Raw genomic sequence first — 116,003 nt, forward strand, 5'->3', positions numbered from 1 at the left:
GTGAAACACACGAGTACGCGAATGGTGCTGACAAACCAGAAACCATATTCTGGGATCCAAATGTATATAAAAAGTCAACGCCAGCGCGTAACCAGTCTCGATTATACGACGAAACAGATTCCATTGGGCGTAAAAGGCAAAATTGCAGTGAACATTTAATGAATGGATCACTGAAAATCAGTGATGACACCAGGTGATTGCAAAAAGGGTAAGCATGGCCCGTCGTACCAGTAGCATAATTAACCAACGGTCATATAATCCTGGCAAACCCAAGGGACGCAACTCTGCGAAGGAAATTGTGGCGCTTTAAACGACTGGTACAACAACTCTCTCGCCCGTCCCAAATCGATGCTGGATAATGGGACAGATTTCCTCATAAGATTGTTGTTTGTTTGTTTGTTTGTTTGTTTTTTATCGCCGCACTCAGCACTATTCTGTCTGTAAATAATCGAGGGGCAGAAGAAAATCAGCCAAGAAGAAGTTAGGGGTGTACGCTGCCAAACCTGCCCCAAGCAAAAGAACCGAAACAAATACAGCCAATCCTAAGAATTAGATTCGACAACGAAAACATGTTTTATCTACAGAAGTTATATATGAAACTAGTTTTATCAAAATGAATGAAATAAATCGAAGCAGACAAAATGACGTGATTGATATACATTCCGGGCGAAGGAATACAAACAGTGGTGTGACATGAATCAGGTGATATTTAAATGTATGCACATAACTTGACACGCCCACAAAGTCGGTAGCCAATCAACGGAAAGTAGCATCAAACAAGAATCATGGGGCCTGTCAATCAAGGCAAGAGGCGACAAGAACTGCAACAGTCAGACTGTAACGGAACAGATATGTCCGGGAGAAGGCGGCCGTGTGTAATTACATGGTCAGTTTTCGCCATAGTCAAACATTAGTTCCCTGAGAACGAGAAGACATAGTTTGAAAAATGCGAGTTAGAAATCAAACCTGAAGACATGTATTCGAAATTTGTTGAACCGTTGCGAGGGAGCCTACACGCTCTTTCCTCCTCGAAGAGTGGCTTGGACCACAGGCCCCTGAAGCAGGATAGTGATATTACTGAAAAACCGGACCCATATATATAAATAAACAAGGTACGTCACTCGATGTCTTGGCCGTTTTACATAAAATGGAAATGTATGCATGTCATGATGACAATACCTCCCTCAACAGACGCAACATGTCGCAAACGTTATTTTTTAATATTACCTATGTCGGGAGAGTTTATCGAAATATTGGCTCAGTCGCAGCTGTCGGTCACGGAAGTAAAAAAACCTCCGTGCTCAATGGCGTCGAGCGCTCTGATTGGTAAATGTCACCATTTGCGTTTGTTATGGTTGGAGTTGCGGACCAATCACAGCACTCGACGTCACTGAGTGCGGAGATTTTTTGTTTACTTCCTTCTTCAGAGGCCTGTGGTTTGGACAATGAATAAAACGCCTGAATTTCGCGAAAACGTCCTGTGCATGATGATGTTGGTGAGCAGAAGGGAAATTCCTTGGACTGTAATCGGGATTCCCCCGACATTCCGTGGTAGTAACAGTAGTCAGCTTTGGTGGGCATGGCTTCAAGTTTTACTATCATTCACACTCCGGCGCAGTGGTGACTCAGCATAACACCACTGCCACAGGCTAATTTGCATATAACGTGACCGGACTTTTTTCTTGTTTGTATACAAACGCGCTTTTTCAGAAATCAGTATAGAACGGACTAATGTAAGTATTTTGGGGCGCTTTACATATTGTTTTGCATAACTATATAGATATGCTACTACATCTGCGACAGTGCGTTGCATGACACTATATACTGAACCGCAAAAGAAACGTCACCCCAAGTAACATTGCATGAAAAGTTATCATTTAAATATCTGGGTCAAAGTCTATGCATTTAATTATTAAAAAAAGCAGATGACAATAAAACCGATCGCCCAAACGCATCACGGCATCAGCTATGGCAACCCGATTCACTGTTCTGTGCAAAATGAAATTTCTTTCCCTATATAAATCCACCCAGAGCGGATAACATTCATAAGTTATTGAATTGCTACCACTTGCCAAGACTGACAAAAAAGCGACACCAAGCCCTTGGACGATTGCAAGCTGAACAAACCGCCCGGCAAGTAGCCAATGCATTTCAAGTCCACGTAAGGACCACATAAAGGCTCAAACAACGGTACCAGACCACCAACACTACAGATGACCGACCACGTAGTGGAAGACCAAGGGTCTCCACTAGACGTTAGATTGTGCGCCAGCATCTTCAAGATCGCGTTGTTGCTGTTGCGGCGGACAGTGTTCGACAGACCATGGGTACACACCAGCGACACATTAGTGCGGACACCGTAAGTCGACGATTGACAAGCATACACCTCCACTGTCACAGGCCACACCGAGGACCCATTCTCACACCATTTCATCGCGGGGACCGTCTTCAGTGGGCAACACAGCACCAGCCATGGCGCCACCATCATTGGAGAAGAGTCCTCTTCTCAAACGAGAGCCGTTACTGTATCTCAACAGCAGATGGCAGAGAGAGAGAGAGAGAGAGAGAGAGAGAGAGAGAGAGAGAGAGGAGAGAGAGAGAGAGAGAGTCTGGCGACGCCGTGGGGAACGTCATTCGGATGCTTGTGTTGGTGAGAGAGACTCATGGGGTGGTCCAAACATCATGCTGTGGGATGGAATTGGTCTTGCACAGAGGGTCAGCCCTGTGGTCTTCCAGAACATCGGTCCAGGGAGAGGCAATGGTGTCACAGCAGCTCGGTACATTGATCAATCTTGAGACCACACGCCATACCTCATTTGGCACGTCGCCGCAACCACGAGTTTCAGCATAATAACGCCCGTACCCACACTGCGAGAGCAACAAGAGACTTCCTCCAGCAGAATGGCATCAGAACCAAGCACTGGCCTGCCCTCAGTCCAGATTTAAATCCCAATGAGCACCTGTGGGACGAGATTCAAAGACGGCTGAATGACGCCCGACCAAGGCCGACAACTGCAGCTGAACTGCGTCAGTCGTTCCTCAGAGTGTGGGCTCAATTTGCCTATGGCCTTCATCAACCGCCTCATCCATTCCATGTATCGACGTTGCACAGCAGTCATCAATGAACATGGCGGACACACGAGATACTGACTTGTGATGCCATTTTCTCAGAGACTAATGTTGTGTTTCACTTTAAGAACATTTGACACTTTAATTCCAACCTTGATGATCAGTTTTGCCAAGTTTCATCTTTTTAATATGTCTCAAAGTATGTTTACAGTGTTTGGACAAATAAGGTTTCTCATATATCTATCCATGGTGACGTTTCATTTGCGGTTCAGTATATATTTATACATCAAAGTGACCGTATCGCCAGCTCTCCGTTGGGCTTCGATGACAGCACGTGGAGCCGTACAACCAATGTAAACAAAGGATAACTACGCAAAAACAAGTAGCTTATACTTTAGGATACTTTCTTAATGAGCCGCGGGCACGGGTGGCCAAGTCGTCTAAGGCGCCGCGATTCGTTGTGCAGAGTTGCGTCTCTTTGGCACGCCAGAAACCTATGATTGTGGGTTCGAATCCTGATTCGCCCCGATTATGTTTCTAGGTCTGTCAGCACCATATCCGTTTCAGCGAAGTGGTAAACGTCTGAGACCTGCATCACATCGGGCTTTCCGCCCACATTAAGCTGACACGCCGCGATATAACTGTAATACTGTTAAAAGCGGCGTTAAACCCAACTCACTCACTCACTCACTCACTCTTAATGAACCGTCGCCATTGTTTGACATTTGTTTATGAAAATGTGAAAACTTGTCAACAATGAAACGGATGAAAAGCATACGCAATATCTTGAATGGACTGTGAAGGATGTGACGTCACATGGCGCTGGCCTGTGGCAGAGGTACCATGCTGACAATGCAAGGAACTATGGGTAGGAGAGTGCCTTTCATTGGGAAATGAATGTAATAACACGTGACCAATTCAGCTAATCAGAATGCAAGAATTACAACGACCACAACGAAAACTTAATTATGTACACATGCGCATGATATATAGTCGGAATCGTACAATCGACTGTTCATTTGGGAGAGATTTCTTATGAATATGGAAAAGGTATTGTCGCTTTGATTTACCCACTATTAAGCTGACACGCGGTGCTAAAACAGAAAGACGGGATTACTCACTTTACTTGAATACAAGCCGTTTATTCAGAGACATTTGCAGTAATACAACATTATGGAGACTGAATTTTCATTTCCTGCTGTGTGGCACATGACCATTTGTATGAAGTACGTTTACACCGGTGTGGTAGATCAGATACTCAAGCTCCAACATTTTGCTGCCTGGAACGTAATGGAATGAGATGGGGTGGTTACTCATGCTTCTGATGCCCTGAAATATAATATTAATAATAATAATAGGTCGCTCATGCTATTGATGCCCTGAAATATAAAATAGCAATAATAATAAATAATAATTATAATAATAATAATAATAATAATAATAATAATAATAATAATAACAATAATAATACCTCCGTCCATATGGAATATATAAATACAAGTCCATTAATACCTCCGTCCATATGGAATATATCAACACAAGTCCATTAATACCTCCGTCCATATGGAATATATCAACACAAGTCCAGTAATACCTCCGTCCATATGGAATATATAAACACAAGTCCAGTAATACCTCCGTCCATATAGATTAAATGAATACATGTGCAGTAATACCTCCGTCCATATGGAATATATACATACAAGTCCAGTAATACCTCCGTCCATATGGAATATATAAAAACAAGTCCAGTACCTCCGTCCATATGGAATATATACATACAAGTCCAGTAATACCTCCGTCCATATGAAATATATAAATACAAGTCCAGTAATACCTCTGTCAATAAAGAATATATACATACAAGTCCATTTAGACCTCCGTCCATATGGAATATATACGTACATGTCCAGTAATACCTCCGTCCAAATGGAATATATGAATACACGTCCAGTAATACCTCCGTCCATATGGAATATATAAATACATGTGCAGTAATACCTCCGTCTATATGGAATATATACATACAAGTCCAGTAATACCTCCGTCCATATGGGAAATATAAATACAAGTCCAGTAATACCTCCGTCCATATGGAATATATAAATACAAGTCCAGTAATACCTCCCTCCCTAAGGGATATATAAATACAAGTCAAGCAATACCTCCGTCCATATGGAATATATACATACATTTCCAGCAATACCTCCGTCCACATGGAATATATAAATACAAGTCCAGTAATACCTCCGTCGTTATGGAATATATAAATACAAGTCCAGTACCTCCGTCCATATGGAATATATACATATAAGTCCATTAATACCTCCGTCCATATGGAATACATAAAAACAAGTCCAGTACCTCCGTCCATATGGAATATATACATACAAGTCCAGTAAAACCTCCGTCCATATGGAATATATAAATACAAGTCCAGTAATACCTCTGTCAATAAAGAATATATACATACAAGTCCATTTAGACCTCCGTCCATATGGAATATATACGTACATGTCCAGTAATACCTCCGTCCATATGGAATATATGAATACAAGTCCAGTAATACCTCCGTCCATATGGAATATATAAATACATGTGCAGTAATACCTCCGTCCATATGGAATATATACATACAAGTCCAGTAATACCTCCGTCCATATGGAATGTATATATACAAGTCCAGTAATACCTCCCTCCCTAAGGGATATATAAATACAAGTCAAGCAATACCTCCGTCCATATGGAATATATACATACATTTCCAGCAATACCTCCGTCCACATGGAATATATAAATACAAGTCCAGTAATACCTCCGTCGTTATGGAATATATAAATACAAGTCCATTACCTCCGTCCATATGGAATATATACATACAAGTCCAGTAATACCTCCGTCCCTATGGGATATATAAATACAAGTCCAGTAATACCTCCGTCCCTATGGGATAAATAAATACAAGTCCAGCAATACCTCCGTCCATATGGAATATATACATACAAGTCCAGCAATACCTCCGTCCATATGTAATATATAAATACATGTCCAGTAATACCTCCGTCCATATGGAATATATGAATACATGTCCAGTAATACCTCCGTCCATATGGGATATATCAATACAAATCCAGCAATACCTCCGTCCATATGGAATATATACATACAAGTCCAGCAATACCTCCGTCCATGTGGAATATATAAATACATGTCCAGTAATACCTCCGTCCATATGGAATATATGAATACATGTCCAGTAATACCTCCGTCCATATGGGATATATCAATACAAATCCAGCAATACCTCCGTCCATATGGAATATATACATACAAGTCCAGAAATACCTCCGTCCATATGGAACATATAAATACATGTCCATTAATACCTCCGTCCATATGGAATATATAAATACAAGTCCAGTAATACCTCCGTCGTTATGGAATATAGCAACACAAGTCCAGTACCTCCGTCTATATAGAATATATACATACAAGTCCAGTAATACCTCCGTCCCTATGGGATATATAAATACAAGTCCAGTAATACCTCCGTCCCTATGGGATATATAAATACAAGTCCAGCAATACCTCCGTCCATATGGAATATATACATACAAGTCCAGCAATACCTCCGTCCATATGTAATATATAAATACATGTCCAGTAATACCTCCGTCCATATGGAATATATGAATACATGTCCAGTAATACCTCCGTCCCTATGGGATATATCAATACAAATCCAGCAATACCTCCGTCCATATGGAATATATACATACAAGTCCAGAAATACCTCCGTCCATATGGAACATATAAATACATGTCCATTAATACCTCCGTCCATATGGAATATATAAATACAAGTCCAGTAATACCTCCGTCGTTATGGAATATAGCAACACAAGTCCAGTACCTCCGTCTATATAGAATATATACATACAAGTCCAGTAATACCTCCGTCCCTATGGGATATATAAATACAAGTCCAGTAATACCTCCGTCCATATGGAATATATAAATAGATGTCCAGCAATACCTCCGTCCATATGGAATATATAAATACAAGTCCAGTAATACCTCCGTCGTTATGGAATATATAAATACAAGTCCAGTACCTCCGTCCATACGGAATATATAGATACAAGTCCAGTAATACCTCCGTCCCTATGGGATATATAAATACATGTCCAGTAATACCTCCGTCCATATGGAATATATGAATACATGTCCAGTAATACCTCCGTCCCTATGGGATATATCAATACAAATCCAGCAATACCTCCGTCCATATGGAACATATATATACATGTCCATTAATACCTCCGTCCATATTGAATATATGAATACATGTCCAGTACCTCCGTCCATACGGAATATATACATACAAGTCCAGTAATACCTCCGTCCCTATGGGATATATAAATACAAGTCCAGTAATACCTCCGTCCCTATGGGATATATAAATACATGTCCAGTAATACCTCCGTCCATATGGAATATATGAATACATGTCCAGTAATACCTCCGTCCATATGGAATATATGAATACATGTCCAGTAATACCTCCGTCGTTATGGAATATATAAATACCTGTCCAGTAATACTTTAGCTGATATTGCTTATTACGAAGCCCAGTAATACAAGACCCGTGAAGATCCGGGATAGAATTGGTCCTCAGCAACCCATGCTTGCCGTAGAAGGCGACTATGCTTGTCGTAAGATGCGACTAACGAGATCGGGTGGTCAGGCTCGCTGACTTGATTGATGCATGTCATCATATCCCAATTTCATGGATCGATGCTCATAGTATCAATCACTGGATTGTCTGGTCAAGACTCGATTATTTCAGGCCGCCATCATATAGCTGGAATATTGCTGAGTGAGGCGTTAAACAACAAGCCAACAAACCAACGTTATGGAACGTTTCAAATACATCTTTGTCCTATAACATTAACACGATAAATATATTTATTTACCTTCTTTGCTCCATTCGCATCATAAGAGTAGTACCACTTTGGATACCTCCCATCAATGTGAGCAGATGGAGCCAAACAATGGAAACGGCTCCTGCCTTTGGAATCAGAGGAGTTGCCAATGGGTACTCCAAGGGATTCCATACACTGACCAAAAGCTACGTCACCCCCGATGCCAGTTTGACGACATATTTTGGGGTCATGTCCCTGTTGACCAAACCTTCTCAGGGCCTCTTTGCTGACGACCAATCCGGATCCGCCACTGGAGTATCCTTGTTTGATAATTGTCTTAAAGTGATGGCCGAAATATATAGGTTTGTTTGTATCGAATTGTGTCAGGAAGAGACGAAGGTTTTCTACAATGAGGTAAGTATCGTCATCAGCTTTAAAGAACCAATCACAGTCATCGAAGTGATGTTCATAGACAAAGTGGTATCCACCGAGGGTCTTTTCGGTCAGATGATTTCGGCCTTCCGACACGTTAAGTCCGACTGCTGGGAAAGCGGTGTTTGTTTCTGAGCTGATGAACACCACTCTGTCGCAGCGTTTACCCCACGTCATCTGGATATATCTCGATCTGCTTTCGAGGTTTTTTGGGTTTGTCATAACCCAGCAAGATATTCGCAGGCGAGATGCAATTGTTTCTGCCACCTCTTTAACATAACCTGAAACACAATTATTGGAGGTAATAAGGGTGTGTCTAGATTTTATTTCATTTACTTGTTTTACTCACACACTCATTCCTGGCCCCAACAACACAGTCGATCACAACCATCTTCTATATCAATATGTGTTTACGAACAGGGAGGCTTTATGAAAATGCTCATGGTGTCAATCACTGGAATGTCTGGGCCAGACTCGATTATTTACAGACCAACGTCATATAGCCGGAATATTGCTGAGTGCGGTGTTAAACAACTAACAAACAGACAAACTTTATGAAAAAGGGTCAAAATGGTTCGAATACCAATCAAACCCCTATATACGGGACCCGTGAAGATCCGGTGTAGAATAGGTCTTCAGCAACCCATGCTTGCCGTAAATGGCGACTATGCTTGTCGTAAGAGGCGACTAACGGGATCGGGTGGTCAGGCTCGCTGACTTGGTTGAAGCAAATCATCGATCAAAGTTGCGTGGATCGTTGCTGATGATATCAATCACTTGATTGTCTGGTCCAGACTCGATTATTTAAAGACCGTCGTCATATAGCTGGAATATTGCTGAGTGCGGCGTAAAACAACCAACCAACCAAACCTATAAACGGTCCTTGGTTTGTCAGCACTACTAACTTGTCATAGTTTATTAATTAATATTGATTTCCAGGTAAATGAAATTGTTGTTATCATGCAAGTTATAGAAAGCCGTGGAATATGTCGATTTCAGAAACAAATAACATTTCCGTCGACGTGTTGTTCACCAAGATGCTACAATTGATTTTGGTGTTTCATTGGCATATCTTTTACTTGCAATAGGCTCCTATTTAGGTTTCCGGACTAGTACAAGCAGCCACACACAATACCACGCACGTCGCCATATAAGTGCACAAATCTTGAACGCGAGTTAAACCTCATTTCGCTCAGGCCTCATCCAGACCGGATTACTTAAGACCTCCGTCGTTTAGCTAGTATATAACGTAAAAGAACAGCAGAAACCAAGTATTATAAGTCTTTTGAACACGTGTAGTATAAGAACACTGAATATGGTAAAGCTGAAAAGTGCCAAAAGCAAAAGTGGTTTCAAAGAAGCGTTTTCTAAGAGTACATGTACAACAAACTACGTTTATAACGAACACGCTTATAACGAACTGACGGATATAACGAATTGTTTTGCTGCCGTCCATTTGCTGTATATATGCTCTATATAGGCTTATAACGAACTACGGTGATAACGAACTACGGTTATAACGAACTAAACTTAGTGTTCTCTTTGAGTTCATTTTAACCGTAGTTTACTGTATGTCTTTGCCCCAATCAGATTTTCGAAAGATGTGAAGGTAGAAAAATTCCAAACATATGGGGAAAAGTGTACAAAGAAAAGACTATTTTTCAGACAAAGAAACATTACCCATAATTCAAATGGGTATCGTGTAAAAAATTCTGTCTTCTTACCATCTTTCGTCCTTGCATCAAGTACACGTGACCTCGCGAGGTTCCCTCTGACAAATTCCCAATTCCGCACCGACTGTCGCAAATTGAATAGGAGCGTCCCACAACAGACGGCTATGAGGACAACAGTCAGCAGTTTTAAATGCTTCGAAACAATCTTCATTTACACTTGTGTCTGGTCGGTTTGCACCGACTGTTTGATCAGGGAAGTCCGCACAGTGTAGAATACGGCCGTCTATTTGATCAGGGAAGTCCGCACAGTGTAGAATACGGCCGTCTATCTGATCAGGGAGGTCCGCACAGTGTAGAATACAAACCGTCTATCTGATCAGGGAAGTCCGCACAGTGTAGAATACGGCCGTCTATTTGATCAAGGAAGTCCGCACAGTGTAGAATACGCCCGTCTATCTGATCAAGGAAGTCCTCACAGTGTAGAATACGACCGTCTATCTGATCAAGGAAGTCCTCACAGTGTAGAATACGACCGTCTATCTGATCATGGAAGTCCGCACAGTGTAGAATACGGCCGTCTATCTGATCAGGGAAGTCCGCACATCATATAAAATATATCCTTCTATCTGATCAGGGCGGTCCGCACAGCGTTGAATACGTTCGTCTGTCTAATGAGGGCGACACTCGGAACGTAGAATACGTTTGTCAGTCTCATTAGGGCGATTTGCACATCATACAGTAAATTGTTCTATCTGATCAGGGAAGTCCGCATCGCGTTGAATACGTTCGTCTATCTGGTCAGGGCGGTTTAAGGGTGTAGAAAATGTCCGACTCTGATAAAGGAGATTTTAAGCTCACAAATCGAACAATATTGTATGTCAACATCTGTGGCATTTTTTTATAACAGAGACTAAACAATAACTAAATATCGTTCGGATCAATTATATGGAAGGTTAGACTGTTAAAGTGTATATTCTATCTGACATTAAGAGGATGAGTGTACGTATCAGTTGACGTACCGTGTCTAATCTTTCAAGTCATGCCATTTATTCCAAGGTTACTTGAAGTTATACGGTAATACTAACTTTGTGAGGATATGGAATGATTCAGCAGCTGCGTGGGTTCTCTCTTGGATTTGGAAGAAGCGCTTTGTAGTCAATTCTGAATGTAAATACAAACGTACACAACTTTCAATTCTGTCATATACAATTCCCCTTTACATTAAGTGTGTTTGTTTGTTTGCTTGTTGTTTTACGCCGCACTCAGCAATATTCCAGCTATATGACGGCGGTCTGTCAATAACCGAGTCTGGACCAGACAATCCAGTGATTGAAATCATGAGCATCGATCCATGCAATTGGGATCGATGATATGCATCAACCGAGTCAGCGAGCCTGACCACCCGATCCCGTTAGTCGCCTCTTACAAGCATAGTCGCCTTTTATGGCAAGCATGGGTTGCTGAAGACCTATTCTACTCCACGCAATTGTTTGTTTGTTTGTTGTTTTACGCCGCACTCAGCAATATTCCAGCTATATGACGGCGGTCTGTAAATAATCGAGTCTGCACCAGACAATCCAGTGATTGATATCATGAGCATCGATCCACGCAATTGGGATACGATGACATGCATCAACCAAGTCAGCGGGCCTGGTCACCCGATCCCGTTAGTCGCCTCTTACGACAAGCATAGTCGCCTTTTACGGCAAGCATGGGTTGCTGAAGACCTATGCTACCCCGGATCTTTACGGGTATCACTAATGTATTTCTAGAGTATTACCAGGAATGAAAAATATATTGTGAATAGTGGAGCAATGTGCCCTAAAACAAGCTTGTTCATTATCAATATTATGACTTTCACACTAATTCTGTAGACGACTGTTTAAAATAGGAGTATTGAAGTACTTATCAAATGGATTCTTTGAGAGAATCCTCAATAACTGTTTGTGATGTGAGAGGTTTTCGGCTATCATCTTCCTTGTTGCTAACGGCTCACGTTCGCTTGTACACGACACAGAAATAGCGATGTAAAAAAAAAAACCCGACAAAACGAGACTATTGGCATGAAATGAATCAGGTATCCGATAAAAAAAAGTCTGACGGAACTAAACAAAGCTACAGTTGTAAGTTTGAACATTTTTAATCTTCCGAAGGCGAAGAGCGTTGGCCGGGATCGGGACTTTGGCCATCCCTGGGAAGAATGACAGATGTCAGGTGGCGCCTCTTGCTGGTCTGAGCAAACAGGTGAAGTTAAGCAACGTCGGTCTCGGAGAGTAGATAGATGGGTGACCACGTTAAGCAGCTTGAGCTTCTAGGACTTCGGTCCTGCCCCACACTGAAGCACATGTACCACATATGGTGTCTCCTCAGGCAAGTGACTTTGTTCAAAATGTGCCTCTGTTCACCCAGCAGTGAGTGGGTACCCGGTAGGATGAGATGTTAATCTTGTAGCGCCTTACTATGGTCTGTTGTAAGGGACATTCTCGCGATCTCGCATTCTCGCGATCTCGACCTTTGGAAACGAGCTAAATATGCCCAAAACACGAGAATGCGAGATCGCGAGAACGCGATATTTGGCCAAAATCTCGCGTTCTCGCGATCTCGCATTCTCGTGGTTTTGGTACATGGCATGTTTTGTCAAAAGTCGACAACATAAGAATGCGACATTTAGACATGATGTAAAATATCGCAATCACGAAATCCAGACTTGCCAAGTTAGACCAAAAAAACACGAAATCGCGAGAACGCGAAAATGCGACATTTCATTTTCTCGCGTTCTCGTGTTCTCGCGTTTAGACGCTGTCCGTGCGCATGCGTAATATCATAAGGTCAAACGCATGCGCTCGTTAGTAGTCGTTTGGTCATGCTTCTGTTATGCTCTTCATTCTTCAAGTAGCATTTAGCCAAATTATGACTTGAGCTTGAAAATGCTATGTAATTTACATACACAAAGTCCTTTGTAGATTAGAGTAGAGTCCTCTCCCTTTGGTACAGTTTCATATAAAACTTTAAACTAAAACTCTCAACTACTCAATATAATATAACAAAAGAAATTGTGTACATGAATGTCCGATGATAGTGAAAACCATAAAGTATCCTGAAGCTTGAAACAAAATATCACTGCCAGTGAGAGAGTAAATATTGCCTAAAGCCACATCAGCAGTATTGCAGCTATTCGCGGCTGCATTGTCAGTTACAGACATAATCACCGGCTAGTGATATTCTCCATGAGGCAATATTATACACGGCTAGCATATTCATTAAAACAAAAATCTCAAAGACCAATTTGTAGCATTCGGCTAAAATGAGATTGTCCGATGTTTTTGCACCACACCATATTCGCTTCTTTAGGCCATACAAAATTAAGTAATAGATTTTCATCCTCTACCACCTGACTACAAAACATCCTGCCTTACATAATTATTTTGCCTCAAAGTTCCTAGAAATAGAAATATCGCTAATATGTGTGTTACTACTCCGTACACGTAGCCCTACTGAACACGAATGATGCATGTGAATCGTATCTTCGACTGCATTTGTACATAGATGCCTTAAATAGTTCTATAAGAAAAAAATAAAATGTTAAAAATAACATGCACACCGTCTTCCATGTTTTTAAAATTCATCGCTTTGAACAGTGTTTATATATGGGATGGAATGTTTTCAAGAATGGTTCCAAATTCTCGCCGACCGTCATGGTTTGGGGAGACGTGAGTAAGCTTGGTCTAAGTCTGGCAATAATCGGAAAACTGGATTCGAGAAAGAATTGTGACAGTTTACAAGATTATTATTATATTACAAGATTAGATGTAATGACAAATACTCTGAACCTTTTCGACCAATTAGCTTCGTTTTGAGCCAGATTCGAATGGAACTACAGTAAACTACGGTTATAACGAACACACTTATAACGAACTAACGGATATAACGAACTAACTTTTTATTCCCAACTATTTGCTGTAGTTATACAGTATATATGCTTATAACGAATTACGGTTATAACGAACTGAAATTAGTAGTCCCTTTGAGTTCGTTATAACCGTAGTTTACTGTAAACTAATTATAGCGGTCCAATCATGAGTGGGTGATGGTGCTGAAATGGGGTTTAACGTCGCATCCAAGATTATTGCACTTATAAAGCGACGTGCATGCACGTGTATGTGTGCGTGTGTGTGGCTGCTTGTACTTGTCCGGATTGATGCCGATTTGTAGTACTAGCCCATTGAGATACCAAGCTGCAGTTTAACATGAATACCCCACTAAGACACAGTATATTGACCGACCAGTTCTTGTTTTAGCCCTTTAATACCGAGCACCACGTGTATGTGTGCGTGTGTGTGGCTGCTTGTACTAGTCCAAAATTGATGCCGATTTGTTGTACTAGCCCATTGAGATACCAGGCTGCAGTTTAACATGAATACCCCACTCAAACACAGTATATTGACACCGAACCGACCAGTTCTTGTTTTAGCCCTTTAATACCGAGCACCAGACAGGGTAACAACAAGAACCATTTTTAACCGTCTTTTGGTATGACGCGGCCGGGGACCTTCCGCTCTCCGGGCAGACGCTCTACCACTAGACCACGGAGGCGGCCCATGAGCGAGTGAAACGATGAAAAGAGATAGACAGTGACGTCACTTCCTAAACGAAGGTGTGGTGGCCAATAGGACCAGGATAAAAGTGAGATATAGGCTGGATAATCGATGAAAAATGTTTCCCGTTTCATAAAAGAAATCCTCACTGTATATTTCGTCTGGCGAATATGCTTGTCGTAAGAGGCGACAAACGGGATCGGGTGGTCAGGCTTGCTGACTTGGTTGATGCATGTCATCGATCCCAGTCACTGGATTGTCTGGTCCAGACTCGAGTATTTACAGACCGCCCTCATATACCTGGAATATTGCTGAGTGCGGCGTTAAACCACAAACAAACAAAATACTGCTTTTACGTTGACATTTTGACTTGCATATAAATCCTGATAACGAACAGCATTTTTTATTGTAATGGCATAACTTTCTGGTAAAATGTTTAGGTTACAGGTTAATGAAAGTAGCATGATAATATTTTTGTTCATGCCTACGTTAAGTGTTCAGACACTTGCAACAACCGTCAGTTTTAAACCAGGCCACGCCATACTCCGATCCAGTTGTCCACACTCCGGTGACGTAAGTCGTCTTCACTGAACACATGCAGAAGTCGCATCCATCTTGTTGCCTGTAACAGGAAGTGGCATGAATAAATAATGTTGAAAGCATCACGTGACACCTAGAGAAATGAGTGAATCGACCTCACAATTTTCTCACAGTAAGTGATAGCGTCAGTACTTGACTGGTGTGTGTAAACGACCTTTCTGTAATACTCTTGAATACATCGTCAATACTTCAATGGTGTGTCAACATGACTTTCCTGCGTCACCCGTGAATACATCGTCAGTACTTCACTGGTGTGTCAACATGACGTGCCTGCGTCACCCGTGAATACATCGTCAGTACTTAACTGGTGTGTCACAAAGACGTTCCTGCATCACCCGTGAATACATCGTCAGTACTTCACTGGTATGTCCACATGACATTCCTGCGTCACCCGTGATTACATCGTCAGTACTTCACTGGTATGTCCACATGACATTCCTGCGTCACCCGTGATTACATCGTCAGTACTTCACTGGTGTGTCCACATGACTTTCCTGCGTCACCCGTGAATACATCGTCAGTACTTCACTGGTGTGTCCACATGACGTTCCTGCGTCACCCGTGAATACATCGTCAGTACTTCACTGATGTGTCAACATGACATTCCTGCGTCACCCGTGAATACATCGTCAGTACTTCACTGGTGTGTCCCCATGGCGTTCCTGCGTCACCCGTGAATACATCGTCAGTACTTCACTGGTGTGTCCCCATGGCGTTCCTGCGTCACCCGTGAATACATCGTCAGTACTTAACTGGTGTGTCCACATGACATTCCTGCGTCACTCGTGAATACATCGTCAGTACTTCACTGGTGTGTCAACATGACTTTCCTGCGTCACCCGTGAATACATCGTCAGTACTTCACTGGTATGTCAACATGACGTTCCTGCATCACCCGTGAATACATCGTCAGTACTTCAACCGTGAAAACATACGACCACATTGCGATGTCATGTTTGCCCTCTTTTGCCATACTAATTAAACGAATCCCTGTATAACTCAGAGCAGTCAAATTAGCTCCAAGTCTGAACCCTTCCTTTGGCCAATATTGAAGCAATACACCGTAAACAATGTATTTCAAATGTAAACACATACAAGACGTGTATATATGTGTTAACATATGACGGAATACATATTGCCTTGAATCTCATCAGATGTAGGTTCTTAACACGTGAAGTGAACTATCTTCACACCACCTAAGCGACCCGTGAAAATCCGGGGTAGAATAGGTCTTCAGCAACCCGTGTTTGTCGTAAAAGGCGACTGTGCTTGTCATAAAAGGCGACTAACGGGATCGGTGGTCAGGCTCGCTGACTTGGTTGATGCATGTCATCGTATCCCAATTGCGTGGATCGATGCTCATGATGTCAATCACTGAATTGTCCAGACTCGATTATTTACAGACCGCCGTCATATAGCTGGAATATTGCAGAGTGCGGCGTTAAACAACAAACAAACAAAACATATTCCCTTGAATCTCATCAGGTGCAGGTTCTTAACAGGTGAAATGAACTATCTTCTCACAGCATAAACACCACCTAAACACAGCATCCCCATAACCAAATACGATCAGAATTTAAACCTGCGATTGGTTGGTTGGTTTGTTGTTTAACGCCGCACTCAGCAATATTCCAGCTATATGACGGCGGTCTGTAAATAATCGAGTCTGGACCAGACAATCCAGTGATTGATATCATGAGCATTGATCCACGCAATTGGGATCGATGACATGCATCAACCAAGTCAGCGAGACTGACCACCCGATCCCGTTAGTCGCCTTTTACGACAAGCATAGTCGTCTTCTACGGCAAGCATGGGTTGCTGAAGACCTATGCTCTCCCGGAATCTTAAACCTGCGAGTGGGGACTTGTTTTGACAAACCAGTAACCTTCTTCAAGGTGGATTTAGGAGCTAGACCAACGGTCAGCGTATCCTGCTTCTGCTAAGTGACGTAATTGAGCTTGGCTGTAGACCATACGAACAATTTGCTCCTTATATCATTGTTAGTTTATATATATTGACTTATATTTACATACTCGCATGATTCTATTCGGAAGAACTGCTTTGCTTTGGCGCCAATTGAATCCTCAAAGACGGCCATTGTCCTATTAACACCGGTAATATCCACCCAGTATTCGGGCGAGATGTAGGTTGCCGTCCTGCAATATAATAATAATAATAATAATGATAATGATAATAATAATAATTGATTTGTAAAGCGCCTAATATCCATCGGCAGTTGCTCACTGGCGCTGTGACAAAGTTCAAAAAGTAATGTCTATGTACATATGCCAACAATCAGAAGATCTATTGAAAACCTGAAGTGAAGAAGTGGGTTTTGAGGAGAGACTTAAACGTTTCCTTAGAAGCAGAGTTTCTCAGATTCAAGGGCAAAGAGTTCCATAACTGTGGACTGCAAAAGGAGAAGGCACGTTCAGACATAGCAGAAGTAGACAGAGGCTGATACAGTAGAGTTCCACCAGAGGATGGGATAGCACGCTCTGGAGAGTACAGGGATATAAGATCTTTGAGATAGTCTAGATAGTCGCTATTGTTGAGGCAGTCGTGAGTGATGATACACATCTTTTAGTTTATACGAAAGGAGACTGGAAGCCAATGTAGTGCTTTAAGGACAGGACTGATGTGATTGGATCACATATTCATATAACATAAACATCTTCGTATAAATATGGAGCAAACGTGTATTTTGTTCAACAAGTTCTGGTAAAGCTTCTTCTGATAGCGGGAGTGAGACTGATTTGGTTTGTTTGTTTGTTTGTTGTTTAGCAATATTCCACCTGTATGACGGCGGTCTATAATTAATCGAGTCTGGAGCAGCCAATCCAGTGATTGACATTATGAGCATCGATCCACGCAATTGGGATGGATGACATGTATGAACCAAGTCAGCGAGCCTGACCACCCGATCCCGTTAGTCGCCTCTTTCGACAAGCATAGTCAACTTTTAGGGCAAGTATGGGTTGCTGAAGATCTATTGTACCCAGGATCTTCACGGGTCTCAGATTGGAATTCTGTGAGCCCTATAGCTGGGATCGTTTGATAGAAAGTTTCAGCTCCATGTAGGAGATACCCTCAGTTGACTTTCAGTCAGGTGAGCTAAATGCACTAACGTGATGCTATTATTACTGATGTTATACCACGAGTGTGTTTTGGGATGGTATATAACCTGCATCCGGAATAAGCATTGTATCTAACGACCCTTAACATTGAAATTTTCTTGGAATGTGCACATTAATACATTACGTCACTAGATCAGTGACTAGGCAGTCGGACAGCGGCAACAGGCAAAATATTTCAAATTTCAACTTGTATTTGACAATGAATTTTGGCATTTTAGGCTATTTCTTTCCATTGATAATGAAATGGTACATGGTACGACGTAACAATTGTTTCTAGCAGTGTTTTTGTTTTATTCACCTGTGTGATTTGATCTTTTTTTCATTTCTAAAAACATTTTTGTTCGGAGATAGGCATAAAATGGCATCTTGCAAATTCTTTCTGATTAATCTACTCAAGTATAAACTAGGATTAAAGTTAATAGCTTTAAACTCACGTAGTGCAGCAGGCGTTGTGTTCGATTACTTCCGCTGGTGTAATAGGCCTAGGCACAGAAGGGGACGAGAGGAGAGCAGAACACTGCAGGGACACACTTGTACGGGTCACATTAGGAAATGACGTCACTGGGGTTGAAGGACGCTCAAGAGCCTCGAACGCTTCCTGTTCCTCCGGAAACCGGAAGTAGCCAGGGAAACGCTCTCTTAAACTTTGTTCCTTTTCTCGTAAATGTGATCTGAGGGGAAATAATATAGTTCCTATTCACTATAAATAGACTGCCAGGAAAATGAAAGTGTAAACTTGCAAATAGTATTTGACCAAAGCATTACAAACGTTTTTAAACCGTTACTTGGCTGAAAACAGTCGGCGTAATACGTTAAACTTTCATTTCATTTTTAGCCACCATAAAAAATAGGTGCATTCATTCTTTACTTTTTTTCAACATCGTCGTTACGTTTTTTTTATGTTTAACGCCTCACTCAGCAATATTTCAGCTATATGACGGCTGTTTGTAAATAATCGAGCCTGGACCAGACTATCCAGTGATTGATGTCATGAGCTTCGATGCACGCAATTGATACGATGACATACATCAACCAATTCAGAGAGTCTGACCACCCGATTCCGTTAGTCGCCTCTTACGAAAAGCACGGGATGCTGAAGACCTATTCTACCTATTCTAACCCGGATCTTCATTAGACGGGTAATGGCCTGAACCAGACAATCATGTGACTGAAATTGTGAACAACGATCCACACGCTCAGGGTATGTTGCCCCGCCTCTTTCTCCCAGCATAGGTTTCTGTGGATCTACTCTGAACCGTGCAGGGTGGAATTATTTTTTTCAATACAATAGTAAATATCAATTAGCGATATGACAGACACTTTTGTAACAAGTAAGGATAAGATATTTGGATGAACAACTTCTTTATTACAATTCGGTGTCAAGCAAGTGATGTACAGATGTACAGAGTACATCATCATCATCATCATCATCATCATCATCATCATAATAATAATAATGATAATGATAATAGTTCTGTAGCGCAAAATTCCACATCACCGAGGGACATGCTCAATATTTTCCACAGAGCAGAAACATAGCAAATCTTGTTCCATTTCATGATCAGTCTTGGACCGTTTTTTCTTTTATCATAATCAATAAGTTATTGATTCTATATTTCCGAAGTTTCAGTGTTAAGACAAAAGGTACTCACGTGGTGGAACGGTGTACGAGAACGGACGTCAATGCAATACTGATAAGAAGTAGGGCGAGTGACAGGATTGCCTGGAACAACAGTGAGTGAGTGAGTGAGTATGTTTTTACGCCGCTTTTAGCAATAATCCAGCAATATCACGGCGGGGACACAATTAATGGGCTTCACACATTGCACCCATGTCGGGAATCGAACCCGGATCTTCGGCGTGATGTGCGAATGCTTTAACCACAAGGCTCCCCAACCTGTTTTTTTTTAAAAATAAATCAACCATATATCCTTGTATCAATTCAGCAGTACATGAAGAATCCGTGATTCCACGGTAACGTTTTAATAATCATTTAAAATAAAGGGCAATCGGGGTTACTTTTCAGTGTTGGTCCCAGGTTAAATCTTTAAAAAACATATCTATGACGTTGTGATGATGTCATTGACGAGCCTTACTATGATCAGTGGTCTGTTTGTTGTACCCATTGTCTTTTCTTCCACTGTCATATGTTCCATTTCTGAAACAAAAGCACGTGTGCATATAGTCAGTATTTTAGACGTCCACTACTGCATCACGAAACTATATGTGGTCGTCGCGCGTGTGTTTGTGTGTCTATTTCTGTACAAGTGTGTCTAATTATGTGCGTGTATTTTAGGCGTGAGTACGTACATTGTACATATGTATGTACGTGGGTGTGTTTGTGTCTTTGTGAGTGTATGTTAGTGTGTGTGTTTGTGTCTATGTGAATGTATGTTAGTGAGTGTATGTTAGTGTGTGTGTGCGTGCGTGCGTGGCTGTGTGTGTGTGTGTGTGTGTGTGTGTGTGTGTGCAGGTGATTGTATTTATCATGTTATGGGTAGGTTTCTTGGCAGGATAAAGCCAACGGATAAAAAAAACAGTATCCATTTGGATCATTTACGGATAATGATGCAAATATGAAAGGTCAGGTCGGTACTACTTGCAGTGTTTACAAACAAACATGGCGTCGCCCTTGTCAATCGGGTCATAATTAACCATCGTGAATCTGGAGAAACTACTTGGATGATTATCATTATCAAAACAATAGCCTGAGATACAGAAAATCAGTGTCTAACTGTGTCTAATTGTGACGTAGCTGAGGCATTTCATTAGAAATTGTTACACTAAGATTGACATTGTATTTTTGGTATAAAATATATTAGGTGGCAAAAAGTAAATAAACCACAGTGGTGACAATAGTGTATTGTTTGTTGTTATTTGAATACATTGTGTTTCGCTGAGATGTCCTATGTAATTATTATAATCAGGCATAATGTATGGATATGTTCTCTGTGCGTAGATAGATACACAGATAATAATAATAATAATAATGATAATAATAAGAAGAAGAATAATGATAATAATAATGAAAAAGAAGAAGAACAACAACAACGATAACAACAGCCACAACAACGGTAAATAACAACAGCCACAACAACGGTAAATAACAACAGCCACAACAACGGTAAATAACAACAGCCACAACAACGGTAAACAACAACAACGACATCAACAACGGTTAACAACAACCACAACTACGGTAACCACAACCACAACAACCTAAAACAACAACAATCAGAACGATAATAAACTCATACAGAGGCAATGCGTTACAGCTGTGTGTGATAAAGAGATTTAAGACACGACTGTCAGCTGTCGGAAGTGTTGACGGCCTCAAAGTACGCGGGTGATAAAAGATAAGTATAATGTACAGTGTAGAAGGATGAACAGAGCGACATTACCTTGCGTCCGCTGGGTTGTCCGGGCGGTGCACAACAACTGCTTGTACAATGTCAATGCATCAGTATTTATTAGACCACACAACAATGAATGTGATACCAAGCGGTTCTTCGCGGGAACAGTGTGAGTCAGACTCATGGCACGTTTAAATGAGGAAGTTGACCTTTATATATTATAACACTGATGCATCCGGTTTTTCAATCCTCGTTCATCTCCACCCTCATAAACACGATATTCATTATCCCGACGCCCACAATGTACCCCTTATTGTTATATTCGTCTATTTTTAACTCTGGGTTTCTGGAGGGGGTTATGCTTTGCTTCGACGAGACTCCCGATCGTGTCGTAACAACAGTACTACATGCTCGAAGAAATATCGTATACTTGAAAACTGACTTCCATATACATTTGCAATAATGGATCCATATACTACAAGAAAAACATTGATGCAGAGCATCAAAGTTCCCCGCCATATGTGATGCCTCACAAACGCATAATTATGATGTTACTGAAAGGCATGATGGAGCATAATTATATTAACCACAAATAACACAACGCTGTTGTGGAAAAAAATATTATTTATTTTGAGTATTGGGCAATACAGTTGATACATTTGCATAGGGTAGGTCTGTTTAAAAATAGTTTCTTGTTTAACGCCGCACTCAGCATTATTCCAGCCATATGACGGAGGTCTCTAAATAATCCAGTCTGGACCAGATCATCCAGTGATTGACACCAAGAGCATCGAACTACGCAATTGGAATATGATGTTATGCATCGACCAAATCGGCGAGCCTGACTACCCAATCCTGTTCGTCGCCTCTTACGGCAAGCATAGGTTGCTGAAGACCTATTCTTACCTGGGTCTTTATTTAAAAAGTAGATCGAAGGAAATGGAAGCAATTTCTGGCACAAATGTAAACATGTGGAAATAGTATCAAAACTGCCAACAACATTGGCAGATGCACATACTCAAAAAATAGATCACATTCTTTTTACACTTAGCATTTGGCTATAATAATGTAAATGAAAATACTAAGGGCTCCATATGGCAAAAAAAGTCATACTAGATAAGGTCTTTTTGTCACAACCACAGATGCACATACTCAAAATATTATCACGTAGTTGGAGAACATTTCAATACCGGGACTCATCAATAACGGATTACGTTTTTTGGTCAGTTTTTTGTGTGTATTTCTTTCTTTCAAAGAATAGTAATTGTGATCATGATGAGTTAAGTTACTTGTTTTTTTCCTATATACTGTTTTTTATCCAGTGTCAGTAACTGTTGAATGTGGTTTACTTGTAACAATGACTGGTTTGAGTTCATATGATGATGATTGATTGGTTTGTCGTTTAACGCCGCACTCAGCAATATCGCAGCTATATGACGGCGGTCTGTAAATAATCGAGTCTGGACCAGACAATCCAGTGCCTAATATCATGAGCATCGATCCACGCAATTGGGATCGACGCCTCTTACGACAAGCATAGTAGCCTGATATATATATACTGTTAAGATGTAACATGACAATTCATCCATACTACTAAACAGAAGTAAAACCGCTTGTCCATTCGGATCAATCTGACCAAGACCATTCCGCTGATGAGACAGTCAAATAATGCATACAATGCATACGAATCGAAATCCGTAAAAATTGCAATGGAGACATCATTAAAAGTTACCAAAAGTGACGGGGATATCAATATTGCTTTTTGAAATGATTCTATGAAATTTGTTTTCCCTGCTTCAATATTTGGAGCACCTGTGACGGAGCCATAAAACTGATCTGTTATGTAGACAATATCGCTTGAGGCAGTGGCTGCTGGGGACTGATTATGACCTAAATACTCCTCATAGCCTTCGGTGTTAACTTTGTGGCTGTAGAGAGCTGTGCCTTCATCCAACAGATTATCGAGGTCAGTGGAACACGGTACAGACGCAAATAGATTTGAGCTATGGGACACAAAATATATGAATGACCAGAGCTACGGCTGTACATTGAATTCGATTAAACGGTTTAAAAAAAATACTACAGCCTTGATGCAAATTCGCTGACACACTACTCCGATTTTGCTTTGACTTTGCTACCAAATGTTTCACATGTGGTTATGTGCGGTGCACTGATTAAAAAACACACACGGGGGACTGGGTTAATTCAAAATACGGAATATAACTATTCCAAATTTTTCCAGTGAACATGAGCATCCAAACAATCAAAAGTGTGGTATGTAGAATATGGAATTCAGCCATATTACATTTAAATTGAGATGTCGTCGTTGTTCATGAATAAGCACATTCAGAACATAATTTTTATTATGCTGTTATTTACGATCTCCGGAGCACAGTTCTTCTTTTGTATATTCCGTGAAAATCAGAAAATTAGTCCTTGAGGAAAAAAGGACATCGGATTACACATGAATGGTTTAATAATGTCAGCTAATGACCAGAAACGGTCAGATGCATCAATTAACTACATAAAGACGATTTTGAAGTATCTCTTATTGCTGGAAAAGAATAGCATCAACATTCGACGCACATGATTTGTATGTTTTGTTTCCGTAAATGCGTGGCTTGAAATTTCAAATAAACCAACATGTCGACATACATGCCACAAATTTAACGTTTCCCGTATCCTTCCCGGGGAAGAATAAAATGAGTCAAACGTTACAATTCATTATGAAAATAGATCTGTTCATATGAATTGGCAACAGACTATCTTCAGTTCAACAATTGCATGTTTGCGACTAACTACGACCCAATGTCATTAAGATCAGATCTTAGTTCTCGCTATGCTAAATAGAGATCTTAGGACATCCCATTAAGGGTCACGTCAGAACGACCTTTCATCCAACCAATCAGAGCGTCGCTTATCATGAAAGTGACAGTTGGAATGTGCTTTCTAATCATGCAACCAGGAAATAGTTTACAGAGGGTATTCCGAACAACAGTTACGGGTTTTATGATCATATCCATCCAATCTTTGCCATCTATAAGCCATTCCAGAATGTTCTTCTTGTCAGTTTTATTTTTTTTACACGAGAAAACGTCAGAATATGTTTCGAAACGTAGTCGCCAGTTTGAAACTAGAGTCGTAAAGCACGAGAAAGCTGCCTTCTGATTGGCTAATGTAGATTTCTTGTCAGTAATTTCATTGGTCGCTCAAAATTGGCGAAAGGTCGGTCTGACGTGACCCGTTATGGGATGTCCTCAGATCTTTGTTGAGCGGTAGCGAGAACTAAGATCTGATTTTTTTGATTGACTACAACCTTAAGCTCACAGACCGCTACTTCACTACCTGCCTACTCCACGACACGCCTACTCCACTACCCGCCGCCTACTCCACTACCCGCCGCCTACTCCACTACCCGCCGCCTACTCCACTATCCGCCGCCTACTCCACTACCCACCACCTACTCCACTACCCGCAGCCTACTCCACCACCCGTTGCCTACTCCACCACCCGTCGCCTACTCCACCACCCGTCGCCTACTCTACTACCCGTAGCCTACTCCACTACCCGCAGCCTACTCCACTATCCGCAGCCTATTCCACCATCCGCCGCCTACTCCACCAACCGCCGCCTTCTCCACTAACCGTCACCTACTCCACCACCCGTCGCCTACTCCACCACCCGCCTAATCCACTACCCGCCGCCTACTCCACTACCCGTCGCCTACTCCACCACCCGCCTACTCCACAACACGTCGCCTACTACACTACCCGTCGCCTACTCCACTACCCACCGCCTACATCACAACCGGTCAACTACTTCACTACCCGCCACCTACTCCACCACCCGTCGCCTACTCCACCACCCGTTGCCTACTCTACTACCCGCCGCCTACACCACTACCAGTCAACTACTCCACTACCCGCCAGCTACTCCACCTCCCGCCGCCTACACCACTACCGGTCAACTACTCCACTACCCGCCACCTACTCCACCACCCGCCGCCTACTCCACCAACCGCCGCCTTCTCCACTACCCGCCACCTACTCCACCATCCGCCGCCTACTCCACCACCCGTCGCCTACTCCACCACCCGTCGCCTACTCCACCACCCCCCGCCTACTCCACCAACCGCCGCCTTCTCCACCACCCGTGGCCTACTCCACTACCCGCCACCTACTCCACTACCCGCCGCCTACTCCACCACCCGTCGCCTACTCCACCATCCGCCGCCTGCTCCACCACCCGCCGCCTACTCCACCACCCGTCGCCTACTCCACCACCCGCCGCCTGCTCCACCACCCGTCCCCTACTCCACCACCCGCCGCCTACTCCACCACCCGTCGCCTACTCCACCACCCGTCGCCTACTCCACCACCCGCCGCCTACTCCACCACCCGTCGCCTACTCCACCACCCGTCGCCTACTCCACCACCCGCCTCCAAATCCACCACCCGTCGACAACTCCACCACCCGCCGCCTACTCCACCACCCGCCTACTCCACCACCCGTCGCCTACTCCACCACCCGTCGCCTACTCCACCACCCGTCGCCTACTCCACCACCCGCCGCCTACTCCACCAACCGCCGCCTTCTCCACCACCCGTGGCCTACTCCACTACCCGCCACCTCCTCCACTACCCGCCGCCTACTCCACCACCCGTCGCCTACTCCACCGGCCGCCGCCTGCTCCACCACCCGTCGCCTTCTCCACTACCCGCCACCTACTCTACTACCCGCCACCTACTCCACCATCCGCCGCCTGCTCCACCAACCGCCGCCTTCTCCACTACCCACCACCTGCTCCACCACCCGTCGCCTACTCCACCACCCGTCGCCTACTCCACCACCCGCCGCCTGCTCCACCACCGCCTGCTCCACCACCCGTCGCCTACTCCACCACCCGCCGCCTACTCCACCACCCGCCGCATACTCCACCACCCGCCTACTCCACCACCCGTCGCCTACTCCACCACCCGCCGCCTACTCCACCACCCGCCGCCTGCTCCACCACCCGCCGCCTACTCCACCACCCGTCGCCTACTCCACCACCCGTCGCCTACTCCACCACCCGCCACCTACTCCACCAACCGCCGCCTTCTCCACTACCCACCACCTACTCCACTACCCGCCACCTACTCCACCAACCGCCGCCTTCTCCACTACCCGCCACCTACTCCACCACCCGTCGCCTACTCCACCACCCGTCGCCTACTCCACCACCCGTCGCCTACTCCACCACCCGTCGCCTACTCCACCACCCGCCGCCTACTCCACTACCGGTCACCTACTCCACTACACGCCACCTACTCCACTACCCGCCACCCACTCCACTAACCGCCACCTAATCCACCACCCGCCACCTACTCCACTACCCGCTACCTACTCCACTACCCGCCACCTACTCCACTACCCGCCACCTACTCCACTACCCGCCACCTACTCCACTACACGCCACCTACTCCACTACCCCCCGCCTACTCCACTACACGCCACCTACTCCACTACCCGCCACCTACTCCACTACCCGCCACCTACTCCACTACCAACAGCCTACTCCACTACCCGCCACCTACTCCACTACACGCCACCTACTCCACTACCCGCCACCTACTCCACTACCCGCTACCTACTCCACTACCCGCCACCTAATCCACTACCCGCCACCTACTCCACTACCAACAGCCTACTCCACTACCCGCCACCTACTCCACTACCCGCTACCTACTCCACTACCCGCCACCTACTCCACTACCCGCCACCTACTCCACTACCCGCCACCTACTCCACTACCCGCCACCTAATCCACTACCCGCCACCTACTCCACTACCCGCCACCTACTCCACTACACGCCACCTACTCCACCACCCGCCACCTACTCCACTACCCGCCACCTACTCCACTACCCACCACCTACTCCACTACCCACCACTTACTCCACTACCCGCCACCTACTCCACTACCCACCACCTACTCCACTACCCGCCACCTACTCCACTACACTTCATCTACTCCACTACCCACATCCTACTCCACTACCCGCCACCTACTCCACTACACGCCACCTACTCCACTACCCGCCACCTACTCCACTACCCGCCATCTACTCCACTACACGCCACCTACTCCACTACCCGCCACCTACTCCACTACCCACCACCTACTCCACTACCCGCCACCTACTCCACTACACTTCATCTACTCCACTACCCGCCACCTACTCCACTACACTTCATCTACTCCACTACCCACATCCTACTCCACTACCCGCCACCTACTCCACTACACGCCACCTACTCCACTACACGCCACCTACTCCACTACCTACCATCTACTCCACTACCCGCCACCTACACTACTACCCGCCACCTACTCCACTACCCACATCCTACTCCACTGCCCACATCCTACTCCACTACCCGCCATCTACTCCACTACCCGCCACCTACTTCACTACACGCCACCTACTCCACTACCTACCATCTATTCCACTACCCGCCACCTACACTACTACCCGCCACCTACTCCACTACCCACATCCTACTCCACTACCCACATCCTACTCCACTACCCACATCCTACTCCACTACCCACAGCCTACTCCACTACGCGCCACCTACTCCACTACGCGCCACCTACTAAGGTGGGGTGTAGGTGCCATAATATGAAGCCGTTTACAGTGCAGTTTCATTATGAAATCATAAAGAATAATCTGCAACCAGAATGACCACCTGTTCCACTAAAGTGAGTCTCTTTCTTACGATCAGATTAGTACGGTAATATATTTCTGGGTCCAATAGTTACAAAATAGCTACTGCGGGGATTCCGGGTCCTTGTCCCCCTCACTTATCGTAAGAGTCGTTTTAAATGGGGATACAGTTAACTACGTAATAACGAACTCAAAGGGACCATTAATGTTAATTCGTTATAACCGTAGTTCGTTATAAGCATAGGTACAACAAATATACAGTAAATGGACGGGACCAAGAGATAGTTGGTTTCATCCGTCAGTTCGTTATACTGTAGTGTCTTCCCGTGGATTCCGATGCCGTGGGGCGTTGTTCTTCTCATCAACCACTAGTTTGTCCGATTCGACTATTTTCAGGCCCCCTGATAGAGCTGAAATATTGCTTAGTTTCATAATTCACAATTTATACAAAATATCTCATTCACAACACACACTTAAGATCAACCTCCTCCGTGGTCTACAGGTAGAGCGTCTGCCCGGAGAGCGGAAGGTCCGGGGTTCGATCCCCGACCGCGTCATAATAAAAGACGTTAACAGATGGTACTTGTTGTTACCCTGTCTGGCGCTCGGCATTAAGGGGATAAAACAAGGACTGGTCGGCCCGGAGTCATTTTACTGTGTCTGAGTCGGGTATTCATGTTAAACTGCGGCATTGTATCTCAGTGGGCTAGCAATATAAATCGGCATCAGTCCGGACTAGTACAAGCAGCCACACACACACGAACATGCACGTCGCTATATAAGTGCAATAATCTTGACGCGACGTAAAACCCATTATCATATAATGGGTAGGTTTCTCGGCGGGATAAAGCCAACGTATAAAAACGATAACCGTTGGGGTCATATGCGGATAGAGATGCAAATATCAAAGGTCAAGTAGGGACTACTTTCATTGTTTATAAACAAACATGGCGTCGCCCTTGTCATTCGACGATCGAGTCAGAATTAACCATCGGGAATCTGGATAAACTACAGAGATAATTGCTATCATTATCAAAAGAACAGTCTGATATACTGAAAATCAGTGTCTAACTGTGACGTAGCGAAGGCATTTTATAAGTTTTGGCAACTTTGGAGAAACAATTTTGCGAGGGCACGAGGCCTAGCCAAGCGGAATCAGTAGCCATATCTGTGCTTGTAAGTTGTAGACCTCTGCGGCTTGAAACCTTCTCCACAAATTAAAATAGTTGGATTTGGCCGAAATATGTTTTTGAATTGTTACCTTGTTCCGTTTTGTCGCTATGTGTACATCTGACTACACTGCTTAACGTTATGACAGGACAGACCGACTGTCAACAACGTCTGACTGTGGCCATGACGTCTCATAGACTAGCTTTAGAGTAGCTTCCCTTTGACAAAGGGCAGTTACTCTAGCGGACAGACCGATGATTGCCGCGAAAGGCAATTATAAACAATTGTCGTTTTGCGTATATGTTGCTTCGCCACTGTATAAGAAACAGATTTCAGTTGGAACTATATTGGCTACTGTCACTGTCCGACTGACACATCACTTACCCTGTGACGTAATAAATATTAATGCGCGCATTCCAGGAAAACTCGCAATGTTTCGGTAATGTTTATGAGAGAGGGAAAGCGATTTTGAAGCACAGAATTAAAGAATGACAATATATGATAAAGAGGTTATCACGCTTGTGTGTTTGGGGATGGTAAATATCCTGTATTAGGAATAAACACTATGTATTTAGCTCGCCAAGGCTCGCTAAATACAATGTTTATTCCTAATGCAGGATATTTACCATCCCCAAACACACTCGCGTGATAACCTCTATTTTCACCTCACTTAAGATCAAAACCAGTCTCGTTTAAAGCCGGTTACAGGTTCCTAAGAAAATTTAAAAAACTTAAGGAAAAAAACCGGATGTACGAGCACAACGCTCTTTCTTCGAATTCCCCGCAGGGCAATGACGAATTGCACTGAACGCTCTCTTGAATCCCGCCTGACAGCGAATTGTAGATCTTCCCTTGAAACATCGAGTCATTTTCCCGAGAATAACTGGCGTGCCCACATCATTCACGGTTGTCTGAACACGCTCTGTTAAACGAGCAATAAACCCACATTGTGAATTGTTATTTCACCATATAGAGTGATGGGTTTGGATCGTTGGCTAAGAAATGTCGACCACGCGATATTTTAAGAATGTGGCAGTATCTGTTTGACCGACAACAAAGACCTGTTGTCTTCTCACTGACATTGAGTTAATCGATGTTCGGGTACCAACATTCAGGTTACTTCAACTAACGTATCATTTTCAACATTTACACTGGGTAGCGCCACGCAACAATACACTGCGTCACGGCACAGCTCCAATACAAGAATACGATGTATCGTTACACTGTTAATACATAGAGGTTATCACGCGAGGTTATTTTGGGCTATGAATATCCTGTAATAAAGATAGACATTTTATTTGACGAGTCTTGGCGAGTTTAATACTTGGTGTCTATTCCTAAGGTATGCAGCATGGCCGAGATTCAAACGTTTGAATTTTACTTTACCGTTCTTGTTTAGTGTATATGTTAGAGACAATTTATAAAATGACTGACATTTTCACTAAGTAATTTTAGAGCGTCCGCCCGGAGAGCGGAAGGGTTCCGGGTTTCGATCCCCAACCGCTTCATATCAAAATGTTACTTGTTGTTACCCTGTCTGGCGCTCGGAATGGAGGGGCTAAAACAAGGACTGGTCGGCTCGGAGTCAGCATACTGTGTCTGAGTGGGGTATTCATGTTAAACTGCGGCATGGTATCTCAGTGAGCTAGCACTATAAATCAGCATCAGTCTGGGCTAGTACAAGCAGCCACACTCACACACGTGTGTATGCAAGCCGCTCTATAAGTGCAATAATCTCACGACGTAATACGCGACGTTAAACCCCATTTCACCCAACAAAGCAATTTACAAAATGCCGAAATATTTCACTCGGTTTACACTTATTTTTATCAATTATTATATTATGAAAACGAATTCCAATATTTTTATCACCCAGTTATTGGAAAAGATAGGATGAGAATAAATCAATGCAAAATTTAATTTATTTTTGGCTTCTAATGCCAGCATAATTAGTTTATTGGGATGTTTTTAAGCCCTTTTGAACTTCTAAATAACTTACATAATTGTAAAATGACTGAAATATGTTGGCATTTTGTAAACTGTCTTTGTGAAAGTCAAAGCTGTTTTACACGTTGCCTGATTTTACAAATTGACTGTGACATATACACATTCGAATTAGTTTACGATCTTCAAATTAAAACGGTTATTTCTTGTTATAATTATAGAAGCCGCATTGTCACACAATTAACAGGAACTAATTACCAATGAGTATGCGTGGGAATGAGAGTTTCACTATTCAGGCGCAACCGGAGTTTGAACCAGTTTGCGTTGAGCGTGTCGACATTTCGAACCAGTTTGCGTTTAGCGTGTCGACAGTTCGAACCAGTTTGCGTTTAGCGTGTCGATAGTTCGACCCAGTTTGCGTTTAGCGTGTCGACAGTTTGAACCAGTTTGCGTTTAGCGTGTCGACAGTTTGAACCAGTTTGCGTTTAGCGTGTCGACAGTTCGAACCAGTTTGCGTTTAGCGTGTCGACAGTTCGAACCAGTTTAAGTTTAGCGTGTCGACAGTTCGAGCCAGCTTACGTTTAACGTTTCGACAGTTCGAGCAAGCTTACGTTTAGCGTGTCGACAGTTCGAACCAGCTTACGTTTAACGCTTCGACAGTTCGAACCAGCTTACATTTAGCATGTCGACAGTTCGAACCAGCTAACATTTAGCGTGTCGACAGTTCGAACCAGCTTACATTTAGCGTGTCGACAGTTCGAGCCAGCTTACGTTTAGCGTGTTGACAGTTCGAACCAGTTTTTACGTTTAACGTTTTTACAGTTCGAACCAGCTTTTACGTTTAGCGTGTCGACAGTTCGAACCAGCTTACGTTTATCGTGTCGACAGTTCGAGCCAGCTTACGTTTAGCGTGTCGACAGTTCGAACCAGCTTACGTTTATCGTGTCGACACTTCGAACCAGCTTACGTTTATCGTGTTTGCAGTTCCAGGCAGATTACGTTTAGCGAGACGACAGTTCGAACCAGCTTACATTTAGCGTGTCGACAGTTCGAGCCAGCTTACGTTTATCGTGTAACAGTTCGAACCAGCTTACGTTTATCGTGTCGACACTTCGAACCAGCTTACGTTTATCGTGTTGGCAGTTCCTGGCAGATTACGTTTAGCGAGACGACAGTTCGAACCAGCTTACATTTAGCGTGTCGACAGTTCGAGCCAGCTTACATTTAGCGTGTCGACAGTTCGAACCAGCTTTTACGGTTGACGTTTCGACAGTTCGAACCAGCTTTTACGTTTAGTGTGTCGACAGTTCGAAGCAGCTTACGTTTATCGTGTTGACAGTTCGAACCAGCTCACGTTTATCGTGTCGACAGTTCGAACCAGCTTACGTTTAGCGTGTCGACAGTAACGAAAACGCTCTTTTCGTCCATCAAAGTGTGGGTAACAAATAAAATGTTACACTCGTTCTCGTAAGATACTATATACTTTTACGAAAAGCGTGAACTTTCTGTGTTATCTTAAAAGAACAAGTGCACTCTCATTGTACAGTAAACTACGTTTAAAACGAACACGCTTATAACGAAATGACGGATATCACGAAATTAGTCTTTTTGTCCCTACCATTTGTTGTACTTGTGCTGTATATGTTTATAACGAACAACGGTTATAACGAACTGAAATTAGTGATCACTTTGAGTTCGTTATAACCGTAGTTTATGTAACCGTATGCTGTTTTCGATTATACCATAGTTTTAGGGGGAGAGTATATATTTTCATTGCGATGTCTATACAGAAATGACGTAAAGTGAAAGTATATTTGCTCGATGACAAAGTCCAGAACAGGCATACTCAAATTGGACAGTTACTTGTTTTATCAATTTATTTTCTCTTATAAAAAAAACAGTTATAAATGGGATCCATTTTCACATTGTTGTTGGATTATGCATGGAATATTTCGACTGCATTTTTTGGTGCTACCAATCGGCTGTAGTAGAATGCTCGCGAAGGGCCCTACCAGCAATGTATACAGAAACAGTCATGTATATGAAAGTACATAAAAGCCACAAAACCCATTCCATATTCATAAGAAATATCTGCCAAAGCAGAGTCGATTGAATGATTCCAACTTTATGTGTTTGTGTTTACGAATAACTATCAAAGAGTGATGATACCAGGTGTTCGCGAAAGGATAAGCGTATCCTGCCCCACGGTAGGCACCCTTCACAAACACATGCAAAGGCAAGTTAACTGTTCACTTGAAAAATAGCGTCAAAAAATCAAAATAGGGAATTGTATTGAACGTTATTTTTGTCCATGATGTCAAATTTGGAATGTGCTCCACGTGTCTACCATATGTTTTTAAGCTTTACTGAGGCCTTGAATATTGAAACCTTGATCAAACTGCTTTTGAGCAAGAGTCATATGACGCTCTTGCTTCGTAGAAAGAGAAAGCTCGAATTTCCTGTCTACTTTGTGACATCAACGTCCATTGTGGTGTGGGTATTTATATACCAATTATACACTTGTACTAGGAATTTTATAATTTAAAAAATAATTGATGGGTTATTATGAAATTGAAAGAAATGGGTACTACAATACAGCTTAATTTTGGGGAATTCATAGTAAATTGGTAATTACAAAAAAGTATTTGTTGGAAACTAATCCCGGTTTGTATTGTTTGTCCTTTCTTTGCTTTTGAAGAAAACTATGTGACCCTGTGAGTGAATGACTTACACATATAAACCCCTATAATTTTGTAACTATTTATCATTTATGTTATTCTGTAGAACGTATACTCTGGTCATGAAGAATTAAACGATTAAAAGATACTATTGTGTGAATCCATCAATTAAAGGGTGTTCTTGTAGCTTCCTAGTACATATGGGCTGTCGGGTAGCCAAGTGGTTAAAGCGTTCGCTCGTCACGCCGAAGACCCGGGTTCGATTCCCGACATGGGTACAATGTGTGAAGCCCATTTCTGGTGTCCCCCGCCGTGATATTGCTGGAATATTGCTAAAAGCGGCGTAAAACCATACTCACTCACTCACTCCTAGTACATATGTGACGAACCATGAGAAGAGGGATCTTATGGGTGAACAATCACATTTCTACTTATTATATCAAAAACTAGAGTATCTGAGGACCACAAGCACATAAATGCATTTGATAAGCTTCAATTCATATTTATTAGACACACACGGCATCAAACATTTGGACTAATTTCCTGCAAAGTCCCATGTTCAGACTTATAACTGATTATTCAATAATTGCAGTTTTTAGATATAATGTCTGATTAATTGAAAGTTGACATGTATGCTGAATGCTTTGAAATAATGTTTTTAAAACAGTACGAACAAGGGAAAAATACAATAATTTCTTTACGTGAAATTACACACGTGACGATTTTTACAGATGTTAGTTGAGGTCAAACAGCTTTCTTTATGACTTCAAAGCACAATTGTATCCTAGCGCCCATAAGGTTTTATTTTATTGAGGACGAATATCATTTTGTGCTTATATGCAATGCTTATAGTGATTTAAGAGCTGAATATAGTCCTCCTAAATATTTTACAACCCCTTCTAAAAATAAATTTAATGCTCTTATGTCATCCACTAACTCTAAAATCATACGAAATCTAGCAGTCTACGTTAACAAAGCTTTTCGACTTCGTTCATTGCATACAGTCTTAATATTTATTTGTATATATGAATGTGTATGGATATGGATATATATGTAAAATAGTGGTAATTCTTTTTTCTCCCTCTCTCTTTAAATAGTTCTGTGTAATAGGCCTACGGCCTAACACTTTTTTTGGGATAAACAATATGTAAAAGGTCCCTATTCTCCTGGTGGGTATATATTTGATATTTTCCAGCCCTGCTAGCAGTTTAAATTGCTCATTCATGACTATATCCCCAGTTGAAATGTATACGTTCCTGAAGCGGAGTCCTGCGTGTCACAAGTACAGTAAACTACGGTTATAACGAACTCAAAGGGACTACTATTTTTAGTTCGTTATAACCGTAGTTCGTTATAAGCATATATACAGCATAACCACAGCAAATAGTCGGGACTAAAAAGTAGGTTCGTTATATCCATCAGTTCGTTATAAGCGTGTTCGTTATAACCGTAGTTTACTGTATCAGACACACGACCGGGTGTGTGGGCTCCCACCCACGTCACTTTACTGGTTGAGCGGGACAAACCCACACAAAACAGGTCAAGGGTGAATGCACTTCTAACTCTCCGTCTCTTACCTGACATAAGCTAACCTGAACAACAGGATATAATTTTTTAATGTGAGGTTTACACGATATACGGCTTTTCGATTGGATGAGAGGCCGGTCACATGAGTGTATGAACCAAACAATTTGACGTTCATACGTTTTTCACGAGACTGTGTTCTTGAAATGACGTAAACACTGACGGACTACTTCACATTCCTTGGTGGGCCCCTGGGAATTTCCAAGCACGAATACACACAGAAACGTTGTTTCTGATCATTTAGACCCTTTAATATTTAACATACATTGAGAGTGAGTGAGTATGGTTTTACGCCGCTTTTAGCAATATTCCAGCAATATCACGGCGGGGGACACTAGAAATGGGCTTCACACATTGTACCCATGTCGGGAAACGAACCCGGGTCTTCGGCGTGACGAGCGAGCGAACGCTTTCACCACTAGGCTACGCGACCGCCCGCATACAGTGAGAAACGTCAGAGAGTTTGACTGCGTGATCGTTCACGAATATCCTCGCTACGACCCGTCCTTGTGAACAAAACGAAGAAGAGCGGAAGGTCGGTGGTTCGATTCCCGGCCGCGTTATACCAAAAGACGTTTAAATATGGTACTTGTTGTTACCTGCCTGGTGGATGCACCTCGCTATATAAGTGCAATAATCTTTAACGCGACGTTAAAGACCATTTCAAGTCACATTGTTGAGGAGATAATCATTCTGTGTTTTCAACGTGGAGGTAGGTTATATGTAGCTTTAACAACGCTTAATTCCATTATGAACCGAACGTTTAGCGTAATAACCTTTTTACACTTCGCATTAACTTTTATATGCCATCTACTCCTCGTTGTGGGAATATTACACCTGACGAACAACACATGTTTACACTTCAACATTTAGCAGAGGTGGGGTGAATGGGGTTAACGTCGCGATCAAAATTAATGCATATATACCAACATGTGTGTGTGTGTGTGTTTGTGTGTGTGTGTGTGTGTGTGTGTGTGTGTGTGTGTGTGTGTGTGTGTGTTTGTGTGTGTGTTTGTGTGTGTGTGTTTGTTTGTGTGTGTGTGTGTTTGTGTGTGTGTGTTTGTGTTTGTGTGTGTGTGTGTTTGTGTGTGTGTTTGTGTGTGTGTGTGTGTGTGTGTGTGTGTTTGTGTGTGTGTGTGTGTGTGTGTTTGTGTGTGTGTGTGTGTGTGTGTGTGTATGTGAATGTGCTTGTACTAGTCCTGACTAATACCGCTTGTATGGTACTTGCCTACTAATATACAATGCACCAGTATAACATCGCTGAGTGAGTGTCGGGTGCTACCGAAAGAGCAGGATATGCTTACCCTTTTCCCGAACACCTGGTATCATCACTGAATTTCAGTGATCCATTTTTACTGCCTTTTACGCCAAAACAAATCTATTTCGGCAGATAATCGAGACTGGTTTTTCTCTGCCGTTGACTTAAACATATTTGAATAAGTTCGCAGTGTAGCCACATGTTGAACAGCATTTGTCATATTCTCCGCAGCTCTTGGTTTTCTTTACCCTAATTTCTAGTACTCTAACTGGCGGTTAATGTACAACCGTGTTCGTCTGTGTATTATTTACGTCCTTTCAAAAACCGATGTAACCGCAGTAAAATACATACCTCAACAACACCTGCGGTAAATATCCACACACATTCTTCACTTGCCTTCCACGCCTTCGAATGGACATTCAGGTCACAGTGATGTCTGCCGCCCGACGTGATGTCGCCTGAAGCATTGCTGTACGTGTCGTTACACCAACTTACCTTCACCGTCTCTTTCAGGAACACAGCGTGAGCCTTAGTTACAAGGTCGACCTGTTTATACACTTAGTCTTTGGAGGCGGTGCGCCCTTAGACGTGCTGGGATTTTAGATTTTCCAACATAATTGCATTGGGCAATTATCATTTTGGTCACTGATGCGCCCAATTTGGAAATGTGCTCCACATGTCTACCATATAACCTTTTGAAAGATTTACTGAGGCCTTGAATATTGTAACCTTCATCAAACAACGTTTGCCCAAGGGTCGTACGACGCACTTTGAAATCGTAGAAACGTTGTGAGACAGCAAGGGCTGGAACAGTAGGAACATCAGGAACATCAGGAACAGCAAGAACAACAGGAACAGCAAGAACATCAGCAACAGCAGGAACAGCAGGAATAGCAAGAACGTCAGGAACAGCAGGAACAACAAGAACAACAGAAACAGCAGGAAAAGCAGGAATATTGCTCGACATTAAGGGAACGTTGACCATAGGATAATTGAAATCATCCCTCTTGTCCTACAGTCTGGTGGAGAATTTTTGTCACTCTGATTCTTTTGGCATCTATCTCAATATGAAACAGACGAGGCGGTTTCACTGGTCAGATTTATTGCTTGTTCAGGTGGGTAATTCAGTGGGTGAAACACATCAGCAAGAAGGGAAGCATAACATCTACACATAGATGTTGTCAATGGGGAAATCCAGCATTTCATTATTAACACCCATTTCACCTCATTCCACCTCTCCTTACAGAAAGCACAACCGTAGTAAACTTGGAGAAAGCCTTCCTACATTAAGCCTAGTTCAACAGTACTCACTCATTCACTCAAAACATACACTTGTTTATGTTAAATTAAAGTTCGCATGAAAGAGACAGTTCGAGCCAGCTTAAGTTTAACGTGTCGACAGTTCGAACCAGTTTACGTTTAGCGTGTTGACAGTTCGAACCAGTTTGCGTTTAGCGTGTTGACAGTTCGAGCCAGCTTACGTTTAGCGTGTTGACAGTTCGAACCAGTTTACGTTTAGCGTGTTGACAGTTCGAACCAGTTTACGTTTAGCGTGTTGACAGTTCGAACCAGTTTACGTTTAGCGTGTTGACAGTTCGAACCAGTTTACGTTTAGCGTGTTGACAGTTCGAACCAGTTTACGTTTAGCGTGTTGACAGTTCGAACCAGCTTTCGTTTAGCGTGTCGACAGTAACGAAAACCCAATTTCTTCCATAAAAGTGGGGGTAACAAATAAAATGCTACACTCGTTCTCGTAAGATACTATATACTTTTACGAAAAGCGTGAACTTTTTGTGGTATCTTAAGAGAACAAGTGCAGTCTCATTGTACAGTAAACTACGTTTAAAACGAACACGCTTATAACGAAAAGACGGATATACTTGGAGAACGGCTTCCAACATTAAGCTGATACGCAGTGCTATAACCGACTAAACAGCTCAAAGACTAGTTCAACAGCACTCACTTATTCACTCAAAACATACACTTGTTGACGTTAAATTAAAGTTCGCATGAAAGAGACCCTGCTGTTTGATAAGACCTCAGTTATCTTATCTCTTCCGAAATAACGTTAACATAACACTTCAATGGCGTATGTGGTGTTTACTCATTGAGGTGGGAATAATGCATCTGGTGCCGACAAACAGGATCTATTGTGTTGTTTACATTCTTCTAGACGGTATAAATATGACTTGATAGATGCCTTTCATACTACATTCAAACTCCTATTCAACTAAACACGTCACAAGACAAGGTAAGTTGTGACAATTATCCACTCCAGTGGCTGTTTATTTAGATGGTTTGAATCGCAGATTAGCCTCGATAATGTTTTTGGGTTGTCAGCACCATAAACGAGCTCCTGGGTTTCACAAGTAGGACATAAATCTGAAATTCTGTTCAAAGCACGTTAAACCAAACTCACTCACTCACTCACTCACTCACTCACTCACTCACTCACTCACTCTATTGCGTTGAGATCATATTCAAGTATATATTTCATTTCTCGCCATTTCTAATGCGACTTTTAATGTACAACATTGTTTTGCTTTGCGGTATTCACGTTCGTTTTTTAACCATAGTAAAGACCTTGACATAGAACTGGAGTGAGTGAGTGAATATGGTTTTACGAAGCCATGAGGAATATTCCAGCAATATCACGGGGGGGGGGGGGGACACAAGAAATGGGCTTCATACATTGTACCAATGTGCAAATTCGAACCCGTGCCTTCAGCGTGACGTTCTAACGCTTTAACCACCAGGCTACCCGACTGCCCCTGATAGAACGGCAAACCTCTTGAATATTTGCATCCAATATCTACATTCTTTACATGACTTCTACACCTTCAATTGTATATCACGGTTATACCAGTGTCAGGGGGCACGGGTGGCCCAGTCATCTAAGGCTTCACTGTGCAGAGTTGCGTCCCTTGGGCACGCCAGAAACCTATGATTGTGGGTTCGAATCCCGGTTCGCCCCGATTATGTTTCTAGGTTTCTAGTGAGTGAGTGAGTGAGTTGGGTTTAACTCCGCTTTTAACAGTATTCCAGTTATATCACGGCGCGTCAGCTTAATGTGGGAGGAAAGCCCGAAGTGATGCAGGTCTCAGACGTATACCACTTCGGTGAAACCCACGAGCACGGGTATGGTGCTGACAAACCTAGAAACATAATTGGGGCAAACCGGGATTCGAAACCACAATCATAGGTTTCTGGCGTGCCCAAGGGACGCAACTCTGCATAGCGAATCGCGGCGCCTTAGATGACTGGGCCACCCTTGCCCCCTTCCTATGAAGCTAAATTGGTATAAAATAACTGAACGTTTGCCTTTTTATTTACAGAAGCATGACCCTGCTGCCCCTGATGTACCTCTCAATGATGCTCACGACCTGTTGCTTCACACAGAACACTGTCAAGCAGATAAAGGAAAACATGAAATCCTATGCCAAGGGCTATGTTATCCAATACTATGCGCCTTATGTTAACACACAACCTGATGAGCATAAAATGAAGCTCTTGAAACACCTAGAGGACAACCTGCTACTAATTACCAGTACGGAGGACAAGGAGATCGATGGGATGGACACACTGGTAAAGGGAAGAAGTAAAGTTTCCACAGACGTTGAAGATAATCTTGGTCCTAAAATCAGAAGTTTGTCTGCAAAGATTGACAGTAACGATGGCTTGCTTGTCTCCAATCCACAGAATTTGATGAGGGCAGTTTCCCGAGATGTAGAGGACAGTTTGGAACATAAGATCAGGAGTCTGTCCAATAAGGTTGACAGTAACGATGGCTTGCTTGTCTCCAATCCACAGAATTTGATGAGAGCAGTTTCCAGAGATGTAGAGAACAGTTTGGAACATAAGATCAGGAGTCTGTCCAATAAGGTTGACAGTAACGATGGCTTGCTTGTCTCCAATCCACAGAATTTGATGAGAGCAGTTTCCAGAGATGTAGAGAACAGTTTGGAACATAAGATCAGAAGCTTGTCTGCAAAGGTTGACAGTAACGATGGCTTGCTTGTCTCCAATCCACAGAATTTGATGAGAGCAATTTCCCGAGATGTGGAGAACAGTCTGGAACATAAGATCAGGAGTCTGTCGAATAAGGTTGACAGTAACGATGGCTTGCTTGTCTCCAATCCACAGAATTTGATGAGAGCAGTTTCCAGAGATGTAGAGAACAGTTTGGAACATAAGATCAGAAGTTTGTCTGCAAAGGTTGACAGTAACGATGGCTTGCTTGTCTCCAATCCACAGAATTTGATGAGAGCAGTTTCCCGAGATGTAGAGAACAGTTTGGAACATAAGATCAGAAGTTTGTCTGCAAAGGTTGACAGTAACAATGGCTTGCTTGTCTCCAATCCACAGAATTTGATGAGGGCAGTTTCCAGAGATGTAGAGAACAGTCTCACAGACGTCATTGAAGCGATCATCGATCAGCTACACAAAAATATGACTAGCGATGCCCAACTGTATAATGTTTTGAAAGAAGCATTGTTGTCATGGTTTCAATATCATGCTGAACACGATGATATGCAACTTCACAACCTTGACTTGGAGAATCTGATTAATTGGCTGACACTTGTGCACAACTCAAGGAGAAACGTCAGCAAAGAAGAGGAATCCTTTTACACACACTGGAACACATCCCTGCCTATCTTGAGAGATACTTTGTCGTTCGCCGATACCGTCAAACCATTGTCAACATACGTATCCCTTTCTCTGATAGGCTTGACAGATAGCTTCATGAATCTCTACTGGCCTTTCCGTCGTGACATCAACCTAATGAACCAAAGATTAGCAGTCAAGGGTTTCAGGGGCACAGACGTGAGTGAAAATGATGCTAAGAAAGCGTTCTTTGACGAAATCAGAAAAATTCAGCCGATTCATCTCCCTGTGAAGAAAAATGAAATTGTACTCATCTTTGATGATGAGGACATAGCAGATTGGTTGAACGTCACAGGAGTTATGTCCCTTTCACCAGCCTACATGGCTTCTAAGAAACACATATTCACTGGGGAAGAGCAAAAGAAGATATCGACCACTGCACATGCCGCTCTCAGGATGATCAACAACACTCATCCTGAACTCTTTGACGCAATGACACAGATGATATCCTGCATTGCTTTCTACAAACAAGAACACAAGGTTAACTTAGCTGGAGGAGTTCGCTCTGCCCTTGGTATGTTCTGGATGGACCCGAGTGTTGGGAGAGAATGGAGCGTTCCCTTCATGGCGGAGCAAATAGTCCACGAGTACACCCACAACTCACTCAACTATGCAGAATTTGTCCATGGAACCTACAACGATAAATCGTCGTTGGGAAAGGCTGAGGTGAAATCGGCAATTCGTCTGGTTCCTCGACCCTACGACAAATCCCTGCATGCAGCTTACGTGTCAGCGGGACTTGTAACCTTTCATTCCAGGACTGGCTATCTGGAAAGAGCTGCACAGCTGCTGGAAACTCTTCCCCAAGCCGTGCGTGATCTGGCAACTGTGGAGGCAGAGAAGCATGTGTTGGATGGGTCCGGCAGGGCAATAGTCAAGTTCCTCACTGACTACATGTACCTCACAAGACTCTGAATGTTCCATGCTGATTTTATATAAACTTTTTCAATAAACGGTTGCCAACTATAATAGTTTTTACATTGATGTGCTTTTTGTGCAAGACAATTCAGATGTCAGAAGGTGTTCTCACATCCACACTGAACACGAACACGTTTTACTAAATGTCTGCTGTCCACTAGATATCTTGTCAATCGATGGTGCTGACTAAATGATACTTGAGTCAGTATATCATAGCTGTTCATTAATATCCCAGTCAATGGTACCCTAACTATTAAGCACTGGTCAGTGACATCACATTAACCCTCAAAAGTAATTAAATACCAACAGATTGGACAGTGGCATTTTTTCATCTTACAATTCAGATCCTCCAAGGGAAGAAAAGCTTCCTCAATTTTGAGCTGGTCAGTGGTTTCACCAGACCAACCAGGTCATGTGCACAGTGCACAATTTTAATGCACATGTCAAGAGAATCAATTGAGCACAGGTATCAGAAGCTATTAAGGATCAGAGTGAATAACACCACATCAAATCAGCCACCCTTGTCAGTTATGACCTTATGTATAACTTATAACCTCCAATATACCCTGTAATGTTACACACCTTCTACACTGTGTAACGTGTCACTTCCAATATATGCTGTGATTTTACACTTCTTATAAGTATGTAACGTCACGCCTTCAATATACCTCTTGATGTTACACTTCTTATAAGTGTGTAATGTGTCACTTCCAAAATACCTCTTGATGTTACACTTCTTCTACACGGTGTAGCGTGTCACCTCCAATGTACCATGTGATGTTACACCTCTTCTACACTGTGTAACGAGACGCCTCCAATATACCGTGTGATGTTACACCACTTCTACACTGCATAACGTGTCACCTCCAATATGCCCACTGATGTTACACTTCTTATAACTGTGTAACGTTTCACCTCCGATATATACTGTGAGGTTACACCTCTTCTACAATGTGTAACGTTTCACCTCCGATATATACTGTGAGGTTACACCTCTTCTACACTGTGGAACGAGACACCTCCAATATACCCTGTGATGTTAACTTCTTCTATACTGTGTAACGTTTCATCTCCAATATACCGTTTGATGTTGCAACACTTCTATACTGTGTAACGTGTCATCTCAAATATACGGTGTAAGGTTACACCTCTTCTACACTGTGTAACGTGTCACCTTCAATATACCCTTTGAGGTTACACCTCTTCTACACTGTGTAACGTGTCACCTTCAATATACCGTGTGAGGTTACACCTCTTCTACACTGTGTAACGTGTCACCTTCAATATACCGTGTGAGGTTACACCTCTTCTACACTGTGTAACGTGTCACCTTCAATATACCGTGTGAGGTTACACCTCTTCTACACTGTGTAACGTGTCACCTTCAATATACCGTGTGATGTTACACCTCTTTTACACTGTGTAACGTGTCACCTCCGATATACCGTGTGAGGTTACACCTTTTCTACACTGTGGAACGTGTCACCTTCAATATTAACTTTCAGGTTACACCTCTTCTACACTGTGGAACGTGTCACCTTCAATATACCGTGTGATGTTACACCTCTTCTACACCGTGGAACGTGTCACCTCCAATATACCGTGTGAGGTTACACCTCTTCTACATTGTGGAACGTGTCACCTCCAATATACCGTGCGAGGTTACACCTCTTCTACACTGTGTAACGTGTCACCTCCAATATACCGTGTGAGGTTACACCTCTTTTACACTGGGTAACGTGTTACCTCCGATATATCGTGTGAGGTTACACCTCTTCTACACTGTGTAACGTGTCACCTCGAATATACCGTGTGAGGTTACACCTCTTCTACACTGTGTAACATGACACCTCCAATATACCGTCTGATGTTACTTTTCTTATAACTATGTAACGTGTCACCTCAATTATACTTTGTGATGTTACACCTCTTATATACTGTATAACGTGACACCTCCAATATACTTTGTGATGTTACATTTCTCATAACTGTGTAACGTGACGCCTTCAATTTTACCTCTTGATGTTACACCTCTTTAACAGGGTGTTCGTGACACCTCCAATATACTGGATAAAGAGACACCTCGAATGTTTTTTAACACGTTACATGTAGCACGACACTATATCGAGTAAAGTTACACCTACAACACGCTAGATAATGGTACACCTTCAATAAACTGGGTACGGTTCAACCGCCAAAGTCTTGGTAACTTTAAATAGTTTGTGTATTGTGTTATGCGGAACCTCCAAAACACCTTGTTACGTTACACCTCTAATGTCTACTTGGTAACTTGTGTTGAACATCTCATATACTGGGTAATGTGAAACCTGATTTATACCTTGTGATGTTGAATATATAATATCCTGGATAATGTAAAAACCTCATTCCTACCTTATCACGTAGAACATCTAATATACTGGGTAATGTGAAACCTCATTTATACCTTGTAAATGAGTGAGTTGGGTTTAACTCCGCTTTTAACAGTATGCCAGCTATACCACGGCGTGTCAACTTTATGTGAGAGGAAAGCCCGAATTGATGCAGGTCTCAGACGTCTACCACTTCGGTGAAACCCACGAGCACGGGTACGGTGCTGACAAACCTGGATACATAATTGGGGCGAACCGGGATTCGAACCCACAATCATAGGTTTTTGGCGTGTCCAAGGGACGCAACTCTGCACAGCTAATCGCGGCGCCTTAGACGACAGGGCCATCCGTGCCCCTTATACCTTGTGATGTTGAACATCTAATATACTTGGTAATGTGAAACCTCATTTATACCTTGTGGTGTTGAACATCTAACAAACTGGGTGATGTGAAATATAACATAATATTATAAAGACAGCAACTCATGATCACTCACTATGTTTGTAAATATATTGTTTCTCTTGATGCAGGTTAGTGTGCCTCGAACCTGTCAGTCGCTATCAGTGACCACGTCATCCGTGTCAGCACAACACGGCCCATATCCTGCACATTGGTCAATCCCGTAACATCCACAACTTTATGTGACCAGACGTCATGCGATTATACACACCTGTGCTTCGATAAGGATGTATTTACACGACATTTATGACTTAAAGTTCACAAATCTGAAATAATTGTTTTAACCACTAAGTGTCGGATATATTTGTTTTTATCTCACCCGTCCAACGATAATTTAATGAGATCACATAAAAAACACAGATCATTATTTTCTTTTATTATCTCGTCAACAAAAACAAGGTCAAGCAGAAGTCATCTGACTTTCAATTAAATCCATTGACGAAATATTGCCGACGTTAGTTAACACTTGCAATTCCCTAAACCACTGACGTATATAGAATGTATTTAAATGAGTATCCCATCAGGATACCAACCCCAATTCACACGACAGATCATCTTCCTGAGGCAAGAGAGTTAACTGGCTATCACGAGTAATGTCCTTTCTATGCCTCTCCTATGGACCAATCAGATTCAACCTCTTATATCACTTGCATTTGCTTCAAACAAAACGGTGGCGCCCAGTAAAGAAGATCTGATCGATAATCAAGATCTATATTGTGATAAAACGAGTCATACATCGCGAGGTGCATCAAATCACATGAGCACCTTGATTAAAATGTTTGTTGACAACGAGTTAGTGTTGCACATGCTTTGCAAACTCTGCAGTCGACCGAAATCTGCATGACTCTTTACGAACCGGATTTCGATTTCGGTGCGCGATTTTGATTGGACTATGCATAGACTCGTTAGTCCAGCCAAACTGTAACTCCATAATACCAGCCTAGTTCGGCAAGGGAGGAAACTGGACTTTTATAGTCAGTTAACTCACTTGCCTTGGGAAGATGACGACCGATAAAATAAGACATTTTGTATTCACTAAAAAATAAAATGACGAGAAAATGACGAGGCGGGTAGGTCAGCAATGTTCAACCTATATAGTACGATGCCCTGGATGGACCAAAAATACAAACAGTGGTTTATAATATGAGTAATGGTCCAGTCTCCAATACGATGACACACATGCACTGAAACCATCCTGCATCTGCAGATGTGTTTGGGTACGTCCCAATGTCGACGTGTACTCTATAGAACCATCAGTATTTACCAAAACAGACCATACAATGTATAGCAGCCGCTCTCAGCGGGCCACAGTGGTCTATATCGCTGTTCAGTGTTCTATGTCTTAGCCATACCAGGATCCACATATCGTGGGTTGAAATCCATGATTCCCCAGGTGATGATCGTTGGTTTTTCACCACTACTCCCTCAATTGGAACAAAGTCCATTTTAATATAATATCATGTAAATAATGTCATATTATATATTAGAGTCAGGACCTGCTTCTGGTATACACCGTACCCCTAGGCCTGCTTGGGGGTTTACTAAAAGCTGACATGACGTCATATGACAGAAATACTGTTCAACGCGGCGCCAAACCCAACACCCTCCCTCACTCAAAGTGTCCTTGGCGCTACAAGTCGCCTGTACATCGTTACGTCCTTCAGTTATAACAGGATCCGATTGTCAAGGATAACAATGCCAGGCCCGCCTCATAAAGATCTGACAGAAGTATTGTATTCTATGGGTATATCTAAACAGGAGACCTTCGTGGTCTAATGGATAGAAATGTCTGCCCGTAAGGTGAAAGTTCGGTGGTTCGAACCCCTGGCATGGTACCAACTGATTTTTCTTGTTGCCTGTCGCTCGGCATTAATGGGATAAAAAAAGGACTGGCAGGCTCAGAGTGGTCAGTTTAATGTGTCTAAGAGGGTGCCCATGGCAAACTGTACGTTGGTATCATGGTGGGGTAGCACTATGAAACCGGCAAAAGTCCGGAAACACGTAAAAGAAAAGCCGCTGTTTGCTGATATGACCTAAATTATCTTATCTGTTCCAAAATACTTTCAGCATAACGCTTGCATGGCGTACATGGTGTTTACTCATTGTGGTGGGAACAATGACATCTGATGCTGACAAACAGGATATATGTGTTGTTTACATTCTTCTAGACGGTATAAATATGACTTGTGATAGTTGTCTTTCATACCACACTCAAACTCCTATTCAGCTAAACACATCACAAGACAAGGTAAGTTATGACAATTATCCGCTCCAGTGGCTATTTATTTAGATGTTTTGAATCGCAGATTAGCCCCGATAATGTTTTTTTGGTTTGTCAGCACCATAAACGAGCTCCTGGGTTTCTCCAAAGTGATAATCGTCTTAAAGCAACGTTACTTCGGGATTTCCTCCCACATCACACTGACATGCCTTCATATATCTGGAATACTGGTCAAAGCACGTTAAACAAAACTCACTCACTCACTCACTCACTCACGTATTGGTGTGATAGTCTACAGTTGGATCCTATGATAAAACTTATAATCGCGTTAGTCGTCACCTTCTTATTGTGCCGATGAGTGAGTGAGGGAGTATGGTTTGACGCGGCTTTTAGCAATATTCCAGCAATATCACGGCGAGGGGACACCAGAAACGGGCTTCACACATTGTACCCGGTGTCATCGTAAACTACAGCGTGGATCGTTGATCATACTGGCAACCATTCATTGACTGGCGCTAATTCAATTATATTCAGGCCCCCGGAATAATGCTAGAATATTGCTTTGAGATCATATTCAACTATATATTTCATTTCTCGCCATTTCTAATACTTCATTTAATTTGCAACCTTGTTTTACCATGCGGTATTCACGTTCGTTTTTTAACCATGGTGAAGACCTTGACATAGAACTGGAGTGAGTGAGTGAGTGAATATGGTTTAACGGCTCCGTGAGAAATATTCCAGCATAATCACGGCGGGGACACAAGAAATGGGCTTCATACATTGTACCAATGTGGAAATTGGAACCCGTGCCTTCGGCGTGACGTTCTAACGCTTTAACCCCTAGGCTACCCGACTACCCCTGATAGAACGGCAAACCTCTTGCATCCAATATCTACACATATATTCTTTACATGACTTCTACACCTTCAATTGTATATCTCGGTTATAACAGTGTCAGTCGACCACTGTGATGTGAAGGCACACTCTTTAACCATAAAGGATATCTGTAATCTGAGTATTAACATTTTTAAAACATTATTATTTCATAATCTCGATGATTATATGTGGGGGATAAAAGAAGGGGATAAGTGGGTATTCTATTGATTGATTTTAAAATATATGTTGTGCCCATTCAAATTACAGAAGCTGGCATCTATCAAAATGTGGTTCCTGTGTATACCACATTTACATGCACTTCAAAGATTAACACCAGTTAGACATGAGTTGCATGTGCAATTCCAAAATATGTGAATGAAGTTGATAAAATATATGATTGCAGTATGTAGAGAAGGATCTACTGCAACAATGCGGTAGTGTGACGCACCAAATAGACACATGATCGACCACCAATATGGGAATAAAAGGTTGAAAAAGTTATATTTCTTAAACCAATCGGTATATACATACATATTGTTAGTGGCTGTAGGTCTTGAGTTACTTCATTCTAAATCATTATTCGTATGGACCAACATTAACTACACTTATGGTTTAAATATTCAGCGTCATGCTGCATATGTCAAAATGTGCTTCCCTCCTATGAAGTGAGTTCGGTTTAACTCGGCTTTTAACATTATTCCAGTTATATCACGGCGTGTCAGCTTAATGTGGGAGGAAAGCCCGAAGTGATGCAGGTCTCAGACGTTTACCGCTTCGGTGAAACCCACGAGCACGGGTATGGTGCTGACAAACCTGGAAACATAATCGGGGCGAACCGGGATTCGAAACCACAATCATAGGTTTCTGGCGTGCCCAAGGGACGCAACTCTGCACAGCGAATCGCGGCGCCTTAGACGACTGGGCCACCCTTGCCCCCTTCCTATGAAGCTTAATTGGTATAAAATAACTGAACGTTTGACTTTTTATTTACAGAAACATGACCCTGCTGACCCTGATTTACCTCTCAATGATGCTCACGACCTGTTGCTTCACACAGAGCACTGTCAAGCAGATAAAGGAAAACATGAAATCCTATGCCAAGGGCTATGTTATCCAATACTATGTGCCTTATGTTAACACACAACCTGATGAGCATAAAATGAAGCTCTTGAAACACCTAGAGGACAACCTGCTACTAATTACCAGTACGGAGGACAAGGAGATCGATGGGATGGACACACTGGTAAAGGGAAGAAGTAAAGTTTCCACAGACGTTGAAGATAATCTTGGTCCTAAAATCAGAAGTTTGTCTGCAAAGGTTGACAGTAACGATGGCTTGCTTGTCTCCAATCCACAGAATTTGATGAGGGCAGTTTCCCGAGATGTAGAGGACAGTTTGGAACATAAGATCAGGAGTCTGTCCAATAAGGTTGACAGTAACGATGGCTTGCTTGTCTCCAATCCACAGAATTTGATGAGGGCAGTTTCCCGAGATGTAGAGGACAGTTTGGAACATAAGATCAGGAGTCTATCCAATAAGGTTGACAGTAACGATGGCTTGCTTGTCTCCAATCCACAGAATTTGATGAGAGCAGTTTCCAGAGATGTAGAGAACAGTTTGGAACACAAGATCAGGAGTCTGTCCAATAAGGTTGACAGTAACGATGGCTTGCTTGTCTCCAATCCACAGAATTTGATGAGAGCAGTTTCCCGAGATGTAGAGAACAGTTTGGAACATAAGATCAGGAGTTTGTCTGCAAAGGTTGACAGTAACGATGGCTTGCTTGTCTCCAATCCACAGAATTTGATGAGAGCAGTTTCCGGAGATGTAGAGGACAGTTTGGAACATAAGATCAGGAGGCTGTCCAATAAGGTTGACAGTAACGATGGCTTGCTTGTCTCCAATCCACAGAATTTGATGAGAGCAGTTTCCCGAGATGTAGAGAACAGTTTGGAACATAAGATCAGGAGTTTGTCCAATAAGGTTGACAGTAACGATGGCTTGCTTGTCTCCAATCCACAGAATTTGATGAGGGCAGTTTCCCGAGATGTAGAGGACAGTTTGGAACATAAGATCAGAAGTTTGTCTGCAAAGGTTGACAGTAACAATGGCTTGCTTGTCTCCAATCCACAGAATTTGATGAGGGCAGTTTCCCGAGATGTAGAGAACAGTCTCACAGACGTCATTGAAGCGATCATCGATCAGCTACACAAAAATATGACTGGCGATGCCCAACTGTATAATGTTTTGAAAGAAGCATTGTTATCATGGTTTCAATACCATGCTGAACACGATAATATGCAACTTCACAACCTTGACTTGGAGAATCTGATTAATTGGCTGACACTTGTGCACAACTCACGGAGAAACGTCAGCAAAGAAGAGGAATCCTTTTACACACACTGGAACACATCCCTGCCTATCTTGAGAGATACTTTGTTGTTCGCCGATACCGTCAAACCATTGTCAACATACGTATCCCTTTCTCTGATGGGCTTGACAGATAGCTTCATGAATCTTTACTGGCCTTTCCGTCGTGACATCAACCTAATGAACCAAAGATTAGCAGTCAAGGGTTTCAAGGGCACAGACGTGAGTGAAAGTGATGCTAAGAAAGCGTTCTTTGGCGAAATCAGAAAAATTCAGCCGATTCATCTCCCTGTGAAGAAAAATGAAATTGTACTCATCTTTGATGATGAGGACATAGCAGATTGGTTGAACGTCACAGGAGTTATGTCCCTTTCACCAGCCTACATGGCTTCTAAGAAACACATATTCACTGGGGAAGAGCAAAGGAGGATATCGACCACTGCACATGTCGCTCTCAGGATGATCAACAACACTCATCCTGAACTCTTTGACGCAATGACACAGATGATATCCTGCATTGCTTTCTACAAACAAGAACACAAGGTTAACTTAGCTGGAGGAGTTCGCTCTGCCCTTGGTTTGTTCTGGATGGACCCGAGTGTTGGGAGAGAATGGAGCGTTCCCTTCATGGCGGAGCAAATAGTCCACGAGTACACCCACAACGCACTCAACTATGCAGAATTTGTCCATGGAACCTACAACGATAAATCCACGTTGGGAAAGGCTGAGGTGAAATCGGCCATTCGTCTGGTTCCTCGTCCCTACGACAAATCCCTGCATGCAGCTTACGTGTCAGCGGGACTTGTAACCTTTCATTCCAGGACTGGCTATCTGGAAAGAGCTGCACAGCTGGTGGAAACTCTTCCCCAAGCCGTGCGTGATCTGGCAACTGTGGAGGCAGAGAAGCTTGTGCTGGATGGGTCCGGCAGGGCAATAGTCAAGTTCCTCACTGACTACATGTACCTCACAAGACTCTGAATGTTCCATGCTGATTTTATATAAACTTTTTCAATAAACGGTTGCCAACTATAACAGTTTTTACATTGATGTGCTTTTTGTGCAAGACAATTCAGATGTCAGAAGGTGTTCTCACATCCACACTGAACACGAACACGTTTTACTAAATGTCTGCTGTCCACTAGATATCTTGTCAATCGATGGCGCTGACTAGATGATACTCTCAACGGCAGGACAACTGGAGACAAAGAGGGTAGTTTCACTTACATAGCAGATCAAGGATGTAGCGTAATCGATTATTTTATAGGTTCAGTTAATGTTCACAATTGTTGTCAATCCATGTTTGTGGATACAAGAGTTGAGTCAAAACATATGCCTGTATGTCTACATTTGGACATATTTCTCCCTAAAGTATCTACAAGTGATGATTATCTTTCCACCAAAACACACAAATATAAATGGAACCCTCGTAAGCGTGATGTGTTTATAGGAAGTATAACAAATCTATGTCCATCCTTCAACGAGCTCATCGATCTTTTAACTTTTGATTTCAATCTTGCCCTCGAAAAATTTGTTAATGTTGTTCTTTGTGCCGCTGACTGTATGAAGGTACCTTGTGTTAAAAGTTCACCCCGAAATACGGGGTTTTATAATAGTGAATGCAGACGAGCAAAACGGGAAGCGAGGCGATACATGAGGAAATTCAAAGAGAAGAAATCTAACGAAAATAAGTTAATCTTTTGTAAAATGAGAAACAAGTATAAACATGTTTGCAGAACAGCAAAATCAAACTATCAATTTATGACACGAACAAAACTAAAGCTATCTCTATCTGATTCAACCACATTTTGGAAAGAGTTACGGAGTATATCAGGTCGTAGGGAAACAAAGAATAACATAAGTAAAGAGTGCTGGTTTGATCATTTTACAAACGTTTTTCAGTGTACAGATGTATTACATGTTGAAGTCGAATGTCAATGTGATGAAGATTTTATACTTGATGAGATTGACCAGTGTATTTTGGAGTCGCCGATTACCGACTCAGAAATCCACAAGGCTATAAATCGTAAAGATAAAGAATGGCAAATCCCCTGGTGTTGATGACGTGGTCATTGAAATGTTAAAATGTTGTGAAAATGTAATAACTCCTTTCCTACGAAATTTGTTCAATAAGTTATTTGATTCTGGATTATTCCCTCAGAACTGGACAAAAGCTATTATCCTTCCACTACATAAGAAAGGTAACAAAAATAATCCAGATAACTTTAGAGGGATATCTCTATTGTGTACAATTAGTAAGGTTTACACAAGTGTCTTAAACTCTAGACTTACTAACTGGGCTAATATAAGAAGTAAATTACCCGAGACACAAGCAGGCTTTAGGCAGGGATATTCTCCTGCTGACCACATATTCACGTTGAATGCAATTGTTAACAAATGTTTATCGAACAGAAAAGGGAAATTATACGTTGCTTTTGTGGATTTTAAAAAAGCCTTTGATTCAGTAAATCATCTTAAACTATGGGAGTGTCTGCACGATGTAGGCTTGGGTGGAAAGATGATGAGAGCACTTAAGGGAATCTATGCCTCCGTAAAAGCGTGTGTGAGATGTAATGATAACATTTATACAGAATATTTTGATTGTCCTAACGGAGTTAAACAAGGCTGTATATTAAGCCCTCTATTATTTTCCTTTTTCATCAATGAACTGTCAAATGATGTTTCATCACATGGGAAACACGGCGTACAATTATTTCCTGACTTGTTTGAAATATTATTATTATTGTTTGCCGACGATGTTATTCTTGTCTCTGACACAGTAACTGGTTTACAGAACCAACTTCATATTCTTGATAACTTTGCAGATTCACATGAATTAACGGTTAATTTAGATAAAACGAGTGTTGTTGTATTTAGACGAGGAGGGCGGTTATCTGTTCATGAGAAATGGTTCTATAAAGGCAAACGTATTTCAACCGCCAACTCCTATAGATATCTTGGGTTTGTATTCTCATATACATCAAAGATGAACCAATGTGTTTCAGATCTAGCATCAAGGGGTAAACGAGCTTTAATGGAAATATTTCGCAATCTACGGAAGATTGGTTTTGTTGACACTTCAGTTTTCTTTAAAATATTTGATACTCAGATTCAAACTATTCTTTTATATGGTGCGGAAATATGGGGTGTAGACAGATTTGAAAAAATAGAACAAGTGCATATTATGGCTTGTAAGAAGTTTCTTAACGTTGGTTTGCAAACCCCAAATGCTATTGTGTATGGGGAATGCGGTCGGTACCCACTACATGTAAATGCTATGTGTCGTTCTGTAAAGTATTGGCTAAAACTGATTGAAATGGACGAAGATAGGATACCAAGAAAATCTTATAATATGCTTGTATATAACGACAAGTGTGGTCGTCAAAACTATGCTTCTTCTATTCGTTCCATATTATTTTCTCACGGATTCGGAGTAGTTTGGCTCAGTCAAGCTGTTGGCGACAAACCGTCATTCATGAATAGTTTTAAAAACGTTTTGATAAATATGTTCTACCAATCATAGAATAGTACTATCAAGGCTAGTTCTAGGTACATTCTGTATAAAGAATTTAAAAGTCTCCTGGAACCAGAAAAATACCTTTCCATTATTACTGAAATAAAATATCGAAATGTTTTGATAAGGCTTAGAGCCGGGCTACTAAGACTTAAGGTAAACGAAGGTAGATGGGCTGATATTGACTTAAGTTTACGACTCTGTCCCATATGTCAAACAAGTATAGAGAATGAATATCATTTTACTTTAGAATGTGAATATTACAACGATATTAGACATCTGTATTTACCAACAACATTTTGCAATAATCCAAATATGCATAAATTTAAAACGCTACTGTCATCTTCGTGTAAACAATTCCTTGGAAAACTATGTAAATACCTGTATTACAGCTATGAAAGAAGACGTAATTATGAAAAGCCTGTAAACCTGTAAATTTGTACCTGACATTACCTTTTTTCATGTACCACACTATTTCAAATGTATGTATTGTATATGGGCCAGTGGCCTTGGTACAAATAAAGACTTCTTCTACTTGATTCAGTATATCATATCTGTTCATTAATATCCCAGTCAATGGTACCCTAACTATTAAGCACTGGTCAGTGACATCACATTAACCCTCAAAAGTAATTGCATACCCACAGAAGGGACAGGGGAATTATTTCATCTTACAATTCAGATCATTCAAGGGAAGAAAAACCATCCAGGTGGCTTCTTCCTCAATTTTGAGCTGGTCAGTGGTTTCACCAGACCAACCAGGTCATGTGCACAGTGCACACTTTTAATGCAGATGTCAAGAGAATCAATTGAGCACAGGTATCAGAAGCTATTAAGGATCAGAGTGAATAACACCATATCAAATCAGCCACCCTTGTCAGTTATGTCCTTATGTATAACTTGTGACTCCTCTAATATACCGTGTGATGTTACATTTCTTCTACACTGTGTAACGTGTAACTTCCAATATATGCTGTGATTTTACACTTCTTATAAGTATGTAACGTCAATATACCTCTTGATGTTACACTTCTTATAAGTGCGTAATGTGTCACTTCCAAAATACCTCTTGATGTTACACTTCTTCTACACTGTGTAACGTGTCACCTCCAATATACCGTGTGATGTTACACCTCTTCTACACTGTGTAACGTGTCACCTCCGATACATCCTTTGATGTTACAACTCTTCTACACTGTGTAACGTTTCACCTCCGATATATACTGTGAGGTTACACCTCTTCTACACTGTGTAACGTGTCACCTCCGATATATACTGTGAGGTTACACCTCTTCTACACTGTGTAACGTGTCACCTCCAGTATACCCTCTGAGGTAACACCTCTTCTACACTGTGTAACGTGTCACCTACAATATTCCGTGTGAGGTTACACCTCTTCTGCAGTGTGTAAAGTGTCACCTCCAATATACCCTGTGAGGTTACACCTCTTCTACACTGTGTAACGTGTCACCTCCAATATACCTTGTGATGTTACACTTCTTCTACACTGTGTAACGTGACGCCTTCAAAATAACTCTGGATGTTACACTTCTTCTACACTGTGTAACGTGTCAACCCCAATATACCGTGTGAGGTTACACCTCTTTTACAGTGTGTAACTTGACACCTCCAATATTCCCTGTGATGTTACACTTCTTATGAATGTGTAACGTGACGCCTCCAATATACCCTGTGATGTCACACCTCTTCTACAGTGTGTAACGTGTCACCTCAAACATACTTTGTGATATTATTTTTCTTCTAAACTGTGTAAAGTGACGCCTTCAATTATACCTCTTGATGTTACACCTCTTATATACTGTATAACGTGACACATCCAATATACTTTGTGATATTACATTTCTTATAACTGTGTAACGTGACGCCTTCAATATACCCTATGTTGAACATCTAATATACTGGTAATGTGAAACCTGATATATACCTTGTGATGTTGAACATCTAATATACTGGGTAATGTGAAACCCGATTCATGCCTTATGATGTTGACCATCTTATATGCTGGGTAATGTGAAACCTGATTTATACCTTATGATGTTGAACATCCAGTATACTGGGTAATGTGAAACCTGATTAATACCTTATGATGTTGAACATCTAAAATACTGGGTAATGTGAAACCTGATTTATACCTTGTGATGTTGAACATCCAGTATACTGGGTAATGTGGAACCTGATTAATACCTTGTGATGTTGAACATCTAATATACTGGGTAATGTGAAACCTGATTTATACCTTGTGATGTTGAACATCTAATATCCTGGGTAATGTGAAATCTCAGTCATACCTTGTGATGTTGAATATCTAATATCCTGGGTAATGTGAAATCTGATTGATACCTTGTGATGTTGAACATCTAATATACTGGGTAATGTGAAACCTGATTTATACCTTGTGATGTTGAACATCTAACATACTGGGTAATGTGAAACCTGATTCATACCTTGTGATGTTGAGGATCTAATATACTGGGTAATGTGAAACCTGATTCATACCTTGTGATGTTGAACATCTAATAATCAGGATAATGTGAAACCTGATTTATACCTTGTTATGTTGAACATCTAATATACTGGGTAATGTGAAACCTGATTTATACCTTGTGATGTTGAATATCTAATATCCTGGGTAATGTGAAATCTCATTCATACCTTGTGATGTTGAACATCTAATATACTGGGTAATGTGAAACCTGATTTATACCTTGTGATGTTGAACATCTAATATACTGGGTGATGTGAAATCTGATTTATACCTTGTGATGTTGAACATCTAATATACTGGGTAATGTGAAATCTGATTGATACCTTGTGATGTTGAACATCTAACATACTGGGTAATGTGAAACCTGATTTATACCTTGTGATGTTGAGGATCTAATATACTGGGTAATGTGAAACCTGATTCATACCTTGTGATGTTGAACATCTAATAATCAGGATAATGTGAAACCTGATTTATACCTTGTGATGTTGAGGATCTAATATACTGGGTAATGTGAAACCTTATTTATACCTTGTGACGTTGAACAACTTATATACTGGACAATGTGAAACCTGATTTATACCTTATGATGTTGAACACCTGATATACTGGGAAATGTGAAACGTCATTTATACCTTGTGAGTGAGTGAGTGAGTTGGGTTTAACTCCGCTTTTAACAGTATTCCAGGTATATCACGGCGTGTCAGCTTAATGTGGGAGGAAAGCCCGAAGTGATGCAGGTCTCAGACGTTTACCACTTCGGTGAAACCCACGAGCACGGGTATGGTGCTGACAAACCTGGAAACATAATCGGGGCGAACCGGGATTCGAAACCACAGTCATAGGTTTCTGGCGTGCCCAGGGACGCAACTCTGCACAGCGAATCGCGGCGCCTTAGACGACTGGGCCACCCTTGCCCCCTTCCTATGAAGCTTAATTGGTATAAAATAACTGAACGTTTGACTTTTTATTTACAGAAACATGACCCTGCTGACCCTGATGTACCTTTCAAAGATGCTCACGACCTGTTGCTTCACACAGAGCACTGTCAAGCAGATAAAGGAAAACATGAAATCCTATGCCAAGGGCTATGTTATCCAATACTATGTGCCTTATGTTAACACACAACCTGATGAGCATAAAATGAAGCTCTTGAAACACCTAGAGGACAACCTGCTACTAATTACCAGTACGGAGGACAAGGAGATCGATGGGATGGACACACTGGTAAAGAGAAGAAGTAAAGTTTCCACAGACGTTGAAGATAATCTTGGTCCTAAAATCAGAAGTTTGTCTGCAAAGGTTGACAGTAACGATGGCTTGCTTGTCTCCAATCCACAGAATTTGATGAGGGCAGTTTCCCGAGATGTAGAGGACAGTCTGGAACATAAGATCAGAAGTTTGTCTGCAAAGGTTGACAGTAACGATGGCTTGCTTGTCTCCAATCCTCAGAATTTGATGAAGGCAGTTTCAAGAGATGTAGAGAACAGTCTCATAGACGTCATTGAAGCGATCATCGATCAGCTACACAAAAATATGACTGGCGATGCCCAACTGTATAATGTTTTGAAAGAAGCATTGTTATCATGGTTTCAATACCATGCTGAACACGATAATATGCAACTTCACAACCTTGACTTGGAGAATCTGATTAATTGGCTGACACTTGTGCACAACTCACGGAGAAACGTCAGCAAAGAAGAGGAATCCTTTTACACACACTGGAACACATCCCTGCCTATCTTGAGAGATACTTTGTTGTTCGCCGATACCGTCAAACCATTGTCAACATACGTATCCCTTTCTCTGATGGGCTTGACAGATAGCTTCATGAATCTTTACTGGCCTTTCCGTCGTGACATCAACCTAATGAACCAAAGATTAGCAGTCAAGGGTTTCAAGGGCACAGACGTGAGTGAAAGTGATGCTAAGAAAGCGTTCTTTGGCGAAATCAGAAAAATTCAGCCGATTCATCTCCCTGTGAAGAAAAATGAAATTGTACTCATCTTTGATGATGAGGACATAGCAGATTGGTTGAACGTCACAGGAGTTATGTCCCTTTCACCAGCCTACATGGCTTCTAAGAAACACATATTCACTGGGGAAGAGCAAAAGAGGATATCGACCACTGCACATGCCGCTCTCAGGATGATCAACAACACTCATCCTGAACTCTTTGACGCAATGACACAGATGATATCCTGCATTGCTTTCTACAAACAAGAACACAAGGTTAACTTAGCTGGAGGAGTTCGCTCTGCCCTTGGTTTGTTCTGGATGGACCCGAGTGTTGGGAGAGAATGGAGCGTTCCCTTCATGGCGGAGCAAATAGTCCACGAGTACACCCACAACTCACTCAACTATGCAGAATTTGTCCATGGAACCTACAACGATAAATCCACTTTGGGAAAGGCTGAGGTGAAATCGGCCATTCGTCTGGTTCCTCGTCCCTACGACAAATCCCTGCATGCAGCTTACGTGTCGGCGGGACTTGTAACCTTTCATTCCAGGACTGGCTATCTGGAAAGAGCTGCACAGCTGGTGGAAACTCTTCCCCAAGCCGTGCGTGATCTGGCAACTGTGGAGGCAGAGAAGCATGTGCTGGATGGGTCGGGCAGGGCAATAGTCAAGTTCCTCACTGACTACATGTACCTCACAAGACTCTGAATGTTCCATGCTGATTTTATATAAACTTTTTCAATAAACGGTTGCCAACTATAACAGTTTTTACATTGATGTGCTTTTTGTGCAAGACAATTCAGATGTCAGAAGGTGTTCTCACATCCACACTGAACACGAACACGTTTTACTAAATGTCTGCTGTCCACTAGATATCTTGTCAATCGATGGCGATTAGATGATACTTGATTGAGTATATCATATCTGTTCATTAATATCCCAGTCAATGGTACCCTAACTATTAAGCACTGGTCAGTGACATCACATTAACCCTCAAAAGTAATTACATACCGACAGATGGGACAGGGGAATTATTTCATCTTACAATTCAGATCCTTCAAGGGAAGAAAAGCCAGCCAGGTGGCTTCTTCCTCAATTTTGAGCTGGTCAGTGGTTTCACCAGGCCAACCAGGTAATGTGCACAGTGCACAATGCACATGTTAAGAGAATCAGTTGAGCACCGGTATCAGAAGCTATTAAGGATCAGAGTGAATAACACCACATCAAATAAGCCACCCTTGTCAGTTATTACCTTATATATAACTTGTGTCACCTCCAATATACCCTGTGATGTTACACCTCTCCTACACTGTGTAACCTGACGCCTCAGTCGTCTAGAGTGCGGCGATTCGCTGTGCAGAGTTGCGTCCCTTGGGCACGCCAGAAACCTATGATTGTGTGTTCGAATCCCGGTTCGCCCCGATTATGTTTCTAGGTTTGTCAGCACCATACCCGTGCTCGTGGGTTTCAACGAACTGGTAAACGTCTAATACCTGCATCACTTCGGGCTTTCCTCCCACATTAAGCTAAGACGCCGCGATATAACTGGAACAATGTTAAAAGCGGCGTTAAACCAAACTCACTCACTCACTCTTCATGTTCCACATCTTATATACTGTGTAACGTGAAACCTCCAATATACTCTGTGATGTTCCACCTCTTATAACTGTGTAACGTGACACCTCCAATATACTCTGTGATGTTCCACCTCTTATAATTGTGTAACGTGACACCTCCTATATACCCTGTGATGTTCCACCTCTTATAACTGTGTAACGTGACACCTCCAATATACCCTGTGATGTTCCACCTCTTATAACTGTGTAACGTGACACCTCCAATATACCCTGTGATGTTCCACCTCTTATAACTGTGTAACGTGACACCTCCAATATACCCTGTGATGTTCCACCTCTTATAACTGTGTAACGTGAAACTTCCAATATACCCTGTGATGTTCCACCTCTTACAACTGTGTAACGTGAAACCTCCAATATACTCTGTGATGTTCCACCTCTTATAACTGTGTAACGTGACACCCCCAATATACCCTGTGATATTCCACCTCTTATAACTGTGTAACGTGACACCTCCAATATACCCCGTGATGTTCCACCTCTTACAACTGTGTAACGTGACACCTCCAATATACCCCGTGATGTTCCACCTCTTATAACTGTATAAGGTGTTACCTCCAATATACCCTGTGATGTTCTACATCTTATAACTGTGTAACGTGACACCTCCAATATACTCTGTGATGTTCCACCTCTTATAACTGTGTAACGTGACACCTCCAATATACCCTGTGATATTCCACCTCTTATAACTGTGTAACGTGACACCTCCAATATACCCTGTGATGTTCCACCTCTTATAACTGTGTAACGTGACCCCTCCAATATACCCTGTAAAGTTCCACCTCTTTTATACTGTGTAAAGTGACACCTCCAATGTACTGGATAAAGATACACCTCGAATGTTTTTGAACACCTTACACCTCAAACACGATAGATAATCGACGCCTTCAATAAACTTGGTACGGTTCAACCGCCAAAATATCTGGTAACTTTCAAAAGTTAGTGTATTGTGTAATGCAGAACCTCCAAAACAACTTGTTACGTTACACCTCCAATACCGCGTAATCGTACACCTCGAAAACGCTAAGAAACGTTACACCTTCTCTATACCAGGTAATCTTACACCTCGAACACGCTAAATAACGTTACACCTTCACTACACAACGTAATCTTACACCGCGAACACGCTAAATAACGTTACACCTTCACTATGCCAGGTAATCTTACACCTCGAACACGCTAAGTAACGTTACACCTTCACTTTACCAGGTAATCTTACACCTCGAACACGCTATGTAACGTTACACCTTCACTATGCCAGGTAATCTTAAACCTCGAACACGATAAGTAACGTTACACCTTCACTTTACCAGGTAATCTTACACCTCGAACACGCTAAGAAAACGTTACTCCTTCACTATGCCAGGTAATCTTACACCTCGAAAACGCTAAGTAACGTTACTCCTTCACTACACAACATAATCTTACACCTCGAACGCGCTAAGTAACGTTACACCTTCTCTTTGCCAGGTTATCTTACATCTCGAACACGCTAAGTAACGTTACACCTTCACTATGCCAGGTTATCTTACACCTCGAACACGCTAAGTAACGTTACACCTTCACTATGCCAGGTAAGCTTACACCTCGAACACGCTAAGTGACGTTACACCTTCACTATGCCAGGTTATCTTACACCTCGAACACGCTAAGTAACGTTACACCTTCACTATGCCAGGTAATCTTACACCTCGAACACGCTAAGTGACGTTACACCTTCACTTTGCCAGGTTATCTTACACCTCGAACACGCTAAGTAACGTTACACCTTCACTATGCAAGGTAATCTTACACCTCGAAAATGCTAAGTAACGTTACTCTTTCACTATGCCAGGAAATCTTACACCTCGAACACTCTAAGAGACGTTACACCTTCACCATGCCAGGAAATCTTACACCTCGAACATTCTAAGTAACGTTACACCTTCACTATGCCAGGTAATCTTAAACCTCGAACACGCCAAATGACGTTACACCTTCACTATGCCAGGTAATCTTACACCTCGAACAAGCTAAGTAACGTTACACCTTCACTATGCCAGGTAATCTTACACCTCGAACACGCTAAGTTACGTTACACCTTCACTATGCCAGGTAATCTTACACCTCGACAACGCTAAGTAACGTTACACCTTCACTATGCCAGGTAATCTTAAACCTCGAACACGCTTAGTGACGTTACACCTTCACCATGCCAGGAAATCTTACACCTCGAACATTCTAAGTAACGTTACACCTTCACTATGCCAGGTAATCTTACACCTCGAACACGCCAAATGACGTTACACCTTCACTATGCCAGGTAATCTTACACCTCGAACACGCTAAGTAACGTTACACCTTCACTATGCCAGGTAATCTTACACCTCGAACACGCTAAGTAACCTTACTCATTCACTATGCCAGGTAATCTTACACCTCGAACATTCTAAGTAACGTTACACCTTCACTATGCCAGGTAATCTTACACTTCGAACACGCTAGGTAACGTTACACCTTCACTATGCCAGGTAATCTTACACCCCGAACACGCTAAGTAACGTTACACCTTCTCTATGCCAGGTAATCTTACACCTCGAACACGTTGAGTAGTAACAGCGACGGGTATCAACATAATCTAGCTACTCTTATCAAATGGTGTTGATGTCGACGTCATTGACATGAAAACAACCCACGAAGACTTGAACTTCTATAAAATCCTATATCCTTTAATTGATAAAAGAGTTTTAAGTTTCATAATTAAGTTATTGTTTCAGAACACCTCGAAAATAGTATTAGTTAGCATGCCGATTATTGATATACACAAAAAAGAAACATTTGTGTTCTGGGTAGTTTAGGTAGGTCAAGGTTTTATTTCCTTCAAATCGTGCATTATAACACAAAGTCATTTGGAACGTCTTTCTCTTGTACAACATTTGGATCAACAGTCTATATGATTGTCATTGTTTCTCTATCACGTCACCACTGAATGTTTAATGCTGAATAGTGTGTTGTACAAATATTTCCGTTCGTTCATTTTCCGAAATTGTCTATTAATTCAATCAATCAATGTTAACCTTTTCCATAATCATATAAAATCTCACCAAAAAGTCCATTTGTCTCTTGAATAGTGACGGTAATCAGATGAAGGCTAAAATGTGAGCGAATCCATCAGTAGCACCAATCACAAAAACATGCAATCCCCACATGCTAAGTGTGTGCATGTTTGACCCCATCGTCTGATACGGTGCAATTCGCTGTGCCAGATCGTAGCTTCACATACCTGGTCACAGTTGTCGGGCCTAGTTCTCTTAGTCGCCGATGTTTTCTTGCAGAGTTGCGCCCCTTAGGCTTGAGTGGGAACCTATGATCGTGGGTTCGAACTCGAGGTTCGCCAGATTATGTTTCTTGGTTTGTCAGCACCATACCCGTACTCGTATCTTTAGAAGTGGGTCGCCACGTTCCACCAGAGAAGAGACTGGTTTAATTCTGCCCCAAATGAAGTTCATGCATTGAAAATGAAATTATTTTTTCACGTGCACTGGCTGTTTTATGAGGGCGAATGTCGTGAATTGACTGTAAGAGCAACAATGCACGACATGACACACAACCAACCGGAACATACAATGTAACCATCCTCACCATACATATGCAGGTTTGGTTATGTTACTCGCGACGCACGCTTTCACCATGTTGAAGAATCATCCTCAGCATCCTCATCCTCAGCCACACACAAGTGCATGCTACGCGACGTTCAACCCTATTTCCAAACCCTCCCCTGCCTCCCCCCCCCCCCCCCCCCCCACCTCACCTCCCTGATACGCCCTGACATAACAGATTAACAGTTCAAGCCGAACTCAACATCACTGAAAACATCTGCCAGTTTACATTTAATATAAGATTACATCAGAGACATGCCACTGCTTTATTATCTTATCTGTTTCAAAATAACAGTAACAAAACTCTTTAAATGGTGTATTCGCTGTTTACTCATTGGAACGAGGTGAGAATAACACATCTGGTGCTGACAAAAAGGATCTATTGCGTTGTTTTCATTCTTCTAGACAGTATAAATATGACTTGTGATAGGTGTCCTTCATACTACACTCAAACTCCTATTCAACTACACACGTCACCAGACCAGGTAAGTTGTGACCATTTTCTACTCCAGTGGCTATGCATCCAGAACATGTGATCGCTGGTTACAATTTCAGATTTTCAGATGTGTTTTGGTTTGGCAGCACCATAAACAAGCTCCTGATTTCACCAAAGTGGTAATGGTGTAAAACCTACATGTATTACTTCTGGATTTCCTTCAACATGAAACTAACACCCGTGATATATTTGAAATATTGTTCAAAGCACGTTAAACCAAACCCACCTACTTACTCACTCACTTAATCACTGGGTACAGCTTGATCATGAGATGAAAAACTTGTGGATTCGAGGGGTATGGGGCTGATCTCCCTCTCTTAATGCATCCGGGCGGTCGGGTAGCCTAGTGGTTAAAGCGTTCGCTCGTCACGCCGAAGACCCGGGTTCGATTCCCGACATGGGTACAATGTGTGAAGCCCATTTCTGGTGACCCCCGCCGTGATATTGCTGGAATATTGCTAAAAGCGGCGTAAAACCAAACTCACTCACTCACTCTTAATGCATCCATCGTATTAGGATAGAAATTGTGGTGTGAGTCGAAATCCTAGGACCGGGAAGTTGTGATGACTGAGCTAGCAGACGGTGTCATCGTAAACCACAGTGTGGATTGTTGTTCATGCGTTCAAACACTCACTGAGTTGGGCTAATTCAATTATTTGGAGGCCGCCGGGGTATTGCTTTGAAGTAATATACACTCACGCCCAAAAGAAATTTTACCAGAGTTTAAAATCATTCTTGCTCCAAAACAACAAAACATACATGCATGAAGTAAAGTGTATTGAGACCATCAATCTATCAACATAATCAACACTGAAAATGACAATCATACCGCCACCGAGAATGACGTAAGAGCCCCCCACAGTTGGGTGTGGTGCAAGACTCGAGCTTTCAGAATCATGGACAATAGGCAGAGTACATTGTTGTCTTCCATCAGCCCTAAACATACAGAATCGACTTTCGTCAGTGAAGACAACCCTCTGCCAGTCATGTCGTTGCCAACGTCGTACAGTCCGGGCCCATCTCAATCGCAGACGACGATGTTGCGCTGTCAATAGCTGTCCTCTATGTGGTCTAAAAGCCCTGATTCCATGAGCCCTGAGTCTCCTGGCCACTGTCTGTCGACTAACCCTGTGACCTAAGGCATTTGTCGCCGATGACGTCACTGTCAGGAAGCGATTTCGGAGGTGCAAGGTACGCAAGAACCGGTCATCATGGGGCGTGGTCACCCTGGGTCTGCCTGTCCTTGGCCTGTCAGCTGTCCGCCCTGTCTGTCTGTAACGTTGCATCAAGTTGGTAACGGCAACACGGGAGCAACCGAAGGTTCGTGCAATATGGGCGTGGGTTGCTCCCATCTGTACCATACCCAAGGCTCATTCACGTTGTTCGACTGTGAGTCGTGGCATTTCTTTTGTGTTTTTCATCACTGTGGATGTCTGACTTGCCGTTGCAATCGTTTTATACCCTTACCCGCACGTACATTTGCAGTTGTCCGTGGTGCACGTGTTTTTCACATTTTCGCGTGTTATCTCGCAAACAGGTAACAGACGATTAACATTTTCTGCATACATTATTGTTTTATTTAGGTACTTTAGATAGACTTCATCGAAAAAAAATGTATACTTTGTCTGAAATTTATATTTTCAGTTGGTAAAGTTCCTTTTGGACGTCAGTTTATTTCTTCTCTTCATTTCCAATACTGGACTGTGCATCTAATTTACAACCGTGGTTTCAGCGATCCAATTATATAATTTTCACCGCTATGTTGCCTTTTACCCCCAATGGAATCTGTTCCGTCGAGACTTGAGACTGGTTTTTCGCTAACGTTGACGTTTTATATGTGTTTGCTATTTGGCATTCACGTTCGTATTAACCAAGGTGAAGACCTTGATATAGAACATGAAACCTATTGAACATTGGTGTCAAATGCTAGTATCCACACATATTATCTCCACATGGTCTCCACACCTTCAATTGAATATCATGGTTATAACAGTATCTGTCGTCCGCCCTGATGTGAAGACATGGCGTTAAACTGTGTAAGGATGGGATTTTGATTTCTCGATGATTTTATCTTACTTCAAAATAGGAAAAGGAGGGGACATATGTATATATTGTTCTTTTCGCACTCATTGACAAACGTGCAAAACTACTCTTTACTATACAGGATCATCACTCACGTATCGAACAGTTTGGATAAAAGTATTATTAGCTCTAGCATTTTACCTTTTTATTTATTTGACCATCAACCACACTTCATCTGGACAAAGTCATCATTATTTCCAATGTTTGAGCAAATGCATCAAAACGTATTTCCCGAACGTCTTTCATGTGAAATATTACACAGCGTTTTCGCGTTTGATTTTACTCCTTCGTCTATGATTTATGTGCCTATTTAAAATATAGACATTGTCATCTATAAAATTTGGTTCTTGTGTGTACCAAATCTAAATGCACATCAAAGGTAAACATGAAAGAGGTGGATATGCCATTCTAAAATATGTAAATTAAGTGATTGCTGCATATGTACCAAAAAATACCTGTATTGTTTCATAGGCATTTCTTTAAAGTTGACGGATGACAAAGTAGACACAGTTTATGGATAACAACTTCTTTATTTTACTGTAATAACGACGTTTTAGTATAGATCTTTATACCGTTGTTATAACATAACATATATGACCAATGATATATTTGGGATAACATTTTCTGAGTAAAGTACCTCGGTTGCTGAGTGGGTAGATCGCAGACTTTGTGTGCTGGCGAGTAGTACGTAGGTGTCTTACTCTGGCAGTGTGGGTTCGAATCCCCCCAAAAGTACGATACGAGAATCTGTACTTTACTCAGAAAGTGTTTTCCCAAATATAACATTCGTTATATTTGACCACTTTCTAAATGACATTGTGTGTTTATGGTACAGAATATATATGGTTAGTGGAGGAGTAAGAGTAACAACAATTGCATTAATGAGAGAGATTAACATGAGTAGGTAAAATAATAACAGCAGAAGCATAATACTGTAACAACAAGAGGGACAGAAAAAACACATGATGAGGTAGCCAATAAGACAGGAAGTCAATAAAACAGGATTAAGCATACATAGGTAGGGTGATTATTGCTTAATGAGTTCATAGAAGGCGGATGAAATGGCCTTGATCTCTGTTGATTGATGATTTTGTGGCGGCGAATGTGGACTGTTAGTTTAGTTCTTTCAGTGAAGTCACGGAGCAGGGGAGAGAGGATTTTTATGTTTTGCCAGTTCATGTTGTGATAAAAGCAGTTGCTGATATGGTTGGAGATGGCTGATTTACTGCCTGATTTGATGATTGAAGTTTTGTGCTCTTTGAATCTGGTGTTGACGAGGCGGGATGTCCCACCTCCATAGGATTTTCCACAGTTATAGTCAATTTTATAAATTACACCTGTAGGTTTTTGTAGTTTGTTGTGTTTCTGCCTTTGGCAGTAGGGTATTGGGGGAGGTGGATCCGGTGAAGAAGGTGTCAATATTGGCTTGGGGTTTGATGACATGGCTTTTCCTATGAATGGAAAGGCGATGTGGAAGGGCGCTGATTCAGGTTTGGAGGTGGTAGATCTGGGTGTGGGACGATGTACAGAGATAATGACTTTGTCGATGAGTTTAGAGTGGATAAGTGTTGACGTGTGTGAAGTCTTGACGGAGATGTTTGATCTCAGGTTTGGTGTTAGCAGGGGAAAGGTTGATGGGTCGTTTGTTGAGAACAGAGATGGTGCCAATCTAGTCTTAAGGGGATTTTGAGGTTGAAGTGGATGTACTGATCAGATTGGGAAGGCTTTCGGTAGACACTGGTTTGGATTCTGGAGACAAGGAAGGGTTGTTGGTTATTCCTTTCTGTTTCCGTGGTGAACTGTACTCAAGGGGGTTGTTGTTTTAGATGTTGTATTAGTAGGTTTTGGTCTTGGTCTTGTTGTAGTATGACAAAAGTGTCGTCGACCTTTCTGTACCAGCAAATGGGATCATTAATAAACAGTGTGACATATAAGAAAGGCACGTGATCGACTACCAAGATTGGAATAAAAGGTTAATCAGTTTTATCTAATTAATCCAACAATATCTTTAATCAAATCGTTTTGCTTATTTTTAAGATAATTTAATCATAATTCATATATGATAACAAATACTCCTTCCATTGTTTACATTTTCTTGTGTTCATGCAGGATGTGTGAAAATGTGAAAGAGCAGTTTGCAATAAATCTCCTATGAAGCCACAATGATCTAAAAAACTGAACTATGGACTTTTTATTTACAGAAACATGACCCTGCTGACCCTGATGTACCTCTCCATGATGCTCACGACCTGTTGCTTCACACAGAGCACTGTCAAGCAGATAAAGGAAAACATGAAATCTTATGCCAAGGGCTATGTTATCCAATACTATGTGCCTTATGTTAAAACACAACCTGATGAGGATAAAATGAAGCTCTTGAAACATCTAGACGAAAACCTGCTACTTATTACCGGTACGGAGAACAAGGAGGTGGTCGATCGGAAAGACACACTGGCAAAGAGTAGAAATATAGTTTCTAGAGATGTAGAAGATATAATTGGAAAAAAAATCAGAAGTTTGTCTGCTAAGGTTGAAAGTAACGATGGATTGCTTGTCGATATAAAGAATCAGATGAAGTCAGTTTCTAGAGATGTGGAGGAAAGTCTGGAAGATAAGGTCAGACGTTTGTCTGACAAGGCTGACAATGACGGTCTCATGATTATAATACAGAATCTGATGAAGGCAGTTTCCAGAGATGTGGAGGAAAGTCTGGAAGATAAGGTCAGACGTTTGTCCGACAAGGCTGACAATGACGGTCTCATGAGTATCACAAAGGATCTGATGAAGGCAGTTTCCAGAGATGTGGAGGAAAGTCTGGAAGATAAGGTCAGACGTTTGTCTGACAAGGCTGACAATGACGGTCTCATGATTATAATACAGGATCTGATGAAGGCAGTTTCCAGAGATGTGGAGGAAAGTCTGGAAGATAAGGTCAGACGTTTGTCTGACAAGGCTGACAATGACGGTCTCATGATTATAATACAGAATCTGATGAAGGCAGTTTCCAGAGATGTGGAGGAAAGTCTCAGAAACGCCACTGAAGCGATCGACGGTCAACTACACAAAGATATATCTGATGATGCTCAACTATATACTTTGCTGAAAGAAACATTGTTGCCATGGCTTCGATATAATGATGAACACGATAATATACAACTTCACAACCTTGACTTGGATAATCTGATTAATTGGCTGACACTGGTGCACAACTCAAGGAGAAACATCAGCACAAAAGAGGAATCCTTTTACCAACATTGGAACACATCCCTGCCTATCTTGAGTGATACTTTCTTGTTCGCTGATACCATCAAACCACTGTCAACATACGTATCCCTTTCTCTGATGGGCTTGACAGATCGCTTCATGAATCTCTACTGGCCTTTCCGTCGTGACATCAACCTAATGCACCAAAGATTAGCAGTCAAGGGTTTCAGGGGCACAAGCGTGTCTGACAGTGATGTCAAGGAAGCATTCTTTGATGACTTCAGAAAAGTTCAACCAATTCATCTCCCTGTAAAGAAGAATGAGATTGTTCTTGTCTTTAATGATGAGGACATAGCGGATTGGTTGAATGTCACAGGAGTTTTGTCCCTTTCACCATCCTACATGGCTTCTAAGAAACACATATTCACTGGGGAAGAGCAATGGAGGATATCAACCACTGCACATGCCGCTCTCAGGATGATCAACAACACTCATCCTGAACTCTTTGACGCAATGACACAGATGATAGCCTGCATTTCATTCTATAAACAAGAACACAAAGTAAACATAGCTGGAGGATCTCGTGCTGCCCTTGGCATGCTCTGGATGGACCCTAGTGTTGGGAGAAAATGGAGCGTTCCCTTCATGGCTGAGCAAATAGTCCACGAGTACACCCACAACGTACTCAACTATGCAGAATTTGTCCATGGAACCTACAACGATAAATCCACTTTGGGAAAGGCTGAGGTGAAATCGGCCATTCGTCTGGTTCCTCGTCCCTACGACAAATCCCTGCATGCAGCTTACGTGTCGGCGGGACTGGTAACCTTTCATTCCAGAACTGGCTATCTGGAAAGAGCTGCACAACTGGTTGAAACTCTTCCCCAAGCAGTGCGTGATCTGGCAACTGTTGAGGCAGACAAGCATGTGCTTGATGGGTCCGGCAGGGCAATAGTCAAGTTCCTCACTGACTACATGTACCTCACAAGACTCTGAATGTTTCATCCTGGTTTCAGAGTCACTTATTCAATAAACGGTTGGAAACTGTAATTTTACATTTTTGTGATTTGTATGCAAGACCATTTCAGACGTCTGATGGTGTTTTGTTCTCACATCCACACTGTAACCAGGAAATGAAACTTTTCACTAGATATCTTGTTCCCTATATGCTGTCCGTTTACTAGATGATACTTGATTCGGTATATCATAGCTGTTCATTATTATGCCAGCCAATGGTAGCTTTTTCTACTTTTTCTACTTATTATGTTCTGGTCAGTGCAATCATATTTACGATATTTATGCTTATTAAATGCCAACAGATGGCAATTCCGTCTTGATATTCAGTTCCTCCAAGGCAAGTATAACCAGGTAGCGACTCTCTTAATTATGAACTGACCGGTGGTTTTACAGTATCTCAACACAAAGACCAATAAAATTAAACCTTCAATATACTGAATAACGATAAGCCTCCAATACTCTAGGTAACCCTAAATACAGCAGGTAATGTTACATCTAGAATACATAGGAGCATGTTACTCACCATTATATTACATCACGATTACATTACGTCACCCTATATGCATAATTGAAACGACCCATGAAGATCCGGGGCTCAAAAGGTCTTCAGCAACCCATGCTTGCCGTAAAAGGCTTGCTGACTTGGTTGATGCATGTCACCGTATCCCAATTGCGTGGATCGATGCTCATAATTTCAATGACAGGATTGTCTGGTCCAGACCCGATTATTTACAGATCACCGTCATATAGCCGGAATATTGCTGATTGCGGCATTATACAACAAACAAAAAATCAAACAAACATGATTTCAATCACTGGATTGTCTGGTCCAGACTCGTTTATTTACAGACGACCGTCATATAGCTCAAATATTGACGAGTGTGGCGTTAAACAACAAACAAAGAAACAACATAACTGAAACAGTTTTCAAACCCTAACCCTTAAATGAAAAACATGAAAAACATGACAAACATGATCACACTACTTTTGTGAATATATTGCTTTTCTTGGTGCATGGTCAGTGTGCCTCGAACCTGTCGGTCACTATCAGTGACCACGTCATCGGTGTCAGCACAACACGTCCTATATCCTGCACATTGGTCTACCCCGTAACATCCACAACTTTATTTGACCCGACGTCATGCAATTATACACACATTTGTTTTGATAAGGATATATGAACGAGACATTGTTTACTTAATATACATATCCACATGTTCACAAATCTGAAATAATTCTTTTTTTATCTGACTACTCGGTCTCATACTTTAAATGATTTGTTTTTATCTTCCCCGCCGAACGATAATTAATGAGTTCACATAAATAAGCAATATCATAATTTTTTCCTGCAATTTCGTAAAAAAGGAACGAAAAAACGAGGTTAATCAATATTGATCAATTATCTGATACGCAATTAAATCCATGGCCTCAAATATTTCCGACGCTGATAAATTTGTAATTCACTCAATCACTGAAGTGTATACGGGTACAATCTCAAACCCAGTGTGATACTCACACCAACACTGCATGCTCGTTAATATTCCCTTGAGAGTTAGCTCACATGTGGAGACTTCCTTAGAATATAAAATGTACATCTTACGTCAACAATGACAATCAAATGATAGTGATTCATAACCACGTGTTTATGACATAGTCGGAACTGTACAATGGTCTCTTAGGAGACTTGTTATGATTATGGAATATTTTGTGTCGATTTTATTGGGAATGTAGAATCATTACTTTAAGTGTGTTTTGCATGGAGTTTAAACTATCCTTTTTGTTGAACCATATTAATGACAAATCACATATACACATGCATAAATGACTTCCTTGTTGGACTGGATTGTATGATATGAGCCAATCACATCCCTGATTTGTTATCATCATTTGTAGTTAGTAGATTTGTGGATTGCTCGACATACCCATGTATTACAATTGTTTGTAGATTTGTAGATTTATCCATGTTTTACAATTGTTCGGAGCTTCCGACTCCAGCTAAAAGGTTCTTACTCCAATGAACTCACACTAAGTAAAAAAGACATTCTTACATATCACCCGTGCAAAATAGAGTGGCCTTTACAAAATATATCAACGGAGATGACACCAATGCGTTTCTTTTAAAGCCCTTTACATAACTTGTAAGGACGGGTATGGTGCTCTCGGACCAAAGGTCGGGTCAAATGTAGAGTTTTGAATCCGTGATCAACGGATCCTGATGGAGCAAAGGAAAGAAACTCACGGACTTTCATTATGTTGTTTCAAACCATGGTCGCGATCTTGATACCATTTAAACATGTGTTTCAGATATGTACAAACATTCTTCATAAGGCTTCCACACTTTCAGAAAGTTTCTGTGGTGTACTGGATAGAGGGTCGACTCAGAGTGCGGAAGGCCGTTGGATCGATCCTCACTCGCGTCATACCCAAAAATGGTACTTGTTAACCTGCTGTAATGCCAAGCTTTAAGGGGATAAAACAAGGACTTGTTGGCTCGTAGTCAGTACACTGTGTGTGAGTGGGGTATTCATGTTATACATCAGCATGGTAACTCAGTGGGCTATCATTGTAAAACCGGCATTCGTCCTGACTAGTACAAGCAGTCACACATAGACACAGACAGACAGACGCATGCACGTATATACATAAGTAAGTTGCTTCATAAGTACAATACTCGTAAAAGGCAACGTTAAACCCCATTTCACCTCCACACCTTGTAATGTAGGTGAAATAGTGTCTGCCGCCTGCCGTGATGTGACTGAAAACCCACTTCTTCACTCTGTAATGATGGCATCATATCCGTATTCTGCAAGTGTGTAACATTTCAAATCTCTCTGATTTTTTTTCTTTCAAATTGAAATATAGGCCATATATATGTATTCTATTAAGCTTGGCGCACTCATTAACAAACAAGAAAAATCACATTTTGCTAAAGAGGCATATAAAGTAAAAGTCTGCAATAACGCATAACATATAACCAAGCCCTTGGACGATTGCAAACTGGACAAACCGCCCGGCAAGTAGCCAATGCATTTCAAGTCCACGTGAGGATCATATACAGGCTCCAGCAACCGTACCAGACCACCAACACTACAGATGACCGACCGATCGTAGAGGAAGACCAAGTGTCACCACTCAACGTCATGATCGTCAGATTGTGCGACAGCATCTTTAAGATCGCTTTGTTACTGCTGCGGAAACTGCTTGACAGACCAAGGCGACACACCAGCGACACATTAGTTCGGACACCGTGCGTCGACGATTGACGAGCATACACCTCCACTGTCACAGACCACACCGAAGACCTATTCTGACACCACGTCATCGGAACTTCAGTGGGCAATACAGCACCAGCATTGGCACCACCGGCAGTGGAGAAGAGTCCTCTTGTTGGACGAGAACCGTTACTGTATCTCAACAGCAGATGGCAGAGAGAGGGTCTGGAGACGCCGAAGGGAACTTTTTCGGATGCTTGTGGTGTTGAGAGAGACTCGTGGAGTGGTCCCAGCATCATGGTGTGGGGTGGAATTGGTGTTGCACAGAGGGTCGACCCTGTGGTCTTCCAGAACATCGGTCCAGGGAGAGGCAATGGTGTCACAGCAGCTCGGTACATTGATCAAGTCTTGAGACCACACGCCATACCTCATTTGGCACGTCACCGCAACCACGAGTTTCAGCATGATAACGACCGTGCCCGTGGCATCAGAACCATGCAGTTGCCTGCCCTCAGTCCCGATTTAAATTCCATTGAGCACCTGTGGGACGAGATACAAAGACGGCTGAATGACATCCGACAAAAGCCGAGAACTGCAGCTGAACTGCGTCAGGAGTGTGGGCTAAAGTGCCTCTTGCCTTCATCAACCGCCTCAGCCATTCCATGTATCGACGTTGCACGGCATTCATCAATGCACATGGCGGACACACCATATTCTGACTTGTGATGCCATTTTCTTAGAGACTGGTGTTGTGTTTCACTTTAAGAACATTTGGTACTTTAATTTCAACCTTGATGATCAGTTTTGCCAAGGTTCACCTTGTTTTAATGTGTCTAAAAGTATGTTTACAGTGTTTGGACAAATAAGGTTTCTCATATATCTATCCATGCAGACGTTTCTTTTGCGGTTCAGTATAGTTTAACCATAGATAATCTATAAGATATCATCATTATTTTATATGTTAGTGGTGCCAATTTGTGAGCAAATGTATATAAAAACACACCTTATCTAGTTATTTCCCTCAATTTCGACAGGTTCACATCTTAAACTGTCTCCAAAGCACAGTTCCAGCAGTAAACACAAAATGATACCTGCAGGCATCTTAAGCGCACCTTCCAAAAACACACCATGCAACTTACTTTCAGTTACCTTATGGGCCCGACGGGACATGGGTGGCCTGGTCATATGTTCCCTTGAATGAGCTGCGCGTCGGGATCCTATGATTGTGTGTCCGAATCAATGACGCCCTGTCATTGATTTGTCAGCATCACACCAACACCTCTTGGACCTTGGTTTTCATTATGCTGATCCATCCTGACAAGCTGGAACATTGTATAAAGCGATGGCAAACACACCTCAGACATAGGCGCAAGCACACACATCAGTGATGAGTCAGGCTTACAGTCAATATAGTTCTAATTGGAACTTGTTTTTAGACAGTGCCCAAAGACGATTTGTCTTTCAAGGTATTTCAAAGGCACAAAAATAAATATCAGCCAGACTGTCATTCGCAACACATATCTCCAACGTTGACAACACTCGTGAAAGGCCTCAGCTATGCCATTTAATGTTTTGATGATGATAACAGTTATCCCATACCCGATGGGCCAATCCTGACTGGGTCATTGATAGACGTGGTCGATACCATAAAAGTAGTACCTACCTGACCTTTCATATTTGCATATTTATCCGTAAATGACCCCAACGATAAACGTTTTTGCCGTTTGGCCCTTGGCTATATTCTGTCGAGAAATCTACCTACGTAATATTGATAAAAACTTGAAGTTTGTTACTTCCAACTGTCTGTATGTGGCTAAATAATCGGATATTTTTCTATGGTCCCTATATCGTCAAGTAAATTAAACTTTGTAAGAAGTTAAATCAATCTGTCTTAATTTAGATATTTCAATATATTTAAATAATCTGTATTCATGCCAAATATGTCACGGCTAAATTGGTATTAAATAACTGAACTTTTGACTTTGTATTAACAGAAACGTGACCATGCCGACCCTGATGTACCTCTTAATGATGCTAGACCCGTGAAGATTCCGGGGTAGAATAGGTCTTCAGCAACCCATGCTTGCCGTAAAAGGTGACTATGCTTGTCGTAAAAGACGACTAACGGGATCGGGTGGTCAGGCTCGCTGACTTGGTTGATGCGTGTCATCGATCCCAAATGCGTGGATCGATGCTCATGATATTAATCACTGGATTGTCTGGTCAAGACTCAATTATTTACAGACCGCCGTCATATAGCTGGAATATTGCTGAGAGCGGCGTTAAACAACAAACCACAGCACCAACACCAACTTAATGATGCTAACGACCTGTTGCTCCACACAGAGCACTGTCAAGCAGATAAAGGAAAACATGAAATCTTATGCCAAGGGCTATGTTATCCAATGTTTTGTGCCTTATGTTAACACACAACCTGAAGATCATAGAATGAAGCTCTTGAAACACCTAGAGGACAACCTGCTACTAAATAACAGTACAGAGGACAAGGAGGAGATCGATGGGATGGACACACTGGTAAAGAGTAGAAGTAAAGTTTCCAGAGACGTAGAAGATAATCTTGGTCATAAGATCAGAAGTTTGTCTGATAAGGTTGAAAGTAACGATGGACTGCTCCTCATTGCTACGCACTATCTAATGAAGGCAGTTTCGAAAGACGTAGAGGACAGTCTGGAACATGAGATCAGAAGTTTGTCCAGTTATGTTGACAGTAAGATGGCTTGCTTGTCTCCAATGCTCAGAATTCAGTGAGGGCTGTTTCCAGAGATGAAGAGGACAGTCTTACAGGCTTCACTCAAGCGATCGCAATCATCGACCAACTATACAAAGATATGACTGGCGATGCCCAACTGTATAATTTGTTGACAAAACATTGTTATCATGGTTTCAATATCATGCTGAACACGATAACATGCAGCATCACAACCTTGACTTGGGTAATCTGATTAATTGGCTGACACTGGTGCACAACTCAAGGAGAAACATCAGCACAAAGAGGAATGCTTTTACCAACACTGGAACACATCCCTGCCTATCTTTAGTTATTATTTCTTGTTCGCTGGTACAATCAAACCATTGTCAACATACGTATCCCTTTCTCTGATGGGCTTGACAGATAGCTTCATGAATCTCTACTGGCCTTTCCGTCGTGACATCAACCTAATGAACCAGAGATTAGCAGTCAACGCTTTGAGGGGCACAGGCGTGTCTGACAGTGATGTCAAGGAAGCATTCTTTGATGACTTCAGAAATATTCATCTCCCTATATTGGTTGAACTTAAGGAGTTATGTCCCTTTCACCAGCCTACATGGCTTCTAAGAAACACATATTCACTGGGGAAGAGCAAAGGAGGATATCGACCACTGCACATGCCGCTCTCAGGATGATCAACAACACTCATCCTGAACTCTTTGACGCCATGACACAGATGATATCCTGCATTGCTTTCTACAAACAAGAACACAAGGTTAACTTAGCTGGAGGAGTTCGCTCTGCCCTTGGTATGTTCTGGATGGACCCGAGTGTTGGGAGAGAATGGAGCGTTCCCTTCATGGCGGAGCAAATAGTCCACGAGTATACCCACAACGCACTCAACTATGCAGAATTTGTCCATGGAACCTACAACGATAAATCCACTTAGGGAAAGGCTGAGGTGAAATCGACCATTCGTCTGGTTCCCCGTCCCTACGACAAATCCCTGCATGCAGCTTACGTGTCAGCGGGACTGGTAACCTTTCATTCCAGGACTGGCTATCTGGAAAGAGCTGCACAACTGGTGGAAACTCTTCCCCAAGCCGTGCGTGATCTGGCAACTGTGGAGGCAGAGAAGCATGTGTTGGATGGGTCTGGCAGGGCAATAGTCAAGTTCCTCACTGACTACATGTACCTCACAAGACTCTGAATGTTCCATGCTGATTTTTTATAAACTTTTTGAATAAACGGTTGCCAACTATAATAAGTTTTACATTTATGTGCTTTTTGTGCAAGAAGATTCATATGGTGTTTTGTTCTGACATCCACTCTGTAACAAGGAACTGAAAGCAGTTAGCTAAATGTCATCTGTCCACAAGATATCTTGTCAGTCGATGACAGATGACTAGACGCTGTTCTTGTCTGTGTACTAGATGATACAAGATGATACGTGATTCAGTATACCAGTTGTTGTTTAAACTTGGCCTGCTCCTGGTTCAGGCAACAGACCTAGGGGTTCACTACAGTTCAGACTTGGCCTGCTCCTGGTTCAGACAATAGACCTAGGAGTTCACTACAGTTCAGACTTGGCCTGCTCCTGGTTCAGGCAATAGACCTAGGGGTTCACTACAGTTCAGACTTGGCCTGCTCCTGGTTCAGACAATAGACCTAGGAGTTCACTAAAGTTTAGACTTGGCCTGCTCCTGGTTCAGGCAACAGACCTAGGAGTTCACTACAGTTGAGACTTGGCCTGCCGCTGATAAAGACAGCAGTGGACCCACAGAACCAAATTGTGCTAATGATACGGAACATATCAGTTTAGGCAAGATGTTTTATGGATGACAACTTCTTTATCTGTTTTGGTACATATCCTCATCCTGCCGTCAAGCATGAGCACACGCCTTAAAAGAGGGGAGGTATAACAACTCAATTAATAAATGTCAATATTGGATGTGACCACCATTTGCATTGATACAGGCGAGGCAGCAGGGACGCATTCGATGTCGTAGCTATGGAGAAGTCGTAGACACTCCAAACTCAGACAAAACAAATAAAATTAAGAAATGACTTGAATATTCAGACACCAGATAATCGAAAACAGCCTGGGGATGTTGTTCGAAATGTACAAATGAGCTCGCGTTACAAGCTGGTTCCAGTACTGTAGATGGTGTCGACGCATTTCATCCACGACTATGTTTTCTGTGAGGGGGGAGGGGGGAGATCTGGAGTAACAGCCAGCAATGGCAGTACAGCAATGTTATGCTCGCTGAAAAAGTATGCTACCACACGTGCAACATGTTGGCGGACATTTTTATATGTTACGTGTCGGCTCTCAAATTGAATCAAAAAGTTAACCCGGAAACTGGTACGTAAAAGAATTAATTCAATTGCATAGAATCAACAATGGCATTGGAATTATGGTACCATGGGTACGCTTCGAAGGTATCTCATGGGAAAGTTCTGTACAGTAAACTACGTTTATATCGAACACGCTTATAACGAACTGGAGGATAAGACGAACATATTTTTGAACTGGTCAATGCTGTTCCATGCTGTACATATGCTTATAACGAACTACGGTTATAATGAACTAAAATTAAATTAGGGGCCTCTTTGATTTCGTTATAACCGTAGTTTACTGTATCTCGAAAACAAACGTGAATAATATCAAACTGACGGTTGGGTTCTTACTGCCATGGTATTCAACCCAAAATAAGTCTACCATTAAAGGAAAATTTATGTGTATTGTTGGTTTTCATTTGTCCGGGTCGAAATTCAGAATCGGGTTTGAACATGTGAAAAGTGAAGCCGAATCGTTTTGGAATGATGACGTCTGATTGGCCTCTGAACGCCATGCATCTCATACTTTGATTGAGAATTTAAAATCCACTCGAGCTTTACCTGATTTATTTGTTTGTTTGTTACTTAAAGCCACACTCAGCAATATTCCAGCTATATGATGGCGGTCTGTAAATAATCGAGTCTGGACCAGACAATCCAGTAACTGACATCATGAGCATCAATCAACGCATTTGGGATACGATGACATGCATCAGCCAAGTCAGTCATCCCGTTAGTCGCCTTTTACGACAAGCATGACGCCTTTTACGGCAAGCATGGGTTGCTGAAGACCTATTCTACCCCGGTTCTTCACGGTTCGCTTTACCTGAGGTGGCCACAAGCTTTTTGTAGGAGTTTGTCAGATCTTGCCACTTACATCAATTCTTTGGCTTGTTACGTTATGCGGTTGCTGCCACCTATTTGGCCTATGGTATTGGCTTTGATATATTAACCAAGAACTGTTTGTTTCAGTATGATTTAGTGATTATCCATTGATTTTGTGGGATCATTTACTGATTTCACTATTTAGTTCTATATGTTCTGAATTCTGAGTTAAGCTTTAGATTTCAATTTGGAAATCACCTCGTGACCGCCAGGCCTAAGGTATTCATACTGATCTGAAACCTTATCTGTCTACTCACAAACGGGTAACACCTGCGAAGATGCGTCGACTTGTCAGCCAAATAAAGGGCATACAGACCGATGGGGAAATGAGGTGAGGTGAGGTGAAATTGGGTTTAACGTCGCGTCCAAGGTAATTGCACTTATATAGCGACGTGCATGCACGTGTGTGTGTGTGTGTGTGTGTGTGTGTGTGTGTGTGTGTGTGTGTGTGTGTGTGTGGCTGCTTGTACTAGTCCGGACTAATGCCGATTTATAGTGCTAGCCCACTGAGATACCATGCTACAGTTTAACATGAATACCCCACTCAGACACAGTATACTGACCAGTCCTTGTTTTAGCCCCTTAATGCCGAGCGCCAGACAGGGTAACAACAAGTACCATCTTTTAACGTATGGTAAATGAAGCCTTCATCATAGATTCGTTATAACTTGGTTATTACTGACAGTGAAATCGAAATGCTCTGGCAAGCAAAGAATTAGAACGCCCCACCCAGAATTCAGAATGTAAAAAAAGACTATTCACCATTATATATTTATGACAATCTGAAGAATACAAAAATAACTTTATTTATGGAGTGACGTTGAAATTTTGGATTTTACTGAGAGGGATGCCATCAGTCTTACCCACTGTTACGTGTCGATTCCCAAATTGAAACAATATGTTAACCCAGAAATCTATTCGTAAATGAACTGTGAAACCAACAAACAATCAACAAGTGGAATACAATCAACAAATGTTTTACAAAATTCACTGAGTGTACAAATATATACAACTTACACAGTGGTTACAATGGCAGTAAGCAATAGAGTGGTGGGGCGGTCGGGTAGCCTAGTGGTTAAAGCGTTCGCTCGTCACGCCGAAGACCCGGGTTCGATTCCCGACATGAATACAATGTGTGAAGCCCATTTCTGGTGTCCCCCGCCGTGATATTGCTGGAATATTGCTAAAAGCGGCGTAAAACCATACTCACTCACTCAATAGAGTGGTAGTACAATATTCAGTGGCCATTTATAATATGGTGGCAGTGGTCAGTATCAACTACAAAAATACACGATAGCAAAAGTCAGTGATAATAATTGTACATTTAACAAGCGGCGACGTCGGTCAAACTTCCGAGATGGACACAGCCAGGGAATTAGGGGAGATGAGTGATCCACACACGAAAGCTGGTCTTGATGTGGTGAAAAGTGTGAGAGATGCGTATACACGCTCTTATGAAATAACTTTATATGAAATGCTAACGAGTTGTGTTTCCTATATTATCAAATAAAAGCGACCAAACCCTTTTAATATTCATAACAAATGTCTGCTGAAAGTAAGCTTTCAAGAAGTTTTATGGTAGACATGCGGAGGACATTTCCAAATCTGACACATCATTGACAAGAATGAACGATGCAATTCCGTATTTTGACTTGTACCATATATTCCCGTGATTTTTCAGGTTAACAACTGACTTGCCTTTGCATGTGTTTGTGACGGGCGCGACTGTTGGGGCAGGATACGCTTACCTTTTTTGCGAACATCTGGTATCATCACTATTTGATAGTGAATCATAAACACATGCTCATGATATACAGTAAACTACGGTTATAACGAACTCAAAGGGACTACTAATTTTAGTTCGTTATAACCGTAATTCGTTATAAGCATATATACAGCATAACTACAGCATATAGTCGGGACTAAAAAGTTAGTTCGTTATATCCGTTAGTTCGTTATAAGCGTGTTCGTTATAACCGTATTTTACTGTAGTTGGAATCGTATAATCGACTCTGCTTTCAGTTGAAATTTCTTTGAAATGTCAGAGATGTTATGAGACCAGCTATGTCGATTGTTTGTTCATTTGATGCACTGAGCATTACGCAATGACCAGCTTTGTGATTTAGACTGCCACCTTGGTCTAGTGGTAGAGCGTCCGCCCGGAGAGCGGAAGGTCCGGGTGTTCAATAACCAGCCCCATCATACCAGAAGGTCAAAAGATGATACTTGTTGTTACCCTGTCTGGCGCTCGGCATTAAGGGGCTAAAACAAGGACTGGTCGGCTAGGAGTATAGTGTGTCTGAGTTTGGTGTCCATGTTAAACTGCGGCATGGTATCTCAGTGGGTTTGCAATATAAAATCGGCATTAGTCCGGACTAATACAAGCAGCCACACATATGTGCATGTACGTCGCTATAATCTTGGACGCGACGTTAAACCCCATTTCACCTTACCTCACCATCGTTCTGCCTCTTCCTTGAGTGGGAGTCTAGGGGTGGCCAATTCGTCAAAGGCGCCCTCTGGTACGCCAGAAACCTATGCTCGATTATGTTTCAAGGTTTGTCAGCACACTATCCGTGCCCGAGACACTATCCGTGCACTATCCGTACTCGGACTTTCCTCCCACGTTATGATATAACTGAGATACTGTTCAAAGTGGCGTTAAATCCTACTCGACCCATGAACATCCGGGGTAGAATAGGTCTTCAGGAACCCATGCTTGTTGTTAGAGGCGACTAACGGGATCGGGTGGTCAGGCTTACTGATTGGTTGATGCATCGTATCCCAATTGCGTGGATCGATGCTCATGATATCAATCACAGGATTGTCTGGTCCAGACTCGATTATTTACAGCTCACCGTCATATAGCTGGAATATTGCCGCGTTAAACAACAAACAAACAAACAAACTAAATCCAACTAACTCTTCTTTAGGAGCATTGATCATCTTGGTGCAAAACTAATTCTATTCGTTTGAGTCAACCACAACTTTTTCCCCTCTTGGAAGTTTTGTTTCTTCAGACGTTTCATGCTGCATAACGGCACATCATACTTTATGCTTTCATCGTGTTTTTCCACTCCCCAGACCTGCACAACGCTTTTTGCGCACATGAATGTATGAGACATTCGTGACCAGCTCGTGTTATTCCGGGACAAGCCGAATAGCGACTCGTGCCCCTCTCGTGGCCATTTTTGCAACTGGGTTCCGTCTAAGCGCAAACTGGCATAGCTAAAAGAATTGTCTACTCGTTGCGTAAGGATTAACGTATATTTCCCCATATATCATATATATTCCAGATGCTATTGAAAACACATCGAGACCAACAGTATTATGCAATATGTTTGAACACACTTAACTGTATCTTGGGTGTATTTTTAAATGCAAGACATGTAAAATAAAAAAAATATCCCTGAGGGATTCTTTGACCGAAGTACTTGAAGTCATACGCGCATTCTGATTGGTTTGTCGTATTTTCGCACATAACATTCATCAATAGGGGGACGAGTGTTCTTGCAGGTTACGGAAAGGGACGAGTGGTGACGAATGTGTATGAGACAGTATAAGGGAGGCAACTCCTCCCGTTTTAGATGTACCATCACCTACTTTGCGCTCGAAAGTCAAGGTATGGGTTAAGAGTCGAGAGAGAAATACTTGTTTAATCGGATCCAGGTTTCAGAAGACGGGGTGCGTATAAATAACGGGGCCAGCGTGAGTGAGTGGGTGAGTCTGTTCGACTTCATCGATGGAAATGTAACTGCACTTTAAAAATACGTAAATACACACGTTTTTATTTTTTAAGTCACAGATTGGACACTAACATTTTGAATTAATGAAGATTCATTATAAATGAACGTTTTATCAGAAAATGGTTGAAATAAATACATACTGAATACACTTTTATGCAAATGTTAAGACGGTGAGTGGCTATATGCTTCTTTATTAAAATGCTTCAGTGAGTGAGTGAGTTGGGTTTAAGGCCGCTTTTTACAGTATTCCAGTTATATCAGGGCGTGTCAGCTTAATGTGGGAGGAAAGCCCGAAGTGATGCAGGTCTTAGACGTTTACCACTTCGGTGACAGTTGTCATTAAAATGTCTGGGTAATTTTTGTCAAAGTTTCTTAAACTTAACATTACCTTATCCGGGAAAAATGAAATTCGATGATAAAAAAACAAAACAGATGACAATAAAACCGATCACCCAAACAAATCACGGCAACGGCCATGGCAACCCGATGCACGTGAGTTCCTTGCAAATTGAAATGCTCATGCGTTCCCCCATTTCTTGCCCTATAAAAATGCACCCAGATCGGATAACATTCATTCGTTATTGAATTGCTACCACATGCCAAGATTGACAAGAAATCAGCGACACCAAGCCCTTGGACGATTGGAAGCTGGACAAACCGCCCAACAAGTAGTCAATGCATTTCAAGTCCACATAAGGACCATATACAGGCTCCAGCAACGATACCACCAACACTACATATGACCGACCACGTAGTGAAAGACCAAGGGTCACCACCCGGCGTCAGGATCGTCAGATTGTGCGACAGCATCTTCAAGATCGATTTGTTACTGTTCCGGAAACTGCTCGACAGACCATGGGGACACACCAGCGACCCATTAGAGCGGACACCGTGCGTCGACGATTGGCGAGCAGACACCTCCACTGTCACAGGCCACACCGAGGACCCATTCTGACATCACGTCATCGCCAGGACCGTCTTCAGTGGGCAACACAGCACCAGCATTGGCGCCACCAGTAGTGGAGAAGAGTCCTCTTCTCAGACGAGAGCCGTTACTGTATCTCAACAGCAGATAGCAGAGAGAGAGAGAGACTGGAGACGTCGTGGGGAACTTATTCGGATGCTTGTGTTGTTAAGAGAGACTCGTGGGGTGGTCTGAGCATCATGGTGTGGGGTGGAATTGGTCTTGCACAGAGGGCCGGCCCTGTGGTCTTCCTGAGCATGGTCAAGGCAGAGGCAACGGTGTCACAGCAGCTCGGTACATTGATCAAGTCTTGAGACCATACACCGTACCTCGGGGGGCACGGGTAGCCCAGTCGTGTAAGGCGCCGCGATTCGCTGTGCAGAGTTGCGTCCCTTGAACACGTGAGAAACCTATGATTGTGGGTTCGAATCCCGGTTCGTCCCGATAATGTTTCTAGGTTTGTCAGCACCATACCCGTGCTCGTAGGTTTCATCGAAGTGGTAAACGTCTGAGACCTGCATCACCTCGGGCTGTCCTCCAACATTAAGCTGTTTCGCCGTGATATAACTGGAATACTGTACCTCATTTGGCACGTCGCCGCAACCACGAGTTTTAGATAACGCCCGTGCCCACACTGCGAGAGCAACAAGAGACTTCCTCCAGCAGAATGGCATCAGAACCATGCAGTAGCCTGCCCTCAGTCCCGATTTAAATCCCACTGAGCACCTGTGGGACGAGATTCAAAGACGGCTGAATGACGTCCGGCCAAGGCCGACAGCTGCAGCTGAACTGCGTCAGGCGTTCCTCAGAGTGTGGGCTCAAGTGTCTATGGCCTTCATCAACCGCCTCACCCATTCCACGTATCGACGTTGCACGGCAGTCATCAATCACATGGCGGACACACGAGATACTGACTTGTGATGCCATTTTCTAAGAGACTAATGTTGTGTTACACTTTAAGAACATTTGACACTTTAATTTCAACCTTGATAATCAGTTTTGCCAAGTTTCGTCTTTTTAATATGTCTCAAAGTATGTTTACAGTGTTTTGACAAATAAGGTTTCTCATATATCAATCCATGGTGACGTTTCTTTTGCGGTTCAGTATACATATGTATATGACGATTTTTTCTTTCAACAACACAATTTGAAGTTAACTCTTTTATTCAATGAAGTTCGACTTCCTCAAGCTACTATTTATAGATTACTTAACGAGCTCTCGTTAGATAGCGTTTTATTACACTGTGCGTATTTCAAAAACGTATTTAACGAGCGAAAGCTATTTAGATAGGTTTTGAAATACAAGAGTTGTAACAAAAACGGTATTTAACAAGGACTCGCATCTAGGGGACGAGTGTGGTAATTTATTCATTACTTATTCATTACTCATTAAACATTGCACGTTGTCGTAGATGCTAATTCTAAGTTGAAAACAGTCGCCGTAGGGCTTCAAAATTCAGGTCCACCTCACCATTATGTATCACCAGCGAATAACTCATTCTTGAATAAACAATGCCATTTAGGAAGTGGTCAAATGTAACATATGGTATATTTGGGATAACACTTTCTTAGTAAAGTACAGATTCTCGTACTTTTTGGGGGTTGAGTCCCGTCCGGGATTCGAACCCACACTTGCCAGAGTGAGGCACCTAATCGCCAGCACACAAAGGCAGCGATCTAACCCACTCAGCCACCGAGGCTTCCACAAAAATGAAAGTCCGACAACTGGTAGTCTAGATCACGTACTTTGAATACCCCTCTGACAAGTGTAAATTGGCACGGCTCCCATGGCCGAAAGCTATGAATACACAATGCCATTTAGAAAGTGGTCAAATGTAACCGTGCCAATTTACACTTGTCAGAGGGGTACTCAAAGTACGTGATCTAGACTACCAGTTGTCGGACTTTCATTTTTGTGGAAGCCTCGGTGGCTGAGTGGGTTAGATCGCTGACTTTGTGTGCTGGCGATTAGGTGCCTCACACTGGCAAGTGTGGGATCGAATCCCGGACGGGACTCAACCCAAAAAAAGTACGACAATCTGTACTTTACTAAGAAAGTGTTATCCCAAATATACCATATGTAACACATTCTTGTTTCATTATTAGTCACCATCAAACATGCGTGCATACTTTCTTTTGCCCTGCAGTTTGCGGATATTGTTAAACAAGAAATGATAAATGCCTACATGATTTACCCTAGTATGTATTTCGGGTGATAAAATGGGTAAAATATTGGCTTTTATTTCCCTGGGGTAAAACATACCGAGACATTACTTCGTAGCCTTATATTGTTAACCAGGAGATTCGTTAATCGGTATGTTATTGCGATCCAGCCACGCCACGGCGGAGGGCACCCAACATCCGTCCAGAGGATTACGAACAAGAATAACCATAAACGGCAAAATGATTACACATATTATAATTCATTGTCATACACAATGCACACCATTCATCACACGTGAATCTTCCATTCCACATTCCGGAATTATATAGCCGTTTATTAGTTTGTTCCGTTGCACGTACCAATGTGAATATTGGTTTGTGTTCCGCACTCCGCTCGGTAGTCTGAACTAAAATCAATCCTATTTTCATTTTCTATTTCCCTAATTCTGACGAGGACAGAGCCCTCTAGAGTGGCTTGTGTCCCCTAGGGTATATAAGGCTTTATCTCTCACTAAATAGCCAGCCAGAAATGGCAGTGGGCAATCCAATCAACTTGAGTAGCATTCAATGTAACGTTCAACTAGTCGGCGATGGTAACTTTCATTTTAGTATCACATTTTGATCCAATCACGAACTTTAAGCCTTACGTTTGGATTATTCAGTCTTTGCCATAACCTTGGGCAGATCGTTGTGATCATCTTCAAGAATGTATGTCTCCAAAATGGAATGTGCGTGTAGATTGCTGGACCGATTTCATAAAGCCACCTTAGATCACCATGTTAATGTATTGGAGTTACAAAGGTCTTAGCATTAAGATCGGTTTGTGCATGTGGGTCTTTAGCATTGGATGCTCTGTCAACTCACGCTTACGTGAAGCTTACGTAAAACTGATGGGTTTACATGAAGTTAAACTAACACACTGACTGACAGACAGCGGAGTAGACAGATGGGTTTACATGAAGCTAAACTAACACACTGACTGACAGACAGCGGAGTAGACAGATGGGTTTACATGAAGCTAAACTAACACACTGTCTGACAGACAGTGAACCAGACAGATTGGTTTACATGAAGTTAAACTAACACACTGACTAACAGACAAACAGTGAAGAGAACAGATGGGTTTACATGAAGTTAAACTAACACACTGACAGACAGACAGTGAAGCAGACAGATGGGTTTACATGAAGCTAAACTAACACACTAACAGACAATGAAGCAGACAGATGGGTTTACATGAAGTTAAACTAACACACTGACAGACAGACAATGAAGCAGACAGATGGGTTTACATGAAGCTAAACTAACACACTAACAGACAGTGAAGCAGACAGATGGGTTTACATGAAGTTAAACTAACACACTGACTCACAGACAGTGAAGCAGACAGATTGGTTTACATGAAGTTAAACTAACACACTAACAGACAGTGAAGCAGACAGATGGGTTTACATGAAGTTAAACTAACACACTGACAGACAGACAGACAGTGAAGCAGACAGATGGGTTTACATGAAGTTAAACTAACACACTGTCTGACAGACAATGAAGCAGACAGATGGGTTTTGATGAAGTTAAACTAACACACTGACTGACAGACAAACAGTGAAGCAGACAGATGGGTTTTAATGAATTTGAACTAACACACTGACAGACAGACAGCGGAGTAGACAGATGGGTTTACATGAAGCTAAACTAACACACTGTCTGACAGACAGTGAAGCAGACAGGTGGGTTTACATGAAGTTAAACTAACACACTAACAGACAGTGAAGCAGACAGATGGGTTTACATGAAGTTAAACTAACACACTGACTGACAGACAAACAGTGAAGAGAACAGATGGGTTTACATGAAGTTAAACTAACACACTGACTGACAGCAAGCGGAGTAGACTGATGGGTTTACATGAAGCTAAACTAACACACTGTCTGACAGACAGTGAAGCAGACAGATTGGTTTACATGAAGTTAAACTAACACACTAACAGACAGTGAAGCAGACAGATGGGTTTACATGAAGTTAAACTAACACACTGACAGACAGACAGACAGTGAAGCAGACAGATGGGTTTACATGAAGCTAAACTAACACACTAACAGACAGTGAAGCAGACAGATGGGTTTACATGAAGTTAAACTAACACACTGACTGACAGACAGACAGTGAAGCAGACAGATGGGTTTACATGAAGTTAAACTAACACACTGACAGACAGACAGACAGTGAAGCAGACAGATGGGTTTACATGAAGTTAAACTAACACACTGACAGACAGACAGTGAAGCAGACAGATGGGTTTACATGAAACTAAACTTACACACTGACAGACAGACAGTGAAGCAGACAGATGGGTTTACATGAAGTTAAACTAACACACTGACAGACAGACAGTGAAGCAGACAGATGGGTTTACATGAAGCTAAACTAACACACTGACTGACAGCCAGCGGAGTAGACAGATGGGTTTACATGAAGTTAAACTAACACACTGACTGACAGCCAGCGGAGTAGACAGATGGGTTTACATGAAGTTAAACTAACACACTGACTGACAGACAGCGGAGTAGACATGAAGCTAAACTAACACACTGACAGACAGTGAAGCAGACAGATGGGTTTACATGAAGCTAAACTAACACACTAACAGACAGTGAAGCAGACAGATGGGTTTACATCAAGCTAAACTAACACACTGACTGACAGACAGTGAAGCAGACAGATGGGTTTACATGAAGTTAAACTAACACACTGACAGACAGACAAACAGTGAAGAGAACAGATTGGTTTACATGAAGTTAAACTAACACACTGACAGACAGACAGTGAAGCAGACAGATGGGTTTACATGAAGCTAATCTAACACACTAACAGACAGTGAAGCAGACAGATGGGTTTACATGAAGCTAAACTAACACACTGACAGACAGACAGTGAAGCAGACAGATGGGTTTACATGAAGCTAAACTAACACACTAACAGACAGTGAAGCAGACAGATGGGTTAACATGAAGTTAAACTAACACACTGACTGACAGACAGCGGAGTAGACAGATGGGTTTTTTATGAAGTTAAACTAACACACTGACTGACAGACAAACAGTGAAGAGAACAGATGGGTTTACATGAAGTTAAACTAACACAGTGACTGGCAGACAAACAGTGAAGAGAACAGATGGGTTTACATGAAGTTAAACTAACACACTGACTAACAGACAGACAGTGAAGAGAACAGATGGGTTTACATGAAGTTAAACTAACACAGTGACTGGCAGACAAACAGTGAAGAGAACAGATGGGTTAACATGAAGTTAAACTAACACACTGACTGACAGACAGACAGTAAAAGAAACTGATGGGTTTACATGAAGCTAAACTACAGGTTGCCTGACAGACAGGCAAGAAAGCAGATTGATTAATCACGTCATTACACTTATGCAAACCGTAAAGAAACCAATAATTAAGATTAGGAATGTATTTCATCTCAGAAAACAATATTTCTTGCGCAGACTGAACTCCCTCAGATGTAGGGTAAATGACATTCGTGGACCACTGCGCCCAAAGGGATGTCCCAGTTGAACGTCACAAGGGCACGTCATAACGATGCGTTAATACACCTCGCAATGAGGGTCGGGCGCCTGCCTGGGGGTGACGGAGCTCAATGCACGGGTGCTCTTTGTGTTGCAATCCCTTGAAGCTGCGGGCAGATCTGAAGCATGTGATTGAGGGTTGGTTTGAAAACGTCAGTGCTCGAAATAGATATAAAAGACGAATTTAGACGCTTGGTCTTATCGCATGGACTTTATAAATCAGTTGGTGAGACATTCGTTAGATTCACAAATATATATGATCATGATAATGGTTATTTGTATTTTATGTTTTCAGATTGTATTCATATGTTATATGATCATGATTATTGATATTGTTTGTAGTAGTATTAGTACAATTAAACTTATTGAACATTTATTTGTCAATTATTACATACATTTTAATAACATTATTACCTAAGTACTATAGTATACGTATTTTTAATGGTATGTATTTTTAATGTCTGCATAGTATAATATAGTTATAGATAATGAGTTAATGAGTTTATTCAAATAGAATTGACCAGCTCCTGCCCTACATTAAAAATCCGTCCTATCTGAAAATACTAATCGAGGTGACCAACTCTTGCTCTTCATTCAACACCCGTCCAATATGAAAATACAAATAGAAGTGACCAACTTCTGCCCTCCATTCAACACCCGTCCTATCTGAAAATACAAATAGAAGTGACCAACTTCTGCCCTCCATTCAACTCCCGTCCTATCTGAAAATACTATTAGAACTGACCAACTTCTGCCCTCCATTCAATGCCTGTCGTATCTGAAAATACAAATAGAAGTAACCAACTTCTGCCCTCCATTCAATGCCCGTCCTATCTGAAAATACAAATAGAAGTAACCAACTTCTGCCCTCCATTCAACACCCGTCCTATCTGAAAATACAAATAGAAGTGACCAACTTCTGCCCTCCATTCAACACCCGTCCTATCTGAAAATACAAATAGAAGTGACCAACTTCTGCCCTCCATTCAACTCCCGTCCTATCTGAAAATACTATTAGAACTGACCAACTTCTGCCCTCCATTCAATGCCCGTCGTATCTGAAAATACAAATAGAAGTAACCAACTTCTGCCCTCCATTCAATGCCCGTCCTATCTGAAAATACAAAAAGAAGTAACCAACTTCTGCCCTCCATTCAACACCCGTCCTATCTGAAAATACAAATAGAAGTGACCAACTTCTGCCCTCCATTCAACATCCGTCCTATCTGAAAATACAAATAGAAGTGACTAACTTCTGCCCTCCAATCAACATCCGTCCTATCTGAAGATACAAATAGAACTGACCAACTTCTGCCCTCCATTCAACATCCGTCCTATCTGAAAATACAAATAGAAGTGACCAACTTCTGCCTTACATTCAACATCCGTCCTATCTGAAAATACAAATAGAAGTGACCAACTTCTGCCCTCCATTCAACACCCGTCCTATCTGAAAATACTATTAGAACTGACAACTTCTGCCCTCCATTCAATGCCCGTCCTATCTGAAAATACAAATAGAAGTAACCAACTTCTGCCCTTCATTCAACACCCGTCCTATCTGAAAATACAAATAGAAGTGACTAACTTCTGCCCTCCATTCAACATCCGTCCTATCTGAAAATACAAATAGAAGTGACCAACTTCTGCCCTCCATTCAACATCCGTCCTATCTGAAGATACAAATAGAACTGACCAACTTCTGCCCTCCATTCAACATCCGTCCTATCTGAAAATACAAATAGAAGTGACCAACTTCTGCCTTACATTCAACATCCGTCCTATCTGAAAATACAAATAGAAGTGACCAACTTCTGCCCTCCATTCAACATCTGTTCTATCTGAAAATACAAATAGAAGTGACCAACTTCTGCCTTACATTCGACATCCGTCCTATCTGAAAATACAAATAGAAGTGACCAACTTCTGCCCTCCATTCAACATCCGTCCTATCTGAAAATACAAATAGAAGTGACCAACTTCTGCCTTACATTCAACACCCGCCCTATCTGAAGATACAAATAGAAGTGACCAACTTCTGCCCTCCATTCAAGACCCGTCCTATCTGAAAATACAAATAAAACTGACCAACTCCTGCCCTAGATTCCACACCCTGTCTGAATGAAGGTACCAATAGCCGTGACCAATGTTTTCCCTACATTCAGCTCAGGCCTATGGACAATCGACCAACCAAATATTTGCTGATCATGAGCATCAGGAAAGCTTATATGTGACGCCGTCCCTGCATTCAGTTGAACATCTACGACATGGCCACTGAACGTCCATCCAGTTAAAGAAGGTAACTTTAGGGTAGTTGTCCAATGCTCATGGCCAGTCTTCGAATTGTTGAAAGCTGTGTTACATCTGGGACTCTCGTTAATCCATTTATACGCCTCACTAACTAGACGAGGAGGCATTTCGCTTGTGGTGGAAGGAACTTACATTTACCGTTCTACCGTCTGTTTGAAGGCAACACACTTAGTTGCCTGAAACGGTTTAACTGTCATCCCACCGAGTACTGGTCTAAGTGATATTGCTAGAATAGTGCTAAAAGTGGCGTAAAACAACACTCATTCACTAACTCGTTGTACAGAACCTCTGGCTGGTGAACACAGTAGTTAGTTTGTCATATTCAATGCCCTGACTCCTATTTCAAAGACTGCCTCCGTGGTCTAGTGGTAGAGCGTCCGCCCGGAGAGCGGAAGGTTCGGGGTTCGATCACCGACCGCGTCATACCAAAAGACGTTAAAAGATGGTACTTGTTGTTACCCTGTCTGGCGCTCGGCATAAAGGGGCTAAAACAAGGCATAAAGGGGCTAAAACAAGGACTGGTCGGCTCGTAGTCAGTATACTGTGTCTGAGTGAGGTATTCATGTTAAACTGCGGTATGGTATCTCAGTGAGCTAGCACTATAAATCGGCATCAGTCCGGACTAGTACAAGCAGCCACACAAACACACACACGTACATGCACGTCGCTATACAAGTGCAATAATCTTCGACGCGACGTTAGCTCACCTTTTTAAAAAAAAATAAAAAAATCATAAGGTTCATATACAATCATATTAAAATCAGATACAAGTTTTCGCTATCTTGCGACTTACATTCCAGACTATGCTTTTTAAAGTATTTTGAACAAGTCATACAGTCCATAACAGTGTTTTGTGTTGAGCTTTAGAAGTTGCATGATTAGAAAACATATTCCGCTATGTAACATAACAATGTGAATATTTCATTTATATGTTTTTATTACGTGTTTGTATCGTTATCTATCGTGTAGTTGTCCGATTTTCGATCACGAACGTTGATACTACTTAATTTCGTTTATCTGACATACTCGTTAATCCATCATAACCATATGCAACCAACCATGTCGGATTAACGGGACTTGACTGTACAAAACAACAGTTATATCCCAAAGATGTTTTGGGTTGTACACTAGTTGACAAGAGTGAGTGAGTGATTGAGTGAGTGATTGAGTGAGTGAGTGAGTGAGTGAGTGAGTGAGTGAGTGAGTGAGTGAGTGAGTGTGTTGGGTCTTAGACGGTTACCACTTCGGTGCTGACACACCATCGGGGCGAGCCGGGATTCGATCCCACAATCATAGGTTTCTGGCGTGCCCAAGGGACCCAACTCTGCGGTATGGAATCGCGGCGCCTTGGGCGGCTCTGCCACCCGTGCGCCCAGTTTACAAGAAGATAAATCAATACAAACAATGCAAACGAAATGTGAGAGCTGGTTGATTAGCGTGTCACGTGAATGAAGGTGTTGGTTACTCTGTGGCTGGGAATTATACGATGATATAATTGAAATGTTGCAATTCGATCGTGGTAATTATTTCGTACGTAACTGAAAAGGCCCCTCGCTATGGCACACAGGCGTGAACTGATGCTGCAACCTTTGTGGATTTTATTGGCAGCTCGATTCAACCACATCTTTGAAGTGCACCTCTCACAAAAGTTTGTGAGTGAGTGAGTATGGTTTTACGCCGCTTTTAACAGTATTCCAACAATATCACGGCGGGGGAGACCAGAAAATGGCTTCACACATTGTACCCATGTCGAATCGAACCCGGGTCTTCGGCGTGACGATCGAACGCTTTAACCACTAGGCTACCCGACCGCCCCCTCTGACAAAAGTGTACAAACACAGAACATTATGGGCTTTGAGGAGACCATCACTCATGGTTTACGGATTTTACCAAGCCTAAAATAATGACAAGATGGACAAATATTTAAAAAATCGTATTTTCTTTTTCCGCCGAATACAATCAGGGTGAATATAAGTTTATATTCAATATGTAATTGCAACCTGACAATAACCAAGCATGACCAAACCTAGATACCATCTATACATTGACCAGACACCAACCAGACACCTTTCTGACTCAACCCAGACACAAACCAGACACAAACCAGGCACAAGCCAAACAACATCTTAACGCAACCCAGACGTAACCAAGGCGAAAGCCAGGCACATACCAGGCACAGACAAGGCACAAACCAGACGCAACCTAGACACAAGCCAGGCACAAACCAGACACAAACCAGGCACAAGCAAAACACCATCCTGACACAAACCAGGCACATACCAGGCACAGACCAGGCACAAACCAGACACAACCCAGACACCAACCAGACACAAGCAAAACACCATCCTGACACAAACCAGGCACATACCAGGCACAGACAAGGCACAAACCAGGCACAAGCAAAACACCATCCTGACACAAACCAGACACAACCCAGACACAAACCAGACACAAACCAGACACAGACCAGGCACAAGCAAAACACCATCCTGACACAAACCAGACGTAACTAAGACCCAACCCAGACACAAGCCAGGCACAAACCAGACACAAACTCGGCTAAAGCCAAACACTATCCTGACGCAACCCAGACGTAACCCAGACACAAGCCAGACACAAGCCAGACACGAGCCAGACACAAACCGACACCGATCAGAAACCAGCGGAACACCGAAAAGACACCAGACGATGACTACACGCCAACCCGACGCCAGACAGCAACTAGACACCAACCCTACACCAACCAGACACTAACCAGACACTAATTAGACACCAACCAGACACTGACCAGACACTGACCAGACACCGACCAGACACCGACCAGGCACCAACTAGACACCAACCAGACACCAACCGAGACACCAACCCATAAACAACCAGACACCAACTAGACACTAACCAGAAACCGACCAGATACCAACTAGACACCGACCAGACACCAACTAGACACCAACCAGACACCAATCAGACACCGACTTGACACCAATCAGACACCAACTAGGCACCGACCAGGCACCGACCAGGCACCAACCAGACACCAACCAGACGCCGACCAGACACCGACCAGACACTGACCAGACACCGACAAGACACCAACCAGACACCAACCAGACACCGACAAGACACCAACCAGACACCGATCAGACACCAACTAGACACCGACCAGACACAAACCAGACGCCGACCAGACACCGGCCAGACACCAACCAGACACCGACAAGACACCAACCAGACACCAACCAGACACTGATCAGACACCAACCAGACACTGATCAGACACCAACCAGACACTGATCAGACACCGACACCGACACCGATCAGACACCGACACCGACCAGACACCAACCAGACGCCGACCAGACACCGACCAGAAACCGACCAGACACTAACCAGACACCATCCAGCCACCAACGGAACACCGATCAGACACAAATCTGACGCAAAGCAGTCACAGACCAGACACAAGCCAGACACCGACCGGAAAGCTACAGTGCTATACATTAACTGTACACCAACCAGACACGAGCCAGACACAAACCAGACACAAACCATGCATTAATACAATACAAAATCACATTACTCATGTCTATTGATCATGTTCATTACTTTGCAACATAAGACATTAGCCCTAATGAGGTTAATATTTATATTGAAATCGAAGTTCCTCTAGATAATGTCTTGATACGCAATACATATGATTTACAACCAGTTTATCACATCTCATTTCTGTGATATATGGGAATCGCTATTTCAAATTATTGGCTAAATAAACACCAGCGAGTCAGCACCTCGTTGGTACATTGGATCTCTCCGTCTGGGGACTCCCGCGTGTATAGCGTGCTTGTCATTTCAGCATGCACATTTCAACGGGCCGTCTGCAAATATAGGCACAGTAGACTAGAAATACAATTGATTAGGAAGACTAACCGACTCAGGAAATTATTTCACTTGAATACTAATTCCAAAAGATTTCATTAATTAACGTAAAATCTCAAAGTATCTCTCTCTCTGCAAATGCAATTAAAGCTGTTACCATCTGAATATACACAAATGTGTACGGGTTTCCCTGAAAGCAAGGATGATTAAGGCAACACCCAAGCATCGATGGTGGAGTATGCCTCAGTGTAAGACGTCCGTTGACAGTTGTTTTGCGCCGCACTGCCATCACATTGGTCTGGATGTAATCATGTCTGTACCAACCAAGTGGTTGATGGGGTGAGCAACGAACAGAGTCGATGGAGCATGCTGAAACGCAAACAGCAAGATCAAAAAGGGTCTTGTTTAGTCGGGGTTGGGGGATATTTGGACCACGATCCTCCGTGCAGTCATTCAGATCAACAATGTAAAATAGGGACCTGTTTTTTCGGATATCTCCTGTTTTTTTCGGTTCTTGTGACTAATGTTGGGTATACCCGGGGATTATGTTGTTTAAAATATGTGCAAAAACCATGTTCACAGAACGGTATACATGTATGTATTAATTTCAAATCGGTGGTGAGAGCTCTAGAGACGGAAACATCGAATGGCCTGGCATCATGGTGGAGTACACAAGGCAGTGGGCAATGTTACATGATCCCTTCTCGGATTTTCCCCACGATAAATGACAGAACAGATTATGTTATGAATCTGAAATGCGTTGTTTTCTCGAGCAGGGTGGCGTATGATCGAATGGCCAACAGGGGGGGGGGGGGGGGGACAACATTCAGTGTTTTGGAGTATTTATTTCAAAAATCTATATGAAGACACATCCTAAACCTTTACCTCCGCTGTATTCCATGTTGAACTGCGGCATGATGGCTCATTGGGCACACGCACACACACACACACACACACACACACACACACACACTCACGCACGCACGCACGCACGCACGCACGCACGCACGCACACTGACACATACGAACGCACGCGCACACACACACTGACACACACACATACATACACACACACACACACACACACACACACACACACGCACGCACGCACACACACACACACACAAAACAACAAACAAACACCACATACACACACACACACACACACACACACACACACACACACACACACACACACACACACTTTTTCTTTTGGTAACATGTATAAAATAATAATAACAACTAGTTTACTAATATTTGACTGACAAATACAAATTGTTTCCCGAACTATCTCCATTGCTTTCTGTGTTTTGATGCTTTCCGTGTTGCAGATTGTTCAAATGAAGTCGAAATACTATTATTTCATGACGATTAGGTTTCTTCTGCGTGTAGTGTTCTCTGCCTAAATGTCAATGTTTCCACTGATAATATTACTTGAAACTGTGTCAGATTGTATTATAATGGAAGAATTTATAAAAGATATCTCCATTGAAACACGGGTAACGTGTGCACGAATGGGAATTCATTCTTTCTAAAACGAAATGATACAAATTAGTTCTGTGAACACTCCACCTTCGTGATGTCATTAGTCTTCATCAGGGGGTTATTATTCTGGTAACGCGTTCAACCAAGGTGCCGTAGGCATTTTAATGGAGATTTAACTGCGACCTTCAAACAATGTTACTAACCTCCATCAACCTTTATCAGGGGTCCAACATTCGCGTGTCCTTAAACCTTTCTTAACGCAAGAATGTAATAAGATCATTCATCACCATGTGGTATAGGCGATGATAAATATGCCAATGAGTCATAAAAGTACATCTCACGTTTTCGATTTGGAAAGATTCTTCTACGTTAAAACCAAGTAAAGATTGGCAACGCCAAAATTATGACCTGAGTGACCTTGTGAGAGCGAAACCTATTGGTGCGATTTGGACCATTTCTGTTTGTACAAATAATAGGTCTTTAACATGAATGACCAAGGCTTTATTGATTCAAACTTAAGAGGGAAAATCATTTCATGGCAGCACGTGAACGTTTGTTGTTGTTCTCTAGTAGATAACCATCCATCCTGTCGACGTATACACTTAACTTAATCAACGTAAGTCATTTCGTTGGCTGCTGTTGTCGTGAAGGGTTTCCATTCTACCAAGGCCGATGTCCAATAACCTGTCTGTCAGTTTATTTGGAGAGTGCCACCTCATCATCCAACCAGCATACCAAATGATTTGGTTGGTTGGTTTGTTGTGTAACGCCGCACTCAGCAATATTCCAGCTATATGATGGCGGTCTGTAAATAATCGAGTCTGGACCAGACAATCCAGTGATTGATATCATGATCATCTATCCACGCAATTGGGATCGATGACATGCATCAACCAAGTCAGCGAGCCTGACCACCCGATCCCGTTAGTCGCTTTTTACGACAAGCATGGTCACCTTTTACGGCAAGCATGGGTTGCTGAAGATCTATTCTACCCCGGAATCTTTACGGGTCACATACCTAATGAATATATCCAAGCAACTTTTCCAACCAACATTTCTGAACTGAACAGAACTTCATTTACATCCAAGGCTACACAACAAACATTATGTACAATCATTGATGGGTGAGTGCATTTCATATATAACTTAAATGTCTGAATAATGATTTTACAGAATTATGCAAGTTTCGAAATGAGAACGTTTACACCTTTACATTGAAACATATACATAATTTTATGGACGGAGAGAAATTGGGTTGAGATGTAAGTATAATTATTGACTGGAAAATAAGGACTGGATGAAATGTTTGGTCAGTCAATAAGTACATATTTCCAGTTGAAGAAAAACTATTTTAATGTGCATAATCCATTTATATTGATAACTATTGGTATGACGGTTATGTGGTAACAATTGGTATGTTAAAAAAGACAATTTGGTACTTCACCTTCAATGGGTCGTACCTGGAAAGACACGGCTCTTGACTTACAAGGGTCAATAACAACAGATAATGGTTTTCTTATTGAATCTCCATAAACATACATAATGGTGTGCTGTTTCTAACTCATAAAACTTTACGGTTAAAATTTAAGTGTGCATTTTCAATTGGAGATATATTTTCATACCCCCAAATTTCAGAGACGAAAGTAAGGATGGGATGGGACAAGAAGTGCATAAAACAATTTAAACAGGCATTGTATTGAGAGACTGAAATATATTGATCTGGATAGAGCATAATGCTCTGTTGGCCTTTTCACACAATACTTTTGGAGTTTCAGTAATTGTTCCCTTTCTACTGCTGATTACACTTAGATATTTATAAGTATCGACATTTTTCAATAAGTCCAGACAATCTAGGAAAAATTTGTCACTCAACTTGGAACAAATTGCAACAGAATTTATTTTACCACAGTGAATTTCTACAAGGTCCCAAGGACAACATACTAAAAGTCCCAAGCAATCCTGATTTGGGAAATATGTCTAATTTGCATAATCCACTATGGCCCCCAATTATTAAACAATCTTCCATTTTTCAGATGAGGTTCATCAAAAAGCCTGCGTTTCATTGCAAAATAGCCATACTATGTTTCTAAAGAGATATTCAGCTATTCAGACCCCTACTAAACGTTTTCAACTAATGACAGATTCTACAAATTCAGGATGCACGCCAATTTCAAGATGGCCGACAAGTTTCCTATAAATCAGTCCCGACAGTGGCTATGAAGTTAAAGTACATGCTGGTAGTCTCACTTTGTTCAACCAAAAACTAGGATATATTATCTTGGGTTTCCATTCTGCACAATATTTTCCGAAAGCAGTTAATGAAGATTGTAGATTTGTTTTGCTTGCTAATAATGCAATGTCGTCGGCATATATAAATACAAATAGTTGTATAAGCTATCAATACATGTTGAAGTGATTCGTAATTGAACTGCAGTCCAGTACACTCATGTTTTTTTGTAGAAATTGCTCGTGGTCGTTAAGGTATAGGGCAAATAAAAACGGGAATAACTTTCACCTTGACGTACACCCTTACAACAGAGGAGGTATTGAGCAGTAATTATGTTATTTATGACATATGATTTAATAGACTGATACATATTTGGTATAAGGCACGTTTATTCCATACTCTGATTCTCCAGACGTTATCGGAAGCTTTTTAAAAATCAATGAAAGCAAAACATATTTTTCTTTGCATTGTTATTTTTGGAGTTCTATGAGATTATGTGAGGTAAAGATGTGATCTAATGTTGAACACCCACTTCTAAATCCAGTTTGTGCTTCAGACAGTAAATGAGAGGAATCCAGAAATGTTGTCAGTCGGTTATTCAAAACAGTGTTAAAGGGCGAGTTCACATGGAAATGAACCTTTTTTCTTGTACTTTTTCAACATCAAAAGTGTTAACCTAGCAGTGTCATAGACAAAATATAAAAATATCACAATAAATTAACATATCTTTTGCATTAAAACTATTTATATTTTTCACATTTACCAAGTGTTCTATTTCCATAACAAAAACACCATGGCTTATGCCCCTTGCAATATGACGTCATTGGTGCCAATTGATAAACATTATGACGTCATCATGCTTTGTTAGAGCCGCTTCACGTGGTGTAGGTACAGGTGTGTGATTCTAGCGTCTCAGATGCCAGCCAGCATAGTGTTATGCTGAGTCACCACTGCGCCTGAGTGTGTCGTAGGCCATGTTGCTTTACCGCAAACTGGTACTTGATATCTTTTGCGTTGAGAATAGACAGGGACCCAGTTGAATTGGCACCAATTACGTCATAATCTAAGGGGGATAACTCAGGCCTGTTTAGCTCGAAAAACGAAGGCCTCATAACGGCATATCATTTTGACACTATTGGGAGCTTCCTACTTTCACTGTGAAAAAAATGAGTTTATATTTTCAAACGCAGATACTAACTAATTCTAAAATTGCGTTTTGTTTAGGCAAAGAAAGAAAGTGATTTTTGCGTGTACACTTCCCCTTTAAAGAGTTTTCCCAGCTAGCTTAGTAATGTGATGGTCTATAGTTTTCAGGTTGGTTTCGATGTCCTTTGTCCTTGTAAATTGGCATGAGAACATCTGTCAGCAAGCTTTCCAGAATTATTCTGCATTAATTGTCAGCATTATGTGGATAGTGTTTTGGATATATTCATTGATGATATCATTTTCACCCTGGCTTTGTTGTTCTTCAAATTCCTAACAGCTTTAATAACTTCTTTCTTTGTAATTGGTTTGTTAAGCGGGGTGTCTTTAGGTATAATGTTCATGTCATTCGTGTCTCCATTCTCAGCTGTTTTGGAAAACTCTTTGCAAGTGTATTAATCTCAAGGCTTACGAAATGTGTTAACGGTATTAATATTATTACATCGGCTCAACCCGGCTAGTGATAACATTTTTGTTAAGCATGTGCTCATGCAAATTATGAAAGCTGCCACGAATAAAAAATATTTTGTTTTTTTTATTGACTTCTCTCGGGCACTTGAGTTGGATTATTGTGTCAACTTTCTTTAATTTAGGAGTTAAAGGAAAACTTTTCGACGTGATAAAAAAATCCTGCGTGATAATATAAAGTCATGTGTTGTAGAAAATAATACTGTCTCTGATTATTTTCCAAGTTTTAGGGCGTAAGACAAGGTGAAAATATGTCACTGTTATTTCTTCATTTTACGTAAACGACTTGGAAAAGTATCTGTTAGGGTGCAAATATTGAATGCTCTAAAGATGAAAATGTATTATTATGTTAAAAATGTTAATTCTGCTTTATGCAAATGATACAGTTATATTTGGCGATGACCAAAAATCAGAAGTCGCTGGATGCATTTGAATGCTATTGCAAAATGGAAATTATTAGTTAATCTACCAAAGACAACAATAGTTATATATGGTGGGAGGTGAGCAAACAACAGCCGACTGACATGTTCCTTTGGTGAAGATAAAATTGAAACTGAATATTTTTTTCAATTATTTAATATGAACTGACTTAAAGATATGTTTTGCCTTCACCAATAGACTGCACTTTTAAGACTTTTGATGTGATGGTACTGCCGATACTGCTGTATGGTTGTGAAGTTTGGGGATATGAAAACTTAGAAATAATAGAAAAATTCCAATGAAAGTTTCTGAAGTTAATAACTTGTTTTAGGAACTTTACTCAGAGTTTTCCAGTATAAGGAGAACTGCAAAGAAAACCCATAAGAATTCTAATTTCATGAAGAATAATAAGTTATTGTCATAAAATATCAACTGAAAATGGATAAAATCAAATCTCTTGTATGATCATGAAGTTGACAATTGTATAACTACAAACAAACATTCTTGGTTATGTAACGTAAAAAAAATTATGATAACTGTGGACTTTGTGAGGTGTTCCAGAATACCAATAACTTCAACCGAAATTGGTGAATATCACAAGTTGAATCTGTACGACATTATTCTATACAATCACGGAAAATAAATACGCCTTTAAGTCCCAAGGAATTACGGTATGCATTATTCAAATATTCTCCTTCTTTCGAAAAAAATGTTTTTACTTCCATACAACATATCAGTGCATTTACTGACTTGGTTGATGCCTGTCATCGTATCCCAATTGCGTGGATCGATGCTCATGATGTCAATCACTTTATTGTCTGGTCCAGACTCGATTATTTACAGACCGCCGCCATATAGCTGGAATATTGCTGAGTGCGGCGTCAAACAACAAACAAACAATCTTGAATACAGAACCTCGAGTCATAATTTACCGATAGAGGCCGGCAGATGGCGTGGTCTGGACCGTGAGAACAGAACACGAAGTCTGTGCAACTCTCAATATTGCAGACGAATTTCACAATCTATTGATATGTCCTTATTTTAGTTCTCATAGATATAAATATTTACAGGAAAAAGATATATACGTGGCCAAGCGTATTTTAATATAAACGTGTGTTATGCCCTACAAGACTAAAAGATATCAAGAAACTGTCTAAATTTCTTTTGCTTAATCTCGCTACCGTCAACAAAAAATTATATATTATGCTAGTATTTATGTGTTTGTCTTTCATCACTTGTAATTATGTCCAAATTGTAAATATTCTGTACAATATGCTCTTGCGACCCCGTGGGTGGTTTTTAAAAAACAAAATGACTTGATTCAAATAGAGGAGTTTTTGTCAATATTTTCTTCCTGGTTTGGTTGTTAAACGTAGTCATATATAGTTTCAAGTGGTGGTAACGTTTCATCTGTTGTTTAGCAGTTTCGAGTGAGTGAGTGAGTGAGTGAGTGACGCGGGCGGACGTGTGGTTGGGTGTTTGGGGTGGTTTGGGGTGGGGTAGGGGCGTTGGGGTATATAACCATATTTCAATTATTTCACGGCCAGCTTAATGTGTGATGAAAACTCTTTGTGATGACAGGTCCTAAACCTTCACCTGAGTGAGTGAGTTGGGTTTTAACGCCGCTTAGAACAGTATTCCAGTTATATCACGGCGTGTCAGCTTAATGTCGGAGGAAAGGCCAAAGTGATGCAGGTCTGCGACGTTTACCACTTCGGTGAAACCCACGAACACGGGTATGTTGCTGATAAACCTGGAAACATAATATGGGCGAACCGGGATTCGAACCCACGATCATAAATTCTGGCGTGCCTAAGGGACGCAACTCTGCACAGCGAATTGCGGCGCCTTAGACGACTGGGCCACCCGTCCCCCAATAGTTTCAAGAAGAATCTGTTGTATCGAGTTAATTATTTTTTTCTTTTAGATTGGTCTTATATTGTTATATGAGATTGTTATATTTTCTAAGAGTTTTCCTGTCAGTTCTGTTTGCATCTTGTTGAGGCATCTATTTTCAGTTGTTCTTAGTTTGTTAAAGACAGAACACGCAGCATGGTATTTTCCACCACCGCACACTGACGCAAAAAACCATGGTTTGTGTTGCTTGCGCTGACATCCTGTAAGGCACGTGCTTTATATAACAATCCAAATGTGTTTTAGCTGAACGAGGACAGTATTGCTACCCCAGACGGCGTTGCTGATAGCAGAAATGTTATCTTATAGGTATCCATAGCAGATCACAGAGAGTTCGGTTACACTAACAGATGATAGAAATTCTTTCTGAAGTGTTCTAATTGATTTCCATTTTTCTAATGCATCCTGAACCTTCATTATATTACATGTCTTTAGTGTTCTATGTCCTGTTAACAGCTGGTAACGATAAGGAGAGAGATAGGACACAGTGAACATCAGAGTAAGGAGGGTTAAACTCACAAATATTGAAAACGGTTATATGTGAGATTATGCCAATGAATGCAAAAGCGTAATCCATTACACTAGTTTCCTTACACGTTGTTTTTCTAATATTCATGTCTCTTCCTACTCTACAGGGGCGGTCGGATAGCCTAGTGGTTAAAGCGTTCCCTCGTCACGCCGAAGACCCGGGTTCGATTCCCGACATGGGTACAATGTGTGAAGCCAATTTCTGGTGTCCTCCGCCGTGATATTGCTGGAATATTACTAAACGCGTCGTAACATCAAACTCACTCACTCACTCTTCCCACACTACGATTAAGTATATAAACGTTATTATTTTTACATATATTTAAGAATTTATTACCGTGAATGATGGTGTGTCCATTATCTTGGGAGTTTCTGTTGAGGGGTACCCCAAGGCAGGACAAATAGTTACCTCTTCAAACATATCATCTAGTATTTGTGCATATTTGTCATCCTCATTTGTGCTTATATAGTCTTTATCAGTTGAGAACCGCCTCCGTGGTCCAGTGGTAGAGCGTCCGACCGGAGAGCGGAAGGTCCGGGGTTTGATCCCCGGCCGCGTCATACCAAAAGACGTTAAAGATGGTACTTGTTTTTACCCTGTATGACGCTCCGGCATTAAAGGGCTAAAACAAGGACTGGTCGGCTCGGAGTCAGTATACTGTGTCTGAGTGGGGTATTTATGTTAAACTGCGACATGGTATCTCAGTGTGCTAGCACTATAAATCGGCATCAGTCCGAACAAGTACAAGCAGCCACACACACACGTGCATGCACGTCGCTATGTAAGTGCAATAATCTTGGACGCGACGTTAAACCCCATTTCACCTCACCTCACCTCTTACCCGTTGACCTAGCCTTCCTATCTCCATGTAGAATTAAGTCATTTAGGTGAGTTTATTTAGTTTCACAATTTATGAAGCAGTTCAAGTCATAATAGGGCGATCCTTTAGTAGGATGTCGGTAGCTCCAGATACGATGCCCTTTCTGGTTGAATCTGATTAATATTTCATCAATATAGCCTCGTTATTGTTTGACGGCACAACTTCGATATAGTCACAGATATTGGATTTTCTAGCAATAAGTATTCCTAGAGAGTGCACTGTATTCTTGGGTGATTATTAACTATATATTTAGGGATTTATATTGCATCAAACTGATCTAGCTCTGTCTCCACAAAACTCATAATTTCAAACATGTTTATAAGGTTACAAAACTTGACTGAAAGAATTTAAGTCGTGTAAAGCATAAGCATAAAAAGAAGAATGTTTGATTTAAGTACCTTTTTTACAGATTCTGTATTGCCAATGTTCTCATAGCTTACGCTTTTGTTAACTAACTTATATCGGGGACCAAGGGGAGTAAAATTGTTTACATTGTTATAGAGAGGTAAAGCTGGTTGTTCTCGTGTGTCCTAATAGCGAGGTCTTTCATCTTCTATATATAGACTCTCTCACCGTCAACAAACAGTTCATCTCTCATAAGTATAGCTTTTCTACCTCTTGCTTTCGCTTCTCTGAACAGAGGAATCAGTTGTCAGCAGCGGTCATTTATCACATGTGGAGGTGGTCGTTCACACCGAATCTAGTTCCCTTCAGTTCGTTGTAGGCGGACTCCAGATAGTTTCACGATGGCTGATGCTTAAACATCGCGCTACAATGGGGCGGATCTTCGTTGATCTGTGGGGGCTAAGTCAGCGAACTCGTTCCAGGACAATTTCTTCTTCAACCTTGACCTTCACGAACTCCTTCACGACTCATTCGGGTTCCTCTTGGTCATGTATTCATCCGCCATACCAAATTGACACATCCAATCAATATATCCAACCAAATATCATCCGTCCTGCAAAACTAACATATCTGATCAACTAAAAATATATTTCGAACTGACAAATCTGCAACTCCAACTGTTCAACCAGTCATTGCACCCTATCGCCAAACCAAACACCATATCCACCAAGGAGTAAGTGTGTATGGTTTTACTCCGCTTTTAGCAATATTCCAGCAATATCACGGCGGGGGACTCCAGAAAGGGCTTCACACATTGTACCCATGTCGGGAATCGAACCCGGGCCTTCGGCGTGACGAGCGAACGCTTAAACCACTAGGCTACCCGACCGCCCCATATCCACCCAGGTAACCCTACCTACATACCGAGCAGGCATATCCATGCAATTCACCCCACAAACATACCCGTCATATCCACCCTGTACATCCTTCCGACCTCAGTAATGTCATCAGTCGGACCCGTGAAGATCCGGGGTAGAATAAGTCTTCAGCAATCCATGCTTGTCGTAAAAGGCGACTATGATTGTCTTAAGAGGCGACTAACGGGATCGGGTGGTCAGGCTCGCTGACTTGGTTGATGCATGTCATCGTATCCCAACTGCAAAAGATCTATACTCATGATGCTCGATTATATACCGTCGTATAGCTTTAATATTGCTGAGTGCGGCGTTAAACAACATTCAACATCAACATCAGTCATCAGTGGAGGCATCAGTCATCAATTTATGTCACCAGTCATCCAGCCGTGAATGTCAGCACCAGGCAGTTAATTGATGACTCCTTTATACAGCGGCCGACTGTCATTTCATCGCCGTCGATCCGTTCTGCGGCTTCCATCATGCTATGCGAACATCAAGCCCTTTTTGCACCGACTCAGATCACACACCTCTTGTTACGGATTCAAATAATTTGAATATAGCAGCATAGCGGAATGTATCCAGTCACGCCTTGCACGTCTATGGTTCCGGAGTCTACAGTATTTCCGCGATAAAGAACCGAACTGTTTCCATACAGAACAGGAGTATGGTAATGTTTTCAAATTAGAGACGGGATCGGCTAATGGTTTTACGCGTTACATTTGAATACAATAATATTTATTTAAATTTAGCCGTCCCTTGTCTTGAAATAAAGGTTTGTCCCAAATAAATGCTGGTCTCTAATAAGGCCGAGCCGAGAACTCATGACTCTTTCAATACGAACAAGGACGACCGATGAGGTTTTGAAATAAGAAACAGGACTGTTCGTCTTCAGCTGATTATTCCCCCATTATAAATTTATTTAAACACAATAATATTTATTTAAATTAACCTGTCCCTTATAATAGATAAGGCATGGTCCCCCGATAAATGCAGGTCCTTGATAAGGTCGAGTCTAATACAGAACTGAAGTTAATAAACTCCCGGGATTTACATGGAGGAGATACGGTATATCTCCCGCTGACCGTCACCCAGTCGTAATGCATCCTCAGGTGTACTGAAATGTACATTATGTGCAAATCGCTAGATCGCAATACAAATCTGTATGAAGACAGAAACGGGTCGTCCTCGTGTATGTTGTGTCTGTTTAATATAGAAACAGCCCCTGGGAAATCAGCGCTGAGATATAAGCTGCTTGATGTCACCCGAGATTGTGAGGGAGAAGAGTCAACAAAAACAGACCCGAACTTTTCACGTTGATTAATCTTAAAACTCAGCTGAGAATACCACAGTAGAATATGCTTCTGGTTGAGGCTTATTGAATCATGGTAGAATAAGGTCTTCCTAGATATCTACGGCTCTGGTATCAATAGACTAATTAGTCTGCAGTTCCATGATTTGTAAGTGAAACCCGATGTGAAGCAAGTTTTCCAATAGGAAGTTGAGACAGTTTCATTAGAGAGCGTGGTCATCCAGTGTGATATTACATATATATCAGGACGACCTGTAGTCAGTAATATCACATATATATCAGGACGACCTGTAGTCACTTATATCACATATATATCAGGGCGACCTGTAGTCAGTAATATCACATATATATCAGAGCGACCTGTAGTCAGTAATATTACATATATATCAGGACGACCTGTAGTCAGTAATATTACATATATATCAGGACGACCTGTAGTCAGTAATATTACATATATATCAGGGCGGCCTGTTGTCAGTAATATTACATATATATCAGGGCGGCCTGTTGTCAGTAATATTACATATATATCAGGACGACCTGTAGTCAGTAATATTACATATATATACAGGATCGCCCGACAAGCGCGGTTTTCGGGCTGACGAGGGTCTGGACTGGCGAGCTTCACTGTTCCTGGAACGGAATTCTTACCATTAATAATCTATATGGTAATTATGCAACCCTGGGAAAGAGCACAACGCTCTGGATTCACTTCCTGGGAAATCAAAGACGATATTGATTTTGTTGCTTTTGAACTAAAGACTTTAGAATGCCAAGTATACTGTGGTATTGGCTGCTAAACACTTGGGTACTGCTGCCATGCGATCCAACTCCGTGTCAGATGTTGTCATATCCTGGCCCACATTTTCATACACCGTTGTGTGAAAAAAGATACTTGTATGTATTTGTGTCTGAGGTATCAGAAGCCATGTAATTCGAAGAAATGACTGGAAATGGGGGAGTGAGTGAGTGAGTTGGTTTCATTTTAACACATTTTTCAGTGCATATATTGGCACTCTTCAGAAATTAAACATTTTTTTTAAAACAGCCTTAGGGAGCATTAGATTTGTATAGTTGGAGGAAGTAAAATAAATAGTTTGTTCCGAAATATGCCAAAATGAATAGTGTTTGATGGAGCCCAGTAAATAAATAGTTTGTTGGATATAGCTGGTGAAAAAATAGACTAAAATATATATGTAATATTACCGACTACAGGTCGCCCTGATATATATAAATATATATATCATATTACTAACTTCAGGTCGCCCTGATATATATGTGATATTACTGACTACAGGTCGTCCTGATATATATGTGATATTACTGACTACAGGTCGCCCTGATATATATGTGATATTACTTACTACAGGTCGCCCTGATATATATGTGATATTACTGACTACAGGTCGCCCTGATATATATGTTATATAACTGACTACAGGTCGTCCTGATATATAAGTGATATTACTGACTACAGGTCGTCCTGATATATATGTAATATTACTGACTACAGGTCGTCCTGATATATATGTAATATTACTGACTACAGGTCGTCCTGATATATATGTGATATTACTGACTACAGGTCGTCCTGATATATATGTGATATTACTGACTTCAGGTCGTCCTGATATATATGTGATATTACTGACTACAGGTCGTCCTGATATATATGTGATATTACTGACTACAGGTCGCCCTGATATATAAGTGATATTACTGACTACAGGTCGTCCTGATATATATGTAATATTACTGACTACAGGTCGTCCTGATATATATGTGATATTACTGACTACAGGTCGTCCTGATATATAATATTACTGACTACAGGTCGTCCTGATATATATGTAATATTACTGACTACAGGTCGTCCTGATATATATGTGATATTACTGAGTACAGATCGTCCTGATATATATGTCATATTACTGACTACAGGTCGCCCTGATATATATGTAATATTACTGACTACAGGTCGTCCTGATATATATGTAATATTACTGACTACAGGTCGTCCTGATATATATGTAATATTACTGACTACAGGTCGTCCTGATATATATGTGATATTACTGACTACAGGTCGTCCTGATATATATGTGATATTACTGACTTCAGGTCGTCCTGATATATATGTGATATTACTGACTACAGGTCGCCCTGATATATATGCGATATTACTGACTACAGGTCGTCCTGATATATATGTGATATTACTGACTACAGGTCGTCCTGAAATATATGTAATATTACTGACTACAGGTCGCCCTGATATATATGTAATATTGCTGACTACAGGTCGTGATAGTTGTGGTATCAGACTCGCTTTCGCTCGTCAGATACTAGAACTATTCACTCGTTTCATAAAATTGGTATTACACGGGAGCTCGTTTAGTATTCTATATTTATTTGGGACCAACCCTTATTTCAAGAGAAGGGACGGATAAGCTTAAATAAATATTATTGTATTCAAATGTAACGCGTAAAACCATTAGCCGATCCCGTCTCTAATTTGAAAACATTACCATACTCCTGTTCTGTATGGAAACAGTTCGGTTCTTTATCGCGGAAATACTGTAGACTCCGGTACCCCAGACGTGCGAGGCGTGACTGGATACATTCCGCTATTCTGCTATTCCAATTATTTGAATCCGTAACAAGAGGTGTGTGATCCGAGTCGGTGTAAAAAGGGCTTGATGTTCGCATAGCATGATGGAAGCCGCAGAACGGATCGACGGCGATGAAATGACAGTCGGCCGCTGTATAAAGGAGTCATCAATTTACTGCCTGGCGCTGACGTTCACGGCTGGATGACTGGTGACATAAATGGATGACTGATGCCTCAACTGTGAGACCATGACTAATGCCATGACTTACGACTTACGACTTACGACTTATGACTCAACTGATGACAAGACATGACTGATGACTGGTGACATGAATGGATGACTGATGCCTCCCCTGTGATGCCATGACTTATGCCATGACTTACAACTTATGACTTAACTGATGACAAGACTGATGACATAAATGATGACAATGCTGATATCATGATTGAAGACTGATGACTGATGACTGATGACACGATATAATGCTGGTAAGGTTTCGTGAGTGGACATGCTGTTTGGTTGTCGTTAGGGTGTATCGGGTGGATATGCTGTTTGGTTGTCGTTAGGGTGTATTGGATGGATGTGCTTTTTGGTTGTCGTTAGGGTGTATTGGATGGATGTGCTATTTGGTGTGCCGTTAGGTTGTATTGGATGGATGTGCTGTTTGGTTGTCGTTAGGGTGTATTGGATGGATGTGCTATTTGGTGTGCCGTTAGGGTGTATTGGATGGATGTGCTTTTTGGTTGTCGTTAGGGTGTATTGGATGGATGTGCTATTTGGTGTGCCGTTAGGTTGTATTGGATGGATGTGCTTTTTGGTTGTCGTTAGGTGGTATCTGGTGGATATGTTGTTGGATTGTTGTTAGGGTGTATCGGGTAAATATGCTGTTTGGTGTGTCGTAGATGTATCGGGTTGATATGCTGTTGGATTGTCGTAAGGGTGTATCAGGTGGATATGCTGTTTGGTGTGTCGCTAGGGTGTATTGGATGGATATGCTGTTGGTGTGTCGTTAGGGTGTATTAGGTGGATATATTGTATGGTGTGCTGGTAGGGAGTTTTGGGTTGATATGTTGTTTGGTATGTTGGTAGGGTGTATTTGATGGATGTGCTATTTGGTGTGTCGTTAGGTTGTATTGGATGGATGTGCTGTTTGGTTGTCGTTAGGGTGTATCGGGTGGATATGCTGTTGGATTGTTGTTAGGGTGTATCGGGTAAATATCATGTTTGGTGTGTCGTTAAGGTGTATCGGGTTGATATGCTGTTGGATTGTCGTTAGGGTTGGTTGGTTGGTTTGTTGTTTAACGTCGCACTCAGCAATATTCCAGCTATATGACGGCGGTCTGTAAATAATCGAGTCTGGACCAGACAATCCAATGATTGACAACAGGAGCATCGATCCACGCAATTGGGATTGATGATATGCATCAGCCAAGTCAGCGAGCCTGACCACCCGATCCCGTTAGTCGCCTCTTACGACAAGCATAGTCGCCTTTTACGGCAAGCATGGGTTGCTGAAGATCTATTCTACCCCGGATCTTCACGGGCTTGTCGTTAGGGTGTATCGGGTGGATATGCTGTTTGGTGTGTCGCTAGGGTGTACTGGATGGATATGCTGTTGGCGTGTCGTTAGGGTGTATTAAGTGGATATATTCTATGTTGTGTTGGTACGGTGTTTAGGGTTGATGTCTTGTTTGGTATGTTAAATGGGTGTATTGGGTGGATAAATTCTATGGTATGTTGGTAGGGTGTATTGGGTTGATATATATTTTTTTCGTTGGTAAGGTGTATTTGGTGGATATGTTGTATGGCATGTTGGTAGGGTGTATTGGGTAGATAAATGATATATTGATTGGATGTGTATATTTGGTATGTCGTCGGATGAATACAAGTATATCATTTGTACATGTTGGTTGGAAAAGTTGCTTGGATATATTCATTTGGTATGTTGGTTGGATGATGAGGTGGCACTCTACAAATAAACTGACAGACAGGTTATTGGACATCGGCCTTGGTAGAATGGAAACCCTTCACGACAACAGCAGCCAACGAAATGACTTACGTTGATTAAGTTAAGTGTATACGTCGACAAGATGGATGGTTATCTACCAGAGAACAACAACAAACGTCCACGTGCTGCCATGAAATGATTTTCCCTCTTAAGTTTGAATCAATAAAGCCTTGGTCATTCATGTTAAAGACCTACTATTTGTACAAACAGAAATGGGGGTGAAGTGAAATGGGGTTTAACGTCGCATCCAAGATTATTATAGCGACATGCATGCACGTGTGTGTGTGTGGGGGGGGGGGGGGGGGGGGGGGGGTTTACTAGTCCGGACTGACGCCGATTTATAGTGTTGGCCCACTGAGATACCATGCCGCAGTTTAACATGAATATACCACTCAGACACAGCATACTGACTCCCAGCCGACCAGTCCTTGTTTTAGACCCTTAATGCCGAGAGCCAGGGATACAACAAGTACAATCTTGTAACGTCTTAAAAGACGCGGCCGGGGATCGAACCCCGGACCGTCCTCTCTCCGGGCGGACGCTCTAACACTAGACCACGGAGGCGGTCCAAACAAGAATTGCCTAAATGTTACTAAGAGGTTCCGATCTCACAAGGTCACCAAGATCATGTTTTGACAGTGCAAATCCGTATTTGGTTTAAACAGAGAACAATCTTTTCAAATAGAAAACTTGAGACACACTTTTAAGAATCACTGGCATATTTATCATCGCCTATACCACATAGTGATGAATGATCTTATTACTTTCTCGCGTTAAGAAAGGTTTAAGGACACGCGAATGTTGACCCCTGATAAAGGTTGATGGAGGTTAGTAACATTGTTTGAAGGTCGCAGTTAAATCTCCATTAAAATGCCTACGGCACCTTGGTTGAACGCGTTACCAGAATGTGATAAGAAGTGATATTAACTCCATAAATGGCCATCTGTCATTATTTTGCCTTGTCAATGTGGACCTAACTTAAAAAGGACGTCAACAGTTTGTGTGCGGGCTTGACACTTACGATAAAGGGAGACAATTTGAGGGGAGGTAACTCTTGTATGACAATAGTTCTGTCAAAGCACAGCACAATGTTCACAGCAGTGAAATTTCAGGTGTTATGTTCCCTGAAATAAAAATATCACTTTTCTCAACTTCAGAAAACTCAGTCTCTCACGCTGAAGTATGTAATAAAAAGAAATGCATTGGACAAAAACATCATAGCAATGCAATGTCATGGAAGGGCAAGACAAATTGTGTTGTTGGTTTTTTTCATGTAAACCTCGAGATAAAAAATATCTGTGTCAAACGTTTGTAATAGAGAATATAGGTTTGAGGATTTAATTTGTTTTCATGTCAACAAAATTCCAAGTGTCTGACAGCGGTCTGTAAATAATCGAGTCTGGACCAGACAGTCAAGTTATTGACACTGTGAACATCGATCTTTGAATGACATACGATGACATACTATGACATGCATAAACCAAGACAGCCTGACCACCCGATCCCATTAGTCACCTCTTACGACAATCATGAGTTGGTGAAGACACATTCTAAGCCGGATCTTCATAGGGCTAGAGTATAGAGGAAAGGTTATTATATCGACATGAAATTACTTTAAAAAATAAAATTCTAATTTGTCCCACTTGTATTGATGGCTTGCTACAGCCACCAATATATCAGCTTTATTATAGCGTAATGAACATAATCTGAGACAGACATACCAGTGGTTGATATCATGAGCAAAGCCTTCGTAATCCGGTTACGATGGCACGCAATCAACCAAGTAATCGAGCCTGACCACCCGATCAACTCGACTCGGTTGCTGGAGTCCATATATTACATAATCCTGACAGGGTTCAGTCTTTTTCGAATACGTATTCAGCATGGGATTCACCATCATTATTTCAATTAGGCGTTTAGCGGCAGTACTTCCTACCCCCGTTAGACTTCATGATTCAAATTAACGTAATAATATCTTCTACATGTATAATTATTGTTAAGGACAGTAAAAGTACGCTTTCGAACTGGGAAAACACGAAATCAATACATATAACGGTACCTCTACTAAATTAATAGAGCAAGTGTATACACATAAAACCACCAAAGACTGTGTAACGAAAGGTGCTGAACAATTGCCTTTTGGTTTAACTGAAGCTACACTTTATCTTAACGATCTACCATCGACTGATTTCCCCTCTGTGCTGCCATACATTTGTACGGTTTTCCGAATACTGACGCGAGTTCTTCAGTGTGGCAGTGGGTCTAGTTTTCTATTATTGATGAACTTCGTGTTATTGCTCATCGCATGAATAGCCGAGAACTGTCTGGGTAAAATAACGAGTCAGCGAGATTTGAGTCTTCGTTTGATACAACCTACAGAGTAACATTGTATTGCGATATCTTTACCCCGGATCGATACACTCCGTAATCAAACGCCGATATCTGAGGACAGTACAAAGACCCTTCTCCATAAATGTAATAGTTCTATGATTTATATCCTTATATAGAAAGTCCGAATAGAAGTTCATTGCATTGAATAGTGTTGAATTACAATCGATGGACTCCATAGGTGAACATGTACACAACCACGGCGTAAAGATCAAAGACATTTTCTTTTAGCTAAATACGGGAAGTCTCTTTGAATAGTTTCTGTAGCTGATAGCTCGTGCGACTGTCATCGAGAGCGTGGGCAGTGGTTTTACTTTGAGGGCTGTACTTGGTAGTCGTGTAGTAGTGTGGTAGATGTAGCCTGGTCGTTGCAGGGGACGTTGTGGAGGGCGGCGTGAGGTTAGAGGTTGTAAAGAAACACGAGCACATTGGAGAG

At 41.8% G+C, this 116,003-nt stretch overlaps 6 protein-coding genes across 8 annotated transcripts; 4 read left to right on the forward strand and 2 right to left on the reverse strand.

Moving 5' to 3' along the window:
- Nucleotides 1-4,200: 4,200 nt before the first annotated feature.
- LOC124148679 (glycoprotein-N-acetylgalactosamine 3-beta-galactosyltransferase 1-B-like) lies at nucleotides 4,201-10,916 on the reverse strand. Of its 2 annotated transcripts, none has more exons than XM_046519911.2 (3): nucleotides 10,151-10,916; nucleotides 8,046-8,707; nucleotides 4,201-4,349 (listed from the first exon to the last, which is right to left on the reverse strand). In XM_046519911.2, the coding sequence occupies exons 1-3, from the start codon at nucleotides 10,308-10,310 to the stop codon at nucleotides 4,320-4,322; spliced, it is 852 nt and encodes a 283-aa protein (XP_046375867.1). In that variant the 5' UTR covers nucleotides 10,311-10,916; the 3' UTR covers nucleotides 4,201-4,319. The 2 variants fall into 2 exon arrangements, with proteins under 2 accessions (XP_046375867.1, XP_046375865.1); XM_046519909.2 differs by having other exon boundaries at nucleotides 4,201-4,398; nucleotides 10,151-10,914.
- A 4,165-nt stretch (nucleotides 10,917-15,081) lies between these two features.
- On the reverse strand, nucleotides 15,082-37,630 carry LOC124148692. Of its 2 annotated transcripts, none has more exons than XM_048387269.1 (6): nucleotides 37,483-37,630; nucleotides 20,531-20,592; nucleotides 20,087-20,157; nucleotides 18,869-19,105; nucleotides 17,331-17,453; nucleotides 15,082-15,316 (listed from the first exon to the last, which is right to left on the reverse strand). In XM_048387269.1, the coding sequence occupies exons 2-6, from the start codon at nucleotides 20,588-20,590 to the stop codon at nucleotides 15,184-15,186; spliced, it is 624 nt and encodes a 207-aa protein (XP_048243226.1). In that variant the 5' UTR covers nucleotides 20,591-20,592; nucleotides 37,483-37,630; the 3' UTR covers nucleotides 15,082-15,183. The 2 variants fall into 2 exon arrangements, with proteins under 2 accessions (XP_048243226.1, XP_046375878.2); XM_046519922.2 differs by lacking the exon at nucleotides 37,483-37,630 and adding an exon at nucleotides 21,836-21,989.
- Nucleotides 24,490-27,124, forward strand: LOC125376021 (extensin-2-like). The gene is made up of 2 exons (XM_048387204.1): nucleotides 24,490-24,493; nucleotides 25,110-27,124. The coding sequence occupies exons 1-2, from the start codon at nucleotides 24,490-24,492 to the stop codon at nucleotides 27,122-27,124; spliced, it is 2,019 nt and encodes a 672-aa protein (XP_048243161.1).
- Nucleotides 37,631-40,470: 2,840 nt separating the features above from the next.
- LOC124148693 lies at nucleotides 40,471-52,045 on the forward strand. The gene is made up of 4 exons (XM_048387197.1): nucleotides 40,471-40,791; nucleotides 40,903-41,457; nucleotides 49,961-50,071; nucleotides 50,405-52,045. Exons 1-4 carry the CDS (start codon nucleotides 40,471-40,473, stop codon nucleotides 51,989-51,991), a joined length of 2,574 nt encoding a protein of 857 aa, XP_048243154.1. The 3' UTR covers nucleotides 51,992-52,045.
- A 5,951-nt stretch (nucleotides 52,046-57,996) lies between these two features.
- LOC125376020 lies at nucleotides 57,997-59,751 on the forward strand. Its single transcript, XM_048387198.1, has 2 exons — nucleotides 57,997-58,396; nucleotides 58,508-59,751. The coding sequence occupies exons 1-2, from the start codon at nucleotides 58,012-58,014 to the stop codon at nucleotides 59,695-59,697; spliced, it is 1,575 nt and encodes a 524-aa protein (XP_048243155.1). The 5' UTR covers nucleotides 57,997-58,011; the 3' UTR covers nucleotides 59,698-59,751.
- A 4,866-nt stretch (nucleotides 59,752-64,617) lies between these two features.
- Nucleotides 64,618-71,099, forward strand: LOC124148694. Its single transcript, XM_046519931.2, has 2 exons — nucleotides 64,618-64,752; nucleotides 69,047-71,099. The coding sequence occupies exon 2, from the start codon at nucleotides 69,051-69,053 to the stop codon at nucleotides 71,043-71,045; it is 1,995 nt and encodes a 664-aa protein (XP_046375887.2). The 5' UTR covers nucleotides 64,618-64,752; nucleotides 69,047-69,050; the 3' UTR covers nucleotides 71,046-71,099.
- The last annotated feature ends 44,904 nt before the right edge of the window (nucleotides 71,100-116,003 follow it).

Source organism: Haliotis rufescens, unplaced genomic scaffold (genome assembly GCF_023055435.1).
Source record: "Haliotis rufescens isolate VD_foot unplaced genomic scaffold, xgHalRufe1.0.p SCAF_69, whole genome shotgun sequence".
NCBI classification, from domain to species: Eukaryota; Metazoa; Mollusca; class Gastropoda; order Lepetellida; family Haliotidae; genus Haliotis; species Haliotis rufescens.

Bases quoted from the DNA above. Each gene is read 5' to 3' on its own strand.
- LOC124148679 (XM_046519909.2), bottom strand. From the start codon at position 10,310: ATGAAGATTGTTTCGAAGCATTTAAAACTGCTGACTGTTGTCCTCATA. The intron at 8,708-10,150 runs GTAAGAAGACAG...ATTGTGTTTCAG, and splicing joins TGATGCAAGGACGAAAGATG to GTTATGTTAAAGAGGTGGCA. The intron at 4,399-8,045 runs GTAAATAAATAT...ATTATATTTCAG, and splicing joins ATGCGAATGGAGCAAAGAAG to GGCATCAGAAGCATGAGTAA.
- LOC124148692 (XM_046519922.2), bottom strand. From the start codon at position 21,971: ATGAGTCTGACTCACACTGTTCCCGCGAAGAACCGCTTGGTATCACAT. The intron at 20,158-20,530 runs GTAAGGCTCGTC...CTGTTGTTCCAG, and splicing joins CAAACAGACCACTGATCATA to GCAATCCTGTCACTCGCCCT. The intron at 17,454-18,868 runs GTGAGTTTAAAG...ATTATATTGCAG, and splicing joins CACAACGCCTGCTGCACTAC to GACGGCAACCTACATCTCGC.
- LOC124148693 (XM_048387197.1), top strand. From the start codon at position 40,471: ATGACCCTGCTGCCCCTGATGTACCTCTCAATGATGCTCACGACCTGT. The intron at 40,792-40,902 runs ATTGACAGTAAC...CTGTCCAATAAG, and splicing joins TCAGAAGTTTGTCTGCAAAG to GTTGACAGTAACGATGGCTT. The intron at 41,458-49,960 runs GTTGACAGTAAC...TTGTCTGCAAAG, and splicing joins TCAGAAGTTTGTCTGCAAAG to GTTGACAGTAACGATGGCTT.
- LOC125376020 (XM_048387198.1), top strand. From the start codon at position 58,012: ATGACCCTGCTGACCCTGATGTACCTTTCAAAGATGCTCACGACCTGT. The intron at 58,397-58,507 runs ATGTAGAGGACA...CAGTTTCAAGAG, and splicing joins GATGAGGGCAGTTTCCCGAG to ATGTAGAGAACAGTCTCATA.
- LOC124148694 (XM_046519931.2), top strand. From the start codon at position 69,051: ATGACCCTGCTGACCCTGATGTACCTCTCCATGATGCTCACGACCTGT.